At 35.7% G+C, this 122,255-nt stretch overlaps 6 protein-coding genes across 9 annotated transcripts; 3 read left to right on the top strand and 3 right to left on the bottom strand.

Moving 5' to 3' along the window:
• Nucleotides 1-6,918: 6,918 nt before the first annotated feature.
• On the top strand, nt 6,919-13,777 carry LOC121730863 (27 kDa hemolymph protein-like). The gene is made up of 7 exons (XM_042120060.1): nt 6,919-7,053; nt 10,298-10,407; nt 10,813-10,925; nt 11,709-11,872; nt 12,112-12,233; nt 13,240-13,368; nt 13,696-13,777. The coding sequence occupies exons 1-7, from the start codon at nt 7,014-7,016 to the stop codon at nt 13,699-13,701; spliced, it is 684 nt and encodes a 227-aa protein (XP_041975994.1). The 5' UTR covers nt 6,919-7,013; the 3' UTR covers nt 13,702-13,777.
• Nucleotides 13,778-13,887: 110 nt separating this feature from the next.
• Nucleotides 13,888-47,908, bottom strand: LOC121730862 (27 kDa glycoprotein-like). Of its 2 annotated transcripts, XM_042120058.1 has the most exons (8): nt 47,739-47,908; nt 47,301-47,458; nt 29,745-29,857; nt 28,595-28,758; nt 24,746-24,897; nt 19,429-19,569; nt 18,810-18,845; nt 13,888-16,172 (listed from the first exon to the last, which is right to left on the bottom strand). In XM_042120058.1, exons 1-8 carry the CDS (start codon nt 47,773-47,775, stop codon nt 16,086-16,088), a joined length of 888 nt encoding a protein of 295 aa, XP_041975992.1. In that variant the 5' UTR covers nt 47,776-47,908; the 3' UTR covers nt 13,888-16,085. The 2 variants fall into 2 exon arrangements, with proteins under 2 accessions (XP_041975992.1, XP_041975993.1); XM_042120059.1 differs by lacking the exon at nt 18,810-18,845.
• A 1,695-nt stretch (nt 47,909-49,603) lies between these two features.
• Nucleotides 49,604-51,968, top strand: LOC121730985. The gene is made up of 2 exons (XM_042120248.1): nt 49,604-50,944; nt 51,071-51,968. The coding sequence occupies exons 1-2, from the start codon at nt 49,711-49,713 to the stop codon at nt 51,937-51,939; spliced, it is 2,103 nt and encodes a 700-aa protein (XP_041976182.1). The 5' UTR covers nt 49,604-49,710; the 3' UTR covers nt 51,940-51,968.
• Nucleotides 51,969-52,160: 192 nt separating this feature from the next.
• Nucleotides 52,161-53,599, bottom strand: LOC121731044. Its single transcript, XM_042120361.1, has one exon. It carries the CDS (start codon nt 53,452-53,454, stop codon nt 52,165-52,167), a length of 1,290 nt encoding a protein of 429 aa, XP_041976295.1. The 5' UTR covers nt 53,455-53,599; the 3' UTR covers nt 52,161-52,164.
• Nucleotides 53,600-54,459: 860 nt separating this feature from the next.
• Nucleotides 54,460-121,903, bottom strand: LOC121730932 (calcyphosin-like protein). Of its 3 annotated transcripts, none has more exons than XM_042120156.1 (8): nt 121,831-121,903; nt 73,783-73,863; nt 64,062-64,215; nt 62,236-62,332; nt 61,577-61,657; nt 59,815-59,939; nt 56,798-56,882; nt 54,460-54,681 (listed from the first exon to the last, which is right to left on the bottom strand). In XM_042120156.1, exons 1-8 carry the CDS (start codon nt 121,892-121,894, stop codon nt 54,580-54,582), a joined length of 789 nt encoding a protein of 262 aa, XP_041976090.1. In that variant the 5' UTR covers nt 121,895-121,903; the 3' UTR covers nt 54,460-54,579. The 3 variants fall into 3 exon arrangements, with proteins under 3 accessions (XP_041976090.1, XP_041976091.1, XP_041976092.1); XM_042120157.1 differs by lacking the exon at nt 121,831-121,903 and adding an exon at nt 77,402-77,511; XM_042120158.1 differs by lacking the exons at nt 73,783-73,863; nt 121,831-121,903 and adding an exon at nt 68,304-68,450.
• On the top strand, nt 77,858-78,772 carry LOC121730933 (18S rRNA aminocarboxypropyltransferase). Its single transcript, XM_042120159.1, has one exon. The coding sequence runs from the start codon at nt 77,987-77,989 to the stop codon at nt 78,710-78,712; it is 726 nt and encodes a 241-aa protein (XP_041976093.1). The 5' UTR covers nt 77,858-77,986; the 3' UTR covers nt 78,713-78,772.
• Nucleotides 121,904-122,255: the final 352 nt, after the last annotated feature.

The raw sequence follows: 122,255 nt of genomic DNA, 5'->3' as shown, positions 1-122,255 counted from the left end.
TATATATATTTTTTAGACTTATCATGCCCCCACTTTAGAAGTTACACACATGGGGGACACATATTTTACCACTTTGGAAGAGTCTCTCTCCTAAACTATTCAGGTTAGAAAAAAATGATATTAGAAACCTTAATATGATTTTTTAAGACCTATCCATAGATACCTTCCCCACACGCATCTAAGATTAGATGAAAATATTTTTTTTTGTAAGTACCTATGGTGACCCCTAAAATTTTTAATATTTTTTCCATTTTTGTATCAAAATCTTAATGCGGTTCACAGACTACATCTACTTAGCAAGTGTCAATTTCAAAAAAGGCCCTTAAAAATAAGTAAGTATATTATTTTTGTTACCGACTTTGTAGACGCGAAAAAGAATTCCGCGGAATCATGCATTTTTCGGTGATAAAATATAAGTAGGTACTAGTCATTCAACTAGTTTTTCTTTGGTAAATAAGTTATAAAATCTATATTCTTCTATAATAACTAAATTATTAAGTATTCATTTATTTATTTTTTTAATTAGAGAGAGAGAAAAGCTTTTAGTTGAAACGAACTTACGATGTCTAACCATGGTGGAGTCGAGGAGGCACAAAAAGTCCTCAATAATCGGCCAAGTGCGAGTCGGACTCGCACACGAAGGGTTCCGTACCATTATAGAACAAAATTAGGCCAAAAATTGTGTTTTTTGTATGGGAGCCCCCCTTAATTTTATATTTTATTTTAATATTATTATTAAATATTAAAGTACACATATAACTTAGGACTTTGAGAAAAATTCAAGTACCTATCTGTTGCTATTATTGATATAGAGCAAGAAAGGCCAAAAAAAAATATGTTTGTTGTATGGGAGCCGCCCTTAAATATTAATTTTATTTTGTTTTTAGTATTTGTTGTTATACCTAGCGGCAACAGATATACATAATCTGTGAAAATTTCAACTCTCTAGTTATTACCGTTCTTAAGTTACAGCGAGACAGACAGACAGACGGACATACATCGAAGTCTTAGTAATAGGGTCTTGTTTTTACCCTTTGGGTACGGAACCCTAAAAACTAACACAACTTACGGATACGCCTTTGAGTAACTAGGCAGCAACAGGTATTTTCTTCTAGATTTTTTCTAAACACATTAAAAATAATTTGAGAGGACGAAAAAACGGCCAGCTATTAATTAATATTTTATTTCAACACCATTTTGCACCGTGTAGGTTTTAACAACCAAGTAGCAGCCTAAAATAAAAGTTCCGGTAAAAAATACGAATTTATTTTCCTTGAATTTTTAGAGCACTTCGGAATATAGTTGCTTTCATTCACATAGCTTTCTTTGTTAAAATGTGTGTTGTTTAAATTCTTCGATTATTCCGACATTGCGTTGATGTTCTATTTTCTACTCCCTCTTCCAAAAAAACTGTCACATCCCCCCTCCGTGGGTGATGAAAATAGCCACGGAGGGGGGACGAGGGCCCTGTGTATTTAAATATTATATATAATTTTTAGACTTATCATGCCCCCACTTTAGAAGTTACACACATGGGGGACACATATTTTACCACTTTGGAAGAGTCTCTCTCCCAAACTATTCAGGTTAGAAAAAAATGATACTTATTAGAAACCTTAATATGATTTTTTAAGACCTATCCATAGATACCTTCCCCACACGCATCTAAGATTAGATGAAAATATATATTTTTTTAAGTACCTATGGGTCACCATAGGTACTTACATCACCCACGGAGGGGGGATGTGACAGTTTTTTTGGATATCTATCATAGGTACTTACAAAAAAATAATTTTCATCTAATCTTAGATGCGTGTGGGGAAGGTATCTATGGATAGGTCTTAAAAATCATATTAAGGTTTCTAATATCATTTTTTTCTAACCTGAATAGTTTGGGAGAGAGACTTCCAAAGTGGTGGATAATAATAAAATATAAATATGGGAAATCAGGAGTAAAACCCTGGCGAACGAGTTCACGGTCGGACAACAGGAAACAGCGGCTCTCAAACTTTTTCTTCTCAAACAGCCCTTCAAACAACTTCTCAACCACGCAAACAATCATGGCGCGGGCGGGCCTTATATTAAGAGGGCGTACAAAGCTTGAAAGCTCACTTCTCTTTTTACACGCGTGCCTGTCTGTTGTCACATATTATACCAGGTGAAACAGGAGAATTTTCGGTTGCTGAACTAAAGTCTTACTGGTATAATAAAATTTTATCCTACCGAACACCAATTTGGTATTAATTAACGTGCCTTTTCGCATGTGCAAGCAAAGGGGTCACCTGACGGAAAGCAACTACCGTCGCCCGTGGACACTCATAACATCAGAAGAGCTGCAAGTGCGTTGCCGGCCTTTGAAGAAGGTTTGAAGGTCGTAATCGTCCGGAAATACTGCTGGCGACAGTTTACTTCAAAGTGTTACTGCGTGTGGCGGAAAGTGAAAGTGAAGTGCTTGGTTAAAAAAACTAAACCCAAAAGGATAGCGGAACTTAGAAATATATTGAGTCACCCCGATATTGTTAGGAATAAACTACTTGCTGATGATATTGCTTGTTTTTATTATTTGAGTTTGAGAACTAATTTATTATAAGTATGTTGTTACATACCTAAAACATAAAACGGCATGTTTGTTCTAGGTGACATTTTAAAAGTTATAATATTATGTTAAACATAAATACTATTATTATTATGTTTGAAAAATTGGTTAATAATTAAGATATACTAAAAATAATTAAACTGTTTGAGAACTACAGATTGACTAGTCAAACTTAAAACACCGTCTCATCGGCGGGCTAGACAATCAATTTTAATACCCAATATTACTAATTGTGCAAACTGCAATCTTATTGACGTTTTAGAGCCCTCGCAGACTACAGACTTTTAGTCGGCCGATAGTTTGACGTAATTGGTAATTATCGGCCGATACAAATCGTTAGTGTGCGCACCTTCATACATCTTTGTACTGATTAAGCTTTCCATCAAACAATCTATCGGCCGACTAAAAACTGCAGTCTGCGGGGGCTCTTACAGGGTTAATACTTATTGAACATTGCCGTGCCTTTCAATCTTATTGTAAAATAAAATTTTGTTCAATATTATTGTAGGTAGATAGATAGGTATTGTAGTCTGCCTTAAGCTAAGTACTCACATTCGGTTTTGCTCGTTTGAGCCATAACGTCGAGCAAAATCCGCGGCTCGGGCTTTCGTCCACACATTCAGCATTGCTCGATAGTTTTATTCTAAATCGATTTATTTCATTCCATCAATCCGGCTCGATGCGAGCACACAGTAATTATTACTCGATTTGGAGTAAAACTATCGAGCAAAACCGCATGTCAGTACTTAGCAGTTAGCATTAGACATAAGACAATACACGTCAGGGGCGAACGCTTTTCCTAATGCCAACTACTTTAATATGTACTTGAAAAGAATGGCGAGATGAACTGGATGCCTACAAGCCAGGCTGGCAGCTGCGGAGGAGGAGGAACGAGATTGATGAAAGAAATTAGAACTAGACAGTGGTATGGTAGTTATAATGGTATTATGGCTTATAAGCTTTTAAAAAAACTACTAATACATTCTGATAAATTGATAATATTTGGATAAAAATTTCATTTAATTAACGCCATTAAGCACTTCCATTAATATTGTTTTATTATTGAAAATGTAATAACAGTCCTGAATTTATTTTATTTTTATTTATTTATTTAGGTACCTAATACAAATTATAACTTATTAGGTACTTATGTCTAATTGAGAGTGTACCATAAACCTGCAAGGTTTGTCTGGTACAGCAATAATAATACATATACAATACAAAGTAATAATACATACTATCATAGAGTAATATGGCTGGTCTCTGATACTATTAAGTAGATAATGTTATTACAAGATTTCCCAGATATTAATAAAGTAAGTAATAATAAACTCTTTTGTTTAATGATGTATTCTATTAGCTTTATTAAATTTATTTTACTTAAGTACCTAAAATTACATCAAATATATTTAATTTTGTATTAACTTCATTTAAGTACTATATAATATCTAAACTTTATATATTTATATTTTATGTAAATATCTAAAACTTATTTTAACTACTACTAACTATTAAACACTTTACAAACATTAAAAAACCCTAGCGCGTTACCTCAACGAAACAAAACAGAGTGGTGCCGCCCTTGCAATGAAATGTATATATCACCGTAAGATTGTAAACACCGCGAGATTGTAATATGACGAAGTGATGGATTGTAAACAACCAGTTTTCCGGTGATTTTAAATTAATTATTTCGTATTTAAAATAACTTCAATGTCAAATGGTATGAGATGTATAACATAAAATAAAATTTAGATATATTTAAAATGCTGTTTGTATTTTTGGTTATTAAAATTAACCTAATTTATAATTCAAACTGCACTTTAAGTATATGTAAATTTTATTCAATGTTATACATCAAATATTCAGGCAATTGAAGTTATTTTAAATACGAAATAATTAATTTAAAATCACCGGAAAACTGGTTGTTTGCATTTCATCACTTCGTCATATTACAATTTCGCGGTGTTTACAATCTTACGGTGACACATATAACATCTTATTGTTCTTCTTCTTCTTCGAATTCTTCTTATCGTTTATAGCCATAAACAAAATTATACTTCAATGATATTGACAGTAGGTACTGTAAATTGGCGGTGTCTAACGTCTGTCAGTGATAATTTTTCCAGGGGTGGCGGCTAAGCTACGGTGGCGGTTTTTGTATCGTTTTTGCCACGCGAAAAAAAATCCTTGTACATCTGTAAGAGAGGCTTTCAAAGTGTCTTCCTTTAAACTTAACAAAAACCACCAACTTTACAGCATCATCTTACTGGGCGGAGTGGGTTCCCTTTCCTCTTGTTTAATCTCCAAAAATGATAGCGGTAACAAATTCACTCTCGTTCTGGTGTTGTTGAATCTCATACTCGATCCGACCTCCATAATTTCGTCGGATTCCACGGTGATTTCGACCTCTTCCGACAATCCTGACTGCTCTCTCGCTTCCACGGTTACTTCTCCTTCCACCATCACTTCAATACTCTTCCCTTTCGCAAAAACGAAGAGACAGAAGAATAAAAGCGTAGAATATTCCATAATGAGTGCGTAATTTACCAAGAAACGTATTCAACTAAACACTCACCAGCGTTACTGTGACCCCTGATATCTATTTGACTTTTCTGTAGATATGCCATCTTACAATTAGTAAATAACTCGTAGCTTATTCATTTCTCCGTTTTATATCATTTCAATCTCAGTGTGAACAAATTGCAGTACTTATTGCTATTATAATGCTGCCAATTTAAATCTAACCTAAAAAGAAAAAGAAATTGAAACGAATAACACAGCAATATTATTTCTTTAAGAACGAGTTATCTATACTATAAAATTGGAGTGCCTGTTTGTAATATTGAGATAAGAGTTTTTTACTACATGCATATGAATATTTAGACGGTACATACACAAAAAGTACAACTTTTAGAATTTTTGTCTGTCTGTATGTCTGTCTGTTTGTTCCGGCTAATCTCCGAATTGGCTGGACCGATTTTGACGGGACATTTATTGACAGGTAGCTGATGTAATAAGGAGTAACTTAGGCTACTTTTTAACCGACTTCCAAACAGCTAGTTAAACAATAAAATATAAACTGAATTGAATTATAGTTGTAAAATCAAAAAAGTGCTCATCGATAGAGATCTCTTGAGTCTTGATTATCTTCTGAGAAGGGAGAAGTGAGAACGCTCTGCTGGTACCAAGCTGGTACCAATTACTAAGTTAAATCACCACACTTGATATGGAAACTTTGTTACTACCTACACTTGTTTAGGTACTTTTAAGATCTTAAATTGTGACCCTCACTATGAAATTTTTAAAATGTTTTATTTGTAATTAGCGTTTTCTCTGAAACACGTATTGCTAGAGATAACCCCACAGATTAGATAACCCCGTAGTTAAAACGTAGTGATTATATTCTCTTTGCCCGTAGTGTCCCATGTTATCGGTAAAATCCAGCACTCGGGTCAATCTAAACGATACGGCTGCTAAGTCTTGCTTTTGGGGGGTATTCTGATACAAAAAAAAAACGCATGCGACATCTCTGCAAGCTGCAGAGGAAAAGCGAAAACGCGCAATTTACATACTTAATTATTGTTTTAATTCAATTTTCACGAAGATGACATAAAACTGAATTGACAAGGCGAGACATTGAGTTATAAATTAATAACATATTTTTAACAAAGAAAAGATAAGAGGAAAACAAGATATTTAACAATGCAATAATAAACATAAAATATATTGTAAAATCTACCAAACCCCATCACTTCTATGTGGTTGATAAGGTTTCAGGTTTTATTGCATATCATAACCGACACCTTGTATGGTTTCAAATGAATTTACTCTAATTTAATAAACCCATTATAATGTTTTCCTAACACCTACTACGGCAGTTATCCATAAGTGTAGGTAAACTTAGAGAATTTAAATGCAAGAAAATATTACAAAATAAAATATTATTCTAAGGGCCTGTTTCACCACTTTCTGATAAAGTGCCGAATATTTACAACTTTTCTGACAGATTCTCCATACTTCATCTGTCAAGTTAAGTGGTAGATAGCCTTATCAGGAAGTTGCGAAACAGGCCCTAAGTAAGTATATAATGCTAGTAAAATGTAATATGCATTATGCACGTGTTATACATGTCGCTTATAAAACAATCTACACAGTCCATGTAAATAACTGCAATTATCGGATGCCAGGTTAAAAACGGTAAATAAAGGATCTGATTCACATAAATACTCGGCATATATTAGAACCATATAAGCGATAAAGTTGCGCACGATGCAGATGCGATATTTTTCGTAGACTCTCAGAATAACCGCCCATGGACGAATATGGCATATTATATAAACAGTCCAGTCGCGGATAACTTCAGTTGGCTCTCGACTTCTGGATCACAGGGACGTCTCCAAGAAAACTCATCATCATGATCTGGAAGGCAATTTTGGTCGCCGTTTTGGCTGTCGGTAAGTAAACCTATTATTATAATACGATACTTAAATATTTTATAATATCTGCATGTTATTGTAATGATAATACAAATAATTTAGAAAAATAGCCAATAGAAATTATACTAAATATAGAAGTAAGTATTGTAAAAAATATTTTTTCGGATCAAAAAAAAGGATTAAATAAAAAAACAACATTAAAATTAATTATTAGGTACTATGTATTATATTATAAATTAATTAGGCAAGATGTTGTTATAGAAACAGAATATACTTATGCTCGTCGTAGGTAAGCTAATAATTCTAATTTCTACTGATTCAAATCATAAGTGTTGATTCTACTGATTCACCTGCAGTAACAGATGAAGATGATTATACTGATGGCAGTCGTTAGCTAATACTAAATGACATGAAGCTGATTTGTCAGCTCGATGTCCTGACTGCAAGTCATCGGGTGATGATGATGTATGATGTCGGCCCCTCTTCCTGCGCCGACCAATTACCAATTTTCCTCGTGAGCGCAGTCACCCACATATAGGCACGCTATTCTGTTGTATCTTTCACGTCCATCCGTACTAATATTGTTACCTCTCTTAGCTCTTCAGCTTAGATTCTAGAGTTTCCTAGTACGGGTTTCATATAATTTTTTTATGAAATAAGGGAGCAAACGAGCAAACCGGTCACCTGATGGAAAGCAACTTCCGCTTTCGCCCATGGACACTCGCAGCATCAGAAGAGCTGCAGTTGCGTTGCCGGCCGTTTAGGAGGGAATAGGGTAATAGGGGAGGGTAGGGAAGGGAAGGGAGGGGAATACGGGAGGGCAGGGAAGGGAAAGGGGTATATTTCATTATTGAGTCCCTGAAAATGACATAGAAATTGTACATTTGTACATTGTCTAAAAACTATTGTTATCTCTGCGCGATTAACAAATTTCTGCGTGACCCAAGTTCCAGGCAACATGTAGTTGTCTATGAAATGTAACAGGACTTACGTACTTGTTTCATATACAACCCCTAACCTTACAAGTGGAATAAGTACGTAACGTTTTTCAGGTCAGAGGTCACAGGTTCTCTAATCAGATTCTAAGGTCTAAGAGAAACGTCACAGGTTTAGGATTCCTTACTTAGTCACAATAAATCATTGCACACGATAAAAAACAAAATTCTTTAACACTTTTCAAAACATTTTCTCCATTTCTCGCAAATTCTTTTAACAGTTTTTAAAAATAAACCTTTAAGCCTTTGAGGATTCACATTTTTCGCGACAAGACTTACCTAATAACATGCATATTGCATGTTATTAGGTTGTACTTAGCTAAAATAAAGTTAAAAATATTTTTGTGTAAAAATACTTATTTTTAATCTATTTTAACTAATTAAGTACTGAACTTTCAAAAGTTTTTGAACTTTAATAAAAATAAAATAATTAGGTAGGTAGGCATGTTATAATATATGTTTTGATTGCTTATGGAACTGATAACTTTTACTTAAGTTATCAATAGTAAACATGATTATCATTGAACTTGTAACCTTTGTATCAGTGGCGTGATTGATGCTAGGTAAGAAAGAAACCCATCGGAAAATATTTAATAAATAACCTGCATCTTTTTAGAAGTCGGTTAATTATTCAATATCTTAGAAATTAAACATGAAAATTTAAATTGAATTTAATTATTCTTTTAATACTTTAACATTTATTAGATAATAATTTGTTCCTTTACGTCTTTAATAATAGCAAGACTCCGGAAGCTTTCTTACACAATAAGAGCTTTCTATCTAGATAAGCAAAATCTAGATTCTAATGCCGCACTAGTCACGAAATCACGAAGTCAAGCTAATTAGGAGACGTTTAATTTTAAAGTCACCATGTTTAATATTAAAAGTCATTATTCACATTTCGTTGGTCTAGAGTCTAGAGTCTAGACTCCAGATGTGATAACTCGTATGTGCAAACTATCAAACTTTACCACGGTTTTGTATTTGTGGTTATAAGTTATAACGCGTGTTATAACCACAAATCAGTCTTTCCACTTTGACCAACTAAACTAACCAACTGCAACTGACCAACTATTTTTCGTTCCCAACGTTACAACTTTTTAGTTGGTTTGATAGGAATATTTTATTTTTTTGAATTTGTTCCCGTTCACACAACTTTATAATAATTATAATAACTATGAAGTTTGTTGTGTATTGGTTGTGTATAAAAATGAACTGGCCACTTACTGGCCACTTATAATTATTATTGATAATGAGTAAATACTTTATGACTTTGACTGAAGACTGTTTTTGAAACTTTTATAGTTTCTACATCAAAATCAAATTTTACCAATTTTTTTTATTTACGAGCTATCACATCTAGAACGACGATTTCACAATGAGAATATTGCATATGTACTTATATTATTTATTGATAATTGTTGTAAAAATGATAAGTCTAATCCTCATTTTCGATAAGTTTTTGTACCATCAAAGAAATTGATTCATAGGCAGTTGACGGACGTCTACGTCATTTGGTTGGGTTATGACAATTCAATATTATGTATGGCTTTGACGCAACGCTACCAAATTACGTTGGTCCACCCAGATGGCTGGGTGGTATCAGAGAAGTTGATTTATAGGCACGGCCGTAGCTAGAGGGGGGCATTCGGGGGCAATGCCCTACCATAAAAATATGAAAAACCCCCGAAAATCAATCAATTATGCACCAATTATGATATTTTTTTACTTCCACCCTATCTGTAACCAATGCTGCCCTACCTCAAGTTTGACTCCACCTACAGCCCTGTTTATAGGCAGATGCCTTCGAAGCAACTTCTCTGATAGTACTTTGAATCCTACGAATATCATACAGACTACAGTAGGTATTATAATTCATAATACACTATTTGAACCTTAGGTCGACATCGCCTGTTCCTTTCATGTACTACTAATATAGGTAGGTACAGTGTGTTAGTGTAAACACCGTTATCATTGAAACCATCAAATGAGCCCATCAAAATGAACAACTTTTTTTATGAGAACAATGCTGGGAACTCAAACGCCGTCTTCATACCCATACGGATGCCCGGATCGACAATTTGTATACGTATGAAGACGGATTTTTTGAGTTCCCAGCATTGTTCTCATAGAAAAAGTTGTTCATTTTGACGAGCTCATTTGATGGTTTTAAGGATAACAGTGTTTACACTAACATCTTGTATATTATATTCTGTGATAATATGAAGATGACCCTACAATATGACTTTACTCACTCCTTGTTCCAGGCGTGCTGGCCGAGTACGAGCTGACTGATGCCCAGCGCCAGCAGATGAGGGAACTGCTCCGTCAGACCTGCAAGAAGAACGGCAATGAGGACAAGGCTGATGCTGTTGAGGTACAATTTAACCTCTTTTCACGCCATTAAACTGCCTTTATTTTATTGATGATTTTGAAATTAATCTCTTTGAAGAGGATCCATGTAAAAAAAACAAAATTGGGAAATTTTTGTACCATCGAGGAAATTGATTCGTAGGTAGTTGACTGACCTACGCCATTTGGTCGGATCGTGTCAATTCAATGTTAATTGTGGTTTGTCGGCTGGGTCTGACACAACGCAACCAAATTACGTAGGCCCCTGATCTGCCTATGAATCAACTTATCTGATAGTGCATAACTCATAAGTGATATTTAGATATCTATCCAATTTTTCCCTGGACCGGTCTTTAGTATGCGTATCATCAGCTATCTTTCTGCTTAACAAGTAACAACGTATCATTTAAATTATTTTGTTATTTGTCAGGCTACCGTCAAGAACTTCGCTGAGTGCGTCAAGACCCTGTTCAACCCCGACACCATCAAGCAGGAGATCGAAGCCGCCAAGCCCAACGGCGAACTCGACGAGGTCTTCAAGAAGTAAGTTGATACTAGCTAGCACTTTTTAATTGTTATAAGTAATATAATATAATTGACTAGCACGTGAAGAAGAAGAAGTATGGATATAAAATTGATTCATCTATCTCTGCCTTATCCCGATAGGTATACTTAAATCATAGAAATATTAGAAAAGTCATAAAGCTTCTTCTAAGTACCTATTTACTAATTATAAATCTTTTTTGGGCATTGCGCTATTTTGTTTCCACAGTAAAAACCGAAATAGCAATGTTTTCGTTTGCAAGTGAAAGAGACAATGAGACATATGAAATGAGTATTTCATACATACTTACCTCATATTTTGTTAACGCCTACAATTTATATTATTTATGTCTATTTGTTCTAAATTGCCCTATGTCCGGCGATTGAGCTTTTGAATACGCATAGTCAGGTATTATGAGAATATTAGTGTTGACTGTTGTTCCTGTATAACACGTCTTTAATATTATCTAAGTATACAGGGTGTAACAAAAATAAGTGATAATACTTTAGGGTGCGCACGTGTTCCTTGTAGAGAGTTCACTGTGAAAGTAGCAGCGCTGAAAGACCAAATTTTTTTTTCACTTTTGTATAGGGATACTCGTGACGCTCGGGCCCTAGCCCATACAAAAGTGAAAATTTTTTTTCGTCTTTCAAAGCTGCTACTTTCACAGTGAACTCTCTACAAGGAACACGTACACACCCTAAAGTATTATGAATTATCACTTATTTTTGTTACACACGGTATACTATGTAAGTTATTATCACCACACACATTACTTCCAGGTACTGCGCCAAATCCCCCCAACTGAAGACATGCATCCACACGCTGACGACCGGCGTGACTCCCTGCCTGGACGCCAAGGTGCGCGACCACATCGCCTACGTCGACAACTCCACTGACTCCCTCATCGACTTCCTCTGCTACAGGGACGGAGACAGGATCGCTAGTGAGTATCAAATCAGACCATCGATTCATCCATCACATGCCTGGAACTATATTTATAAAGCTATTTTACATTGCTTGACGCGGGTTTTGAGCGCGGCGACCGAATCAAGAAATTCCGTAAAAACCATTGGATTATAATTATTGCATACGTTCATTCAAAAAAATGCTATGTAAATAATTTATAATATCATTACGATTATTGCCGAAAGCACAATTGAGAATATACCTGTTTTCTTCCAGTGTTCATCGCCGAGCACGGCCCCGAGTGCATGCAGACCAAGACCAGCGACATCCGCGAGTGCGCCAACAAGATGAGGGAGGGCATCTCCAGCCTCGACGACGCCAAGAGCCTCACTCTTGAGGTGAGATATTGGAACGAAGTTCCTTATCGCGCGTTGCGAAAGGGGGCTAGACGGAAAAGGTTGTAACGACATGACACAAAAGTGTCGGTATATTACAACTAGAGCAAAAATGCTATAGTTGTAAGAAGTGCGGTAGCGCGGGTTTCTCTGTCTCTCTTTTTTTAACTTCGTAACATCCGGGTGTCCCTTGACACCTCTCAAGTTTTTTTGTACTTAAGTATATATTTTAACATAGACTTAATATATACTGTCGTATTATAGGTTTATGTATTTTAAGAATCTTTGTAGGATACAGGGTCTGAGAAGGACCACCAGTGTACGTGTCTCCCGGGGGGCGGTTAAGGCCGCGTCCGGGCATACCCACTAAAACCCCAACAGTGTTTGTCCGCATAAGGCAGAGCCACAGGATAAGCGAAATACACTCTCTTACTAGCCCCAAACTACCGGGGATTAGTAGATTTCGCCAACGAAAAAAGAATATATTACTTAGGGTTAATACTTGTTCCGTTACGAGACTTTACAGAATTATAATTTATAAGCAACTTTTTTCATGGTAGTAACTTACATGCTTGAAGGAAAATCAGCTGTTTCATAATTAAAGCGCATTACATCTTTAACACTTAAGCAGGAAGTAGTTTTTTTAACAAGTAGGAAACGTTGCTGGCAAAGAAAAAGTTGACAAGTAGAAAAGTTTACTTGAAGTAACTATTGACCTCGGATAACGAAGTCCTTTTGATATACTATGCATTTTCTTTCATTAAGAGCCTGCTTCAGCACTTCCTGATAAGTGACAAATAGGCTATCCACCAATTAACTTGACAGATCAAGTATGGAAAGTCTGTCAAAAAAGTTGTGAATAGCCTATTCGGAACTTTATCAGAAAGTGGTGAAACAGGCCTCAAGTTTCTTAATATTATGAGGAATTAATATTTAACCCACGGTTAACTGACTGGGGCAAGTAGAATATAAGGATACTAAATAATAGTTAATTTAACGTTAATTTCAGCAACAATGCGGCAAGTTTGACGAGCTGGCCTCATGCGTAGTGAAGGCGCTGGAGGGCTGCGAGTCCGACACGCCCAGCAACATGGTCCAGTCACTCTTCAACTACATCAAGAAGGGTAGCCCTTGCAAGGTTAGTTAGAAGTTAAACTTAACTATACTTCGTAATTAAGTTATACTTCGTTATTAAACTTAACTAACTATAGCTACCGGATAGGTATGCTTTACAATATTATTTTTATTCATCAAGAGTCCTGGATGGGGACAAAACGTTCAAACTATTTTCATTAGGTTGGGAGACATCTTAGGTTAGCCTTAACCTAAGAGGGTTAAGATACCCTAACCGTTAAGGTTTTGCTGTTGTTGGTCCAGTCGTATTTGAGCAGACTATGTTCAAGTTACAAAAAGATTACATTTAATATGAACTCCATACATAATACAGTTCCTTTATTTTTTCCAGAAGTGAAGTCCATCATCAAAGACTGCAGAATGAAGATGAATCTAGCGATATTTTAAATATATGCTAACGTGATTTTTTAAAATCTTTTTTTTTATTTTCTCACCTACCCACCTGATGATACTGTTGGTTCTGCGAACTTATCAATGGGGCAGACGAATGGATTGGTAAATTAGGGCGAATGAAACTCAATTATATCTTATTGACCGTTTATAAAGCAACATCCATTTACAAAATTAGCTCACAACATCCAATTTCAATTTTAAAAGATACAATAAAATTACAAATAACTTGAAAATGTCATGGAAATCATCAACGAAATACTCTTGAGACCACTTGCACAACTCTGGGTTAAAGTTAAATCTAGGTTAAACTCGATTAGCAGTAACCCCGGATGCAAGTGGACATCTTTTAACTAGTGCTCAAAGTTTGCTAAAAAGTTTAAATAATGGAAATCGTGCAAAAGTGTTTTATATGCTCTGAATGCGTAATTTTTTTAATGTTTTGTACTTCGTCAATGATTTGAAATGTATTTAATACTCCTCAAATAATATATAGGCCGGCCTAGAAAAATTAACCTAATGCGAGCTCAAAAGTAGCCTTAATACCCACATCACATTACTCATCACATCACAGTACCTAGGCTTGCAACTTTTACACAAATTTCTCAATTTAACAACAAACAAATAAGAAATTATTAGACATTTTAATTACTTGAGCAAAGAAATATAAATTTATTTATACATTTTGATTATAACTAACGGTAACTGACTACAAAACAGTTAACTGTCTCAATTACACCATCGCCTGCTAGTGTAAAGCGCTGGTCTAATCATCACGCCTTCTCTTTCATTCATACGAACAATGAGAGAGAGCGTTTAATCAATGATCAGTAATAACAAGCGTTGGTGAAACTGACCTACAATTGCAAAAGACTTGCGGTATTATATATTTTGCTTTAAGCATATTTCTATCATTCTTTTTGTGGGTTACACCCATTATACATTTTAATTTTAGCATTTTAACCTGTATTGTATCACAATAGTTGTAGTAACATAAAATTTGTGCTGTATTGTAAGGAACAATATTGCTAAAACAAAGCATGAAGTCTGACTAGTTAACAAGTCACAAAGTTGGGAAGTCAGTTAAAATATTTTGCTTACTTCTAAATAAATAGCTAATGTGCCGGCCGTTAAAGTAACTTCCTACATAAGCACATGAAAAAATATAATTAAGTTTATTAAAACATAATTGATGTCAAATGTTAAGACAACGTATAAAAATAAAAACCATCAAAATATAATGTTACTCGTAAAACAGCTGCACACATCACAGGCAAACTAAATTCGTAAGCAATCATGAAACACCAAACACACCTATCCTATTTCACCATTGCCCTAAACTCCGGTTAAAAATCCATTCTACGCCAACTAACCAACGGATTAACATCTACGTCAGTTCAAAAATGATGACACAACGGCCATGCCGCATTGGAAGCTATGATTTGGCAAAATATTTCGATATGTAGTTTGCACCTATTAGGCATCTAATTTGCCTATCACCAAGGTATGTTAGTTTCAACCAACTGTTATAATTTTATGCCATTTCTTGCACTGAAAGAGCGAAAGAGACAACTAGATATTTAGTGGACCATTTAATTTAACAGACCATGGTGACATTGGCACTTTGATAAATATAATTCTATTCAAACTCTCATCATTCCATGTTTCTAATTTTCTATTGAAGACCGCCGCTGTCAAAAATTCATTCCTTTTTGATTGGTCAATATTTGACAGCGAGTAGTGGCGAACCAATGACGTTTGTTAATTTATGACAGTGGCGCCACAACTTCAACATTGTAAGTAATAACTTCGTTTATCGGTGGTTTATTTTTACAAAGGCATTAATAAATGCCAGAAGAAAATGGAATGTCATTAATCTTAAATTGGAAGATTTTAACGGAAGCGGAATGGTAGATTTAAAATACTACCTATTAACAAACAAAATCGATTAAAAAATTATACGTATACACGATGAACGGAACCACTGTTTCACAATTATTTACTATATCTATGGCTCAAAAGCGTGAGGCTATGGACAATATATTTGTAATATAGCCCTAAAAATACTACAAAAATATCCTTACTCTTACCAGCTGCGTTTTGAACTAACGGCATTCACAACACACATACGGGTTGGCATAAAACCGAGTTGTCTTAACACTCTGGGGTTTCGAATTAAAAAAAAGTAAATGTCACCTACTATGACAGATAGATGTCGTTAGTGGTAACCCTGACAAATGACACTTTATTTGAGGACTTAAATCTACCTCAAGATATTTCTAGAGTGTTCTCGGAATTATGCCAAGCGACTAAATAAATATGCTCAACTGTTTAAATAAGTAAGGTAACAACTAGAAGAGCCATTGTGATGGACTTGATGATCAGCGGAGAAGCGGCGCTAGCAGCCTTCTGAGGTTCCTGAAATAATAATAATAAAAAAGATATAATAAAAAGCGTAAAACAAACCTGCCCCCGTAGACAAGTGGCAAAACGCTAGCGCTACAAAATGTATGGATTTGACATTCGTATTCGCTAGCGAAGCGATGACTTATGTCAAATCGCATACATTTTGTAGCGCTAGCGTTAGCGTTAGCGCTTTGCCACTTGTCTACAGGCCCTGCTTACTATGGTAACTTTACAGCGACAGTAGTTTAGTAAAAATCAATTAAGGACCTCCTAAACCACAGAATATATATTAGTAGTACCAACAGAATTCCCACTTGCGAAACCCGTTTAAAGAAATAACGACTCATGTTACGTTACTATTAAGATCAAATTCCGACCGCGCAGTGCTAGGTGTGCCTACAATTATATTCACCTACATGTCCGCTCTCTTTCTATCGCATAACTCGTACCTTTTCTGACGTAATCAAGGTTTTCGCCTTTTAGAAAACAAAATATACTTTTTTAATTACTATTGGTACGAATAGCAAACCTTTTTATAGTAATACTAGCTGTCCCGGTGAACTTCGTGTCACTTTAAAACCTTCCCTGGACTTCTACGAATATTTTAAGACTAAAATCAGCCCAATCCGTTCAGTCGTTTTCGAGTTTTAGCGCGACTAACACAATTGAAAATCCATTTTTATATATAAGATAAGATAAACTTTAAGTAACCCAACCTGTATTTTGTAGTAGTTTAATATGTTCGATTATAGTGCAGGAAACTTTTACAATTTAAACATAGTAACTTGTGTTTATTTCTGTGTAGTTTGTGTATTTCTTTGTATGAAATTGGTTTATTTGCTAATTTTGTATAGTTTTTATCTACTTTTTGTATTTAAATAAGTACCTTATTCAAATACATATTTCATTGGTTTTTCTTAATTGTTCATTTTTATAAGATTTATAACGATTTTGTCACAACGGTTAAATCAGTATCATGAATAAAAATCCTCTATGATCAGTAAACAGTCGATACGCGACGAAAAACCTTGCGCGTGCGTCACCGCTCGCTTGTGAGTCCCTACTGATTGGCCACCTGCGGGTGGTACTTACAGTTCGATGCCTATTCTCGCGAGTGGAACAGGCTTGCCTAAACATAATATAAATACTGCCTAAGTGTTTTGAACCAAAATGAATCTCTTACACGAAAAAAAATTATTGAATGTGTGACTCTTCACTAAACGCAAAGCTAGTAATAATAATATAATACATAATGAGAATTCTTTCAAGTCAGACAATTGTTATTCCTGCGCCTAAATGAATTTACATAAGAAATTGATGTTATACTCAGATTTGACCAGAAAGTCTTAATTGATTTTGCTAAACCTTATATTAAATAGGATAAAAAAACAGACAACTCTTTTTGAACAAAAAAAAATAGAACATGCTTTAACCCAAATCTATACCGAGGCAAAATCAACAGAGTATGCGTTATTAATGGCCGGTTCACATTATTCCAATTCAGTAATAAAATCCAGCGCTTTACGCTTATGTTGCAAAATTGGATTCCACTCCAGACATAGATCAAGCTAGATACCGCATGTCGCTCCATTTGTATGAAAACGAGCGTGCCACTTTTTTACAGCTACTGTAACGTACCGATGATAAGAAAAGTGCCCATTATCTATGTCAACGTTTCTATTTCAATTTCTACAGCTCAATACGGCACTTTTAGGCATTTTTAGAATTCCGATTGATGTCCGATTCCGATAGCCGACTAAAGAACAGTCTTTCGAAAGTCGTTTGGGAGCGCGATATGGCTCGCGAAGTACATACACATGCGGTATCTATCATGATCTATGTCTGTGATTCCACTGCATTCCAGTCCCTGTTTACATTATTCCAGTACTCCAGAGCTGGATTGGTTCACTGGATTGGATTGGAATACTGTAAACCGGCTATAACAACACATAGGCCAGCTGCAAAGAAAACGTTAAAGAAATTGTCAACAATAAAGAATTTGTTAATTGCATTTTAACGACGGTATATTTTCTAATTATCTAAATTCTAATGGCCTTCAGAAACTACGATATAACAAAATCGACAAAAACAAGATGGATAAAAAAATACAAAGCAACAATTAATATTGATAAACAAAAGTGATTGCACAACAACGAAAGTTTGATATAGAAATCTGGAGTCTGGATTGTAAAGAGGTTGCGGAGCAAACAATATTAGTAAATTGACCCATTACTACTCTCTCACGTTCTATATCCTATCACGTCATGTTGATAGGAGTGCGATGGCAAATATGCGCGATTGAAAGAAAGAAGTGGCGATAGATGTAATCGAGGAAATTGATTCCTAGGCAGGTGATGGAACTACGTCATCGTGTCGGTCATATGTAATTCAATGTTAGCTGTGAACGGTCGGATGGGTTTGACTTAACGCGACCAAATTACTAAGGTCCCCCATCTGCCTAGGGATCAACTTCTCTAATAGTACGAATGTCTATGTGCCGCGGATTCTGGACCGCGCTTTAGCGGTGGTGGGAATTTATTGCGTGGTCCATTGGCATGTCATAAATAAAATAAATCAAAGACAAAAAACTACAAGAAAAACAACAATTGAACATCAAAAACAAAGCAACACCTGTAACACAGAACTTACGTTGTTCAACTTCTTAGCAACAATATCCTCATCGTCCTAGTGAAATGAAAAAAATCAAATAAGTAAGGATTTTTTGTTAGTAATAATTAACAAACATTTTGAAATTATCATAACAATGCCTGAGTCATGGCAATAGAATCACAATTTTACCAAAAGTTTTTTTTCTTGGAAAAGTTAGTATCTATGGTTAGTAAAAGTATGAAGAACTTGTGTGTCCATTATTTGAAACAGGGCAAATAATAATCAAATTAAGGGTATGTAGAAGAAACATTTGAGCCAAGTCCCATGAAAAAGTGTTTGCTTAGCCTAAACTAACCATAGAACTATTACGTCAAACGACCATGCGTTATTGCTTTTCCGCGGTTTGTGGGATTACGCTGGTCGTAATGACTCCTTTCACTTTGGATCCTGAGCAATATGTGCTCATGTACAAGCTCATCCAACATGGGACTCTATGTCCTATCCAACAGCCCCAGACTGAATTATTGAGGGATCACGAGATTTTTGGCGAAATCCCTCTTGCGTAGCTGGGCACGTTCTTTTTTTGGAGATGGGTTGGTTTCAATAAACTACCAACGTCATCGAAGCCGATGTGGAACACGTTATTATTACAACTCACCGGCACAGCAGCGCAGGGCAAGGACTTCCGTATAAACTTGAACAGCGCCTCGACGAGGTTGGCGGAGGTGGTGGACGCGCACCCCTCCAGCTCACCCACCACGCACGTCTGCAGCTCAGAGAACTGACCGCACTCCTTCTCCTGCGACACGAGAATTATTGGTATCAATAGCCCGCGTCAAGTTTTACATTTTGAAAAATAGTAAACCATTCTTTGTCAAAGAAAACAGTGTAGGTATGCTCATCTAGATAATAATAATATTATTATCTAGATTCTAGATATAATATAACACATAGAGACGAGCATATTATGCGTGTCTTTATGTTTCCCGGTTGTTCTTATATTTTATATGGCTATCATCGCCAGGACGGTGTTGGAGCTGTCCCGCACGCGGCGCACCAGCGACGCGCACCTCTTGCGAATAGTCGCCTGAAAGCCGTCGGTGCGTGCCGCTGCGAACATGCCGGAGGCGCTACAGTAGCGGGGCAGCCCCAGCATCGCCGGATCAGAATCGGAATGCATTATTGTATTGGACAGTGAGGGCGTTGTAACCTTTTTTGTAATATTTGGCCCACAGGGCGCACGTATACAGTGAGGTGCAGAAAGCTTTTTTTTTTTTTTGAGCCAACATATTAGCTCTTTTGGACAACGCCCTCCTCTCCCGCTCGATGTCCTTATCGTCTCTGAGGTCGACAGTGACTATATGCCCCAGGTACTTGAACTCCTCGACTCTACTGAGAGCGATTCTGTTCAGGAGAATTTCGGGTACCTGTTTTGGGGTTCTACCACCGGCGGCATGAAAGACCATGTATTGAGACTTATTAATATTATATTTAAGCCCGTGTCTACAAGCATACTCCTCACAAATCCTAAGTAGCTTTCTTAGACCACCGATCGAGGGGCTCAGCAAAGCCATGTCATCGGCGTAGCTATGGTTATTTAGGCATATGCCGTCTATATGACAACCTACGTGCTGTTTGCTAAGCTCCTCGATCAGTGAGTCTATGTACAAATTAAAAAGGGTGGGCGAAGTCAGCCCCCTCCAAGCCACACTCCAGCCTATAGGACTCTGACAAAGTCCCCGCCCAGTTGACATGATTCATTTGATTTCTGTACCAAAACTTAAGTAAGTCTATGAATAGAGGAGGTACTTTGGCCTTTTTCATCTTATTCCAGAGGATGTCGTATGATACCATGTCGAAGGCCTTGGACAAATCGAGAAAGCAGGCGTAAACGGGGGTCGAGCGGTCAGTATAGTAGCGGACGGTGTGCTTAAGGCTCAGTATGGCACTTTCTGTGGAAAGTTTCGGCCTAAAACCGAACTGGTTATCGTGAAGAGTGATGCACTTATTTAACTGAGCATTTAGCACTCCGTCAAACACCTTAGCTATTACGGTGGCCAGCGATATAGGCCGGTAATTACTTTTATCAGACAGATCACCGGCTTTGTTTTTCACGATAGGCACAATTATTGTCTTCATAAGATCTGAAGGCAGGTATGAATGGCTTAGGCATAGCGAGTAGAGCACAGCCAGTAGTCTGTGTATGTGCGGTCCAGCATGCTGCAGGTGCTCAATACTCAGGCCATCGTGGCCAGGGGATTTATCTCTTTACATGTTTTTAACTATATAAGCTACATCTTTTGCCTTCACACAATATTCTAACTTTTTAACAAACTTATTACCACTATCGGATTCATTAATTGATCGACCCAGGGGGGATTGTATAATAAAATAATCCTTAAAACTGTTTGCTATATCTTTTTTATCGCTCTGGCCACCGACACTCATAGGAAAGCCAGGACTAGAATTCAGTTTTTTAGTTTCTTCCCAAAATCCACTAAAATCGCCTTTAGAATGTTCTCTTCAGCTAAATTATCCATAACTAACTGATCCTGATGATTTTGACACCATTTAAGCCTAGATTTAAATACTTTTCTACTTGTAGATATAGCATCATATATAGCGCCAGACCTAGGTCTCCCACACAATACCCATTCGTTAAACTTAGTCCTGGCATTCCTATGAGCTTCAGCAACATTTGTGTTCCAGCCAGGCACCTGCCTAGCCGCTCGCCCCGACGCTACTCGTCTTCGACCCACCAAGGACGCCTCACGTAGGGCGGTGACAATACTGTTATATAAGTTATCAATAACAATTTTATCTTTAATATTATTGCAAACATCCCGAGCACATAGTATACATTCTATTGGAAAATCAATCATTTTTAACTTTTGTTTACACGCATTAGAGTACTGTAAAATATCTTGGCCTTTTCTTCTGCCCCATATTACATTTTTGTTTACATCTATTTTATTATTATAACACAATTGTTCCGCTTTTAATATAGGTAATTTACACACGATAATTAGAGGAAAATGGTCGGACCAAAAATATTATCATAGAAAAATATTATCATCAATAATAGTATCAATATTATTATAACAACGATTAAAATTTGCTTGCAACGATAAAATAATATTGTTCTTCAAAATTTGCAACTACAAAGTATAGCAAATTTTGAACAACGATATTTCTCTAAATCTACATGATTTTGTTTGTGGGCCGCGACATCAAGACTAAAGCGTGTTTGTGGCTCGTATATGAAGAAAAGGTTGAGTACCACCGGTTTAGAGGACCGGCTGTGGCATGTACCATCAGAGAAACTAATTCATAAGCAGAGGACGGATCTATGTCATTTAGTCGGGTCATGTCAAATCAATATAATATTATGCCGCGAACGGTAGGTTGGATAATGGATTTGACATAATCTGACTAAATTAGGTCAATAGCCATCAGCCTATGAATCAATTTCTCGGAACCTAAAAGGCATCAAAGATCGGTGCATAGATCAACGCACAGACAAAACTAGCTTGTAATTTCGTACACGTATGATGTTGGGTAGATTTTTTTAATTACAAGAGGATAAAAGTAGTAGGAGACAACATTACGTATTGAGCTAGTGCCTAGTAATAAACTAGAGTATAAAGTATAAACTATAGTCCAGTTACGAAGCAGGTAAACAATTGACATTCGCAAACTGAACCTACATGGAAAATGCAGCGAGTAGCGACGCATTAGCGTATCGGTGTGAAATTACCATAAAAGATTCGTTCATTTTTTTGGTTACAAGTTACATAAAATTAACAATAAAACCTTGTTTAGGAGATGCTTAGTTTTAGTATCACATGCTATAAATGATTTAATTAATATTACGCACGAAAGGTTACATATTAGCAAAGTGTTATGTCATGTATAATTTTAGTTTACTCTTCGTGTCTGTAGTAACATAATATAATTTATTAAACATTATAATTTTGACCTATACTGTACTCGTCGAAACATGGCGGTAGCTGTCATTGACTCCCTGTCAAAAACTTGTAATTTCTATCTATACACATTATAAAACAAAGTCGCTTTATTCCCTCATGTCCCTTTGTTCCCTTTAATCTTTAAAACTACGCAACGGATTTTGATGATTCTTTCAGTGTTAGATAGCCCATGTATCGAGGAAGGCTATAGCTATATTTTATCACGCTAAGACTAATAGGAGCGAAGAAATAGAGGGAAATGTGGGAAAAACGGGGAAAATTATTTGAAAGGGCTAACGTGAACGCGCTAATCTCAGGAATTACTGGTCCGATTTGAAAAATTATTTCAGTGTTAGATAGCCCATTTATTGAGGAAGGCTATAGTCTATATTTTATCACGCTAAGACTAATAGGAGAATGTGGAAAAACCGGGGAAAATTATTTGAAAGGGCCTATCTCGCGAACTACTGGAGCAATTTTTATGTTATTTGGCACAGATAAGAAATAGACAACGTGAAGGATCATAATATATAGGCTAACGATTTTAATCATTTTTTCAGTGGCTATATATTTTATACCCGTGCGACGCCGGGGCGGGTCGCTAGTTCTATATAAACCATAAAGTTAATATACCGTACCTAGCGGAATAGAGCAACAATCTCGAGCTGTCAAACGAAACCGAAATTGGTTACATCTGTGTGTAAAAAAATGTGTAGGTACGTATACACTTACACAAGTATGATTGAACATGAATTCTATGAGATTAAATTGTCAACGTGCCGATAAGTGCCGACTGGACGTCAAAAAAAGAGTTCTGCTGTCATGTATAACACGTCTCTTTATACCACGTAGTGTTACTGATAGTGAAATCTCGCTTACTCAGGCCTTTGTTTCTCCATTTCGCTAGGTATATTAACTTTATGATATAAACCGCGATTGAAAATGAAGTGTAAGATATTCCTAGTAACTAGTCCATTGTCAATCGAGGTTATCGGTCAATGACCGCTACCGCCATGTTTCGCCGAGTACAGTATAGTTATTATTAAGGTAGTTTAAAGACAGTAATAAATATTATATTCTAAAAGATTAAAAAATAATATAATACTTATTTAAAGTTATTTTATTTTATTCAAAACGAGTTGTAACTTGTAACTAGAGTTACAAGCCTTCTAGATATCGATTTTCTGTATTGCAATACAGAAAATCAATATAGACTCCATTTAAAACTTAACAAGTACCTACTATAATATTATTACCCATTGAATTTTAATAAAACAATACTCTAAATAGTCTACAATACAATATGAACATTAATATGCAATATCTTGATTAATTGATTATATAATATTATGATGGTCGATAGTGATGATTAATTGTATCATAATATAATATGATATAGATGTACGATAGTTATGTGTTGCAGAGTCAACGCTTGCGAGTAACCTCGTTAAAAGTCACAACATTGCAAAAATGTATAAATTGCGGCAATAACAAACCAAACGACCGCATTCGTAACCCAAAAAACCCGAATATCGCAGGTTCAGTCTGCGGAAGTACGCTATCCCACGATTACCATGGAAACAGAACATTTTAATATTGGAGTTTGGAAAGCTAAGATGACTATTACTTTGTATATCGAGATGTCTATCGAGAGAGACACTCTTTCTGATAAGAGAGATCTGTACATCACTAGTTTACATTACACAGGTAGAGAGAAACATTTAGTTTCAAACAGTCAGCAAAAGTTGTATATCTATATATATAAAACTCACGATCTATCAACGTACAGCCCAAACCACTGGACGGATCGGGCTGAAATTTGGCATGCAGGTAGATGATATGACGTAGGCATCCGCTAAGAAAGGATTTTTATCAATTCTACCTCCAAGGGGTTAAAATAGAGGATGAAAGTTTGTATAAAATAATACTTCTTAACACGAGCGAAGCCGCGGGCAAATGCTCGTGTATATATGTATTAGATATATTAGGATTACAAAAAACACTCACCCCGAATCTAATCTTAGGTATGCTGTTGACGCTGAAACTGCTGAGGTTACTGGTGTCTACGGTCAGGTTGCCGCCCATGGTCTTGTTCAGGCAGTCCTGGATACCAGCAGCCCTCTCCTGGATACACTCGGGCCCGTGCTCGCTGATGAACACTGAAAATTATGCCATAGACAGGTGTCAGATGCTGAAACGATCTTTATAATATCCATTACTCTCTAAAATGTGTACTATGTTCAGAGAAGTTGACTCATAGGCAGTTGATGGGCCTACGTCATTTGTTCGGATTATGTCAACTTAATGTTTTAGTCGTCAAAATATGTATCGGGATTCGGGCATCGGCTGGGTTTGACGTAACGCGACCAAAATACGCAGGTCCGCCATCTGTCTATGAATAAACTTCTCTGATATAATAACTTCTCTAATATTATAAAATATGTTGCCCGTGAATTACTAATTATAAATATAAATATATTTATAATTAGTATATAATATATACTATAAAAATTACTATAAAAAAATCATGGAGGAACCGTACATTATTTAGCGATAACAACTATCGTATGTTATTTTCCCAGGGACTCATTTCCAAATCACTGTCCGAACGGTTCAGACGACTTTAGCGTGAAGATTCAGGGTAGGGGGTACATACAGACATACACTTTTACAATATTATTTTAATAATAAATCTGTAAAGCAGAAGCAGTTTAAACGTACTATTAGAATAAATTAATTCGTTACTTAATTGGCTTTTATAGGCCTATCAGTTAAATTACTCATTAAATTATAATTACACAATAATTACTAAAAAAACTGCTTGTTCTTCAAAAAAAGATTAATGTTTTTTGTACAGCGTAATGATAATGATAAAAACATAAATTAATATTGTAGTTTTTCATACTTCTTGTGCACATGTTTCTTATAGTGTTGGTCAGTTTCGAGGAATATATTGAATGAATATTTTTAAAACTAATTATGTGACTTATAAAAAGGAGTACATAAAAAGACTTATCATCAAAGATAAGTAAAGTATATACATTATAAATAAGCATGATATCACAATAACTAAAATATTAGTTATAATTAAATGCCTCGAATTCGAATCGATTTATATAAAAAAAACGATTTATGATTTTGGTGACGGTGTCTTGTTGTGTCTCATTGAAACCAGGCCAGCTTCGCAAGAGTAATTTTATAGTGCCTAAATGTGTGCGCCGTACACAAGCACTATCTTCTTTTTCTCTCATAGGCCATAGCTCAGTGGGACGGAAGACCGAGTACACGGCTTGAGAGAGAGTTATTCATCAACATCGAGTAAATAATCCATATCTTATATCTTTAAACGAGCAATTCTTGTATATATCTATCCATCTATACATAGATATAAATAAAATTGGAGTGTCTGTTTGTAATATTGAAAGAACATATAAACAAACATATAACAATACATACACCAAAACATTTTTTTTACAATTTTTGTCTGCATGTCTGTCTGTCTGTCTATTTGTTCCGGCTCATCTCTGAAACGGCTGGAGCTATTTTGCCGGGACTTCTTTTTGGTAGATAGCTGATGTAGTAAGGTGTAACTTAGGCTACTTTTTAACCGACTTCCAAAGAAATATATTATTTACTACATTTTGTCAAATAATATTTAATGTTTGTAAACATAATTTCTATCGATTGGCGTATGTTTCATAGGTGTACACCAAAATATGACATTTTATATGTACTTACTTGTAAGTTTATGTATGCCAATAAGGTTCGTTGTCCTTTGGTATGAAAATACCTTGAGTCCCGGAAAAGGACAAAGGATACTTTTATCCCGAAAAAAATGTACAGTTCCGTGCAATAAACTAGTTTTAGCGGAACGGAGTTGCGGGCGTCGTCTAGTCTAGGAATACCCAATATGTAGACTCAAAATATCTTTAATTAACGACCTTCCAAGAATAACAACTTCAGTTTAAATCGCAAATTATAAACTTGTCAGACCTATGCACTTTGGACTTGAAAACCAGTTCTTAGATAATCATAGATAACTTGTGAATAACAAGTTGAAACATTTACACTCATAAAGTGCCATTGATAATCACGAAGTAACCTAAAGTGGTAAAGAACTTTGAGTTACTATTACAAATTAAACAAAAATAAAAATCCATAGAACCTCCTTTTTGTAAGTCAGCTAAACATTACTAGTTGTCTTCGAGTTTATAAAAAATAAACTGCCGATGTATCTTTGTATGTTTATGTATGAATGTTGAAGGCCTAATAAATATTAAATAGGTACCTTAAGTATTCAAATTAGTCGAGAAATAAATAATGAATGTGTAAATAAATAAAGACAACAGTTTTTTATCGTTCCTCTTTTGATTGGTATTTGGTGTACCTACTTATACAGTTTTTTTTAATGTTTTAATACTTCAATGGGTGTAAAAAGAAGGTATGATTTTTTAAAATTAATTTCATTACATACATCAGACGACTATTTTTAACCGACTTCCAAAAAGAACGAGGAACATAAATCATAATATTATATATTGCGATAAGAATTGTTGTTAAATTTGTCACCTTCATGCAAATTTTTCATTGTGTTATTCTGAATTTCAGTAAGTAATAAGTAATTTAATTTCAACAATGACAAAAACTTTCTAAATATTATATTGTGCGTTTCACAGGTCACGACTCACGTGATAGAATTCAATGATAGTTTATCAGTCACATTACTATGATATAAATATCTGACCCTTTTGATAATTCATACATTAGTGACAGGAAGTGTTCCTGATAGCACTACATGATCAATAATATCGTATTGATTTTGAATTGAAGACTAGAAGTTAGAAATGAGACCTTAAAAAATCCAGCATGGAATAACTCTGAAGCGAAAAAAGTTTTGGTATTTACACTACAAGTTACAACTCTACTACAACATTGTTTGCGGAGGGCAGGCATCAGGCCAAGGGGGTGTAAAATGGTCGCTTTGGAGAATCATAATTAGGAATCATAATATGATTAATTTTTAAAAAATCACAAAATGGTCACTCTGCTTGCAATTCTTGTCTAGTAATTCGTACTAATTTGACATTCGTCAGTTTGACTGTTTTGGCGATTCGGTTTCTGAATTGATTTTAGAGGAATTACATAATGAAACCATTTTAGCCCCCCTGATAGCCTTTATCGGTTTTTCGCTAAGAACCGCAGAACACTTTTGGTTTAGTCAAAACTCGCAGTATGGTTCGCGTATCAGCAAATACAATTCCAGTCAAACATCAAATCGAATATTCGTAAGGGATGCTGAAACTTGAACCCAACGAAATAAACAGGAGTAATAACGTCAGTTAATAATAAGTAATAACTAATAACCGTTAAAGTTTGATCAAGAAGTTCGTACTGTATACCAATCGCAATCTCTACCTTGTGTGGCCACTGGCCATCCTGATAAGAGCGCTACCATCTTAGTAACTATCTCGAAAGACAGTGCAGTAGTATGAAATGATGCCGAGCACTTGAAAGATGACCGCGCGGCGCGCATATATTATACTCTTTTAAGAAGTGGCAGAACTGACGGACCCCCCAAAAAAAGGACGAATTGTCTTCATGCTGGTGTCTGATAACATTTCCAAAAACAATTTAGGTATCGCTCACGGAGCCTTTTTTTACATGGAGAAATGCTTTGCGCATCTCTGGCGGAATCTCTGGCGGATTGGAAATATCGGCCAGAATATGTGGGAATCCTTGTAGGATCTACCCACTCTCCGCTAAGGCATAGTTCCGGGCACAATCAACCCCTCTAAGGGCTCCGTGCAGCATACTTTGAAAATGGCTGCTCTAAAGTGTAACAATAATGATACTCACAGGCGATCCTGTCACCCTCCTTGTAGCAGACGAACTCGGCCAGCTGTTCAGTGATGTTGTACACCGTCTTCAAGTTGGCCTGCTCCTCCGCCGTGACGCACGGGTTCATGCTCTCAGTCAGGTTGAGGAAGCAGGACTTGAATTGGGGCATCTTGTCGCAGTACCTGAGGGTTACGTCATTTTAGATTTGTGACGTCGAATGATTTATGATGCTGAGCTCTGTGTGACGTCAAGAAAATTATGACTAGTTTTTAGGAGGATAAGAATCTTATATCTTTAAACGAGCAATTCTTGTATATATAATTGGAATCTCGGAATCGGCTCCAACGATTTTCATGAAATTTAGTATATAGGGGGTTTCGGGGGCGATAAATCGATCTAGATAGGAATCATTTTTAGAAAATGTCTTTTTATTCGTGTTTTATCGATAATCGATAAACTGAAAAATGTGACTCTTCCTGACATCTATTGGCGAATAATAATACTATTTTGTTAGCAACTAATTGTTTTAACGACCAGCAGATGGCGTTATTAAGTAACACGAAGTCAGTGAGTGTTTGCTATACCGAGCAAAGCTCGGTCATCCAGGTACTAATTATTTATATTATAAGAGATTCATGATAAACATTCCTATAAATTAAGAGATGAAAAAAATCTGGATAGAGTAGAAGTTTAAGGAGGCGTTGGCTTAAAAGAGGATAACACAGTTTTAATTAATCTTCTAACTGTGCTTCTTTCCTACTTTCTGAAAAAGTTCGCGACCATTTAGGCATAAGGCCTACATAATATTTCAATTTTCGCAACCGTTTTGTGCCTCTTTACTTTTCAGAAATCACAGCCAAAGGTTTTTAAAAAAGATATCCTCCAGGTTTCCTTCTACCCGTCACGTTTAACGCCAATCTCATGGTAAAAGTAATGAAAAATATAACGTACTAGATGTCGCCGGCAACTCCGTTGCGCCAGAATTAGTTTATCGCGCGGGAACCGTACATTTTTTCGGGATAAACCTATGTCCTTTCCCGGGACTCAAAGTACCTCCTTCCAAACCGAATTTTAGCAAACCGGGTTTAGCGGTTAGAGCGTGAGGAGGTAACAGACAGACACACTTTCGCATTTATAATATTAGTACAATATATTAGTACGGATTTACTTTTTGAACACTTCGTCCACCTGTCCCGTGGGCTTGGCCTTCTCCACCTCCTCCATCAGCACATCCTTGTCCACCAGCTCGTTGATGCACCCCGTGAACTCCATAAACGCGCTCTGAAACAACAACAAAATTTAAGCGACTCTGAAAAACCAACAACTATTTAAGCGGCTCTGAATTCTGAAAGAACAACAAAATTAACAACTAGACATTCCGCACGGCTCCGCACAAATAATTTTACGGGAACCGTACATTTTCAACAAAAAAGTAATCTACGTGGCATCCCCGTTGTCTACTTTATAAATTATATATTATGTGCCAAAAAACAAAAAAAAAAATCAGCCCTTCAGTTGATCGTCCGTAGGATTATCGCGTTCAAACAAAAAAAAAACTTGTCACCTTTATAAAATTAGTATAAAATTATAATAATAAGCTTAATCTGCACCTTTTAATGACCGACAAGGGAACAACAATAATATTCTATTAATATTACTCTATTCTTTAGGAATAAAAAAATTGATGATAGATGATAGTAAGCCAGCCATAGCGTGCTTCCTAGTCGATAGCCGCGACATACTTTTGCTTGCATTTATGTAATATTATGTACAAAGAAAATTAGGTTTACGTCGTGTCATCGTAAGCAATAATGTGAAAGGTCATTGATGTATCGATGTAACCATTATAGTCTATACTATTCTATACTAACAGCTAAATTATTGTTAATATAGATAATATTACACAAGAAAATTTTCTGCTGCATTTGCAAGCTTAATCCACTGTAATGCTCTTCATGATATTCAGTATGGGCTACGGGGACACTTGGAGCTCTGAAAGGAATAAGTATATTTATGAACTGTTTTGGATAAAAAAATTAACATATTAATTTTTTTATCCAAAACAGTTTATAAATATACTTATTTCGAGGCAATATCTAACCAATTATAATAAAGAAAAGAAATCCCAAAAAATACCAGCGTTAAAAATAAACAATTGTTTGCAATAACTATACTTTAAGTACGAACAAACATAAAACAGCATCGCAATTCGCAATACCAAAAGACTAGACAAAACTTGACTGATTCCGAACCTGAACCTGACAAAGTTCTTGAAACACCAACTCAACACTTCAATCTACTATAGATTCAATATAATGAAAATATTCTCAGATAGATTCAATATAATGAAAATGTTCTCGTGTCAAAATGAGCTTATACATTACCAAGTTGAAGGTAGCCCTATTCGTGTCGTAGCTATCACAGAAGAGAGTGTCTGGCGTCGTGCCAACTATGCTATATGCAAGCTGTATGCTCACAATAGCACAGATTAGTAGGAACAGATGAACAGCTAGGAAAATTCCAAATTGTTTTCACTACTACGAGCATACATCGTGCACATATAGTCATAAAGGCCCCTAAATACGGGAAGACCGAAAGATCGGCCTGCGAGATGGACTCGTTTATCTTTTTTTCTCGTTTATCGGACGCTTTACTGTTCGCACCACGTCAGTCTGGCCTCGTGCTAAGTACCTGAAGGACTTGTGTTACGGGTACCAGACAACGGAAATATATATTTAATACTTTTCACTTTTTTTACATCCATGACCCAGGAACATTGAAAACTTTTTGTTCCATTGGCGGGATTCGAACTCGCGACCCCCGGCTTTGAGCTGCCACACGCTCAACCATTGAGCCACAGGTGTCGTCTATATGTGTTTTTCGTGTTCGAGCACTTTGTATTTTGTAATGGTGCAAAGAATGTCAGCTCACTACAATTCATAGCTGACTTCCAAAAAAGGAGGCTTTTGACTCAAATTTGCTCTATAACATTACGGAACGCTTCGTGCGTGAGTCCAACTCGCACTTGGCCGATTTTATGTTTGAACTATCTGCAGTGTCCAGTGAGGCACTGATATTGAAACTCGAGAGATATTACTCATTGTGAGGTTTTCCCTGTAATCGACATGCGGCATGCCCCATGCGGGATTTACCGTGATCTTGATTGATATTCTGTAATGATAGCATGTGTCGTGCTGAATAATTATTATCTATCAGTGATTATTGTCCGTAGAACTACATAATATAGGATTACTAGCTGTTGCCCGCGACTTCGTCCGCGTGGACTTCAGTTTATAGCGCGCGGTGTCAACAAAATGGGTGTCAAAAGCTTTTTAAAACCCTGGTACCCCTTAAATCAAAATACCCAAAACAGCCGTGTAGTGTGCACATAATATGATTTTTTTTTTACTTATTAAACTTTTTATACCAAATTTTAAAGCTTATTTAGCGTTACATAACTTAGCTGCATAATGCATTACACAACCTTAGCTTTGCCCAATGCCCATAAACTATTCATTATTTATTATTGGTAGACTGTTTCTGATATCTATGTTGGTAGGTGAGTTATTTAATAACATGTATAACAATCGAAAGAATCGCAAATACTAATAACTCATCATGGTACCACCTCTTATAGAAATACATATGAGCAAGCGATAGCGCGATCTAGGCGACTCTTGGCGCCATCTGTTCCAGTTTTTGGAACTAACTTAATTTGAACAAATTTACGCATAAACACCCCCTTACAACCCCTTTTTCCAGTAAGAAGTAGCCTATGTCCTTTCTCAGGCTTTAGACTATCTGTGTACAAAATTTCATTACAATCGGTTCAGTAGTTTTGGCGCTGTTGTTTTTGAATTTGATATCTAAGTTGGTAGGTGAGTTATTAGTTAATAACTTGTACTTATAACAATCGAAAGAATCGAAAACGTATCTCATCATGGTACCACCTCTTATAGAAATACGCATGAGCAAGCGATAGCGCGATCTAGGGGACTCTTGGCGCCATCTATTTTGAGTTTTTGGAACTAACTTAATTTGACCAAATTTACGCATTTTCACCCCCTTACAACCCCTTTTTCCAGTTAAAAAGTAGCCTATGTCCTTTCTCAGGCTTTAGACTATCTGTGTACAAAGTTTCATTACAATCGGTTCTGTAGTTTTGGCGTGAAAGCGAGACAGACAGACAGAGATACTTTCGCATTTATAATATTAATATAGATAATATTCTAACGTATTAAAAACTATAAACAAAAACATACTAACTAATAAGTATGATTAGTTCTAAGTTACAATAAAGTAAAAAATAAAACGCCATCTGTTGAATCGTATTAGAACTAAAATGTTCATTCCATCGATATATTTCTGGATTTTTTATTATATTATACATAAAATATGTTTAACATTTTTGAAATTTTATTTTAATACACATCCAAGACCCAGGAACATTGAAAACTTTTTGTTCCGCCTGCGGGACTCGAACCCAGGACCCCCGGGATGAGCGCTGGCCACGCGCAATGCGAATTCATTTTCATCGATATTTTCATGGAAATAAGATATTTTCCCACATCAAAATGTAGCCTATGTCCTTTCTCAGACTCTAGAATAACTGTATACAAAATTTCATTGCAATCGGTTCAGTAGTTTTGACGTGAAAGCAAGACAGACAGACAGACAGACAGACAGAGATACTTTCGCATTTATAATATTAGTATGGAGTATGGATTTTTGAAATTTTATTTCAATACACATCCAAGACCCAGGAACATTGAAAACTTTTTGTTCCGCCTGCGGGACTCGAACCCAGGACCCCCGGGATGAGCGCTGGCCACGCGCAATGCGAATTCATTTTCATCGATATTTTCATGGAAATAAGATATTTTCCCACATCAAAATGTAGCCTATGTCCTTTCTCAGACTCTAGAATAACTGTATACAAAATTTCATTGCAATCGGTTCAGTAGTTTTGACGTGAAAGCAAGACAGACAGACAGACAGACAGACAGACAGACAGACAGAGATACTTTCGCATTTATAATATTAGTATGGATAGTATCCTGTAGGCCTACAACGAAGCCGTTCTGAGACTCCAACAATCGAATAAGAATGCCGCGTCCTGCTCTAACAACGTAATTTCTCGTTTATTAGAGTAGGACGCGGAATTCTCGTACGATTGTTTGAGTCTCAAAACGGTTTCGTGGTACAGCCCCTGATTCCTGTCCAGTCTTCGAACTTCCTTTTCCGAGTCCCTTTCTTCCTAGCTTAGAGATGAACTTGTTAAAGAGATATTTCAACAGCATATCCTTCATCGTGCGGCCTAGTCCGTGCGTATTTTGAAATAACAAAGACCAGCACCAGCCAAGTCGTTTTTTTTATCGCTTCTTTATAGAATCACCGATCAAAATGTATGGAATTGACATAAGCGTTCGATAAAATTAAGTCGACATATCAATTAACATCACACTGCAACCAATAGGAGCTAAGAATCAGTGGAAAATCTGGAAAAATGTTATTCATGTTTGTTATTTTATTATTGTGTCGACGCGGATGAAGTCGCGGAACACAGCACGTAAGTACATACTATAAGTACAATATACATAGTAAGAGCCTTGTGTAAGTATATAGATATAAACTTTTATAAGTACATTACTAACCCCCAAACTTGTATCTATGTATAAAGAGTCGGGAGTTCTCTCAAGACCTTCCCAACCATGGCATACCAGGTACATCTCCGTGCAAAATCTGTAATTGTACTTGTTGGTAGCACATGCTTAGAATACTTCTCACGAAACCAAAGTCACCGGATGTTTCCATATAAATTTTGAGGAGTTCTCTCGATTAATTATGGATCCCTTCATCAGGTCACCATTTTTGTGAACATGATACCAAATTGGATTGATACCCTATACACTAAAAGAAAAATTTTGAAAATCGGTTCATAAACGGCGGAGTAATCGTTGAACATAAAAAAAGAAACAACACCTCCTCCATTTTGAAGGTTGGTTAAAATTGTAGCCTATGTGTTATTCTAATGTATAAGCTATATTATCGTGAAGTTTCATTCCATTCAGTAATTTTCGCATGAAAGAGTAACAAACATCCTCACAAACTTTCGCCTTTATAATGTCGAATTGGATTTTAGCAGTGAAATCCAATTAATCACCTGGCAGTACATACGGGTCTTAGCCTACTTGTACCGATTTCGGCGGCAAATAGATTACAACTAAGAGGCTTACTCCTAATCTCATATAGACTAGATTTAAACCTACTTTTTTGCTTTGATTTCAACGTGTAAGGCTCAATTTACACCGCCGCGGAATAAAAATCAATTATGGCGCAAAGTGTTAGATAGAGCCTCATTTATCGAGGAAGGCTATAGACTATATTATTATTTTATCACGCCAAGACTAATAGGAGCGAAGAAACTGAAGAAAATGTGAAAAAACGGGAATTAAAAAATCTCACGAACTACAGCTACTGGAACAATTTCTATGTTATTTGGCACAGATAAAAAGTAGACTACGTGATGGATTATAGGCTATTTTGTTTGACTAATTTGTCTGTGAAACATCTAATTTACGCCGGCGAAGCCGCACGGAACGTCTAGTATTTGATATTTTGTATGGAGAATGGAGATCTATACTTACTTATATTAAAAATGCGAAAGTATCTCTGTCTGTCTGTCTCGCTATCACGCCAAAACTACTGAACCGATTGTAATGAAATTTTGTACACAGATAGTCTAAAGCCTGAGAAAGGACATAGGCTACTTTTTAACTGGAAAAAGGGGTTGTAAGGGGGTGAAAATGCGTAAAGTTCAAATTAAGTTAGTTCCAAAAATTCATAACAGATGGCGATAAGAGTCGTCTACATCGCGCTATCGCTTGTTTTTAAGTGTTTCCAGTTTCTATGAGAAGTGGTACCATCTCAAGTTATATTTTCCGATTCTTTAGATTGTTTTACACGCTTTTATACATAATATAACTCACTACTCAGTACTTTATCTATGCAGTGACGTAACCTTAAACCTATCAATATTAAATTATAGTTTATATAGGTAAAGTTGTGTAATAGGGGGCTAAATAAGTTTTAAAATTTGGCATAAATAAAGTTTAATTTAAAATAATGAAATATTATGTGCACACTGCACAGCTGTTTTTGGGTATTTTGATTTAAGGGGTACTAGGGTTTTAAAAAGCTTTTAAATTTGACAACAATTTTGTTGACACCGCGCGCTATAAACTGAAGTCCACGCGAACGAAGTCGCGGGCAACAGCTAGTACTTCATACTTTGAGCCCGGGAAAGTAAAGTTTTTTTTTAATTACCGTTTTCGTCCAATACCCGAGATTGTGGACATCCTCTAGATTCTAGTAATTGTATCGTCAGGTCTAGGTAAAATACAATGATTTCGCAATTCTTTTTTAGAGCTTTACATCTACTATCTACTATCTAGGTAGCTAGACGGTAGAATAAGAAACGACATCAAAGTGGCAAATTATTACTAACTGCTAGTTACTATTGGCATTGTTTAATGTTTTCCAAGGCTTAGTTATGACACCTAAGCAACTAACAGCATATTATTATACAGTACTTAAACCATCTTCATGCCTCGGCACACGCACACATAAACGTCATTTCAGATAGCTTGAAGTAGCGAAACATTGAAGCAATAGGTTATATATAGGTCGCACATAAGTAAATCTTTGTCTATATTTATCTTAGTTCAAAATTCACTTAAAAAAAATAAAACGTGGAATATGTAGTTTATGACATTGTCGATCTATTGGCGTGTGTTTCAAATAAAAGTAATTTGTAAATAGGCATCTTAAGTAATACCACAGACCAGAGTAGGTAATCGACTGTACGACGTGCAATTGGAGCTATGTATTAATTGGAAAATTAATGAATAGTTGAATAATGTAAACAAATATATTTTCAGCAACTATTCAACCGTACATGCAAAATATAAATGGAAAATGAAGATATTGTATTTCATTATGAAAGAAAATTTTAATATGTAATAATATAATATACATATTTACTAGATGACGCCCGCAACTCCGTTGTGCCATAACTCTTTATTCGCGCGGGTTCGGGAACCCTACATTTTCCGGAGACAAAAAGTATCCTATGTCCAGTGGCGTAACTATAGGGCTGGCAAAATGCCACGGGCCTCCGGCCCAAAAGGGCAACATTTTTTAAGTACATACATATTGTTTTATTATAAACGTGATTATTTTTACTGATAGAGCCCCATCAATTTGCCACGGGCCCCGGATCTTATAGTTACGCCACTGCCTATGTCCTTTTTCGGGACTCTTAAGGATATATGGAGTTATCCATGCCAAATTTCAGCAAAATCTGTTCAGCAGTTTAGGCGTTAAGAGGTAACAGACAGACACACTTTCGCACTTATAATATTATTAGTAAATTAGTAATATCAGTAATTAGTATATTAGTATGATAATAGTATATATGCAAAAGTGAATATTGAAGGAATAAGTATTGTTCTGAAATATTGAACCGACAATAATTTTATTTGTTATTTTTTATTATATCGTTAATACATTATTATACATAATGAAACAATGATATTAAAAATAAGTTATTTTTAATATCATTGTTTCATATAATAAAAAACACGTGATATTTTAGAAATATTCATGCGAGATTTAGATTTAAGCATGATTAATAATCGGCATGTTGATTTCGATACGTTTCCCAATTCCGTCTCAGAAACGAATAAAACGTTAATTCACGATTCGAAGATTGGGAATTCGAAGATTTTCTACGTGGGAGAGCCATGCTTCGGCACGAATGGGCCGGCTCGACCGGAGAAATACCACGTCCTCACAGAAAACCGGCGTGAAACAGCGCTTGCGCTGTGTTTCGCTGAGTGAGTGAGTTTACCGGAGGCCCAATTCCCTTTCCTTTCCTCCCCTATTCCTTTCCCTTCCCATCCCTACCCTCCCCTATTACCCTATTTCCTCTTAAAAGGCCGGCAACGCACCTGCAGCTCTTCTGATGCTGCGAGTGTCCATGGGCGACGGAAGTTGCTTTCCATCAGGTGACCCGTTTGCTCGTTTGCCCCCTTCTTTCATTAAAAAAAAAAAAAAAAAAAAAAAAAAAAAAAGAATTTTTGCACCCTACAACACAACAGTACCTCGTACCGCCCATATTTTTCTATTTCAGAGCATTTTTTAACGTTTTCAACGTGTTTTCATTAAAACTAGTAAACCGTATTTCACAGCTGATCGCACTCTAACGGACACGTGTTGCCTGAATCTGCCACTCGCCGCGCCACTAGAGATATTCAGGAGCCCTATACTAGGGGGAGATGCTGAATGTATGCTTGAATTTTAAAAAATGGTTTTACTTTGGAAGCTGATATCATGAGTATAATAAACAAAAATAGGAAATTAAAAACTTGGAAAGGAATATTCGTATACTGAAGATTATTGGTGTATTTTTATTATAATTTTGTAGCTTTCAAATTATGAGTTATAAAGCTCTAAAAAGTGGTAAATTACGGCATCTCCGTCGGGGGACCGCCTTAAGTGAATTTGATTCCAATGACACAGATGAGTAATTACCCTAGCTAGTGTTTATATTTTATGTTGTGCCAATAGTTACTATTAAGGAAAATCTGTTGACGTCAAAAAACTCGTTTAAATTCATTCGTCGTTTATTCACCTTGCGCCTCCTATTTTTAATATCCTGTAGATTTAGACTTTAAAACCGATACTGAGAACTGGACCGAAATATTAAAATGTAGTCAAACGTGATACCGAGAGATATTGAGTTGAGGGGAACCTACAAAAATTACAAAAACCATTTTATCATCCATTAATAATTATGAAATAAAATGTTGGTTTAATGTTTTTTAAATACATTATTTAACCCTCCGACAAACAGACATAGAGACAAGCCTCCAGATTACTACATTGTTTACTACTTCAAGTAATATATGAAATCACGCTTGTGCACTCAAATCGGGCAGCCTATTATGTAGGTCTACTCACTACTGTATTTATTTATATTATGTAAACTTTTTACTGCATGCATGGAAATCTCGTGTTTAAAGTTTAAGGTCGCGTTTCGCTAATTGCTACTCTCCAGTCTCCACACAGCTGAAGTAGTAGGACAGTTCCAGCTCTTTGAGAAATATCCGTACTTGCGCAAACGTTGTCAAAACAAGGCATAATTTGTGTTCCGCTTACACAGCGGAAAGGTTAAATATTTATACTTTTACATTAAGACAGAGGTATTCCGAGTATTACGAAGCAGGCCGTTTGTCCACCGTCACAGTCACCGGGACGTCATCGACAAAAATTCAAATAAAATGCCACTTTATGACCTAGGTTAAAGGTTTCATTTTGTACCGACATTCGTCAGCGACGTAGAGCAAAATGAAACCTTTTTGCTCTACGTCGCTGACATTGACATTGACATTGAGCATTTTTTTACAAACTCAAAGTTATCAAAGTTTTTAATTCAGAATTAATTTTTACAAATATTTTCTGAACGTCGAAACTATGGTGCCTAGTGCCTACCACTGCACCGGTGCGGTAACTAATAGCCAATCCACACGGCGCGTCAGCGTTGCGTCGACGCAGCGCTGCCGTTGCGTTGTTTTACATACAAAATATAAACGTGTTCACACGGCGCATTGCATCGTGACAGCAGCGCGCAACGCACACATGACGTACAACAGCCCCCGAGACGAAGCGGGAGAGGGTGTTGACGTTAAGAGGATACACCAAGGGCGAAAGAAATTAAAAATAGGTATTTGAAGATGTATTGCTGTCTCACCAATCTCAAGTCTCCCACCGCAGAGCGCGATAGAGACAACACGACAAAAGTTCTAATAAAAGAACAGAAAATCTTCGATTCGTTGTCCGCTGATTCCTTCTCCAAAACATAACCGATTTAAGTACCTACTTTTTTCATTTAGAATTAAAGCAAGGCTTGAGCTGTGTTCCTATGTTTTATTTTTTTGTATATTCTAGCCAGTTTTGTTTTCTGGGTGTTTGAACACAGTGGAAAATCTAGCCATTTTTTTGGACGTTCTTATCTTTTTTAATAATAAAATTCTGAAAAAAAAAGAAAACATAGGTGCTAATAGTGGCCATAGATATTCAGGAAAAAAATTATAACTCTACCGGCATTATCCAGGGAGGAAACAGGGGACAATGTTTGTATGGAAAAACGACGGTGTGGACCTCTTAAGACTGCTTCATAATAATGCTGCGATGACGCAGCGCAAGTGCGGCCGGCTATGCGTCAAACGGCAGCGCTGCGTCGACGCAACGCTGACGCAACGCGCCGTGTGGACTGGCTCTAACCCAGCAAGAAGAACCGGCGTAAGAAACTTGCATTTTATTTGAATTTTTGTCGGTGACGTCCCGGTGAAGTGAAGGCAGCGTGGACAACCGGCCTAATAGCCATAACTTTATAACTGTTTGGTAATAATATGACGAGGCGCAGTGGTTTTCCATTCAATGTTATTTGTTCTTGTAATTAGGTTTGAGATGGCAAAAACACGAGTTAATAAATTATATTAATTATCATATTTTATCGCAGACTAGCCCGGTGGTGTTGCGAATTTGTTAATCTCGCTAAACTAAAACTGAGAACGCCTGACTCGATTTGGCTAATTTTAGTCTTGAAATATTCGTGGAAGCGCTGGTTAAGAGGATTCCACACCGCCATTTTTTCCATACAAACGTTGTCCCCTGTTTCCTCCCTGGATAATGCTAGTAGAGTTATAATTTTTTTCCTGAATATCTACGGCCACTAATACAATGTCCCTATGTTTTCTTTTTTTTCATAATTTAATTATTAAATAAGATATGAACGTTCAAAAACCTAAAAAAATGGCCAGATTTTCCGCTGTGTTCAAACGTCCAGAAAACAGATTTGGCTAGATAATTCAAAAAAAAGCAAAACATAGGAACACAGCTCAAGCCTTTTTTTAATCTTTAATGAAAAAAGTACTTAAATCGGTTAAGTTTTGGAGAAGGAATCAGGGGACAACGAATCGTTGATTTTCTGGATTTTCTGCAGTTGTCTCTATCGCGTTCTGCGGTATAGGCTTGTGGTAAGGGAGACAGCTATAGATATTACACGTACTTTTTTTTCATTTCTCTAGCCCCTGTTGTATCCTCTTAAAGGTTTATATTAGGATGAAAGTGATACGAAGTTCACCGGGTCATCTAAATAGCTACGATATTATCGTTAACAGAGCAGCAAGCAAAATAATAATATAAGTACTTAATAATGAAATGCTCTTTAATCTATATTATTATGAATTATGATATCAAATACTAGCTGTCCCCGCGAACTTCGTGTCACTTTAAAACCTTCCCTGGACTGGGACAGGGTGTAACAAAAATAAGTGATAATTAATAAAATAAGGGAAGACCAAATTTTTTTTCACTTTTGTATGGGGAAACTCGTGACGCTCGGGCCCTTGCCCATACAAAAGTGAAAAAAAAAACGTCTTTCAGAGCTGCTACTTTCACAGTGAACTCTCTACAAGGAACACGTATACACCCTAAAGTATTATATATACACACACTGGCAAAATTAGCGGAACATAGGTAAAAAGGGCCAAAACTTGAACTCAAGTGGGTCGGGCTGTCTGAAAGCCTTTTTTATAGCTTCTAAGCTCATTCAAGAAATAAAATATTGAACAAAACTGGCAAGTTGACAGGTTTTTATACCAATTATGCCCTAATAAGTGTTTTTCGATTATTGACGTTGTAAGTGTTCCTGATAAGAATGGCGTTTTAGCGGGGTGCAAGGTGTGCTCAGCTCATTTGATTGTTTGGTTTTTGGAAGAACACATTGCTTAGATACAAAATTAGTGATTTCCGAGCATCTGCAACAGCTAGAGCTGTAACCACGATAGAGAAAGGTCACACCTACCGTTCGGTCAGTCAGGCCTTAGGTGTGTCGGCTTCCGTGGTTCATCGTAACTTTCAACGCTTCAGAGAGACTGGATCTTACGTCCGGAGACGAGAACAAGGCAGATATCGGGTGACAATGGTTCAGGATGACCATTTTGTAAGGAAATAAAACTTAAGAAATCGACCTCAAACTGCTATGCAGACACGAAACCTGTCGGAACAGGTCCAAGATGAACGTGTAAGTGATTGTACAGTAAGAAGAAGACTCAAAGAAGTTAAATTAAACTCAAAAGTGCCAGCAAGGGCACTAAAACTTGAGACAGGACACCGAAGAGCCAGGCTAAGATTTGCGCGTGAACATCAAAATTAGACAAGTGAGTGAAATCTTGTGCTGTACAGTGATGGGAGCAAATTCTGTGTACATTGTATTGACAGGCGATAAAGAATGTGGATAAATCATAAGGAAAGCTACAGGCCATCAAACTTACCGGAAACAGTGGCCTATGATGCAGGCTTCGTTATGGTTTGGAGTTGCATATGATTTGGAGCCCGCATGGAGCTGATGATTATAGATGATGGTACTTTGACAGTACAGGGCTATAGCACCGACATCCTGGAACTGCATGGTGTGCTTTTTACACAGTTTTAGGTAGTAATTTCAATTTTATGTGCGTCCATAGAGTAAGAAAATCGGGCATTATTACCTAAACGATGCTGGCGTAGCCCAGGTGGAGAGGCCAGCGTGGTCTACGGATGTGGATCCGATTGAAGACGTGTGGCACATCAATGGGTGAATGGTAGGAGTTAAAATTCCAGCTCCAAAATGTGTCCAGGAGCTCGAGTTGTCGCTACTGGAGGAGTAGGAGAATATCCCACAGGAAATGATTGACAATTAAAATACGAGCATGGAATGGCGTATCCAGGCCCTCTTGAGATCCATAGAAGGCATTACACGCTTTTAACATGGCATTTCTTTAATAAAAATGGAGAATTTATCTTAAAAACTTACTACTGAAATTTCAAAGATTTTCTTAATTTTTTGATTATTGCTGATTTTTTTCTATTTATTACGTTTTTATGCCCTAAATTTATATAATTTTTTTTTTATAATCAATTAGTAAATAAATAAATAAATATATAAAAATCAGTGAACAATTAAAAAAAATTGAAAATTTTGTTATGTTCCTCTAATTTTGCCGGTGTGTTTATATATATATATATATATATATATATATATATATATATATATATATATATATATATATATATATATATATATATATGTCGTAGGATGATTTGATAAATTCGATTTATCAAATCATCCTACGACATCGTAGGATGATTTGATAATTCTAGGGATTTCGCGAAAACACGGATTTATCAAATCATCCTACGACATATATATATATAACCTTACCTGGATTTCTACGAATACTTAAAATCAGCCCAATCCGTTCAGCCGTTTTATCACTTATTTTTGTTACACACTGTAGATAGATAGATGATGTATACTTAGCGTTAAAGTTTTTCGCACCCCTTTTTCCAAGATGTTGGCCGGGGAAAAGGGCGGCAACCCTACAAACTTGGGCTTAAGACTTAAACGTCTATAGGCCAACATGTCCTCTAGAAAAAATACTTTCTTTGCTTACTCTTTTAACAAATGCGATATCCAAAAGGATCTAGCTACATATCGATCTGTGATTTCTGTGAACAGACATCCAAAAGGATTCGGCTTACATAATATCAGACTACTCTCATTACGAAATCACTTTTTTATCGTTCAGGCGATAGATAACAGAATGGCCGGATATCTGCTAGCTGCAACGTATTTGTAAACAAGCAAACAGTTATTGCTTCTCCAAAACCAAGCACACAGCTAATGTTACTTAAAATACCGTTGCTAATTATTATTTCTCCGAAAAAATTCCGTGGACATGTATTTGTTTAGACTCTTTGTATACGTTTATCCTCATATAAGTTATTTATAATTACATATTTCGTAGCGCATTTAAAGTTCGCTGTTTTTGTCTGCCTTAAGCTGCTTTAAGGCTATTATGCTCAATAATCAGATAACAGTTGCGTCCAAAACCTAAGCTGTATAGTGCCAGAACGCCTCGTAGACAATGGGCATTGTCCAAAAAAATCACATGTACTTTTTATATTTTTTTTCGTTAAAATAGGGTATTTTAAGAATATAAATTAAATAATTTTGAAATTCATTGGCTAGTTTTTTCTCAATAAATATTTAAAGTTTCGCTCTGACGTCATCATCGGCGGCCAATAATTGACCTCTGCAGTATGTTTTTTTCCTTTTAATCTTATTTATAATGGCTGGTTCGTCAAATGCAAGTTCTCAATAAGTGAAAGCTGATACGAGAAGCTTACCAAAAGTTCGAAACGTAATGTTAGTCGAATTTATTGCTAATTTAACGCCATTGAAGGTCAAACAAAGGTTAAACATATTTGTTCAAAAATATTTAAAGTAACTAATGGGTATTTTTTTCGTTTATATACAGAAAAACGATCACTGACCTTATTCCGCGAAATGTTTTTGTAATGAGCAAAATTAAAAAAAAATGGACAATACCCATTCGTCTGGGAACAAGTTAGTCGCGACTCGCGAGCTTATGTAATGGGACCTACTTACAGTCTATGGCAACTAGCTTACGTAACGCCGGCTGCAACGAAGGCTAGGTAATATAAACTCATAATATAAGGCTTAGGGCCTGTTTCACCACTTCCTGATAAGGCTCACCAATTAACTTGACAGATCAAGTATGGAGAATCTGTCAAAAAAGTTGTGAATAGCCTATTGGCACTTTATCCGAAATTAGTGGTGAAACAGGCCCTAATTCTAGTTAATTGTTTACAGACACATCTTCAAAGGGAGGCGCGACAAGATTTAATGGGACACTTTATTTCAATACAATTTTATAAATGGAATAATATGTCTGTCTATCTTTAACGCTTGAACCGCTGAACTGATTTAGATGTGGTATAAAGGAAGAGACATTTTTATTTTGGTAGAATGTACGCTAAACGCACATAACAATAAAATTCGATGAACGAAGTTGCGAGCAACATAATATTTTTTTAGTTTATTATTCGACACAAAAAAAAATCTGGAAGCATGATTTAGAATCGAAATTCTAAATGGACTGCATGTACAGAACAAACAAAAACCGCACGCTGACAGCAATGGATTATGGATTTATGACTTTTTGTTGCATTTTTGTAGACGACCTGATTTTTATGATTCACAATCAAAAAGTATTTTCTTGCGGTTGGTACGAGTGCAATATCAGATAAGAGTTAAGACAACAAAATACGTAAAGACAACTTTAAACTTAGAAGAATAGGGTTGGTTTCCTCCAATTACTAAACTCTTATGGGCCTGTCTCACCACTTCCTGATAAAGTGCCGGATAGGCCATCCACAACTTATAGGGCTAGGCACAACTTATTTGACAGATTCTCCATACTTTATCTGTCAAGTCAAGTTGTGGATAGACTATCCGGCACTTATCAGGAAGAGGTGAAGCAGGCCCTTAGTCTCTATCGGCCGTTCCCAATATTTGATCTATCTCTGGTTTTGCCCTACTAGAGATAGGAATAGCTCACAATTGACATAATATGTCTAATGTGAGCTATTCCTATCTCTAGTAGGGCAAAACCAGAGATAGATCAAATATTGGGAACGGCCGTAAACCAGCTTATGGCACAGCAAAAAAAATTACATAAAAAAGTAAAACGGAAAAGATATTAATAAAAGATAAAAAAACAGCCCTGGATCATGTTAGGGGGAGGAATTCATTAAAAAAACAGCTCATGGTAAGGTCTATTGTGGCCTGTGGCATGGTTACAGTCAATTAAATGTTAAATACTAAATAATATTATGGGAGAGTCATACACTCCTTCTGTCCTACCCAAATTGTCGTGCTTACAAACGATTTTGATACACATACAAATTAAACCTACCATTAAAACATGTTAGGATTTATGTGGAAAAAAATTATTAAACTATTATAATTATAATATATTATGAAATTAAGTCATCATTAGGCGCGGCAAAGGCCGTAGATTTCATACTAAATAAATGTGATTTACTTAGGGTCACTACTCACTTTTCACATAGTTCCACGATGGAAAACAGTGATTGTAGCCATGTTTGCGGAACTGTACGTACATATTGCGCACCTGTGCACCATAAACCTATAACAACTACGACAGTATATATTAAGTCTATGCTGTGCACAGACACAAAATAGATAATAGTACAAAGTAGCACAGACAACATCAATCAAATAAAACGAATATACCCATCACGGGTTTGTCATCGCCTATATTTTTCCATCAGGCAGGAAAAATCAAAAGTAACTCAGGCATATCAATTTAAACAACAATTGGTTTCTTGCTGGACGAGATGTATTGATATGATATTGAATGTACTGTCACTTCTTGGTGGAAATTCATCTTGAATTAAATAATTATACACTTTCCTTGCACTTTTTCCACTTTAAGATATTTATTAGAAAATTGTTAAATACACGACCGGTTTCGAAAAAATCACCCTATTCCCTCCCCTATTCTCTCTTAAAAGGCTGGCACCTGCAGCTTTTCTGATGCTGCGAGTGTCCATCAGGTGACCCGATTGCTTGTTTGCCCCCTTATTATTATATTAGAGAGTTCACTGTGAAAGTAGCAGCGCTGAAAGACCAAAATTTTTTTTCACTTTTGTACGGAGAAACTCTTGACTCTCGGGCCCTTGCCCATACAAAAGCGAAAAAATCAAATTGATGATTACCCACCTACTATGTGTTTAGGCACTTACCCTCAAATACCTACCTCAAACATTTTAGTTAAAAAGACTAGTTAAAGTCAATTCTCTATCGTTATATATGAAAGCAACAGAGACGGCAAATTAATTAAACTTTTAACAAAAAGTGATTTTAGCTTTGAGGTATTTGGAACGCCCAAAAAGTGGTAGTGCCACGGGTGATTAAGTAGACCATGGTAAAATTTGTTGTATGCGGTGAATGAGCAATCAGGGAAGTAGTGTCATGGGTGAGTTAAGTTACCCATGACACTACAAGTAGTGCCAAGCTGTAGTGCCACGGGGGAAAAAGGAATCAAACGGGTTGACCAATTTTTATCTAATAGTTCATCATCAGACTTCTCTGTGCTAAAAAATTTGGGTTTATCTACTTCATTAAAGGTTTTAAGCAAGTTGAAGTGATGTGATCAGTTACATAATATTTTATAGTCTGATGCCTGACACATAATAGAGTTTTAAATCTGAAATTGTTTTTAAACTCAACATTATAAATAAAAAAATTAAAGTTTTATTATGTGATATAACAACAACTAGATAAATAGTACAACATTCCTCACAACTTAAAATCCAATTTAAAAATGCCTTAAAAATAAATCATATATGATAGGGTCAATCTTATCAGTGTTCTTTGCGTAAGTAATGATGTCCTATTTTTATAAAGATTAATGATTTCAAGGTTATATTAATAAGAACAAGACTTTTGAAATAGAGGTATTATTTGTGCTATTAGATAGGATATGGTTTAAAGAGTAACACCAAGCTAAGTAGATTTTATGTGTCAATTTAGTTCCTGATCTGAAGGGCCAATTTTGACAGTGTTGTTAACATTTTGAAGATTTAACTGTAATATTATATTATCTTTACTTTTTAACTAATTTGCTTGATATATCTGCAGAGAAATTAATAGATTTTTTATGGTTGTGGGTACTTTGGTCAATACATAAAATGCGGATCAACATGTCTCATAGATTTAACTTACCTTAGCCTTGGGGTAAGCATCTGGACCTCCGTTCTTATCACATAGTTCTTTGAATGCCTCCTCCGATTTGTTTTGGATAGCTTTTATCTGTTCTTCGCTAATTTTCTCAGCGACTTCCGGGGGTAGCGTCATTGAAGATTCTTGCGCGAACACACCGCCTTCGAACATAAAAAATCATCCAAGTCCACAAATCATTGGGTTCTTACTTTTTCCTTAAACTTCGACTTATGTCTGTTAATAGGTAGGAGGTAGCTAACCTACGTTATAATGATCTGTACAAAGGTCGGTATTTGATAATTTGGATAAGTACTTCATAATTCTAAGGTCACAGTGAAATCGCATACTAAACCTTATATTTTTTGTTTTTTAGCATTTGCACCTGCTTCATTGTAAATTATAGATTTGCATTTGCCGTATAGGTACAATAAAGACACTTACCAAGCGTTACAAACAAAATAAAATATTTGAGAAACATTTTAAACGCTTGAGGGCAAAACGAAGACACAAGAACTAAATTATTTCAAGATTGGAATTGCTGTTAGCTCTAAACCGGTTTCTGCGATAAATAAAATTTAATTTGCCCGATAAGACACAAGCAACTTCAACGGAAACGGGCACTAAACTGAATGACGTTTATTTGACAGAGCGTTTGCAGTTTGAATTTGACACTTTTTTTTTTTTTGGATTGGCGCTATGGCATCACTAACTACAGGGCTTCAATTATACCGTTATATAGCTAAGAGTTTTTGAAAAAAGACCGTGGGTAGACGTAGACCTAGATAAGTAATTATTTTGTTATCTATGGCGATTGCTGATCAAATTATTGGACAAAGAGAATGTCATAATATTACTTCCTACGTAACAATATTGGAGATACTATATGCAGTACCTGGGAGGCTGGGAGTACCTATGTAGGGATGGATAAATACTCAATACTTAAGATGCGACCCAATCTTAAGGATGTATATAAGGACAAATTCCGTACTACATCCAATTAAATTATGAAAGTACTAAATATGTAAAAAATTGGACACCCAGACACTTATTATTAATTATAATGTTTTTTTATAATAGACTTTTAAAGAACTATTCGATATTTAATTATTATTGAAAAAAAAAATGATGTAATTTGACTACCGCAAATGGTGGCCTAGAGCTCGGCAAGACACAACTTTAAATGAAGGTGGCGAAAAAAGGAACTAACGCTGCCATCATACAAAAACGACATCTTTGACAGCTCTTTTTTACCAGCAGCGCCCCGCTCACGTCCGTTTAAAACTTTGTCGCACCCTTCGAAGGAAAGTTTTCATCAAATTCAATTTTAAATATTTCCTCAGAATTACCGGTGAACCCACTTTTTTTTGGGCTTAAAAAATCGCAAATCGTACAAAGAAATTGAAAAGCAGTTTTTTAGCCGTTTATCTTTGATACAAAGTTCCCAATTCTGATGAATACTAAAAAAATGTAACACTTCCGGCAAACATTACGTATGATAAATGGAAATTTTAAAATGAATTATTTCACATAGCTTGCCGGTAAGGTATTGATTTTTTGGTATCAATCGATGCAGGAGGTTTACTTCTACTATATATTTCGAATTTAGGTCAGAAATCAGAATCTTTGAATTTATAAATGTTATATACATCCTTAAGACGCGATTCGGCTCTGTGATTGGTCGAAATTTTGACAGCCAACCAATCACAGAGCTTGAACCGTGTTTTGAGACCGGATGCATCTTGAGTACTGACTATTTATACCGGCCTAAGTATTGGAGTTATCAAAAACCAAAAACTCATAATATTTTATAACTTCATTTCAGAAAATGTCAGGTGTACTGTTTACCATAGACTTATTTATCTATACATATAAATAAAATTGGAGTGTCTGTTTGTAATATTGAAAGAACCGTTTTTTACTACATGCATATGAATTTACATACGGTACATATATCAAAATAGCACTTTTTACAATTTTTGTCTGTCTGTTTGTTCCGGCTAATCTCTGAAACGGCTAGGGCACATTTAACGAGACTTTTTTGGCAGATAGCGGATATAATAAGGAGTAACTTAGGCTACCTTTTAACCGACTTTCAATAAAGGAGGAGGATATATTTTAAATTTTTATATTTGTTCATACATGTTTTGTAATTTCAAGTTTCTAGCTGCTAGCGCGATGCTTGAGATATATCAGCCTGCAGAAACATACTACTATAATATTATTGCCGCGGACGAAGTCGCGGGCAACAGCTAGTACAAATATACGTCTTAACACGTATGTTACGTAGTATATGACAGTCTCTTTGATCACGTAGTGTTTCGAAGCTATGAAGAAAAATTTTAGTAAAGTTGCTGAGATAATATTCATGGTAATGAGGCCTCCTCGTACAACTTAAATTTAGTGAAAATTTGATATGTTTTCAGACAAAAAAGGCAAAAAATATCCAAAAAGCACTCAAAAGATTATTAGGTTTGCTGATGCAGACACAAGTTTAAAGCAACTGGGTAACCCTGCGGCCACGAATACTCGCAAGCATTTACCAAAATGTTACCTCGATCCGAAACTTTGCAAATGTAAATCAAAAACAGGACATTTTAAGGTATGGAATTCGTTCGATAACACACAAAAAATACAAAAAGATACACTCATTACAAAAAATGAAGATATCAGCAAGGCACGAAAAGTGGATAAAAGAATACAGAGAAATAGAATTGTAGACGACATGAAAGACGAAGAGAAAAATGACACCAAAAATATTAAAGATAATAAAAGGAAAAAGATTGGAGACACTTGCGATGCTGATCAATGTAAAAAGAGACTTCAATACATCCAGAATTTACAATTGCCCGAACAAAAAAAAGGTACGAAAAAGAATATTGGATTTGGTGATCAAGTTTTAGCAAAAAATGATAGCAAGAAAGGTAAAGATGCAACAGAAATATTAAAAGCTGCGATAACTTCAAAGGGCGATAAAAGAACTGTAGATAAAAAGGTCTTTAATGGCAATCCTGCAATGGAAATTAGAGTTGATTCAAATAAAATGCAAGTATTGAATCCTACTGAAATTAAAAGCAAAGTTAAACACCTCGGTACAGTAAAGAAAAATGAAGTTTGCATTTGTCCTTCTCGTTCAAAACGTATAAATCAAAATTCATGCGAAGATGGAGCCTGCGCAGCAGCTATGAAGAGGAAGCAAGGAAATTTTAAATGCAATTGTGTTAAGAAGAACGTTCAATGCAACGATTTATCGTGCGCGAATCAGAAGCGTCTATCTGAATGTCTATCAGACAATGTTATTATAAGATTCTTGAAAAAAATAGCTAGTTGCAAAGATGTAGCCGACAAATTGCCTAAACACTTATTAGAAGTAACTTTGGATTCTGCTAACATGAATGTAGTGAACTCAGCAGAACTGAGAGATATATTTAAAAAGGCATATAGTAAGGAAATATGTCCAAATGGTGTTTGTCGTAAAGGACTAGAGAAAAACGCAAACGTAAACTGCACATGTATTAATAAGAAACTTGCAAGAAATGCTATTCAATGCAATTCAAAGACATGTAATTTAAAGAAAAAGAGAAAAGCAGAAGAGAGCCGCAAAAAGTTAAAATCAACTTTTGCAACTCACACTCGTATATTTGGACGAAGTAAGAATCTTTTGTTTCTGCTGCGACCTATAAACTAGACTTATAGACTGTTACCTATAGGATAATAAAGTTTTATACCTATACAGTATGTAAATAAAATTGATATTTTAAATTTCATTTGTTTAGGTATAACTTCCAGTGGAAAACGGAAGAAGCGTCGAATAGGAAAAAGAAAAGGAAAAAATAAATTAAACAAAATAGCTTTCCGAAGAGATGCGTCACTAGCCGATAACTTGAAGGACTGCCCAGAAAAAACAAAAAAGGACTGTAAACAAGCCTTTAAGCGAGAAATTAAATACTACAAGAAACAAGAAAAGAAAAATAGAAAAGCAACTCGTAAGGCGCTAAAGGCTATAGAAAAACAAAAAAGAAGGGAAATCGGACAATGGAACTGTATTTCTAATTTTCTAAATGGAGTGATAAACCTAATTGTTCAAACAATTAAGATCATAATAACGTCGGTCTTTACCCTTATTACTAATCCTGTTAGGTGTTTTGTTTATTTAAAACAGAAACTAAAGAACCCAGAGAAAACCGGAGCAAGTATCAAACAATGGTTTCAAAAAACGTGGGGCCGCAAAAACACAAAGGTATCTAAGATGGTGCAGGATTCAGAAGCTATAAGTGTTATATCTGATCATATCGAAAACATGCCATTTTATGATACAGTGTTCGTGAGTAAGGGTAAGACAAAGGAAGAGCGAGCTATGTATGAACGCAGGAAGCGTCTAAGAGAAAAAAGGATGCAGAAGCGTCACGACGAGGCTTTATATGGCTGCCGGAACATTCTGCTGACGACCTTACGAAAGACGCCATGCATCTGCTTTTATTATTTATGTCCAAACTTGTATCCACAGTGTTTGAGTTTGTTAACGTTTTTAAAGAATTTTTATCACATCATAATTTATTTGGCAGCTTTAGCGTTTTGGACTCCATGCATTTTAACGTTTGAAATCTGTCGATCGTTGCTATGTTGTTTATTTTGTGTTGGTTAAAGAAAATATACCATATTATGCCCTTGTATTATGTAATAGCTAGGTATTTAATTTACTTCAAAAAGTTACATAATATACTTTACAAAAACAAAGAAAATAATTTTCATGTCATAATATTACATATATTAGTTATATTAGTACGTAGTATTTTTAATATGTTTAAGAAAAAACAAAAAAAATATTATAAAAAAGTGATATTTATGGCATTTATTAAATAGAAACAAACTAAGGCACAATTTCTGGCACAGTTGAAGATTCTAGTGTTGTTTCTGTCATTCCTTCTAAATTAGGAGTGTCAGACATACTCATGTCAGGTGCTTCAGTAGGAGTATCAAAAGGAGTGTCAGTTATCTCAATATCAAGAGCTTCTTTAGTAAAAAGTGCAGTTTCACTATCGACTACTTCATTTGTTGTTCCAGTTTCTTCTTTTTCATCAACTTGAGTAGCCACTTCGTGGTCTGCCACACGGGTAGGGGATATTCCTGTTTGGATTTCATCAACGAACACGCTACTTATTTGAGCGGCCTCTGACGTTGAAGTACTCGTGATTTCATCATTTATTATTTCGGTTGCCTCCGGAGCTTCTGTATAAATAGCTCCAGTGGTTTTTATATCACTTATTATTTCATTGGTCACTTGTGTTTCTGTGCCAATGGCTTCTTCTGCAGTCATTTCAACAGCCTCTGTAGTGGTTGTAATTACTATTTTGATTGCCTCGGTAGGTATTGTATTAACAGCTTTAATAGTATTACTTTCAGTAGTAGTAGTTTGATCAGTTGCCTCCGTGGCTACTATATCCCCCATTTCATCTCCCTCTTTAGTTAATGCATAATTTATTATTGCTTCAGTCGCGGCTTTAGTAAGTGGAGTGAAAACATCAACCATCGGCGAAGTAAAAATTACATTCTCTTTAGTAGTCAAAGGGAAGTATTCTGTTTCCTCCGGTTCGTTAGGAACAATAGATTTTTTCTTTGTTGTCACAAGCATTTGAGTGTAATCTTCAACGAGCGCATCCAAATAGGCAGCAGCGCTTGTTTCGAAAGTTGCGATATACGTTTCAGTCCTTACAAGGTATTCAATGTCTTGGTCGGTGTCATTTCGAGAGCATTCCGTGATGTCGCCGGGAGTGGGGACATACGGCTCGGCTTCGTAAGCAGCTTTCGCGTAGCCCATGCTGTAGAAAATTTTGTCCATGACTCCAGTGGATTTGAATATGAAGAACAGGATGACGATCGCAACCAATGACATAATACAGTCGCAGGCGCCTCCTCTGCCCGGCTGGCACCCGCCTCCGCCTCCGCACATAAAACACTTGAGTCGAGCGGATACAAGAAACACCACACAGATTGGGATCAGGGACAATAGTTGAAGCATAAAGGATATGAAATTGTATAAAGTCTGTAGAACCATGCGTATAAGGTTTTCTATCATGAGAAGGATCGTCATTAGGACGCGGACTAACATTTGGACCCCACATATTAGAGTCTGCAATACGGCGTGCACGGTGCGACACATTTTAAACTAATTCCTGAAATAAACTTATGAGCAACTGTTATAATTATAAAAATCTTCACTTTACGTAGCTGGTATACCCGTTAAGACCTAAATAATTTATTGCCTAAAATGTTACTATTTGCTCGTTATTTTTTTAAATTTCCCACAAAACAATTTTCTGTTTACGAAAAATATACGAAAAGGTCGCGTCAAAAGCATCTTTCAAATATCAAATCAAACATAAACTCTATCACCACAATAGACAGAACTAAAGGAGCTGAAAGCAAAGGCCAAAAGGCTAATAGTCCATCAGTCTATAATGTCGCGCTGTAAAGTGAAAGAATAATTTGATTTCGTATTTTAAAGGTCTCAATTCTCAAAACGAAACTGGTTCAAAGATATTGCTAGGTTTGTTCTTGCTTTCGACACAAGCTTATTGTATTATCCACAAATTCCAATTTCAGCTGATCGTACATTTGTCAGCACCGTACGCGCCGCAAGTCATGACGTTCTTTTTTTTCTTCATTTCATACGTTTTCTAAAATGCAGCGCATACGGCGCGTACGGCACTGACACTGCCGACAACATAATATCACATAATATTATGTGCGACCACTTTTATGAGCTGAACTCAATATTATTATTGTTCGTTTGGTGGACATGGCCTTTTAACTATATCTTCTATATAAATAGATTGATAAATAGTTCATAGAATCAGGCGTTACTTTGCGGAAATCCATAGCTTAAAATTTAGTAAGTATGTTATTATTTTAAGCAATATTCCGCGAAATAAACCTCAATCAGTAATAAAATAAGTGAGTGTACGCATAGACAATAGACATGCTTTACATGCTTACAGCGATTTTTTATATCTTCGGTTCCAGTCGATATACTCTTTAGTTTCAAAACTGGTATTTTAGAACTGGAAGAGACGTTTGAATAGCTATCATCTGTGCTGCATCCATCATCCATGTCTACGTTAAGAAAAAATAAAACCAACGTCTGTTCATAAAAATAAGACCAATCTCAGTTATGATATTTTATTTTAAAATATTCAAATGCAATGCTTTAGAGTGAAATATAGACACTAATATATTTTGAGTAGTATCTTGAAATGTGCAATTGTATTGATGATGACGAGACTGACTACAGCTTGTAGGCCTGACGCATCATGAGGTCGAAATAGCAGTCGTTGTCGATGGACACGCTGATAGCACTGTAGTAGTTCATGAATTCCTCCAACGTCACCTAGAAAGATATCAGCATTAAGGCCGGTATAAATAGTCAGTACTAGAGATGCATCTCGGTCTCAACTCTCAAGACACGGTTCAGGCTCTGTGATTGGTTGGCTGTCAAAATTTGGAATAATCACAGAGCCGAACCGCGTCTTGAGACCGGAAGTACTGACTATTTATACCGGCCTAAGAGCGAATAGAGTACGATCACAGAGCGGTTTAGTGGTTGGACATGAAGAGGTAACAGAGAGACTGAGAGACAGGCAGACACATTTACGCATTTATAACATTAGTATGGAAGTATGGATGTAACAAAGCAAAGTAATAATACTTTGGGATAAGTATTTTGCAGTTTGCACATCCTAAGGGATTGTTACTTTCTGCTAGGAAGTAATTGGTTCATAGGCAGATAGTTGAGGTTGGATAATGTTAGGTCAATGTTTGTCGTGACTTTCGGCTGGGTTTGACATAACACGACCAAATTACGTAGGTCCGCCATTTACCAATCTATCAACTTCTGCGGTACTACGCAATACCATTCCAGCAACGCAATGTATAATATCAGTTATACTTATAGACTTACTCATATTTAGTTGTCAATTTGTCAAAAATCAAGATGCATTTATTTGTATAGCTCTCTTGCGCATCATGAATCACTAATGTTGTCTAAAAGGACTATTAACTAACTTCTTTTAACAAATCCAATCTTAAGTACTTCTATTCGGGAACAAATATAATGACCACCAAAAAATGCACTGATACTAGGGTATTGTTTACCAAAAAAAGATAATTAAAACCAAAAAAATAAAGTCTAAAATTGCAATACTACCAGCTATTTTAGTCATGACAACACTTCAAATTGTAATCGAAAACCAAATATAGTAAATGATCACCAAATAAAGTAAATGATCACCAAATATAGTAAATAACCACCAAATATAGTAAACTAGATGACGCCCGCAACTCCGTTGCGCCTAAACTCGTTTATCGCGCGGGAACCGTACATTTTTTCGGGACAAAAAGTATCCTATGTCCTTTCCCGGGACTCAAAGTATCTCCATGCCAAATTTCAGCAAAATCGGTTCAGCGATTTGGGCGTGAAGAGGTACCAGACAGACAGACAGACACATTATCGCATTTATAATATTAGTATGGATTATTAATATTTATTGATACCGAGATAATCAAATATATAAGGTTTAACGTAAATTATTACATAAACTAAACATAAAGCTTACAGGATGATCACCAAATATAGTAAATGATCACCAAATCCTTGTGAGCAAATCAATGCGATAATTTTGTCCAAATAAATCACTACGATTGACAAAACATGTAACAAGCATATTATTAACAAAATGTAACAGACGAGCCGGCCAAGTTCGATTCGGACATGGAGGGTTCCGTACCGTTATAAAACAAAATTAGACCTAAAATTGTGTTTTTGTGTGGGGGCCCCTCTTAAATAATAATTTTATTTTGTTTTAGTACTTGCAACAGATATACACTGTGAAATTTTTAGAAGTCTAGCTGGAGTGGTTCTTGAGATACAGCCTAGGCCCTAGAGATAGACAGACGGACGGACAGACGGACAGACATAGAAGTCGCAGTAATAGAGTTTTTAGGGTTCCGTACCCAAACGGTACTCTTTTACTAAGACTTCCATGTTGTCTGCCCGTCTATATCTCTTCTTCTCTTTAATAGGAATTGCTAAATAAAAATATATTTGGTTATAATTTTACATTAAAATGCTAACGTATAATGTTGGTGATCGTTTAATACTTTTGGTTTAAGTAACAATGATTTATTTGGAGTCATTTTTCATAAATAGGATAGCGAGATAATGAATCTTTGGTGATCATTTTACATTAAAATGCTAGTATAATGTTGGTGATCATTTACTGATTTTGGTGATCATTTACTAATTTTGGTGATCATTTACTTATTTTAGTGATCATTTACTTATTTTGGTGATCATTTACTATTTTTGGTTTTAAGATGTTAAATCTTTGGTTATCATTTTACATTAAAATGGTGGTCTGTATTTTGGTGATCGTTTACTATTTTTGTCTATGAAATGTTACTATTTCTGGTGATCAGTTAATTATAAGCCCTTCTATTATACTAACCTTGCCATCCACAATTCCTTCAGTTTCAAAGTTTGAGAGGAACTTGTTAAATATCGCATCGGCTGTCTCCTCTCCACTCATGTATCTAGAATGAGAGGAAAAATATACATTTTTGGGATATGCCGCGCCGTACCTACATAGTTCTAAGTACCTACTTACTTACTAAGTACTTAGAACTAGGTACGGCGCGGCGTTCAGTGCGGAAAAATGTACGATCAGTGATCGTACATTATTTTGTACCTTTATTTCAATTCAACTATGTCGCTGATCGCGTTCAATCAAAAAAATTTGAAAACTGACTTTTTTTTGCATAAATTGAGGCTTTAGGACCGGGAAAATGATTGAAAATTAAAAAAAAAAAAGTGGATTCTATGTATAGTTAGCCAGGATGAAGTAGGTTTGTTCAAATTATAAGGGTAAAAAATCGGCCAAGTGCGAGTCGAACTCGCACACGAAGGGTTTCGTACCATTATATAGCAAAATAGGCAAAAAAATTTGGTTTTTGTATGGGAGCCCCTTTAAATTTTAATTTTATTATTAGTTATTACTACTTATTAAGTAGGCTATTTGACCTACTTTTCTTCGTCATGCTAATCGCTTCTTAATCACAAAAAAAAACTAATATTTTAATATTTTAAACAGTAGAAACCCATAAAAATGTTGATTGAAAATTAATATGCCTTTTAAATGGCGCCGAAAACACTGTCCGCCATAGTTTGACGTCATGTTTTCTGTATTTTATACTTTCTTTTGAAAACATTTTTATGTGCTAAACCTACGAGACTAAGGCTGCGTTTCCACTGAAGCGGAGCGGAGCTTAGCGGTGCCGAATTAACCAATCACCATGCTTGAAATCTTCGCTGTCATTACGCTGGAATAGCACGATTGGTCAATTCCGACACCGCTAAGCTCCGCTCCGCTTCAGTGGAAACGCAGCCTAACAGTGCCAAAAATTTAGAAATCATATTTTGTCATGTTGAAAACTTTTGAAGAAAAGTTTTCGCCATTTCATTTCTCAACTACAATAAATGGAGATAATATATAAAAATGATGTTTTTTTTTTAATTATTCAAGAAAATATATTAACCAAATCTTTTTAGGCTTATTCTTATTATTTATATACAAATAAACTTACTTATAACGAGCGCGATAAACAAAAGATATGCGATATCAATAAAAGAATCTGTTTTGACTTTTTAATCTTTCCGCCATGTTTCCGCTACGTGCTTATTATTATTTACTAGATGTCCCGCGCGGCTTCCCCCGCGTAAATTTGGAATTTTACAGAAACCGTACATTTTCCCATAAAAAATATTTCCCCCGTTTTTCTCACATTTCCTGAGTTTCTTCGGTCGTATTAGTCTTAGCGTGATAATATAATATAATATAATATAGTCTTACTCGATAAATGATCTATCTAACACTGAGATAAGTTTTTAAATTGGACCTGTAGTTCCTGAGATTGACGCGTTCAAGCAAACATACTCTTCAGGTTTATAATATTAGGTAGGTATAGATTTTTTAAATTATCGCTTGACAAACTCGAGTCTCGATCTAAAAGACTATGAAATGATATAATATGGTAGTGATGATGATGATGATGAATGTAATTTTCATAGTAGCATATGCTTTCTGTTCTTAAAACAACGCCGAAACTCCCAAACTTGTATCTATAAAGAATCAGGAGTTCTCTTAGCACCTTCCTAACCACGGTATACCAGGTATATCTCGGTGCAAAATCTTACTTGTTGGTAGCATATGCTTAGAATACTATTTACGAAACCGAAGTCACCACATGTTTCCTTATAAGTTTTGAGGAGTTCCCTCGATTACTTATGGATCCTTCATTAGATCACCACTTTTGTGAATATAATACCAAATTGGGATGATACCCTATATACCAAAAGAAAATTTTTGAAAATCGGTTAACAAACGGCGGAGTAATCGTTGAATATAAGAAAACGAACATAACACCTCGCCCATTTTGAAAGTCGGTTAAAATTGTAGCCTATGTGTTATTCTGATGTATAAGCTATGTTATTGTAAAGTTTCATTAAAATCCGTTCAGTAGTTTTTGCATGAAAGAATCCATACATCCATACATCCAAACAAACTTTCGCCTTTATAATATTAGTAGGAAGTAGGATAGTAGGACTAGTGTGATGACGTCACATCCAAATCGGAAGTACCGCAAAAGCGTTTTCGTTAGTACAAATTAAAAAATAAAATCATATATTCAAATCGACTTTATTTATCAATCTTAAGCTTTTATTTGATGATAAGGGTGAAATACTGTTTCCTAGGTCAAGTTCTACTAGAAATCGTTCAATGAAATTGAACATAGGTCAAGTAGCCTATTGCACAAATAACTAGTCTGTTGCCATTATCGACATAGAGCGAAAAAAGCCAAAAAATCACCTTCGTTGTATTCCCAGCCTTGAATATAAATTTTATTTTGTTTTTAGTATTTGTTGTCATGGCGGCAACGGATATACACAATATTATGTGAAAATTTCAGAAGTCTAGCTATAGCGGTTCTTGAGATACAGCCTGGAGACAGACAGACAGGCAGACGGACAGACAACGAAGTCTCAGTAATGGGATCCCGTTTTTACCCTTTGGGTACGGAACCCAAAAAAGAGTAATTGCGCTTATGTTGTGAAATGTTAGTTCCACCCACTTCATCCACTCATGTCTTCAATATTGTTGTTAATTGCTTGATAACTATCTAATATTAGGCAACACCAGTTGATCTCCTCTTGTTGAATGTGTACGTTTAAATTTGTTATTAAGTACTACTAAAGAAATTGGAAAGAGAAATTGAAAATACATAGAGGCAATTGATTCCTAGGCACTAGTGACCAGGCAGTTGATAGACCCACCTCATTTGGTCGGCTTGTGTCAATTCAATGTTAACTGTGATCGGTCGGATGGGTTTGACATAACGCGACCAAATTACTTAGGTCCTCCATCTGCCTAGGAATCAACTTCTCTGATAGTACTACTCATTATCTTACCTCGGGTGTGCCTCAGGGCGGTAAACTCCTCTAAGATCTTCGACAGACACAATCCCATCACCAGTCTTGTCCAGTTTCCTGAACGCCTGCTCGACTATGGCACGACGGGAATCGTGCATTGGGGGCTGAAAAATTAAATTCAAAGTTTCAAGTTTAGTTTAAAAGTTTAGTTTTTCAAAAAAATAATTTCTTTTGTCGGCACTATATATAGGCGAACGCGTTGGCCGGCGCGCTGGCCCAATATGTAGAACGGGCGTTCGCGCGTTGGCGGTAGGTATTGCGCCTGTTCTATACATTGGGCCAGCGCGCCGGCCAACGTGTCGGCCAACGCGTTCGCCTATATGTAATGCCGACTTAAAACACAATAAATAAGGCTAGAGAAGTTATGTATTTCTTTTGCAGTCTGTATCTCTTTCGCACCTATAACTCAAAAAAATTACGTATTGAGTTATGAATGCAGTTATGTACTATCGGAGAAGTTGATTCCTAGGCAGATGGGGGACCTACATAGTTTGGTCGCATTACGTCAAACTAATCCGACCGTTCACAGCTAACATTGAATTGACATAAGCCGGCCAAATGACGTAAGTCCGTCAACTGCTTAGGAATCAATTTCTTGGTGATGGTACTTTTGAACTTGGTGATGGATGATTTAGAACAAGACTGCATTCAAAATTTAACAACAAAAAAATTTTGGGCTAGGAGTGCTAGGACACTTCTATGCATATAGTATGCATATTATAAAACAAAGTCACTTTTTTTTTCCCTCATGTCCCTTTGTTCCCTTTAATCTTTAAAACTACGCAACGGATTTTGATGATTCTTTCAGTGTTAGATAGCAGCGAAGAAATAGAGGAAAATGTGGAAAAAACGGGTTTTTAATTTGGTCGCATTATTTACTATTATACTACTATGGAAGAAAGTGACACATTGCAGCAAACATGTCGTATTAATCTTGAACATTGCAATTTCGTCGCCTTATAACAAGAATGAACGAATTGATAGTTGTTCACTCGTTGTTCACTTGACATTGCATTTACTAATCCGCTGTTAAATTTTTACTGTGGGACATAAGTATTTTAACAGTCTGTTTAATTTTCCAAGGTCCGTTAAGTCTTTATTTCCAAAGTCAGTTATGCCTTGTTAGGATTTAACAAACAGAGGTTGGTGAAATTGGGTCTTAGGTTTCGTTTTTTTTCGATTGTTATTCCTATTCTACGTTATTAATTAATAACTCAGCACTTTATCGATGCACTGGCGTAACCTTAAACCTATCAATGATAAATTATAGTTTATGGGTAAAGTTGTGTAATTGGGGGGATAAATAAGCTTTAAAATTTGGCATAAAATATTATAAAGTTTAATTTTAAATAATGAAATATTATTATGTGCACACTGCACAGCTGTTTTGATTTAAGGGGTACCTACCAGTGTTTTTTTTATAAAAGCTTTTGACACCAATTTGTTGACATCGCGCGCTATAAACTGAAGTCGCGGGCAACAGCTAGTATAAAATATATTTTATTGTTATAAAATAATAAAGTAAGATGTATATTATAGTATTTTTATTTTTTAGCCATTAGGTTTTAATTTTATTTTTTAATATTATTTCAAGGTTGTCTGGATTCTGGAAGAAACCGCTTTCAGCAGTAAGACCGCCTATATTTGTACAGATTATTTTATTGTTTTATTTTGCAATATTGTAATTTAGTTTAGTTTTTGTACAAATAAAGAATTTTCTATTCTATTCTATTCTACTTACACGGATTTTGTTCAAAAACTCGTCGAGACTTATCGAGCCGCTCTTGTCTGTGTCGAACTGATTGAACAGAGATTCGGCGTCCTGAAAAATAAATGCATTTCGTTAGAAACGAAGAATAAGTACTGTAGGAAACAAAGTAGGTATTTATAAGTCTTTCTGTACTATCCATCTCAGATTCATAGGCAGATAGCGGACCTGCGTTATTGGATCGGATTTTGTGTAGTCATTAGTCAACGTTAGTCCCGACCAAGTTGCTAGGTTCACCTAGTGCCGCTATCCCCAACCCGCGGCCCGCCGGGATTCTATTTGTGGCCCGCGTGATGTTAAACAATTTTGAAATTCACTCCCACCGGCAAAATAACGTAAAGTCTACGTGATAGTCGTCCAATTTTTCCACTTTTAAATCGTTAATATTGAATAATGTTATTTTTTAACCTTAAAAAAATTGTTGCGGCCCGCGACACCAAGACCAAAATATGTTTGTGGCCCGCATGAAAAAAAGGTTGGGGACCACTGCGTGGGCCTAGTGCGTACTGCGTATAAAATTATAAATCCATTTATTTCCCTTATTATTACACAAGTACTAGTTACTACCTATGCACAGTCCCCAAGTCTCAAATGTAAACTAAGTAACTATTTCGTTATTTAAAACATATTACTTCGTGGCTCAGTTCGAGACCAGTTTCTTTGATGCCGTTAATAAACTCCTCCAAGTTAAGCTGTTTGCTGCCATCGTCGTCCATTCGTCGGAAGATCCTGAAATTGATAAGACAAAACATTATAAATAACTAGGGGTCCGCCCCGGCTACGCCCGTGGTACATAGCCTATAGCTGTAAATTGGTGAAAGATTTTTTGAAATCGGTCCATTAATTCCTGGGATTATCACGTTCAAACAAACTCTGCAGCTTTTTAATATTAGTATAGACTATAGAAGATGTCACGGAGATATTTGTATAGTCATTTTGAATGCGCTAATCTTCAATCAATTAATTTCAATTGATCCCTGAAATTAAACTGTTCCTCTTGTGGATAAACGAATTTATGAGATTACTGATAAATTACATGAAAATGACAATTTTGCGTTTAACCAAGCAGACGATTTATAAGTGGCTTTGCTATTTAATAAGTTTAAAAATATAATATCAAGCAATCATCACGGTAGAGGAGTATGGATGTAATACTTAGAATTTAGATCATAGATGATTGAACCCTTAGCTTAAATGCGTCTAAAAGAAAGTGAATTACATTTACTATGTACTATGAACTTCAAACTACAAAAAAGTCTACTTAAAAATTCAAAGATTTTCTGTAGACTCTTTTGTAGTTGAGGATATTTTACTGATACCTTGATTCTTCAAGCAACAGACTCAAAGAGCCATAAAGTAGCCTTACCCATTACGAGGCCTCGGGCCAAAAAAATACAGGTACTTTTCCGAAAGACAAAGAGCCTCCCCTTTGTCCTTTTTTCCTGTCCTTTCGGAAATGTACCTGTATTTTTTTTTATTTGTTTGACGTTCATGCGAAGGGTATTTTAAATACACATTGGGTGATGGGTCCAGGGTCACCCATTCGTGCAATGCGTAGGCAATATAGCCGCGTACTGACCAAGCGAGCAGACTCGCGAGGCTCGGGCTGCGGCACGCTCGGGCGAGGCAAGTCTTGACCAAACGAGGATTTGCCTCACAAGGCAGCCTCACTAAGCTGCTCGCTTAATGAGTACGCGGCTTATTGCGTATAGTCCGTCTTGACGGACGGAAAGTCATGATAGGCGAGAAAATTTTCTAAACGTAATCACGCTTAAAAGCTCTATATTTTTCTTTGTATTTTCATAGAGAACGCTTATTACATTTTAAATATTGTCATCTTGCACATTTTTATCTCGAATTAATAAAGTTTTCATATTTTTTATTTCATTTAAAAAATTTCCCGCCTGTCATGACTTTCTTGACAGACTATATTTCTGAATTTAGTGTTGCCAAATCAGGGGATTTCCCCCTAGATGTGGGGGGTTTTCGACCAAGTTAGGGACAAAACAGGGGGAAAAAATATTTAGGGGATTTTTTAAGGGAAATTCAAAATACACGTCAAATACAGTTTTTTTTTCAAATATCACGTTCCTAAATTTTTTTACAATCTTTAAATTACTTGAGCGCCACAACTTCTAATCGAGGTCGAGATTCGAGATGTTGAAAAGATGAATAGGTACAGTTCGACAAGGCTTTAAATGAATATGTCAATGATGTCAATGGGCGCTGCTGGTAAAGGAGAACTGACGTTTTTGTATGATAGAGGCGTTAGTTCCTTTTCTCGCCACGTTCATATAAGTAAAGCTTTGTCGAGCTGTAATAAAGTTTAGTAATATATATTATTGAATATTAAAAGAAAAAGTAATCTAGGGGATTTCTAGGGGGAAATCAAATTAGTTCAGGGGTACGGCGCCGAGACCATCTGGCAACACTGTTTCTGATTATAATATGCATGTACCTTCCCAAGCCCAGAATGCCAGTAGCGCCGCGCGACAAACAGAGCAGTCGTAACTTCTCAAGCGGGTCGGTCTCTGAAACCAATGATCTGTTGCTGCTCTGCATCAGCTCTTCGTCCTGACGCGAGGTCGCCGACTGTGGGCGGTGGAAGGCTACTGCAAATTCAAATATGAACAGTAAATAAAATTGGATCATTATACCCTTACACTATTTAATATATTTGTATGTGTCGACTGCAGCAGTATGTTCGTCAACTATTGAAACTCAGAAGACAACAAGAACGTACTACTATATATGCATGGCTCAAGCCTCAGAAAGGATTTTCTTCTCTGTTGGATAAAACGATTGACCAAGGAAATCTGTCAGTTTATCCTTCACATTGCTTCTTTCGCATTTCTACTACTGAATACGGGCCTGACCCTTAGACTGGGTTGCACCAACTAACTTTGACTTTAACCTTAACTATAACCGGAAAAATTTACAGATGTCGTATGAGGATATAAGGTGTTTGGACGCCATATTTAACTTTAACTATAACCACGCCTCTGGTGCAACCCAACCTTAGGTTTTAGAAAATTAGCAGCTTTTTTTTTTTTTTATTGTTTATTAGGGTAAAAAAACAATATCACAATATAAAATACGTTTACACACAGTCTTACTCTATACATATAAGTAATTGTGATATCCACATCATTTACCACATATATAAAATGTTAAATGTTATTTAAGTTTAATTATAAGTAGTTGAGATTTTAACCTTGATTGACTAGCAGGCGGCACCCTAGCCCTACGACATTAGGTCTTGGGATCAGTGACAAGTACCACTAGGGTGCCGTATGCGAGATCAATCAGCTTTTTGGGCCATCAGAATATGAACATGCAGCTAGGAAAAAATTCCCAAATCATAAGGGTCGATTTCAAGTCGATAATAGCTACTTTAGCTTAGATAGAATTGAATGCAGATAATATAATTGATTAACTAAGTTTACGTTCATAAAAATTAACACATTTTGTATGTAAAGCCAAATATTTTCTTTGAACAATGTAACCTTGATGAATTTGTAGGAAATAAAAACTCGATCATTTTCACGAAAAGGCTTTACTTTTCACGCAAGGCTGTGTCGATGCCCTGGGGCGCCTTTACAACGGTATACTTAATTATTTTTTCTGGGTTGAATGAAATGCCTAATTTCGTTAAGTGACGTCAGGTGATCGCGAACGCCCAAACACGCAATCGTAGAAGTGACCCAAATAAATAAATTATCGGCAAAAACTTCATTACTTCAAAAACTTATTTCATGGCAATTCACTGCCCTTTAGATCCTTTTAGGTCTGCCATCAAAATAAAGTCTACTGATGCAGATGAGAAGAAATTAGTCGTATCTCAGTCCCACCCTACCTGTCTTGACATACAAGACAGTAGTTTTAACAGCAAGTAGAATACTTTTTCCTAAAATCAATAGAATTGACGCATTAGAAGCTGCAGATTATGCAAATATAACACTTTACACTGCAGATGCGTTACATAGTAAGCGATCCAGATCGATATAACAAGGATGTAAATCCTCCGAGTCCGTGGTCCAGTGGATTAGACTTTAGAGCGTGGCTCTTGACTCGGAGGTCTTTGGTTCGATTCCCGCGTTAGAAAAATGTTTTCCAAGTTTGGTTAGGACAATGCAGGCTGATCACCAGATTGTCTAACAAGTAAGATGATCCATGCGTCGGATGGGCATGTAAAAAGTCGGCCCTGCGTCTAATCTCTCGCCAGTCGTGTCGGTCTTCCGTTCCACTGTGTTATGAGAGTAAAAGGAATAAAGAGTGCTCTTGTGTACTGTGCACACACTTGGGCACTATAAAAATTACTCCTGCTGCCTGCATAACTGGTCTGGTTTCAATGAAACCGGTAACAGAGAAAATAATAGTACCTACAATCTACATATTTTAAACCGACATAAAAATTGTAGGTAATAATTGAGGATTAATCTATTTTATCAGATGACGCCCGCAACTCCGTTGCGCCAAAATTCGTTAATCGCGCGGGAACGGGGAACCGTACATTTTTTCGGAATAAAAAGTATCCTATGACCTTTCCCGGGACTCAAAGTACCATACCAAATTTCAGCAAAGTGTGTTCAGCGGTTTGGGCGTGAAGAGGTAACCGACAGACAGACAGACATTAGTATGGATATTGCTATGGAATCCATACTTCCATACCAATATCCATACTAATGTATTCAGTATTCCCTAAGTAGTAGGTACAACAAAAAAAGAACATTTTACACGCGATATTAGTATCACGATAATATTGACTCGTGTTGTTACACGTGTTGGACAAAATCCACCAAGATAGGTAGGTGAGTACCTACCAAGAAATAAAACACTGCGCAATGCGTATTCCCCCTCCACTTTTGCCAAACAATCTTTTTTTCGCTTTATACCGTGTACTGTGTAGTATTCTGCCATGCCCTTACCATCAATATTATGTCTGTTGAAATTCTCACATCCATACCAAACAACCACTCACTAGGTCAGCAGATCAATAGCCCAGCATAACCTTGATACGGTGGTTTATGGTTAATATTTCACACACCAATACAAATTAAGTACAACTATATTTTGTACCCTCTCATTTCAATTTAAGATTAATTAATTTTAAGTAATTATTATTAATAACAACAGCAATAACGCGTAACGTCGTAATTTCCACAATAATAATAAATAACAGCTGACATAAGAATTTAAGAGCGGGCTGTAAAATTTTGCTGTGTTTTCTAATAAGTATTATGATCCCGGAAGACAATTGACTTAAATGAAATTGAGATTTATTTAATCATTGTATATTTATCTGATATTTGCCTAATGGAAAACACGATTCACTTACTTTGACTTGATAGTTTTATTTTTTGAAAATTATCAAACTTTCTGGGATTTTCAACAAACATCTGTTACACTGATTGAGTTACTATCATTAAACACTGATTGAGTTACTATCATTAAATAACTTACACTACTACAATCACACATTTTATAAAAAAAATAATGGCTAAAGGAAATATTAGTACTGTATTTAATTTTTAAGTAATCATTAAAAACATTTTTAGGACTTACAACCTTTACTTTCATGCTATATAATGCGGGAATTGTTGTAACGCGATATTGTTCACTATTAGCTGCAGCGCAAAGTACTATCAGAGAAGTTGATTCCTATGCAAATCGGCGACCTAAGTAGTTTGGTTGCGTTACGTCAAACCCAGCTCACAATTAACATTGAATTGACATATTCAACCAAATAACGTTGGTCTGTCAATTGCATAGGAATCAACTTCCTCGATGGTACAATTCATGCAGACACGATTCATGGAATCATTATAATATCATGATTGGAGGATAGTGGGCATGTATGCGGGGCTAGCATGGTTTGATATTTTTTCCAGCCCGGTCTTAAGCAAAATTTTTATTATTTAAGTAGGTAGTTCTTATGAGAAATAATTGAATTTTGCTAAGTCTATTTCATGCATTTAAGTTATTTAAATAATAATTCTGTTACTGTGCGTATTAGCTACAAGTTACAACAGAAATTTATTAATTTATTCACTTAAAATTATAAAATAACTTTACAATATTTTTGTTTCACACAATGAATCACAATCACAAAAGTATATTATACATAAAATCTTGTAAAAAGAGGTATTTTTAATTTTTATGTTTTGTCAAAAAAACATAACCTCAACTTTTTGGTTCGTAACTAGGGTTGCGAAGCATCCGGATAAAGCAGGACACAGTCAGGCTTTTTGATTGCCTGTCCGGCCAAAATTAAGAGGTATCCAGCTTTTGTAGAGCTCTGAAGCAACAATTTAATATGAAAATCTAGTAATTTTAGGTTTTACACCTAATAAAATGTAAAATTGTATGTAAAATTATTGTTATAATAAAACAGAAAATTTCGAAAATATTCCTACACTAAGAGTTCAGATTCTTACTTCTTAGTACCTACTCAATTGCAGGCTTTTTTGTACAAATGTCCGGCCTAGCTGGCTGCTTTGTCCGGCTTTTCGGTTAAGCGACCTGGCAACCCTATTCGTAACAAAAGTTAAAAACAGTTAAGTAATTTTATAATGCATTACAACGTAAATTAATATCAATGTACATTGTACATACCTAATATTATTGTTACTTACGAATGGAAAGTTATGCAGAGAACATACATAAATAATACTTTTATTAAAAATCAATAAGAACTTACTGTTTGACGTCATTCGGCATCTTTCGCGGTACATTTTCGTAACGTAAGTAAACAAATGTATGGATTTTATGTTCTTGTCGATCTCATAGTAGACTCAAACTTCGAAGACGTACCTCAGCGTTGGAAATGCTAAGAACAACTGATCAGTGATCACAAATGAGTTTGAGTGATGACAATTGACAAATGACACTTGACATTTGACAACCTGACTTACCCTGCGTTCCAGATGACGTTGAAACGCTAACGCTCAAGACTGTAGTTTTTCCCGTTCCACTAGCATGTGAGCGTCAGTGATACAAACCCAAGTGGAACGGATTATGGATCGTTTTGAGCGTTTTGAGAAAAGTTTAAAAAAAGAACTATAATTTTTTTTATACATAGATACATTGAACCGAACTTGGATATTACGATCCTTTTCTTCAAGTCGTAAATACCTAAAAGTAATTGTTTATAGTTACATTTATTTTACAAATAAAATACATAATATTATATTTGTTTCGTTTTTAGTATTACATTTTTTCATATTTTAATATAGTTAAACTTTTATTACTTAAGTATATGTATTTGAGTTTTCACATTGAATCATATTTTAATAACAAAACCACATACGTTGAATATTGACTATTGTCACATATTATAAACGTTAGGTAACAATACCGCGTAATGCTTCAAGTACGAGGTCAACAGGTATATAGGAGAGATGAAAATTAGTATTATATTTTATAAGAAATCATTTGACCTTTCATTTAAAACAATTTATTTTCCAATCAAAATATTTCATTAAATGTTATTTCATTTAATATACATATTTCAATTAAAATATTATTTGTAATGAAATAATATAAAGTTTTTTGTCTCTACTCTGTCGTGAAAACTTTCCGAACATGGCTTTCGCGATATAGTTACGTTAAAATTAAAAAAAAACTAGACCGCCCACTTTGACCCATCTTCGTCAAGGGTCGTTTTGAGCGAAAATGATGACGTCATGAGTGACGTCATAGCCGCGATTTAGACGACCCCGGTCGCCAAAGGGAACGGCAGAAGGGGACGTTTTGAGCGTTTTGGTCAAAATTAACGTCATCTGGAACGCAGCCAATGAAGTTTGGGAGATTAAGGGCCGATTCACACCGGAATGACAGCAGCGCGCGGCGCGAAGAGCACTTGTGTGAAATCATGTGAAATAATTTACTTTATTTACATTCTTATAACTACCTACTATAGTTTGTGCGTTTTATGATGATATGCGTGACACATTATACTTAATTGACAATAGCTGTAGGTAAGTTACGTAACAAAAAATAATTGATAATTTAAAAATATCGAATCACTTCGTAAAGGAAAATATGTAACCGAAATTATCGATTTCGTACTGACATTTCATGGACATTTCAGTGGTGCAGGCGATTTAAGATGGCTGCCCTTTTAGCCGTGTTCGTTTCATTTTTTCGCAGTTTGACAGCTGACTGTCAACTTCTTGAGTATCATGTTCAATAAAATCCTAACGTTATTGAATGTGACACTCAATTATGAAGTTGACAGTCAGCTGCCAAACTGCGAAAAAATGAAACGAACACGGCTTTTTTAATCGATTTGATTTCGATTCAACAGAGTCAATCTCTATTGACATAAGTTCCGTTTCATGCATCTGACATTTTTCAAATGTTTTCGTAACAATAATTTTATACTCCTATTTCACAGTTAATATTTATAATTTTATATTAATACGAGCTTCTGCCCGCGGCTTTGCTAGCGTTAAGAAGTATTATTATACACAAACTTTCATCCCCTATTTGAACCCCTTGGGGTTGGAATTTATCAAAATCCTTTCTTAGCGCATGCCTACATCATAACATCTACCCGCATGCCAAATTTCAGCCCGATCCGTCCAGTGGTTTGGGCTGTGTGTTGATAGATCACTATGTCAATCAGTCAGTCACCTTTGAGTTTTATATACATAGAACTTAGCATTTAGCAACTTTTCATTTTTATTCATTTACAATTATAGTGTTACGGTACATGGTATACGGACACGTGGTGCCATCTAGCGACAAACCAGCGAAACTTACCGAGGGAGCACAGGCAACATAAATCCCCTACTCAATACTAGATGGCATGAGGTGCGCAAGTACATACTCGAACCATCTAGAAAAGTCCAACATTTTGTTTACGTGTTTACCGGTTCATTTTGTGTACGTGTTTACGTGTTTAGTTGTTTACTTTTATTATGGTACATGCTCGAGCCTCCTAGAAAGTTCCCACGGTTATTTACTTGTTTACGTGAATCGGGAACTTTCTGGAATTCGTCTCGCCATATAAAAGCCGCAGGCAGGCCCGGCAGTTCAGTTCGATCTGAGCGATCTTCGAGGCGACAACAAGTGATCAATAGTGAGTGAACCAGTGAAACCTGCGACTTGGCTACGATCTAGGACAGTGATAGTGCTTAGTGATTGGACCTAGTGATTAGTGTTTGGACTTAGTGCTAAGTGTTGTGACCTAGTGTTTAGTGCAGTGTTAATAAAGTCTTCAAGAGAGTCACCAGATCTTTCTCTCCAAATCCTCGAACCCTTGCACGTAACAATAGGAAACATTTGTTTTTGTAGATGGAATATAATTTATTACATTTTGATTTTTTTCTTTTCTTGTAAAAAAAAAACCGTAGCAAGGAATATGAAAACTGTCACCCATATCATCTTAAAACGCACAAACTATAGTATCGCTTGAAAACTTCAAAAGGGGCTGGTGGCGCCGCGCGTCCTTCGGCGGAAAGTGCTCGCGGCTGCCTGCGTCCGCGCGCGTCGCCGCGAGCACTTTCCGCCGACGGACGCGCGGCGCTCTGGAGGTGACGCGCGGCCGCCAACGGCCACGAGCGTCCGCCCGTGGCCACGCGCGGCGACGCGAGCCGCCTCTGCCGGCCTCGCCGCGCCTCTGCCGACCGCTGCCGGGCTCTGCCATTTCGGTGTGAATCGGCCCTAAGGGGAACCGAGCCAGCGAGAGAATCGGTCGACCATGCTGTCTCTTTCTAACAGTGTGACCGTCCGTATTAATGTTGCCAAGATTATTATTGTAATTGTTATATCACTTTTTTTATGAGATAAGGTTTACCGACTGGTTATGGGATTTTTGGCTTTTACCCAAAGTAAATAAAGTACTTACCAAGTACTTACAGTCTGTCAAGAAAGTGAAGAAATTAAGAAGTGGCAACATCGTAGTGTCATCCCTTTCAAATCAATCTAAGAAAAAAGGGATGACACTACGATGTTGCCACTTTTTAATTTCTTCACTTTCTTGACAGACTGTATATACTTTACTTTCCGAGTAACCAATAACCATAATTAGATACCTACTTAATATTTGATTATAGTCGAACTTTCTTAAAAACTTATCTACTTAGGAAGTTGCTGATTGTCGTTTTAGCTCGAAAGACTTTTCGTATTTCGATTAATTTCTCAACATTATAATATTTTCTTTCTAAGACACAACATGACACACAGTATAAAAAATAATTTGTCCCGAGAATCTTTTAATGCCCGTGCCGCACTCAGAGAGGAACATTATTAAAAATATTAGTAACTAGCTGTCCCGGTGAACTTCGTGTCACTTTAAAACCTTCCCTGGATTTCTACGAAAATTTTAAGACTAAAATTAGTCCAAGCCGTTCAGCCGTTTTCGAGTTTTAGCGTTACTAACACAATTGAAAATTCATTTTTATATATACCTATAGATTACTAATTACCAAACTCTTCATTAAACTGAAAGTTAATCTTAATTATTTTTTTGTCTCTGAGTACGGCGCGGCGGTTAGTGCTTAAATTTTTTTGCATTTTACTATGGCCACAGAATAGATAATAGTACAAGCTATGGCCATGTAAGCAGTGGGTCATAAGACGTCATAACTCATAAGGGTGTCCATGGCTCCTCTATTTAATGAGTTAAGTACTTGCATCTACATTCTACAGAGTTGGTAAATATAATTTAGGCTTCGCATGGTGTGACTATAGCTAGAGACAGTAGAGACATGACAAGTTGCGTGCCCTACCACAATACAAACAGCAATTAAAAGCTTCGTATAGTTGAAATTGTCTACATACTTACATTAAATTTATACAGTCGAAAGCTAATACAGTGTAGACTGTACCACTTTTAACCATATTGCTGGAGAATTATTTGTCTTTGACTCCACATAATAATAGTACAGTTCGACAAGGCTGTATATGAACGTGGCGAGAAAAGGAACTAACGCTTCTATCATACATAAACATCATTTTTGACAGTTCTCCTTTACCAGCAGCGGCCACTGATACATTCATCTAAAGCCTTGTCGAACTGGACTTACCTATATTGATTTTCTTATATAATATGTAAGAGTGACATAAAAAAATCTATAATAGTCCAGTCACCGAACACGTAAAAAATTGACCAATTGACCTTACATAGTACTTACTTACCTACTTTTCTCTTCCACATCAGTAGGTATAGTACGGAATAGGATAAAGCAGTGCGTTATATCGTGATCTATGATATTCTACCCAGATATCTTCCGAACAACATTGACAAATTTGACAGATAAGTGAAAAAAAAGATACGAAATGCCATTTACATAAAAGAGACCGGCTAAATAAAAGACGACCCAATAAAAAACTGAAAGCAGATATTATCTGCTTTGAGTTTTTTATTATTATATCATTGATCGTGATAGATAAATACCGATAGAAAAATTAATGGCCAAAAATCTTCAATGACCTAGATATAAGCTTAGTAAGTTTTTAGAGCCATAGTAGAGAACAACGCTTTTGGTATTTTAGATACGCATTTTTTCATATTTTCTTACCGTGCAATACTTCTCCGGACTTCAATGAATATTTCAAGACTAAAATTAGCCGAATCGGCTTAGCCGTTCTCGAGTATAAGCGAGAGTGACGAGACTAACAAAATTGAATAAGTACTTATTCATTTTTATTTTTATTTAGAATTACCAAGGCGTTTAGGTACTTACTAGTTATTGTACCCGCATTTCATGTTTGTAAACGTGTTTAACGGCACAGTCGCTATGTAGTTACTTATAAAAGTTATACTCGTAAATGTATAGGTACTTACTCCCTTCGTATTTTCCTAACGGTACCTACTCTACTTAGTACTTAATTAACCTACCTAGACTATGAAATTGTATGATATGTAATTTAAAACAAACACGATATAAATCTTAAATATTAATCCATAATTATTATAATATTCTGAATGTAGATAACGTGTTTGAATATCTACTTCCCCTTCATTCTTCAAACGCGCTGAACTAATTTTTGATGAATCTTAAAAAAGTGTAGGTCTACTCGCCGCACGATAAAAGAAATTCGAGACGACGAAGTTGCAACTTGCAAGCAACATCCAGCACATTATGAAGCTAAATATTGGCATCTTAAATGGATCATCCTCGGATTTTCTTTTTAAGCTTTCAAGGTTTTTAGCTGTCTGAGAAACTTACATTGAGCATCCATGATGTTCAAGGTGCCCTTATTGTCGTCCTTGTTAAGTTTGGGTAGATCCTTCTCGTAATTGATGCAGGCTGTAACAAAAATAATAATATTATATTTTATAATAAAAATATTATGGACTTTCCTCAGTGCAAATTACACCCGCGAGCCAGGAGGCTGTACTAGTGAAGGAATGAGGAACGTAATAATATTGCTCTAGCACAGGAGAAAATGATTTGATAACTGAATTATTGATAAGCCAATTCACCGAGCCATACCCAAGTATCCGTAAATGTCCAAAATCTTATCTAGTTCAAATGCAGTAGGTAGTTGTCTTTATTTACCAACGTAGATGGGTTGCATTAACTGGGTCATAACTCACAAAAGTATTAAGTCACTAATGTGAAATGTATCAATTGTCAAGGGCACACGGTTAGGCCAAGCCCCATTATTATGATTATGGGATGGGCAGCCTAGGCACTCATATGAAACAATAGCAAGGTCTACGCCAAGCCTAAAATTACATCCTTAGTCATTTGTAGTAGGTATTTGGAATTAAAATAAGCAGAAAGGAAGACTGATGTAATCTTAAGATGTTTTTTGACCAGAGTGTCTTCACGTTAATCTGTCAAAAGCCTTTGAAAAGACCAAACTCCTCAGTCCCGCGGCAGAGCGTGCGAGATTCGAGAGTTGACAAGACGCAAGTCGCAACACATTGAGTAAGCTTCTCTAAATTAAAGTAGAAATAAAAATAAAACCAAAACTTTGCCTTTAGCAAAGTTACAAAAACATTAAAAACTTTAAAAAATATTGTAAAAATTCAACTCACCTAGCCAAAAAAACTACCACTCTACTTAGTGTTTGACTTATGTCTGCCTATTCGGCGACCCGAGTAGACAATTACAACAAAATAATATACTATCACCATACAGTCAGACAATGTCAACCGTCGAATGGAAATCGATCAGCATTAATAATGTATCATTCTACGACAGTATTTGGTTACAGTTAATTTTAAATACGCCCTTATCTCAATAATTATAGCAGTTACTGCTATAATTATTGAGAGATAGGGCTGTTATATACCCTACCGTATGATTTAGCATTCGTGCTTTTAAAATAATAATTGTAGAATATAGTCAATAATCATCAATTAGAATTAAGTAGGTACTTACACGAAAATTATTGCAACCCCATATCATAAAGTTCATAAAAATGTACCTAAGTATAATATTTAATATTGGAATGGACATGGCAGGTCATTGCAAAATACCTACTACCAGCTAACCTCAAGTCTATAACTCCAGTCCACTTTTATCAAGAAGGTCTTAGCTTTTAGAAGCATGGTGGTAACTAGAACAGTTACATAATATTTGGATTCGGTAGCAATTAGCAGTTATAATTACTGTTTTGAGAAAGAAGACATTTTGTTCAGCTTTAAACAGCCGGTTCATATTCCTGTCTTTTAGACGTCCTTAAAAGTTACAACGTAAGAAACTCATAACATCTAAATACTAGGACTAAGCAAGCACTGAATAGTAATTTCGTGATAATTTTCATTTTGCAAGGTTACCTGGTACTATGAGTTACCACAAATCGATAAAAATAATGGGACACGTCACACGCCTGTAAATTACCTACTTTATCATTGTAAAAAGGAAAGTGTCAGCTGTTGCCAGTTACCTCTACTCACTAAACCGATCCCTTCATTTTCGAACTGACTCCTTCCCCGGAACTCTAAGCCATACCGAATTTCAGCAAAATCGGTTCAGTGGTTTGGGCGTGAAGAGGTAACAGCCAGCCAGACACACTTTCACATTTTTATTATTAGTATGGAGTATGGACTAGTATGGAACTATGGATTATACATTTTATAACTTCTATTAGTAATTAATTCAGTAGATTTATTTCGTGGTTATTAGTAACAAAGCGTTTTCCGTTAAACTTTTTGTACACGCAAATGCCTAATAATAATAATTAGAATTAGTAATGATACACAATACTATACTCACATTTAGATATTGTTATAGCTATAACTTTTGTAAAGTAAAAAGTAAAGGTACACACAGAGTTATAAAGATCTGGATTCTAAATTGCTTTACCTAATACATCAAATGACGTAGGCGAAGATAACCTTGTTTTCCTTTGAGCATTCTCAGTGGAGCTAGAGAAGGAAGTGAATGACTAATACTGTTGTGGGAATAATGGGTAGAGGCCGCAAAGGTAGCCGAAGCCCACTTATTTGATTTAACTTACAATCCAGCGTTATGCCTAGGAATACGGTGGCATACGGTGGTGTCTACTAAATGCCCGCAAGTTGCCCGCGACTTCGTCCGCGTGGGCTTCAGTTTATAGCGCGCGGTGTCGGCAAAGTTGGTGTCAAAATTAAAAGCTTTTTAAAACCCTGGTACCCCTTAAATCAAAAACAGCTGTGCAGTGTACGCATAATATTTCATTTTTTTAAATTAAACTTTATATAAGTACCTATACCAAATTTTAAAGCTTATATTTTAGCCCCCCATTACGTACAACTTTAGCTCCCATAAACTATTTATCATTGGCAGAAGGTAACGTCACTGCATAGATAAAGTATTGAGTACCTATAGTGAGTTTATTTATTAACGTGTATAACAATCGAAACTCGAAAGAGTCGAAAAAGTCGACTCAACATGGTACCACCTCTTATAGAAAGACATATGAGCAAGCGATAGCGCGATATAGGTGACTCTTAGCGCCATCTGTTATGAATTTTTGGAAGTAACTTAATTTAAACCAATTTACGCATAAACCCCTTTACAACCCCTTTTTCCAGTTAAAAAGTAGCCTATGTCCTTTCTCAGGATTAAGACTATCTGTGTACAAAATTTCATTACAATCGGTTCAGTAGTTTTGGCGTGAAAGCGAGACAGACAGACAGACAGACAGACAAACACAATGTCGAATTTATAATATTAGTAATTAGTATAGAAATTTGTAATGGCGACAATGACAAATATTTGAGTTAATTATATATATATATATATATATATATATATATATATATATATATATATATATATATATATATATATATATATATATATATATATATATATATATATATATATATATATATATATGAATTGCTTGTTTAAAAATATAAGATTATTAAAGTATGTATACAACTGAGTATTTTGTGAACAAGTATTTTGTGAGGCCCCATATAAAAATTTGTTTAGGGGCCCCTAAACAAATTTTTATATGGGGCCTCGACAAGCGTACGCTACGCTCCTGAGTCCTGACCTAGATTATTGATAGGTAAGTACCTAACTCAATGATGAACGTTCAAACAGATCGTTGGCATTAATAGCGCTTGGTGGTGCTTCGCAGTTCGCAGATTTTTTTAGCGATTTGTGATTTATCGATAATTCACAAATCACTAAAAATTCTGTATCAGTTGCGTTATGCGTACCTCTGGAGACTGTAGGCCTACTACGAAACCGTTTTGAGACTCAAACAATCGGACGAGAATGCCGCGTCCTGCTCTAACGACGTCATTTCACGTTTCTTAGAGTAAGAGGCGGCATTCTCGTCCGATTGTTTGAGTCTCAAAACAGTTTCATGGTACAAGTCCTGGATCCAATTGCATACCTGCCATAGAAGCGCTGTGCATCCTTCCTCTTGTGAATGACATCGTTTTCTTTAGGGCAGTGAATTTTGTATGCAAAAATAAGTATAATATTCTATACCTACTGTAACAGTTTGTTATTGGTCTAGAGCACAAGCAAGATAAAAATGTTTAAAAATGTATACAAGCTTTTTTACTTTTGACTTGCAACTGTATTTGTTCCTCTTAACGAAAATGTCATATCTGTGTCAGTAAAAATTAATACGAAAGCTAGGAAGTAAAAACTATTTTTACTATTCTATAACGTAGCCCGTAGGCTTCAAAATAATAGTATTTTGCTTTATTCTTCTTCTTCCCCATTTCACTAACAAAAAAAATTTCATTGACACTTCTTTATTTTGACACTTGACAGTTGACAGTTCAAAGAGAATGTCATATACTACGTAACATGACAGTTAACAACATTGGATTCACTAATTTTGTGTTGGATTGGTCATTGGTGTTGGATTTTCAGTGTATTCAAAATATTCTCATCTTTAAATAAAAGTAAATAGATACCTAATCAATTTAGTGAGATCTACACATCGAAATATCAAATCTTTATCCAAATGGCGTCTAGAAAAAAAGGAAAAGCAGTAGCAAAATCATCAAATCGACATGTTGAACGTGAATATGCCGAGAAACTCAATGATCTGACTCTTCATTCATCAGACGATAGTGATAGTGACCGCAGTTCTAACGCCGCAGACAGTGATGGTGCCGAGGCTACCTTTAATGTGAGCATGTGGGACCTTAACCATTGCGATCCTAAAAAATGTTCAGGCAGAAAACTTTTGCGACATAACCTGATCAAGAACCTAAAACTCGGACAACGTTTTCAAGGCTTAGTCCTATCACCTGTCGGCACTCAGAGTGTTAGTCCTGATGACAAAGACATTATAGAAAAATTTGGACTTGCAGTTATAGACTGTTCATGGGCAAAAATTGATGAAACTCCATTCGGTAGGATGAAGTCACCCCATCCCAGGTTACTACCATTTTTGGTAGCGGCAAATCCGATAAATTATGGTAAACCTTATCAACTGAGTTGCGTTGAGGCCCTGGCCGCTGCCATGTATATTACGGGTCATAAGCGAGAAGCAAAGTTCTATTTATCTAAATTCTCATGGGGCCACTCGTTTTTAGAATTAAACTCTGACATACTCATCACATATGCCGGATGCACAGACAGTAAAAGTGTAATTGAAGCACAAAACAAATTTCTAAAAACAGTAGAAAATGAAAGGGATTCAAGAAGTATGTGGCCGACTGATTCAGAATCAGAAGAAGAGTAACACCATATTGTGATTTTATATTTATACAACAAGGAATTTGTTATTAATTTAAAGTTGTACAGTTTATAAATAATAAAACATTTTCTCTTAATTTATTGTCAATACTATGAATAAGGATTAAGGACCAATGCCTATGACACTAGGGCTGAAGACACCTTCTGTATTTTAAATTACATGTTTCAACTCACAAGTGGCTTCAATAACAATAGATACGCTATTGTGTCTGGTTTTTCCATGATCGAGGTATTAACTTCATATCACCTAAGTCCTAACTCCTAAACTTTCTCACCATATAAACCCTTTGGCCTTTTGGGTATCAAGACTAAAATTACCAAAGTCATATTGGCTATTCTCGAGTTGTAGCAAGACTAACAAAAAGATTTTTTTAAAAGAAGATACAGGTAAGCCAGAACTGTTGTGGCCAGAACCGACCTAAACTGACTTAAAGAGTAATAATAGATGATAAACTATTATTTTGTCCTTGTCTTTTGAGTAACTTTTTTAATGTACCATCGAAAAACTGGATTCATAGGCAGATATTGGACTTGCATTATTTGGTTGATTGGGTCAATTCAATGTTAGTCGTGAATTGTGACCTGCAGGCTAGGTTTGCACATAACGCGACCAAATTGCGTAGGTCCGTCCTAAAAAAAACACCTACTAGTGTACTTTTGTGTAACTTAATAATATTATTGTAATTTATCAAATATTTTTATTTATTAGTAAAGTGATAAGAATCAGAAATTGTGAGCCTTATATTTCTAATTATGTCGGCTTTATAACCAAGTCAAAATTTAACTTATTATTTACATTATAAATTAATATTTGTCTTTGAACCTAACATACATACATAGTAGCAAAATAATAAATAATAGAGGCATATTTTGATACTACTAACGCCATCTCTTGTGATCTTAAATAACAAAGACGTACTCTGAAGCTCAGCGTAATTTACGCTGTTGTAATGATGGCGTTAAAACGCGTTTCTTAATTTTTGTTCTACTTGACAAAACTTCGGTTATTTTAAATAGTGATTAGAGTTATATTTAATTTGGATTAAATAAAGGATGAAAAATAAATGATGAATGATATAATAGCTACTGGCAACGACTATTGTGATAAAGTCTTTAAAAATAGGCACCGAAGCTTGCCGGCTCTGTACTGATACTGCCATCTGCTGTGTTTTTTCTGAACTAAAGTGTATGTCATGGCTTCAAATATACATGGATAGATGGCGTAACAAACGCGCTGGTAGCGTCCGAAGACCGAAACTTTAGAGAAAAAAAATTAGTTTCCGTTGACTTTCGGTCGGGGAAGGTGTGTGTTAGTGACTTGTATTTTATTGCGAAACTCGCGAAATAACTTAATAAATACTGAAACAAGTTTTGTTGTGTGAAAGTGTTGATATTATTGTGTGCGCTTGTGTTAACTGTGAGTGAATCATTTGTTGGGTTGGATTTTCAGGTGGAAAACTTTTAGGTAAGTTTAATAATGAAGTCAGACTTTGGTTACAACCTGTCACGCAGGTGTCTCCCGAGTCACTAACCTTTGTGACTGATGAATGATGATTGTAAATGTTATCATATTATTATCATGAATCTACGAAATAATAATTAATAAGAATCACAATAATTTCTTGAAAACATAATAGGTATTGTTCATTAAATCCTTCTTAATATTATAATATTTTTTATTATTTCGTAACCTTGACATTGATTTGAAGGCTTTTTGGTCGAAAAATTGTCATTCCATTATTTTATTGTTAAAATTCATTGTGTTAAAATTTGGTTTAAATCCAAAGTATCGATTTTTAAAGTAATTTATGACAAAATTATAGTGAATCTTGGCATATTTGATTGAAGAATTTTTTTTAAGATAACGGTCACTAAAATTGCCGGCCGACATAGCCGCGCCGCGCTGGGTCGCGTGTGGCTAGCCAAGTGCCAACACTGAACACGTTGAATCCAGAATCACTATTCACGAGTCACAACAACTTTAGAATATTAGGAACCTACTAAAAGTACAATAGGTATTCTTTTTCTTACTATACTTTTTCTATACACCCATGGTGTTACATCCTAACCATCGTATTGAGAGAAATCCGAGTCCTTATTGAAAGGAATATTATGTAGTGAAAAACTAACCATTTTTGTGCTAAGCACTTCCCAATATCATCGATATCAAATTTTCAGCCGTTTCAGTCGTTTAAAAGCCTAAGGCCCTGTTTCACCACTTCCTGATAAGTGCCGGATAGGCTATTCCACATAGCCTATCCGGCACTTATCAGGAAGTGGTGAAACAGGCTCTAAGTATAGAGATATTTTTGGACAGAAACATACACTTGAGCATTTAGGTATTTCCTACCTAAATGCTCAAGTGTATGTTACTAAATATAATAATATGACAAAATATGACACTGTATCCCGACTCCCGACCATAAAGTTAATATAACTAGCGGTTTTTTTAAATATAATATGGTGGCAAACGAGCAAACGGATCACCTGATGGAAAGCAACTTTCGTCGCCCATGGACATTCGCAGCATCAGAAGAGCTGCAGGTGCGTTGTCGGCCTTTTAAGAGGGAATAGGGTAATAGGGGAGGGTAGGGATGGGAAGGGGAGGGGAGGGAATAGGGTAGGGGATTGGGCCTCCGGTAAACTTACTCACTCGGCGAAACACAGCGCAAGCGCTGTTTTCTGTGAGAACGTGGTATTTCTCCGGTCGAGCCGGCCCATTCGTGCCGAAGCATGGCTCTCCCACGTATAAATTCCGCTTATGCACGCGGATTCCGCTAGAAATATCCCGACACCGGTGTCCGATCCTTTAAAATACTTATGAGATACTCAGATGCGTATGAGAGCCAGGGAAAAAATGTTTTTTCAGAAGTTGGAGAAAAAAATATATTTAAGAGCCAATTTGTCGATAAAATACGTCATGACATTAAAGGATCGGACACGGGACAACGGTGTCGGGACACATTGTATACTTACAAAGTGGCTGGCGACATCCTAGTAATTTTTATTTCCTAACATGGGTAGCTCGAACTTGCTAGATCGAACCTTTTGACTAAAGCATTATATTTTTCTAGCTTTTGTGATGCTGCGATGACATAGAAGTTTGTAAACTCTTATATCTGCTAGACGAGGCACTTTTGAAGATCTCTGATTGCTGAATAACTGATGAAGTCGAGAACAGGTAGAGACGATTCATGTTCTTGTTCCTCTTGTTTTTACAAACATTATAAAACTAACGAAGGAATTGAACGCACGGAATCTAAGATTGACAGATTGTACCGCGACAAATATCTTCCGTTGAGGGAAAGTAAACTTATCGATAAATTAGAACGAACCAGAGCTGTATACGATGACATACGAGCTCCATTTCTAGATGATTCTGAAAGCAACAGGAATATCACACGTACAAAACGCAGTGGTACCTACCAATCGTGCAACTGTTGCAGATGTACAAAGAAATTCAACAATTTAAGCGGTCATTCTGATGTTAGCTCCGTCTATACAAGACAAAACTCTAAGAGGAGAGTAAGATTTAAGCCGGAATTTATTAAGTCGGAACCTTGTGTATGTCTGGCAAAATTTAGCGGATTGTTGAAGAGACAGTCGAAAAATCTCCAGTCAAAATTAAAACGAGATTTTTCAGCACCTATTCTAAGAATAAAAGTTAAAGAACCATCGTCATATAAAATTAACAGAGCATCGTCACGAAGGTCTCAGAGGAACAAAAATTTCAATAACGCATCTCGTATAGTAAATGCTCAAGCTAGGAGTATCATTTCTGAACGTAAGCTATTTTCTGAAAAAAGTGGTATAAAATCGAATTCAGATGCAATGTTAAAATTAAGTGTCAAGAAACCGTCCAAATCGCGACACAGGGTAGGAGACGTGAAGTATAAAAACAACAATGGTGGTCCGAATTATCAGAAAGAACTAGACCCCAGACTGTGCCCATGTCCACAAGAAAAGTTAGTGCTTAAAATAAGAAAAGATTCTATAAGGAAATTTTACGACGACCTTGAAAAGAAAAGAACTTTGAAACATTTAGAATGTAAATCTGATTGCATACAGGATATATGCATTCCGAAAGAATGTTTAGATAAAATAAAAGTAAGTAAAAAGAGCACAAAAAAGCGGAAAAAGTCCCTTAAACAAATTGTATCAAAAGCAAATCGACGCAAGAAGAAAAAATCAGTTATGTGTCAATGCGACGACACAATCACTGATAATAAGGGCCAAACACCTGTACGACAAAATAAGGTGAACTTTGTATCCAGCAGGAAGGACATATACAACAAAAGTTTAAAAGGCAATATAGCTACATTGGACAGGCTAGAAAGTAAAACCGACGACGGAAACAGGCTAAAACGTTGTTTTTGTACGTTAAAATTTAAACCAGCGGATCCTCTAAAGTATACGCCAATGCCGGATTATTATCCTCATTCAGGACAAAGTGGTGACATGAAAATCAGTTCCACACGCATGCATAGGACGGCAAAGAAAAGTAAAAGCAGCTGTTCAGTGTATGGGTGCGATCCTGACGAATGTATTGAAGAGTACAAGAGAAAACGACAAATAGCAAAAAACGAATTTACTGAATTAAACGAAAATAATCGAAGGGTCGTAAGATTTGGTTCTAGTATTAGTTTCAATATAGAATTTTTTAAGGAAAATAAACCTGAAGATACTCATAAATCGGTCAAGACGAATACGGTACCGCATTATTTGTCAAGTAAATCAATCAAATCTACTGGGGCACGAAAAAGCAATAAAAATATTATTAAAAACAACAATAAAAGAAAAGTTACTATTTTGGATAAAGTTTCAAAAAATGAAGGCCTTGAGAAAAAAACGAACTCAAACAAAATAGTCACAAAATTAAGAAAATATGCCAAAAGTAAAAGTAAAATTAAAAGTTCTTTTAAAGACATTAAATTAGAAAACGAAATGGTTGACCAAAGTACGAAGATCACTAATAAGGATATGCGTCTGTTGAAATCTTTTGAATGCGAATCCAAAATTTGTGTTCCCGGTAGATGTGATCCCCGTTTGTGTTTAGAAAAAAGAAATCAACAGAAACATGAAATCACAACAACAGATTTTCCAAAGATGATATCCGTTGCTAGTGGAGTTCATAAACGAAAATTTAAACACGTGAAAGCTCAGTCAAAATCATCTTTTCGAAAAAAGAAGTCTGCGAAGTACGATCTTAATACATTCGAAGACAGTGAACAATTAAAATCAAATGTTGTACCTACGTATCCTAAAATGAAACGTAGAACTAGTATAGGACTATCTTCAAATTTCAGTTTTGCTATTGAGATTGGCAGAAGGGTCGTTCCAATAAATCCCATAGAATCAATAAAACGTCATAGTCCCACTTTTAAGGCGAAGAAAATTAAATCCCCTATGAATTATGATTCTAATAATTATACTCAAAGAAACAATAAGTCTAAAACTTCTGTAATCAATGCAATGGTTAAAAGATGCATGTGCACACTTAATTTGACGAAGCAGAGGAACAAAAATAAATCAATGAACGAACAATTTGCGCCAAACGTATACACAATAAATACACTTCTAACAAGTAAAATATCATCAGTTCTAGCGAAAGAGATGTCTGAAAAAAAACTTCCATGCCAAATACATCCAAATGAATATAAAATACGCAATGTAAGTAACTCTTATGCAGCGTGGCATTCACAGATTATATGTAATTACATGCACGTATCTCAGAAAAATAATTTTATGTTTAAAAAGTTATTTAAAAAACTTAAGCTCCAAAGCCAGCTTAAAAGGAATAATGTTTGCCTCCTTTCTAAGTCTCTGTCTTTTTTATCAGACACAGATTTAAAAAAAACGTGGTTGGTGGCGGGGACTCCCTGTTATATTGTAAAGAGCAATAATATTTTATGCAAATCAAATGAATCTAAAATGTATCATGTCAGTGAGCATCAAACGTTTACAAAATCAAGTCAATATTGGGAAAAAGCTTATTGCACGATGAACTTAAAGACAATTTATAGTAGAACTAGCAAACCCAAAAAACTAATAAATAATGGATCACAGAATAATAGAACTCGTGTTGGATCTAACATCAGTTTAAATATTAAATTTTACAAAGACAATCCATGCTTGGAAACAAAATATGACACTTTACCTGCTACAATTACAAGAAAAGATGATAGTTTGAGAAGCAAAATGACACAAAATGCAATAACATCCTCTAACAAGGCGTCCTATTCGGTTCCTAAGAATCAACGTTGTTTTTGTACCATGAAATTGCAAAATAAAAGCCATCGCAAAAATATCGAGAAATCTAAGCAAGAACCTTCAAAAGTTACCTTGAAGCCTGCTGTTAGTTATGTTAGCAGAAGTCAAAATACACCAGGTACAAAAATGAACACTATAAGCTTAGAACCGCAGGAGCAGCTTTTACCGCGTGAGTGTATTCCGGACATGTGTGTTCCTGGTGAGTGTGACCCCGCTTCATGCTATAAAATATTATATAAACGCAAATTAAAAACACGTTCCATATCTGCTGCAACGAAGACGACGAGAAAAGTACAAGCTGGAGTTTTAACTCAACAGTCTTCTTTCAAAAATGCAAAAATACGATCTCAAAGCATAAAAAGCCACAAAAAACGGCCATCAGTACCTTACGACTACATTGATTCAGGAAAGCAATGTACGAGATTTGGTTCTCAAATTGGTTTCAATGTTGAATTTTATAAAGAAAGTGTTCCGACTTCAAAAAACTATGCCCCCAAGCTATACAACAAGAAATATGACAAGTCAAGTAAACACATTAATGGGGAATCAGTTGCTACAAAGACACAGGACCTTAGATCTACAAAATCAAGTGCTAGGCGTGGTGATTCACTGATAAAACGATGTTTTTGTACACTGAAACTTCGAAACAAACAGAAAAAGCCCTTACTGACCGAAGTGCACTCTGTAGGCGTGATGGCTGGAGTAAAAAATAAATGGTATTCCGATAAAGTCTTATCAAATAAAGATAACTCAAACAAAGAAAATGCTGCTAGTGTCTATAACACCACAAGTATTCTAAGAAAACCTAAGCAATATCTTACAGAAGAAAAAGAAACTAAATCCAAACATGGAAGACAACACATTACTATGGCTGCCTTACTTCCATACGAATGTGAGCCTGGGATTTGCGATCCCGGAGCATGTAATCCTTACGAATGCTTGCAAAGGATTAAAGCTAGGAAATTGATTAGAAAGAATATTGGCTCCGGAACCAGTCGTCTTAGCAAAAAATCTCTAGGAACTAGTAGTAAGTTTGGAATACCATCGAAACATAGAAGAATTCAAACTGTGTCATTCCAACAGAATGATATTGAAGTATCACGGGCAGTTCCAAAAAAAGCCAAACCAAAACATGCTAAATCTTCTTCCAACAATCAGTGCGTACGCATAGGATCTAGCATTAATTTTAGCATTGAGTTTTTTAAAGACAATTGCGATCGACACAAAACTTACAAAGACGCTGATGTAGTCAAGACTTCGTCTCGTAGTTATAAGCCTGTGATGAATACGAAAGCTATCATGTCTAACTTTATATCTAAGCGCAAAGGAACAAAACTTGCAAACAAATCGCAAGAACCTATAGTCAATTTCCAAGTGAGCAGTAAAAAGCAAACAGCTTCACAACTGAGCCAAACGCGACGGAAGTACTTCTCGAAAAACAAAGGTCTGCTTCCTTACGAGTGCGAGCCAAACGTATGTATACCTGGACAGTGTGATCCATATAAGTGCTACGAAAGGATACAAAAAAGGATTTACAAGGATTGCAGTGCGATCACGGTCTCGAATGTACGGGATTTCGCTACAAATGCGACACCATGCTATACGTGTAAGTCTAAAAGAATTCAAACCAGCCATCACTACAGAGAAGATGCAACTGATGGTATAAAATTTAAGAAATCTGTTCCAGATCACAAATGTAGAAAGTACATTCGTATCGGTTCAAACTTCGGTTTTCACATCGAATTTGGGAAAAAAGAAGTGGATGGATTGCAAGAAGTGCTAGTCGATGATGATGAATATAGGCATAAAAAAGTACGCAGACGGCATCATGAGCAATCATCTCAATCACAGCACATTAAAAGAAGAAGTCAAAGCACTTTTGCAAGAAGTAACTTACAGAAATGCTTTTGCACAAAGAAGTTTTTCAATTCATCTGTAAAGACCGCAAATAGGAATTTGGAATACACGACTAATTGTGCTTTTGTTTCAAATATTATACCAACAGTTAATAATATTTATAATATAAATAATAATCATGGTAGCCAACGTTTTGCTCGTTTGGAAAAACAGAAGAATTTAGAGGTATCTACAAAACATATTAAAAATAACTTAAGACCTAAGCGGCTACTTAAATTTCGTCGCAATACATCACAAATTTTAAATGAATATAAAATGAGATCGTATTTAAGTTTCGATTTAGATTTATATAAAAGTAAAAAGTTTACTAACGAAAGTCTAAATAAAAATCAAAAGAAAAGGCGTTCGGACCCAAATGTGATTATTTCAAAAGAGAAAAGTAATATAAAAAGATTAAAAGGTTTAAAAACGATTGATAGTAAAAGCATACAAGGCCAAGGTGATACAGAAGAAACAGTCCTTTTAAAAAGGTGTTTCTCCACTTTTAATTTTTCTTCATGTTGTGAAAAAAAATGTAAATCTGAACATGGTTTAGTAGAATCGCAATATGAAACTATTCAACAAAAATTAGAAAATAGATACAGAATAAAGTATATTTTTACAGATACATGTGGAGCCAAAAACTTCCACCCGCCACGTGCAAAAGTAATAAAATTGTCTAAAATCAATGCAAACAACACACACATTTTCTTCTACAAATGTCCAGGTGATTATATTCTTTCAACAAAAAAGAATTTGGCAGAAGTAAAAAAGTACAATCATTCAAATTGTAATGGAGAATACAAAGAAGAAAATAATTATTTCCGAAATATTTACAGCAAACTTTATCGTTATGTGGACAAAATTAATTTAAAAAAGTTTTTAAAAAATATGAAGTTGCGTCGGCACGGTGAAACTAACCGGTGACGTTTACTAATCTTTTAACCCTTTACAAAAGAAACACAACGTTTTATACAAAGTCTAGCTGTCTTTGTCTGACACATTGAAAGTCACAAAAACAGAGATTCTTGATATGCGTAAATCTTAATGAGTAAGGGGGCAAAATATATTTTATAAAATTTGTGCATTAGCTTAGTCAAGTCAAGTTTTCCTCTTGTAGGTTAAAATATGTCATAAGGACAAAAAACTAGTTAAAAAATTTGTTGTATAAAATTAACATAATACATATTTCAGAAATGTAATCTCTTGATATTTTTTGGCAATTAATGCTATTTTTATTATAAGATAAATATATATTTTTTAAATTTACTTACTTAAATATATTTTTGTATGTTCTGATAATGTAGGCTCTTGTCATAGCTCTTGTATTTTAAGTTTTTGAATAAAATGTTCTAGTATTGTACGACAGTCTTTTAAATCTATATAAACTGAATGGAAATAATAATGATGATAATTATTATTTCCATCGAGTCCAGTTCAGTTTATATATGAGACTAGCTGTTGCCCCCGACTTCATCCGCGTTAGCATAGTAGATCACATCTCAAGTATTATTTATGATACAAAAATATTCAATGTACAGAATTGACTTTCCTACGATTTTATTATATATAGATGTTCCGCGTGGCTTTGCTCGCGTAATTTAGGAATTTCACGCAACCGTACATTTTTCCGGAAAAAATAGCCTCTGTCCCTTCACGTGGTCTATTCTTCATGTTTGTCAAATAACATAAAAATTTCTCCAGTAGTTCTTAAGATAATAAACAATTTCAAATAATTTCCCTCCGCTTTTTCCACATTTTCCTCTATTTATTTGCTTCTATTAGTCTTAGCTTGATAAAATATAGCCTATAGCCTTCCTCAATAAATGGGCTATCTAACACTGAAAGAATTTTTCAAATCGGACCAGTAGTTCCTGAGATTAGCGCGTTCAAATAAGCCCTTTCACATAATTTCCCACGTTTTTTTCCACATTTTCCTCTTATTTCTTAGCTCCTATTAGTCTTAGCGAGATAAAATATAGCCTATAGCCTTTCTTAATAAATAGGCTATCTAACACTAAAATAATTTTTCAAATCGGACCAATAGTTCCTGGGATTAGCGCGTTCAAATAAGCCCTTTCATATAATTTCCCCCGATTTTTCCACATTTTCCTCTACTTATACGCTACTATTAGTCTTAGCGTAATAAAATATAGCCTATAGCCTTCCTCAATCAATGGGCTATCCAACAGTAAAAGAATTTTTCAAATCGGACCAGTAGTTCCTGAGATTAGCGCGTTCAAACAAACAAACTCTGCAGAATTATAATATTAGTATAGATAATATAAACTGGATGGAAATAATAATGATGATTCAAAAAGTAAAATTCTTATGATAATATTAATATGCAGTATGCGTTTTGCATTATCATTTATCATCATAGATTACTTAAGATTACTATCTAAAAGTTCTAAAACAAAAAAATACATTATTACCTACTCAAATTATAATATAGTCTGTGGTCCTACAACTAATTAGTAATGAACTGTTCCAACTCAAATTTCGACTCGTTGATCACAATATGATGATTAAAATGAGCACCCCGTGTCATTGTGCAGTCATGATTAACATGCACCCTTGAGTTCAATGACCGCACCCCGAAAAATTGGGGGTGGACTGCACTGATACCATATCGACCACATTGTTAAACTAGTGTTCGGTATTTAAAATATAATCCATACTAATACTATGAATGCGAAAGTGTGTCTGTCTGTCCGTCTGTCTGTCTGTCTGTTACCTCTTTACGCCCAAATCGCTGAATCGATTTTGCTGAAATTTGGCATGTAGATACTTTGAGTCCCGGGAAAGGACATAGGATACTTTTCGTCCCGAAAAACTGTACGGTTCCCGCGCGATAAACGAATTTTGGCGCAACGGAGTTGCGGGCGTCATCTAGTATTTAAATAACTTTCAATTCATAGCTAAATGTTGCGGCGAATAGGAATGTAAGTTTCATATTTTTCTTATATATTCATAGCGCTATATTATAAATTCGAATCATCTATGTTATGTCAAATTCTAATATTAATTGGACGCTGTTAAGCATTTTTGTATCATCCCACAAAAAATTACGTATTGAAATATGAATTCAGTCATGGTCTTTAGATTGTAGAACAAGACTGCATTCATAACTCAACACAAAAAAAATGTGGGTTCTGCATAATATGCAGAATATTTTTCTAAGAGATGTATGAGAACATAACATTATTATGTTCTCCTACATCTCTTAGAAAAATATTCTATTGTCCTTAGTCTCACAAAAAGTAAGTCTTTGATTCAATTTCTGCTAAAATATTAGACAATGTTTAAATATGTTATAACTAGCTTAAGGCAAAGTACAGTCAGTAACTTCAAAACGAAATATTAACATGAATTAACAATTTGCTATGCAAACATAATATTTTCATTACTTTTACAGTTTTTTTTGTTTTATTTAAAGTAGTTCCCTCTATCATTAGAGAAAATAGAGATCTCCTAATATCTATTACCGCAATGATTATTACCTATCGGCTCTACGAATCTAATTGAAATAAACGCCTGATGTAAGTAAAATCGGCCTAATCTTGTTTAGCTAAATAGTTAATACAATTTAGAACGCAGAGTCGGAGGATGTGCGAAAACAAAAGAGAACCGTATCGACCAAACCCTCAAAAGTGAGGGAGCCACCCTCTTTATGACTCAGAGGGGAGGACCCTAGTGCCTGTACTGTGCATGCACATATCGATCGAGGACCATCGTGTTTTTCGACCTATCGAAAGTGTTTCGTTTCAGCTAATCTTTATTCGAATCTGATACCTTGGGCTTAGATCCCCTTGAGAGCTTAGCTTTCACTTAGCGTCTTTTGCGGGATTTAGTTTATGGTTTTTAAAGATAAAGAAAGTACAGGGTTAAGAGCAAGCAATACGAGTCTTATCCGTACTAATATTATAAATGCGAAAGTGTGTCTGTCTGTACCTATTCACGTCCATACTGCTGAACTGATTTTGCTGAAATTTGCTACGGAGCGAAAGAACATAGGATACTTTTTATCCCGGAAAATAAACGAATTTTGGCGCAACGGACTTTCGAGCATCATCTAGTTATTTGCTGCTGCATTGCTGTTCAATAAGTTATAACTAATTTCTCATAAGTAAATGTTTAAATGCAGTTTGATTATCACCATACGCAGTGATCACAAATCGCAATGCCGTATTGAAGTAAAAATTATGTTATTATTATTATTTTATTTTATTATTTTGTCTAAAATTTTCAAGTTACAATTTAAAAAAGAGAATGATTAAAGTGGTCCAAATTTCCACCACCAACGAGACACATAATATTGGCTTATTGTCCATTAAATACAGAGTAACTTTCATTATGAGGCAAATTAAAAATAAGCTGTCAGTAAAAAGTTATGATCATATGAAAAATATTTTTTTGAGTGAAAATATTGATATTAATATTCATCTATTTCAGTAAAAACCTAATAGGAAATGCCAAGCGACATCACATAACATAGATTGAGTAATTAAAAAGTGCAATGGATCATATAAATACTATTTTATGTAATAAAATGGTAGAAAACTTTTTCATTCCGTCATAACTTTTTCCTAACAGGATATTTTGTCAATATTTTGACACAAAGCAATATTAACTGAATATATTATCTACTGTATAATGAATTCTCATTGTATGAATAAACGAATAGCGATCTAATATTTCCTTCTAGATGAGAAGATTAATTGCGTATTGCATCGATTCTGGAGCGATTGGCTTCGTCCACAATTGCGTTCATTAGCCATACATTGAAGTTGTAGCTAGAAATATCTTCATACAACTAACGACCACACTAACGGCCGTTCCCAATATTTGATCTATCTCTGGTTTTGCCCTACTAGAGATAGGAATAGCTCACATTAGATATTAGATACATATTTTTAATTTTTAATTTTAATAATTCAATGTTAGCTGCGATCGGTTGTATGTCAAACCAGAGATAGATTGAATATTGGGAACGGCCGTAAGAGGATCAATAATGATTACTCAATCTTAATGTAGTGTTTGACAGTAGTGTAATGTTTGTTCGCCGTTTGATTTTTTTTTAGGTCAATTTTGAACTAAGATTTAAGTTAAAAAAAAATAGGATTTTGGTGCGATCTCGGCAACGTGGCAAATGTATGGTCAAGGTCATATGCTCAGGGAAATGGCCTTAAGGGGGCGAGTAACCCAAAATTTTCGATTTTATAATTCATTTATATACTTGAAAATAAGCCCCAAATTGTTTCATTTTCTAAACTTAGATACTGCATTATATTTCCAAGAATCCGATCCGAGCAAAATCACGATATCTTAAAATTTTCTCGATACAAAAAATCACAAAGATGCATCAAATTTTTACGAATTTTTCATTTATTGCCATAACCGTGCATTGAACTAAGTTAATATTATATTGCATAAAATTCTATCATACTAGAAACCGACCTAGCTGATTTTCAAAATGTTATTTTCAAAATGTTGATATTTAATATTTATCGAGTTATTGAGAAAAAACTAATTTGACGATGAATCCGCGCCGTCCTTTTTCACCGGGCATATGAAAGACGGGCGTGTGTGTGAAGAGAGAAGGACGATGTTTGATTTTTTGCGTTAGTCGCCCTCTTAACCAAGGAAAAGAGATGACAGAGCCAGGAGTTATTTGTTTCTGACTCTTAAGTGTATGTAGAGTCTTTCTATTATCACGTCTATGGTCCACGTTTCGTCTGTCTACTGATTGACAGGACATTATTCCCTGGGCGAGGGCATTAATAATTCCACCTACGGCCAGACTAACATCTAACTATTGACAACTAGCGTCCCTATAGAGTGTGGTTTGGTTGATGTGGTTAGATATTGATGTTAGTACATATTATTCTATTAACTTTACAAAATATTATACTAAAAGGGTTTGGTACCTACCTGGGAGACCTAAGCTTTGCACAAAATTTTTCGTCGAAAGCTCATAAACGCGCAGCTAAGCTAGCTACCTAGATTGTTTTTCATCCTTAAAAGCCTATGTTAAGTACATAGATACAATAACCCCCTTACTAATAAACGCCGTATAAGCTTTGAATAGTTATACAGTGTTTTGTCTTCTTCAATACAATTAAAAATGTCACTTGTGTGACAGGAACATAACACTGTATAACTATTCAAAGTTTATACAACGTTTATAATATAGTAAGGGGGTAAGACTATAAGTAATATAATTATTGTCTCTATTACGAGTACATGGTCTAAGATATCTCTCTATAAGTATTAAATAAGAAAATAAAGAGTATAACAAATAAATTGTTACCGAATAGTGAATACTGATTGATTTCATATTTATTATTACTCTATTATATTTACAGGTAGCAGTACTGACTCCAAATTTAACGGTAAGTCAATTACTATTTACAAAGATGAGTGTTTTAATTTTAAACCTTTTATTTTAAAAAATAAAACATAAGAAAAAACTTTTTACATAGGCTAGGGTTCTAAATTTTAAGTATTGATTTCGAAATAGCTAGAATTAGTGCTGCTATTTTCGAAAACATTGGTAAGTGTACTTACAATACAAGTAAATTGTAATAAACTATTGTTCCACACGTCGCTAAATAATTGTACAATTGTTCCACCCATGGTCCACTGAGCAGCACCATTATCAGCTCGATCGCGACTGAAGGGGTGAGGGTAGATCAGCTGTCTATTAAAGGAGTGAGCACACTTAGACGGGCCGTGCCGGGGCTCAGCGTGCCGGGGCTCAGCGTGCCGGAGCTCATCGCAAAAATCCGCCTCCATACAATTTGTATGGAAGCGGATGCGCGTATCGCACACTGTGTCGGGGCGCAGCGGATTTCCGCTTCCATACAAATTGTATGGAGGCGGATTTTTGCGATGAGCTCCGGCACGCTGACCCCCGGCACGGCCCGTCTCAGTGTGCTCACTCCTTTAGGGGTCTTTTTGTTTGGCGATATTTTTTAACTACAGTCAATGGTCATATTTAGTGTCCTTGATGTATTTTTATCGTTCTGCAATTTTTTTAATTTCATCGAACTCTATTTTTAAATAATCGAAAGAAAAGTGGTCACGAATTTAGCAGTAATTACTGTTTTAAATGTGAATTGATCATGTCTTGCTTGTTAATTTCAAACTAAATATTAGAATGAGTAAGATTACTTCTTGTTTCTTGGACAGTCACACCATGGACGAATTACTGTTTTAAATGTGAATTGATCATGTCTTGCTTGTTAATTTCAAACTAGATATTATAAGTAGTAAGATTACTTCTTGTGGCTTGGACAGTCACACCATGGACGAATTACGACGACGACGACGAATATTATAATATTATGAAGTTTAAAATAAACACATTATAATATTATATATTATTATAAAGTAAAACTCAATGTTAATATTACATTATGAAGTTTTTTGACTCGTCCTGTGGCTTATACCATATTAAATTCAGGTGCAAAAGTTTGTGACTAAATATTATTAGCCTCGGCCCTCGGGGCTCAAACATAATATAGTGCAGTGACCACTACTGACCAGTCATGCGTGATTGTTAATATTAAATGTAATTTCATGTGAAATATTTTGAATTCTGGGTAACCACAGTTACCAATGTCCAAGTTTAGTTTATTCTGAACACAGCTGATGCCAATCTTTCAATTTTATGTATTGTTATTACGTAAATTCTCGACAAAAACTATTATCTTATTAAGATCTTTCCTGTCTCTCAAAGTATCTTCATACATAAAGTTTAATTTAAATTGGTTCAGTCTTTTAAACTTGAAGAGGACAGATACAGACATTTTCGCTTTTTAACCGACTTCAAAAAAAGGAGGTTATCAATTCGACGCGTATTGTATGTAATGTTTATAATTTACAGAACTGTCCAGTTTTTGTATATGAGCAGCTTCTGAACAAATGTGCCAAATTTCAAAAGTGTATGTATACAGTATGTATGTTTTTATATTTATGCAGGGATATCTCCGGAACTACAAGTCCGATTTAAGTGATTCTTTTTTTGTTGTACTAAGTATTGTTCAACTTAGGGAATACTGCGGGGCTAAAACGGTCGCTTTGAAGAATCATGATATGAATCATAATATGATACATTTTTCTAAAATCGCAAAATGCAACTCTGCTTGCAATTCATTTCTGTATTTTTGTACTGATTTGACATTTGTCAGTTTGACAGTTTTGACAATTCATTTACTGAATTGATTGAGAGGAATTGCTAAATGTGACCACTGATGATACCACTGTAGATTTTTGCGATGCTTTTTAACATTCTTTTACAGAAAGTTTTCAATGTAAGGTGCACCTTTATAAGTTTTTAATTTATTATCGCGTGACGTTATATCTAGTTAAATAATAATAGTACATGCCATTATTACGGCAATAAAATGTGGTGCTTGCAAAATGCCACACAAAATATATCAGTTTGTGGTTGTATATTTTACTGTTTAACCCCCGACAAAAAAGAGGGGTGTTATAAGTTTGACGTGTCTGTCTGTCTGTCTGTCTGTCTGTCTGTGGCATCGTAGCATCCAAACGGGTGGACCGATTTTGATCTAGTTTTTTTTGTTTGAAAGCTGAATTAATTGAGAGTGTTCTTAGCTATAGTTAATAATCATCAGCCTGCTCCGTGCTGAAAAATCGCGGTTCATCTGGTTCGTGAAGGGCCGATTAGCAACTTGCAGTCGTTTGGTGGGCTTTATTGCATTCTAGTTCGTGACATTTATGAATATTTACACATTAATGGAAAGTTGACCTGGTGCTGCAGCATCACCTGGTAATCAATAGGATACCCAGCTCCTCACCAACTTAGAGCAATGGTTTCGTGTTTGGGCTCATTTTAATTGCGGCGACTAGTAAGACGTAGATAACCAATAAATTTTTGCATGCTGCTGCTGCAGCATCACCTGGATTCTATAGGAGCCGAGCTCCATATGAACTCAAAGTGGAGGTTTCATGTTTGGACTCATATTGACGGCCTCATCCAAAAGGACATTCCTAGATGGTATTCATTGGGATATAATAATATGATCCTGTTGATAGGAATTATTTTGCACTATAACCAACACAAGTTTAAAAAACATGAAATAAAATTAAATTAGGAAATTAAAAAAAAAACCCCGCCAAACAAATTTAAGAAGTAATGAAATAATATATTTCACTAACTTTAAGTTTAAATAATTCCTAAATGTAAAGTGATATTTTAGTCCATAATTGTTGTCAAGGTGTGTCGGGGGACCGCTAATGTAGATGTTTGATTTCACATAACATTATAGTTTAAGGGTAAATTTTCAGCGAACCAAATCGAGACAATCAGTGACTTGGCGATACAAAATACAAAATACACTGTTGGCGGTCCCCCGACACACCGTGACAACAATTATGGACTAAAATATCACTTTACAATTAGGAATTATTTAAACTTAAAATTAGAAAAATATATTATTTCATTAATTTTTAAATTTGTTTGGCGGGGTTTTTTTTAAATTTCCTAATTTAATTTTATTATTTGTAAAAGTGGTTATCTTTTAATTGTTATTTGAATCAATCATAACATACTGATTTGATTGATTTAACATTTCTGTAATTTAGTAGCATGTTTTAGTACCAACCTAACTTATAACTGACCTTCCTTCTACATAGTTTACCAAACGGTAACAAAATCTGAATTATAAAGATTTTTTTAATGAACAAAAGTCTTAATATGTGCTTTAGTTATGATTTATGAAAGTTGTCTACGTCGAAACTTGAACTCAGACCGATATAATTACTTTCATACGTGTTCACTTTCACTACGTACTAGGTTAATCATATCTAGTTATATTTTAATTTTATGTTATGTAGTAGATAATTTTATACTGATTCAAGTCTGGTCCTCAACTTTTGACTCGAGTAATTTGATTAGATAATAATCACCAGTGCTTTTGGCTAATTTCAAAATATTAACTAATTAACAACGTTGTAGAGTAGATAAACTCTCATCAAAAAACACACAAACCGACCATCAATCAATAAAACGAACGTAACTATTTAAAAAACGTAGCACTCAGCTGGCGACAAAAAAGAGTATTTGTTTAATAAAGAACTCTTTTTACAACCCCAAATTCAGTTTACTTAATACTGGCCGAAAACCACTTACATTTTCCCGACAAAAGAAACAACACGGGGTTTTCCCGCGCGAAACATGAAAAACAAGATGGCGCCTTTACGAGCGCGCGGGAAAATTATAGAGGTGTTCGTACGTTAAACTTTTATGTTCCGATGTAAAAACATATATTAGGTCCCGTGCTTCTACTGTAATTTGGAACCAAGTTTTTGTAATTTCACATTTTACCTAAATCGAAAAAAGCTGGTATTTTTATGGGGTTTCAGCAGCTATCGCACTTTTCCGTTTTTCAACATCGTACACTTAGGTCTTTGTTTAGTTTTTTTAAACAATAGTTGTTATACCTCATAACGACGACCTCTGTGGCTCAGTTGGTGAGCAGTTCAAATCGGGGGTCGACGGTTCGAATCCCGCCGACGGAACAAAAAGTTTTCAATGTTCCTGGGTCTTCTTAAATGTATACTGTATAGTATAGAAGTATCCATACTTCCATACTAATGTTAGAAATGCGAAAGTGTGTCTGTCTGTCTGTCCGTCTGTCTGTCTTTCTGTCTGTAACCTTTTCACGCGCGAACCGCTGAACCGATTTTGCTGAAATTTGGCATGGAGATACTTTGAGTCCCGGGAAAGGACATAGGATACTTTTTATCCCGGAAAAATGTACGGTTCCTGCGCGATAAACGAGTTTTGGCGCAACGGAGTTGCGGGTGTCATCCAGTTCAATATATTTCCGTTGTCTGGTGTACCTGTAACACAGGACGTCCTTCAGGTACTTACCACGGGGCCAGACTGACGTGGTGTGAAGCGTCCTGGATAGATATTTAAATGATGTTATGCCACTGACATTAACTAGAAATTTAAACTTTTAAGAATAATAATTGGAAGCTCTAGTAATCTCTACATGTTTCAACAATTTTTAAATAAGTGTTGTTATTGTTTTCCTAAATATTTTCTCTAGTACTATACTCTTCTAGAAAGTATCGAAATTCTAAAAGATCTAAGGGTCAATTCACATTGCATAGTGAAACGTTGTAATGTATTTTTAAAATTTTAGCTATCCCAAATTATTGGAACAGGCAGCCCAACACCGCAAATCTGTTAATTCAATTCGTATCTTCGTGGATAGAGTATACTTCAGTTTTGAACGGCTCATTTAAAAATGCATCGTACGTCACGTTGCAATGTGAAATCCCTCAGACTGACTGGCGTTGAGTATCGTTTCCTTAAAATGTTTTCTCTGGTAAACATTTCTAGGAAAACATCTAGGTTTAGGTGTAAGAGTTTGGCTCGTAAACATCGACAAATCGACGGAGTAATGGATGTTACTCGATGCCCGCCGGCGCTGGGCATGTTTCCCCAACTCTACCGTACTGGTACAACTTGTAAGTTTACTTATCGTGTACTGATATTATAAATGTGAAAATGTGTCTGTCTGTTACCTCTTCACGTCCAAACCGCTAAGGGGGCATCCACAAATTACGTGAGGTGTTTTTTTTTAATTTTTTGGTTCCCCCCCCTCCCCTGGTGAGATTTCGTGAGATTTTATTCAACCACCCCTCCCCCTACAAATCTCACTTGAGATTTTTCAAAATGTCTGTTTCTTACGTACCTTAACGTTTGGTTTGACAGTCAGTAGATTTTATTTCGAACGAATTTGTGAATGATCTTAATCGTATAACGATTACGCTTACGATTAACGGCCGTTCCCAATATTTGATCTATCTCTGGTTTTGCCCTACTAGAGATAGGAATAGCTCACATTAGACATAAATTTATGTCAATTGTGAGCTATTCCTATCTCTAGTAGGGCAAAACCAGAGATAGATCAAATATTGGGAACGGCCGTAAATCTCAAGCATACACGTACAGTCTAGATGAAATGGACAAAAATAGTACTTATTATTTTGTTGAGTAAAAATTACGTGAGATTTGCCGAGACCGACCGACCCCCTCTCCCCAACGTGAGATTAGATGAGATTTGACTCGACCCCCTCCCCCCTAAACACCTCACGTAATTTGTGGACGCCCCCTAAACTGATTTAGCTTGGTATGGAGATACTTTGAGTCCTAGAAAATGTACGATTTTCGCGTGATAAGAGAATTTCAGGGCCTCTATCATGAGCTCTTAAATCCATTCTCTTTACGTCCTTATACTGACTGTATAAAGACGTAAAGTGAATGGATTTAAGAGCTCATGATAGAGGCCCAGGGCAACTTAGTTCATGCGAGCGTCATCTAGTACATGTATATTTTGTTGTGATGATTCTAGTATAGTTGTTCCGACGTTGATAATAATAAAAAACTAAGGAGATTTTAAAGTTATATTCAATTTTGTTCCAACTTTAACTCAAACTTAAATCGGTAAAATCTTTAAACTTAATCCAATCCGAATGATAACCAATGAAATGTATGTTATCTAGTATCTTAATGGTGTACAAAGTACGAACATAGTATGAATATATCGATTCAGACAGTAATGACTCATACGATCTGTTACGAGTTACGACTTTCTTTGCGTTCATTATAGAGTTCGGATAAAGTTTGTTTACCTATCGATCCATGAGTCATACAACTTACGATATTTACCGTACTCTTCGTATATGTAGCGGTATTCGTGTTTGGTACGTGCCTTCGACAGTTTGGAGAGAATTTTTTAGAATCTCCAACAGAGTAAGCTAAGCTCTTGTAAAAATATAGTCACGCGCTTATGTTCCTACGCCTATATTTTGGCTCTTCCAGACATCACCACATTGTCAGAGTAGACAGAATCTTTTGTAACACTCCAGGACCATAAATATTCCATTTCACGATTTTGCTAATGGTCTAACGCTGTTCGCGGCTGCCAAAAAATTATCACCATATTCAAATGCAGCCACTATGAATAGCAAATGAGTTTTTGCAAACTGTATAATAATGTCTTTCGCGCTCTTATTTACTTCATCGTCTTTTATATTCGTTTCTTGATGTCTTTTTAAAAATAGAATCTGAATTTATTTTAAAATGAAGCAACGAGCAAAAGCTGCAGCTGCATTGATACTTTAGACTTAAAAATCCAAAAAAATATTCAAACTTCCAGTCTTATTCACCAAATAAACGACTTGCCTTATTTATAATAATCACTATTGTTACAGTGCAAGTATTGAAATTATAATCGCAAGCACAAATTAATATTACGAGTTACAGTAATTGTAAATTGTAATTTTAATTTGCTATCTTATGCTGCTACCCTATTCCAACAAAATCAAAATCAAAATTGTTTTATTTCTGAATAAATTTAAAATAAATGTTTTCAGAAAGTCCTACATGATGCCTACCACCGGTTCGGGAACTAACCCGGCGAGAAGAACCGGCGTAAGAAACTCGCACGGGGCCCACTTTTTTACCAAAAAAAAATGAGAAAAAAATTAATCTTTTAAAATAAAGTTTACAATTTTGTAACTAAATATTATATACAATATCCACCTACATAATGCCGGATAGGCTATCCACATCTTATCTGACAGATAAGATGTGGATAGCCTATCCGGCTGTATCTGTCAGATAAAATGTGGATAGTCTATACGGAACTTGTCAGGAAGTGGTGAAATGAGCCCTTAGCCTTACTTAAGCTAACGGTCGTACTCAGAGACATTTTAATGATTATTAATTAATAATTATTATAACTTTAATTTAATTGGAGATTTTGGCATAAGCCAAACCTTGACGACCTCTGTGGCTCAATTGGTTGAGTGTGTGGCAGCTCAAGCCGGGGGTCGCGGGTTCGAATCCCGCCGACGGAACAAAAAGTTTTCAATGTTCCCGGGTCTGGATGTGTATTAAATATGTGTATAATATAATAAAAATCTTAAATGTATGTATAGTATAAAAGTATTAAATATATTTCCGTTGTCTGGTACCCGTAACACAAGTCCTTCAGGTACTTAGCACGGGGCCAGACTGACGAACAGACAAACAAAGACAGAAGCGTCCATAGATATTATTATTATTTTTCTGTCAATCTCTTCAATAAATTAAACTCAAATAATAATCATTATCTCTCTGAGTGTGACCGTTAGTTTAGGTAAGGTTAGTTAGTTAACTCACATCTAATGCCAGAATTCCTGTTTTTTTTTTTTTTCATTTTTAACTAACCGTTGGTCACTCCCGTTGATGCCCTATGGTTAATGAGTTTATGGGGCCGTATATAACGCTAACGGGGGGTCATTAATCCCCACGTGACCGGTAACAATTAACGGGAGGAAAACGTAATTCCATCACAGCGCCTCACGTAATCCTACAATAGGGCTGTCAAACGTACAAATATATTTAAAGTAGTCTTGTAAAAGCTTTCTAACTTGCAAAAATATAGGAAGACTTGCAGAGCTATAAGTCTATAACAGCAATATGAACAAGTCAGTTTGAGATATTTCGCAAAATCAAAACGATTCATTATTAATTTATTACATACATGTATACGTATATACAGAGTGTAACAAAAATAAGTGATAATACTTTAGGGTGTGTACGATTTCCTTGTAGACAGTTCACTGTGAAAGTGGCAGCGCTGAAGGACCAAAAATTTTTTTCACTTTTGTATGGGGAAACTCGTGACGCTCGGGCCCTTGCCCATACAAAAGTGAAAAAAAAATCGTCTTTCAGAGCTGCTACTTTCACAGTGAACTCTCTACAAGGAACACGTACACACCCTAAAGTAGGTATTATCACTTATTTTTGTTACACACTGTATAATAATAATGAATTGTTTTGATTTTGCAATAATATGTATTTCTTAAAATCAAAATTGCTTAAAATAATGTCGTATTTAGCTGAAACTTTCTAGTTTCTAATGAATTGCTAACTTACTAAAACTAAAATTCTTTAATCTACATGACGTAAGAGTGCTTCTAAGTTAAAAGCTCTACAAAGGTAAGAGGCAACCCTATAAGCTTTAAAAGTTCAAGGGGTTTGGACGCGTGCTTTACGTGCTTTTGGAGCTTAAAATTAACAACGCACGCAACTTTTATTGATTGCGTTACTTGTAATTGCTTATTATGTTGTACCCTCTCCGGAGGTGTTATAAAGGTAACTTATTCAGGTAGACTTTGTAAATAATTTTTAAAACTTTTCACATTTCCGTCGCCGAAACTTTATTAATTTTCTTTATTCCTAACTTTTAAACAGCCCTAGCAGATTGTAATATATTGCATAGATATAGGTACTTATAAGGTATATAGTCGTTTATCTTTATACCTAGTTCAATCTATTCAGGGCAATTTTCAATCCTAAAAAATTTTTTACAAAAACTAAAATGTTATAATTTTTTGCTGCACTGTATTTTCTTTTCAGCACAATCAACTTACTTAATATATTATTTACTGTCGCATTATTTACGTTTGGATTAAATTTATTTTGAACAGAGTATTTGACGCTTGTTGGTAGTACGTTACGTACGGTAGACGTTGACGTCACGTCAGTGACGGGACATTTTTCATCAAAATCCACTGTAACTAATCCTTATTGTTAACGTGACGAACATTAGTCTAACCCGAGAATTCGTCACGGGCAACGTGTCGGTGTCATTATCCGTAACCACTAGCATTAGTGGTGTCGAAGGACCACTATTTTTTATAACCACTAGGTTATAAAAAATAGTGGTCCTTCGACAAACATTCGAAAGGAATCGTAATTGAGAAAATCGTCGATTAAGCTGGTTTGGCTGGGGCTTACGCACGGAAGAGCTGACGCACTCCACATGGAAGCTCAAACCTAGTTTGACGATACGTCCACTTATGACGTTTTACGCCTCCGTGGTCTAGTGGTATAGAGCGCGGCTCTTGACTCGGAGGTCGTGGGTTCGATTCCCGCGTTGGAAACATATTGTTATTTCCAAGTTTGGTTAGGACAATGCAGGCTGACCACCTGATTGTCTGACAAGTAAGAATATGATCCATGCGTCAGATGGGCATGTAAAAAGTCGGTCCTGCGCCTGATCTCTTGCCCTTCGTGTCGGTATTCCGTCCCACTGGGTCATGAGAGTAAAGGAATAGAGAGTGCTCTTGTGTACTGCGCACACACTTGGGAAGTATAAAATTACTCCTGCGTAGCTGGCCTGGTTTCAATGAAACCGGCCATCGTCACCGAAACTGGTGTGGGAGTTATTATTATGACGTTTTAATATTACTGCAATATTTGCAAGCTAGAGGCAGCACCAGCATCGGCCAAGTGCGAGTCGGACTCGCGCACGAAGGGTTCCGTTATCCGTACTGTTATAGAGCAAACATAGACCAAAAATTGTGTTTTTGTATGGGAGCCCCCCTTAATTTATTATTTAATTTTAATATTATTCTTAAATATTGAAGTAGATAATATAATTAAGGCCTTTGTGAAAATATCAAGTGCCTACCGGTTGACATTATTGATATCGAGCAAAAAAGGCCAAAAAATCACGTTTGTAGTATTGGAGCCCCCTTTAAATATTAACTTTATTTTGTTTTTAGTATTTGTTGTTATAGCGGCAATAGATATATATACACAATTTGTGAAAATTTCAGAACTCTAGCTATAGCGGTTCTTGAGATACAGCCTGGAGACAGACAGACGGACAGACAGACATCGAAGTCTCATGAATAGGGTCCCGTTTTCACCCTTTGGGTACGGAACCCTAAAAACTTCGTTCCAAAAGTTTTGCTTACAACGTTTCTGTCAATATTCTGATGACGTGTGCCACGTATTTACTGTGTGCTAGTAGTGTAATGTCTTCTGCTCCGACCTTTGAGCAATATTCCCTATTCAAAGAATACACTTTTAAGAATACAAACTTTTGAAAAACTATCTAAACCGATTTATTACCGAACCGATATATATATAAGGTGGTGGACTGTGGTGGTCATGGGCATAACAATTATTTTCCCCTAAACGTCTTCAAAAGTGCCTAAAGTAACTGATTTTACCTAACATTTTTGGAGTGTCAATACGCCATTTGAATCTACGAACGTCGTGATCGTGAAGTGTGAACGCTCAGCATTATAATTATAATATATAATTATAATTATAAAATTATAGAGAGTAGGTATCGCTCTATCCTTGTGAAGGATGCTTGTGGCGTGTCCTTAAGTGGTCTTATTTCCGAAGAGGCTCTATTTCTAGAGCTGTCTCTGTCATCTCTAAATAATTGTCTCTATTTCCTGTGGCAGGTTTTGTACTTTGATTTTGATGCTTGAGATATTTTATAGATGGTATAGGGCCTATTTCACCACTTTCTGATAAAGTGCCTAATAGGCTATTCACAACTTTTTTGACAGATTATCCATACTTGATCTGTCAAGTTAATTGGTGGATAGCCTTATCAGGAAGTGGTGAAACAAGCCCTTAGAATAATAATTATTATCCTACTATCCTACTAATATTATAAAGGCGAAAGTTTGTTTGGATGTATGGATGTGTGGATGTATGGATGTTTGTTACTCTTTCACGCAAAAAACTACTGAACGGATTTTAATGAAACTTTACAATAATGTAGCTTATACATCAGAATAACACATAGGCTACAATTTTAACCGACTTTCAAAATGGGGGAGGTGTTATGTTCGTTTTCTTATATTCAACGATTACTCCGCCGTTTGTTAATCGATTTTCAAAATTTTTCTTTTGGTATATAGGGTATCATCCCAATTTGGTATTATATTCACAAAAGTGGTGATCTGCTGAAGGATCCATAAGTAATCGAGGGAACTCCTCAAAACTTATAGGGAAACATGTGGTGACTTCGGTTTCGTGAGAAGTATTCTAAGCATATGCTACCAACAAGTAAGATTTTGCACCGATATATACCTGGTATACCGTGGTTCGGATGGTGCTGAGAGAACTCCTGATTCTTTATAGATACAAGTTTGGGAGTTTCGGCGTTGTTTTAAGAACAGAAAGCATATGCTACTATGCAAATTACATTCTTCATCATCATCATCATCACTAACAAATTATACCATTTCATAGTCTTTTAGATCGAGACTCGAGTTTGTCAAGCGATAATTAAAAAAAATCTATACCTACCTAATATTATAAACCTGAAGAGTATGTTTGCTTGAACGCGTCAATCTCAGAAACTACAGGTCCGATTTAAAAACTTATCTCAGTGTTAGATAGATCATTTATCGAGTAAGACGCATCATTTATCGAGAAGGTTATATTATTACTCTAAGACTAATACGATAGAAGAAACTCAGAAAAAATGTGGGAAAAACGGGGGAAATATTTTTTATGGGAAAATGTACCTACGGTTTCTGTAAAATTTCTAATTTACGCGGGCGAAGCCGCGCGGGACATCTAGTAGATAATATAACAATTCTGTCTATTACCTTAAAATTACTATAATATATACAATAAGTTTATACGTGCGAGAGCCATGCTTCGGCATGGCTGGGCCGGCTTGACCGGATAAATACCACGTTCTCACAGAAAACCGGCGTGAAACAGCGCTTGCGCTGTGTTTCGCCGAGTGAGTGAGTTTACCGGAGGCCCAATGCCCTAACCCCTACCCTATTCCCTTCCCTACCCTACCCTCCCCTATTACCCTATTCCCTCTTAAAAGGCCGGCAACTTGGCTAAAAACACTTGCAGCTCTTCTGATGCTGCGAGTGTCCATGGGCGACGGAAGTTGCTTTCCATCAGGTGACCCGTTTGCTCGTTTGCCCCCTTATTTCATTAAAACAAAAAAAAGTTAATTCGATAGATTACAAAATAATGTAATTAATGTGAATAATTTAACTACCGCAATTCAATTAATAGTTGTAAAATATTTCCATTGAATCGCAAGGCAGTGCAAATTTTTTATATTTCAGTATTAAAAGAGATTGAAATGAAAAATTCCATTTCAATAGAGGGGAGCGTCCCTTGTGGGGTAACTGTTTGTGAATGGATATCAAATGAAAAACCACTTCGTTAGTGATTGTTTTGACTGGAATGTAATAAGTTCGTCATCGTCAGCTCTTAGAACTTCATTTTATATTCTTAAAAAATCGACCAAGTGCGAGTCGGACTCGCGCACTAAGGGTTCCGTACCGGTATATAGCGAAGGTATACAAAACTTGTGTTTTTTGTATGGGAGCCCCCTTAAATATTTACTTTATTTTAAATTTATTATTAATTATTAAAGTTCAAATATAATTAAGGATTTTGTGAAAATTTCAAGTGCCTAGCTGTTACCATAAAAAGGCCAAAAAATCACGTTGCTTGTATGGGAACCCCCCTTAAATATTAACTCTATTTTATTTTTAGTGCTTGTTGTTATATCGGCAATAAATATACACGATCTGTGAAATTTTCAGAAGTATAGCTATAGCGGTTCTAGAGTTACAGCCTGGAGACAGACAGACAGACAGACAGACGGACGGACAGACGGACAGACAACGAAGTCTCAGTAACAGGGTACCGTTTTACCCTTTGGATACGGAACCCTAAAAATGGTCTTTATTATTAAAAAGGTATCAACATTCACCTGTATAAATTTTGTACGGTATGAAATGACTTTATATTTTAATTTTTTTAACATAGTTCAGTAACGCGACTGACGTTGAATGCCCCGTCTGTGATACGGCTGACGGTGCATTTTTGGTTAAGCATGACCTCAATAATCATCCATAAAATTTTCATTCGGTATAAAATCACTTTTCGCAATTATTTTTTTTTACAACTTTGAAATACTCTCAGTTAACATCCCACCACGGGTGCGGCGACTGACGCTGATTATATTGATTGATAAATATTAAGCTACCGCTGGACAAAAATTTGGTCGGTATGAAATGACTTAGCAAACGATAGCACCACCTCCCCTACTATAACGCTTAATTACCTGTAAGAAAATTAGCGACAAAAAAGTTGAGATTTTCATTCTCAGAATGTATCTCTCCGTCTCTTTCCAACTTACTGATATTTGCTAAGCTGGAAAAAGAGAACAATAGGCATTGTGTCCGCGATTGTGGACGAGTCGTATAGACGCAATAACGATGCAAACAACACATTTGCCGCCTTAATTGTAACTACGAGTGCAGGCCAATGTACGGGGCGGCGGCCGAGGGATTATCACCATTATCTCCCTAATGATACGGCGTATATTTCAATGTAACTGCCGTTTAGATTAGTGCAAAACCGAGCTATAACAACAATATGTATGGACGTAAGCCGTATCTATTAACACCTCCGAATTTTAGTCGATGCTATTTTGACCCCAAATTCTGAGTTATTGTTGCAATTTATGCACCTGCAGGCTGTATCAATACCAAAGTATAATAAAAATACCGACAGATTTTAGCGACAAAATGATTAAGATTTTTTCTGTCAAACTGTCACTTTGTCTATTCCGTAGAATAAGTTCTTAATTTATTGGTAATAACAATAGCTTTTCTAGATTGTATGACTTTATCGAAAATATTATTTTTAAATTAATACAAAATGACTTTTTTATTTCACTAGTAATATTTAACTAAAAGCTACGTTTTTCCCGCTTGAAAACATTAAGTAGCATTAGCTAGTTCAAAAAGTAAACGTTTGTCGCAATTAAATATTTAACCGGCTATAACGACCCTTGTCTAGGCTGAGAGCATCCCTCTACGTCTCTACCCTCAGTCCCTACGGCAGGTGACGCCTGGATACACACCCCTAATGCACTAGACCTGGGATTTAATGGGATTAGTGTAGATCTGTTTCCTGTAATTTGTAGGTGTTGAATTTTCTGGTGAAAAAAATTTTGACAAATCCATTTTATATGTAATTGATTGTACCGTTGGTTCTTGGTGGAAATTCATGTTGAACACCAATAAAACGCAATTTCCGTGCACTTTTTCCACTATATTAAGAAATTATTAACAAATTACACGACCGGTTTCGAAATTAATTATCTTTAGGTGTACTTAGTGTAGGTAGTTTTACAAAATTAAATATAATCATAGCAAATATTGGGGTTGTCAGCATCATGAAATTTTATACCATTTGGAATCACCAATGGAAATCCATTTTAATATTATAAATGCGAAGGTATGTCTGTCTATCACCTCATCACGCTTGTTTAATCACTGAACCGATTTTGTTGAAATTTGGTATGAAGTTACTTTGAATCCCGGGAAAGGACATAGAATACTTTTTATCCCGGAAAAACGTACCGTTCCCGCGCGATAAACCAATTTTGACGCAACAAAGTTGCAGGCGTCATGTAGTATCTCTATCTTACTTTATTGCTTCGGATGCTAGCTGTCTCATTCGCTTTCTAATGAGCGGATGAAACAGTATGGAATCGAAAAGATATTCGAAATGTAAGAATCGGACTCTATCTTTAGACTTCAAGCTTCATTGTTCAAAATATAATATTGAAGTCTCATATTAAATCAACAGCTACGCTAAACAAAAAAGTACAAGTACTATCAAAATCATTACCTCTCCTTTTTACAAAGTTGGTTAAAGGTAAATCGCTTTTAAAATTCAGAATACGGTATGTAAAACATGTGCTACACGCATTCTCGTGTGATATGTGACATCCTTCCGCCGCGGCGCCGGTTCATACAAATACCTCTAAGGGCTTCTCAACTACAACTTGCGGATTCTTATCTTTTCTTATACAAGATCTCTTTCTTATAGAAGATCAAAACTCAAAAAGTCTTCATACCCATACAAATAGCTGATTCGGGCATCTGTATGGGTATGAAGACGATTTTTTTTTGAGTTCCCAGCATTGTTCTCATAGAAAAAGTTGTTCATTCTGACGGGCTTATTTGATGCTACGAGCTACCAAAGTTTAGCGATTTTAGCGGCCCGGAAGCGAAAAGTCCATATTTCTCCAAAACATTTACGTAATAAATAAAATTTTATATTCCACCTGAAAGCCTATTAAATAGGGTATATTTCAAGCCTTTTTCCTGATCCGCTGTGTCGATATTTTACCTACAATAAAATAATTTACATTTTTAAGTTTTTATTTTTTTATCCAAAACCAAACAAAACGCGCAATGGGAAATATCGACAAATTAAAGAATACAAGCATTCTATACACACAAAAAAATCACTCGTCAGATCCGTTTAGTATTGGAGATATTTGATCGTGAAATCCCTCGCTAGGGCTGCCACCATACGTCTTTCAATGGACTAGAGATCGCCCAATGGTCGAAATTCGACCTTAGTTTCAACGACATTAGGACTACTATATTTTGTAAAAAAATATTTTTTTCAACTCTTGTCTCTGGGACTCAGCTGACCTCAAACTGGCTGTGTAAGCATTGTCTAATAGTTTCTAAGAATCAATAAAAAAAACTATAATCCATTTTCAATTAGTCAACTTGTTGTCAACAGACTTCAACCATAAATAAAAGAGTATAATTCGTATGTATAGGCTTGTCACTCAAAAAACTGTCATTTTTTTGAGTGTGCACATTGTAGCGCATTGTTGTGTGTGTAATGTTTTATTTGTTAAAAAAATGTATGATAAAAGTATAATTTCGAAATAATATTAGCTTGGTGCACTCCTTCACCATATAAACTATAACTGTGCAAAATTTCATGCACCTACGTTTCCCCATTTTTCGTAAAAAGGGTTACAAAGTTTTTCGCTCACGTATTTATATATAGATAGCCTCGTATTTATATATAGTCAATAATACAATAGAAATAGTTACATAATACATTAACATTTATAGTATGAAAGTTATATATGCTTTTAATGAGTATACTTTAAAATTATAAAAAGTCTTAAAAAAACACATAACCTCCTCTTTTTTTAGAAGTCGGTAAAAAAATCGCATGTCAGTTCGTAACACTTCAATCAATTAATATTATTTCTAGTATTTATTAAAAAAAAACAAGGTAAGTGATCGTCACGCCAAAACGAAAAGACTGCAAATAATACAGCGTTGCGTCGTTTGATAACCCTGTTGACGATTAAGTTTGTAAATTGAATACATAAGTTAGAACTGTTACTAAACAGATCTCACGGGTGATTTTTTTTTGTGTGTATAGAATGCTTGTATATCTTTAATTTGTCGATATTTTCGATTGCGCGTTTTGTTTGGTTTTGGATTAAAAAAAAAAACCTAAAAATGAAAATTATTTTACTGTAGGTAAAATATCGACACAGCGGATCAGAAAAAAGGCTTGAAATATACCCTATTTAATAGGCTTTCAGGTGGAATATAAAATTTTATTTATTACGTAAATGTTTTGGAGAAATATGGACTTTTCGCTTCCGGGCCGCTAAAATCGCTAAACTTTGGTAGCTCGTAGCATCAAAACTATTGCGAATTGTCACGCGGGTGTTCTACTCTCGTATTCACTTTACTAATGCCTATTCAAAATTGAAGAAAATTGAAAATTTCCGATTTTTCGTCTCCTCCGTACACTGTGTAACGCACTGTATATTATGTAAGTTCAACTTTCGATAGTGCAGTATACAGATTGTAACAAAGCACCGTGATAATATTTTAGGGTCGTATTTGTCCATTGTACAAAGTTCGCTGTAAAAGTAGCAGCCCTAAAGTCCTCTATTATGTGGCCTCTCGATTTTGTTAAGAATGTGTAGCCCTGGCATGTAGGTACGACTGATTGTCCATGATCGAAGATAATGTAATTAGATAATTCACAATAAAACGCAAATCAAAATGTAATTTGGAGATAACAGTAATTGTTTGGATAAAAATATTATAGTCTTGCTGACACTGGCTAGTAGCCAGTGTCAGCAAGACTATAATATTTTTCATGTGTTAGTGGCTACTACAAAATCTATACTTATATTATAAAGCGGAAGAGTTTGTTTGTTTGTTTGAACGCGCTAATCTCAGGAACTACTGGTCTGATTTTCAAATTAGATCAGTAGATATCTAACACTGAAAGAATTTCTCAAAATTCTTTCAGTGTTAGATACCTCATTTATCGAGGAAGGCTATGTATTAATCTATTATCTAATAAGGCTATATATTATCACGCTAAGACTAACAGGAGCAGCGAGCAAGAAACAGAGGAAAATGTGAAAGAAAACGGAGAAAATTATTTGAAAGAGCTTATAAATATATATAGAAAGAGCTTACCCGAACAACTGCAGCAATTTTTATGATGGTACAGATATACAGAGAAACACGTGAAGGGACATAGGCTATTTTTGGCGGGAAAAGGTACGGTTTCCGTTAAATACGTAATTTACGCGAGCGAAGCCGCGCGGAACGTTTTGTACTTATTTCGTTATAAAAATAAAACTCAGATACCATTTCAGCAGTTAGTCCCCAGTTGTAGCCTGTCATATCTAGGTAGGAACCTACTATTTAATAAAAAAAAGACGGGTTGCACTCCGGGAGTGCCGGCAGAAGTGAAAACTTGATTAAGTATTAATATTAACGTTGTGCATTATTTTTTTATGAAAATTGATTTAAAAAAAATCAATTTCTTTAATTAATCGAAATCCTTACAATCGATTAAATTTTTAACCCATTTTTTATGAAAATCGATTAAACCCCGAAAAAAATATATCGACAATCGAAAAAAAAAACAATCGATTGTTCGATTAATCGATTTCGATGTAACAACACTACTCTTTAACCGTTTTACGGTTTTTTCGATCAGCACGAGAATCTGACGCGAGTTTCACAGTTTTTACCCATTATCCCACAAAAGTGCTCAACGCCGCTAAAGAAGTTTTCACTTCAAAAAATCAAAACACGTACGTTACTGCAGCTGATAAACATACAATTGATTTTTTATCTGTGCACGAAAAAGGAGAATTACAAACGATAAGTACGATCATTTATTAGGGAAAACGACGGGCGTTTTAAGGAAAAAGGGTAGGCTTATCTGTTTTATAAACGATTATATATTCACAATACATGATCCAGAAAGGCCCAGCTAAGCTCATTGAGTCTGTAATCCCTACAGATGACCCTGCGGGCTGCGGCGATAACCCGATTCGAGGACGCCTAAATACTGGCGTTATGTACTCGATAGATGTATGTATAAAAGAACCAATAGGCATGCTCAGTAGTTTTTTTATTAGTTGAGAGAGACACTAGAAATATGATGCAGGATAAAATATATTGTGTGTTATTCAAATCTATTCTTCTGTTGAATTAGAAAGTGAAAGAATTATGAATACTAGCTGTTTGACCGAGATTTGCTCGGTAACCGATGAAGATGACATTTTCTAGAAATGATTCCTAGCTAGATTGATTTATTGCCCCCGAAACCTAAACCATAAGATTTGTGCTTGCATCATCTATTTTTGACATCATCATCATAAGTATTTGTCAGTTTTAACGCTCAAAGAAGTCCAATTTTCTGGCTTTATATCCGTCACTTATAAGCTCTAGATAAGCTTGTTGAATGTTTACAAAATCATATTAAAAGTTCGTACATAACTACAAAATACTTTCGAACTGAAAATATTCGAAAACTCTTCAACAACTCTACTGAAATAGTTCTATGAAATCCCTACAACGACAGTTCTAGTTGAAAATGGGCCTCCAGCGGTTTTCTATTCAACGTGAAAATTTTAATCCGATCAAAAAATTTTTGAGAATCTCTACATTTTTGTGAAGGGTTATTTTATGATCGTTATATTTTAAGAGTGCACTTTATTTTACAATACTTCGAACTAGTATAGGCATAATAATATCATAGCTTAGAGCAAAATGAAACATTGAATTTTGAAGTTTTAAAATTTTATACTTACTTTAAGTCTCAAGATGTGCCTTTCAAGAGGCCAACTTTTTTAGCGCCACGTTAGAGGCTTTTTCTAAGATTGCGTTAAAAAAAGTTATACCATAACCATGTTTTAAACAAAAACTTTCAGCAAGTTTTATTATTATGAGAACGAAGTTGTACGGCGGTTCAAATCTTAACTACTTGCTTTAACTAATAAGAATTAAAAGTTTTAAAACTGTGGTTTGAACTTTAGAAATATGCGGCTTATGTTGGGGCCATATTTTGAAGAATTTTAGGTAACTGAACTTAAGAAAATGTAATATTACGTTTTCTGTCTAAGGCTTCACTACTAACAAAGAATTATTTCTCTAATATCTGGTTTCTAAGGTTTTATTGATGATGACAAACTATTAACCAATCGACAACGCTTTGAATTACTGTAAAATCCCATCAGAAACTTCCAAAACTGAACTTCTAAAGACGGTATACGATCTTTGCCCAGTTATACATATCACCAATAACTATCTTAAACTTAAAATTTAAGAACCAATGAAGGCGATGCCATTGTGATTGCAGTGAAGTGAAGCATTCATGATTATTGATAATCATAATGATGATAATATTACCTATGTTATGATGAGTATGAAACAAAACATAGCTGTAACAATTCAATACAATAACGACTAGACTGGACTATGAGTAATTCATAAGATGTGGATACACTGGGCTTAGGTTCTGAAATATAATCCAGTGTACTGGCCATCGTACAAGTACAAGACATGTATTCGACCCCATAATGTACATCAGTACAATAGTACCTAGTACTCACCAAGGGAGACAAGTGTGACGTATCAAAAGTATGACGTCGATCCTAGGCGTTCGTGAACACTGGCCAGTACTGGGATATATTTCGGAACGTACCCTGGGTATAATTAATGCTGATGCTCATCCCCTTATCCCAGACGGGGGTGTCTTCGACAAATCGCCCTCATTAATAACCGACACCTGAGATACAGGACTAGGTAGGACTTTATGTAGGCTTCTACCCGACTGCTATAAAGTGGTGTGGGTTTTCGCAAATTACTTAAGAAACTAAACTATGCAAATTATATGTAATTTTTCTCTTACGGAGTGGTCACTCCGGTCTCTTATGTCCAGACTCTATGCAGTCATAGCACACTACCGCCTTTTTAGGGTTCCATACCCAAAGGGTAAAAACGGGATCCTATTACTAAGACTTCGTTGGCTGTCCGTCTGTCTGTCCGTCTGATTGTCTCCAGGCTGTAACTCAAGAACCGCTATAACTAGACTTCTGAAAATTTCACAGATTGTGTATATCTGTTGCCGCTATAACAACAAATACTAAAAATAAAACAAAATTAATATTTAAGGGGGATGGGAGCTATAAATATATACTAAAAATAAAACTAAATTAATATTTAAGGGGGATGGGAGCTATAAATATATACTAAAAACAAAACAAAATTAATATTTAAGGGAACAAATTTTTTCGGCCTTTCTCGCTCTATATCGATAATCGCAAGAGGTAGGCACTTGAATTTTTCACACATTCTTTTTTATATGTGTACTTTAATATTTATTTATAATATTAAAATAAAATAAAAATTTAAGGGGGCTCCCATCCAAAAATCACAATTTTCAGCCCATTTGTGCTCTGTATCGGTACGGAACCTTTCGTGCGCGAGTCCGACTCGCACTTGGCCGATTTTTTCTCGTAATCGTCTTTGTGCCTTTAAAACAGCTTCTTGCTTCTACCCCACATGAGGTTCAGTGAGATTTGGTTGGATGCCTGTCCCCACATCCAGTATCCCAATTCTAATGTAACTAAAGTTTCTAGTTCGATTCTGTACATTTCCTGAACTACATAATAGTACTTTCATGAAATGTCAATGTAATTTGTACAGGACTCGACATAGCCAGTATGTAGTAATTAATATACTCGTATGATCACAGGGACAGGGGACTGTTGCTCTATAATTACCCGACGGAATTAGGTTGTCGTCTACCTTTGTAATCTGAGATTAGCTTCTGAATTGAAATTACGTTAAATATTGCCGTTTGCCGTTTGAAGTTAATTTACCTTTGACATGAAATTTAAGCTGACGACATAATAATCACTATATAAATAAATAAAAGTAAGAGGATTCTGAAAGGAGTTTCGATGAAGAATTTAACAACTCCTGAAATGTGACAAAGCAAATACTGTAAGGTCAGTGACGGATTAACCCTTAAACAAATTAAGCAATTGCCTAGGGCATCACGTCCTCTGTCCTGTCTGTCCTCACGGCACCAGAAGAAAGACAAAAAACATCCGTCCTTAGGGCATCACGTCTCACTCTCACGTCTGACCAACTGAGGGTGCCCCAGAAGAAGGAAAAAAAACATTCGTCCTTAGGGCATCACATCTCACGTCTCCTAAAATCTGTAACCTGTTTTTAGGTGGTAAAAGTTTAAAGACCGATTCTAGTTTACATACGGATATGGGGGGAGGGGGGGGGGGGGCAAGGCATAGATTGCTTAGGGCATCAAGTAGTCTTAATCCGTCACTGTGTAAGGTTGTAGTATATCTCCCACCATTCTTTTTTCTACTTAGGACTATAATAAAAAAACTTCAGAGATAGTATTGTAGAAAACTTTAATTGTCAATGTAAACCTACGTGAACAAGGCTCTAGCATTATTATTTATTGCCATTCGCAATTAGTACATACTTATTATGCACTAATAATTCACTGTTTAAATCAGATTTAAGTATAAAATAGCTTCACATGTTCCTGTGACGTAACAAGCGGCTTTTTGGCGGGAAAGTCTGAATTTCCCGGAAATAGGCGTATCGGGTTTTCGAATCAAAGGGAATTTCGATTAGTGGCGACAAACTAGATTCCGGTTCGAAGTTTAAATTGAAATAATTTGAATATTTGAATAAAGAACATTCCGAATGTTTGTAGTGAAATTAATTCTCGATCTTGCGCCGTTCGGAGCCGTTTTCAGACTCAGTAAGCATGGTTTTGTTTAAAATTGCGATGCCAGATTTGCTTATACTACTCGGATAACCCAGAGTAGGTACTTTTCACATAGATGACTTTTCAACTTGCGATTTTATAATTTTCGACAGCGCGGGTTAGAAAAAATAAATTTCATGAAATTTAATATAACGCGTAGTTTTATAAAATACCTAACTGTATACACTTTGATTTTTAACTTCGAATTCGAAATAATCAATTGCAAGTTCACTAACGGCCCATTTGATCTATCTCTGGTTTTGCCTTACTACAGATAGGAATAGCTCACAATTGACATAAAATATATGTCTCTAATGTCTAATGTGAGTTATTCCTATCTCTAGTAGGGCAAAACCAGAGATAGATCAAATATTGGGAATGGCCGTAAGTAGTCAAGTCTCATTTAAAATCTGTACAGACTTCCTTATTATTTAACATTGTAATAAAAGAGCTTCGATTGAAAGCAAAGTTTCTGACTTTTCTATTTTGTAAGGAAGCGTCGCCTCCGACTTTAATAACCAATTTCTAAAATGGTATGCTAAGTAAAAAATTTCTACCTGGTATGAAATTGGTGGGCGTGGTAGAGCCCACAATTACCATAACCCAAGCCAGCTCACAAAAACCCTCAAATATGTTATAATTTCCTACAATCAAGCTATGTAATAAATTATAATAATCGTTTTTAGGGTTACTTTGTTATAAAGATAGCGAAACGGCGTAGTCTAATTTGTTGCATATTTTAATGTGCCAAATGCTCTTTGGATGGAATAAAACGGTTGTTAAAGCGTACTTCAGCTCCTTTCCTTTATCCACATTTAAAAATAATGAAAATAAATAACCTAATTAATATTGTTTAAGAAATCAGTACATGAGGTAATAATAACAATTACTTTATGTCACTTGTCATTTGTCAATACATTTTAAAAATGAAAACATAATATGTACATGAAAAGTATCATCATAATATTAATACGCGAACGAAAAACTTTGTAACCCTTTTTACGAAAAATGGGGAAACGTAGGTGCATGAAATTTTGCACAGTTATAGTTTATATGGTGAAGGAGTGCATCGAACTAATATTATTTTGAAATTATGCTTTTATCATACATTTTTTTAACAAATAAAACATTACACACACTACAACACACACACACATGAGAAATGACAGATTTTTGTGTGACAAGCCTATACATACGAATTATACTCTTTTTATTTATGGTTGAAGTTGTCAACAGACAACAAGTTGACAAATTGAAAATGGATTATAGTTTTTTTTTATTGAATCTAGATACTATTAGACAATGCTTACACGGCCAGTTCAGGTAAGTCCCAGAGACAAGAGTTGAAAAAAAATTTATAAAGTTAATGTTTTTTACAAAATATAGGTAGGTAGTAGTCCTAATGTCCTTGAAATTAAGGTCGAATTTCGACCATTGGGCGATCTCTAGTTTTAATAATTGGGTGGTTTCACAAAAATAGGGAAACTTCGTTTCCGCAGCACATTTCAGTTAAAATTAATACTAATTATTTAATACCACAATTGCTAAATAATAGTTTACAATGTTTTTAATTTATCCCCCAAAGTATGTTAAAAATAACATTATAAACTACTCAAAACAAAATAGGGCCCACCACGATTTTTTCACAAAAAGTGTAAACATGTTGCTTTAGACTTATTTATGGGCCAGTTCAAGTGTTTCACCGTAAAACTTACATGTTTATGAGTTGTTATAGATCTTTAGAAGAACACTTTTTCTAATTTTTACCCTCAAGTGGTCAGGCAAAACAAACTGAGTAAAAATCACCCAATGCCCAATTTCTTATTCAGTTGTATTCCGACTATCGTTACAGGCGCTTTTTGCTTTGTTTTACTGTTTTTTTAATTGAGTTACTAGAGCACGTTATAATGCCACGTATTCGGAACCATATGAACATGGAAAGTGCTTCAAGAGCTGTGGTATTGCTGCAAGAGGGAGAGTCACAGCGATCAGTAGCATTACGACTTAGAGTATCACGACGAGCTATCAGAAATGTGTGGGAACGCTACCAGGAGACTGGCAGTGTAGCTAGGAGACCTGGATCAGGTAGAACACGATCCACAACGACTCAAGACGATCGATTCCTTCGATTGTCTGCCCGTAGAGAGCGCACCGTCACCGCCCGTACTCTACAAAATCGACTCCGGCAAGCCACTGGTACGCTGGTAAGTGACCAAACGGTCCGAAACAGACTGCATGATGACGAACAACGATCCAGAGTGCGTGTTGTGCGCATTAAACTCACGAGGGCTCATCGTGCAGCTCGTCTTAGGTTCGCACGTGAGCGTTTGGATTGGACCATGGACAATTGGAGGACTGTACTCTTCACAGATGAGACAAAAGTTAAGTTTTCAAGTGATGACAGACGCATACGAGTGTGGAGAAGAGAAGGTGAACGCTTTACCAACCCTTGCATCCGCGAGACTGATCGGTTTGGGGGGCCCAGTGTTATGGTGTGGGGCGGTATCAGCTTAATGGGTAAAACGGAGCTGGTAATTCTAAACGAGGGTACCGTAACTGCTGCCAGCTACGTCGAGCGTGTGGTCCGACCTCATATCGTCCCCTATGCACAAGGTGTGGGCAATAATTTTATTCTCATGCAGGATAATGCTCGTGCGCATACGGCTCGCCTAACCCAGACGGCTCTATCTGAAGCGAATATCTCAGTTTTACCGTGGCCGGCAATGAGCCCCGACCTCAATCCGATCGAGCATTTATGGGACCAGATGAAAAGAAGCCTAAAAGCAAATTATACTGAAGTGAATAGTGAACAGGAGCTCATAAACGCTTTAAAAATGTGCTGGGAGCAAATACCCCAGGAAAATGTCACCCACTTAATTGAGAGTGTCCCAAACAGGCTCAGAGAGTGCGTTCGTAATAGAGGAGGACCCACTCGATACTAGGACACCCTTATGTAACCCGCCCTATTCGTCAAATTACCAAAAATAAAAATTGAAAAAATCAGTTTTTATGTAAAAAATTTAATTTTTCATGCTAATGTGTATTTTTAAGAAAATTAAAGTTATTATCATTATTTTATTGGTTTACGCAATTGATAACACTTTACCCTCACTATATCTACCCATAAATAATATATTTTTTTGATTGTTTTCTTTGCCGATGATAAATATCAAGTGGGCCCTATTTTGTTTTGAGTAGTTTATTATATATTTAAAATCTGTTTTTAAATATGTCCCAAATGTCTGGCCCTAGGTGTGTCCGTTCTCCGAAATTTTGTGTTTAGGAATCCATATTTAAAAAAGTACTACCTTTATACTTATTTTTATTAATATTTTTTAAAATATTTAAGTACTCGCAGCTAATTATGTGAGTATTTTGTAGTTAAAATAAACAATAATTATTTTTTCTCGAATGAGTCCTCAACTTTGTTCGTCAGGCCCTAGCCACTTACGAATTTTAAAATTTCGCGACATCATTAGAATGTATGTTGAATATTATTGGTGAATTTTAGAGTACTACGTGAAGTTATTCTCTGACAACACTCGCTCTGCGGTAGTCACTTTATAAATCAGTGCAAAAATGAAAGTTCGTGGGCCACCACGTGGTAATTCCAGTCACTTGTTCAATCCCTAGATAAGTAATTTTGTTGTTTATTGATATTAAATTCTTATGAATTAATCTATATATAAAAGTAATACATTGCTCGCAATATCATATTAGACTTCATAATGTTATTTGCAGTAGAATTTTAAGTTCAATTTTATTCCAAATAATCAGTCCCTAGACCATCAGGCCCTAGCTTTTAAAGGCGCTCGGACTGACGTTTAGTATGAAAACATCAGTACTATAACGAAATAAATATATTGCTTAAGCCTTCTCAACTGAAAAAATATAATAGACTTAAGAAAAACAATTATTGAAAATATATCAAAAGCTAAAACTCATCAAGAGCAGTCAAATTTCAAACAGCTTTGGTCTGGCCTAAATGTTGAAAAATATATACTTTGGTGATACAGTTCCACTCTTTATATATCACATAAGAAGTATCGACCCAGTGGTCCTAAAATAATATAAAATCGGCTAAGTGCGAGTCGGACTCGCGCATGAAGGGTAAAAAGTTGTCAGTCTCTAGATGCCTAAATTAGAAAAACTCTAAAAAATTCCTAAAATAAGGTATAAAGTGACTGGCCCTTTTAGATAAGACACAATTAATTGATCACCTATCATATACACTAACAGGGAATTTAATAACAAAATAAAAATGACGAAGACAAAATACCTTCAAAAGTTGCCCTATTTTTGTGAAAGCACCCAATTATATTGCTACCACAATGATGCAATGAAATGAAAGATGTAAATTGTAACCCTCATATTAATAAACGCCCTATAAGCTTTGAATAGTTATATAGTGTTTTGTTCCTGTCACACAAGTGAAATTTTTAATTGGATTGAAGAAGACAAAACACTGTATAACTATTCAAAGCTTATAGGGCGTTTATTAATAAGAGGGTAAATGTTTACCAAACATTATCTTATTCAGGAATTAGTAGGAATAATGCCGTGTAATTTAAATAAACCAATCCCTTAAAGAACTTTCCAAAACAACCCAGACACCTGCAATATAATAAGGAATCTGCCCGGAGCGCTTTCCATTCGTGGGATTTCATTTTATTTATGGCCACGATTGATTCCGAACCTGAATGAATTAGAGTAAATGGATTCACGGCTTCGAATTCAGTATCTGTTTCCTAATCTTAAACTACCTTGCGTATATTTACATGCCTGTAATTGGTACAACAAACGGTTGTGCTGTGTGCCTTTTAAAACGCTTGGTAAAACTGGACGGGCCAATAGGTACATATGCTAGTGTATAATGTAGAGGTAACCAATACCTTTTTTTACATGGGGAAATGCTTTACGCATCCCCGGCAAATTGGGGATATCGGCCGGGGTATGTGGGACTCCTGCTTAGTTTACCCACTAAAACCGCATGGTGCTCCACTCCTCTCGCTTAAGGCAGAGTTGCGGGTACGATAGAACCTTTTTTTTTTTTTTTTTTTTTTTTACGCCAAGAAATGCATTTACGCATTCCGCGGGGTATGAGGGAGATCCTGACGCGGATATGTGGGACTCACTCGAAAGCCCTACCCACTAAAACTTGGCGGTGCGCCCTCTCTCCGACGACGGAGCCACGGGTACGACACCGCGACCGCAACTCCACCAGCGGTCGTCTGCCTGGTGGTCGGCAGACCCCTCTTCGGAGGGGTACGATAGAACCTACCGCAACTAGGTAACCAACCTGCCTATCAATAATTTGTCACGGTCTGATCGCGATTTACCAATACCGATCCGTCTGATCACCCCGCTCCCTCTCCGCTCACTCCTCGCTCCCTCCTCAGATTCTAGTTTTGCCAAACGATCTTACATTTGTGTGCGCATACTCATAATCATAATATGGACTTGTCGTTTAATTTGGTCGAAAAGGGTTCCTATTTAAATTTTACAATCCTCTTCGTATTTATAGCGGGTGAAAAGTTATGAGCTGTGCGGGGCCGCGATGCCCCTTGAAGCCAACCATCAAACATTCAGGAGATCGATCAAACAGGGGTGAGACGAGCAAACACTACATGAAAAGTTATTAGCGTATCTCAATATTGGGCATGGAATATTGCACTTGAGATTTATGGGGAAACTCCTTGAAAAAGAACCCCTTAAATGTATTTCTTCCTTACTGATAAGTACTATAAATGCGGAAGTTATACCTTCGCTAAATAAAGCATTGAACTAATTAAGATGAAATTTGAAGTTCAGAAAACGACATAGGAATGGATGCACAGTTCCTTACACGGTGACGAAGTTATCAAATAAGTACTTAATAAAGTTTCGGAAATAGAAGCTGGTACACTAATCTGTTACAACTGCCGCTTCTGTGTCTAAGGTCTTAAGGATTTCGCCAGACTTTTTTTTTTTTTATGAAATAAAGGGGCAAACGAGCAAACGGGTCACCTGATGGAAAGCAACTTCCGTCGCCCATGGACAATCGCAACATCAGAAGAGCTGCAAGTGCGTTGCCGGCCTTTAAAAGACTCTTGCAATATGCGTACCATTTCTAAGGGATAAGGCATAAGCTGTGCAAATAAACTTACGGTCAACCGCAGCAGCCCTGACCAGGGCTAGCACAGCCGAAAACACCAGCACTGTTAGCGACATTGTCACAACTGGCGGTAATCGGTCCAGCTGCTTTATATACTGACCCTGACTGCCCACTGACATCATTTGATATACGAATCGACCTTGCGAGAGGATAATCATTGTATTGTTGTATTTTGTTTTGGTTCAAAGGATTCCATCATTGTTTTAATCCCATATATCCAATCGATTTGAATACGATCAAATGTAGATTGTGTTCAAATCTATTGTGAATCTGAAGTTGTCAGTTGGTGAAGCTGCTGTCATCTTGCAGGAAGAATTAAGACTGTTGAGAAGTCAGCTATTTTCATTAAAATATTAGCAGATGTCAGCATCAATCAAAGCGCACGGAGTGCGCGGCCAAGTTCCAGCAGGCCGCGCG

Source organism: Aricia agestis, chromosome 10, assembly GCF_905147365.1.
Source record: "Aricia agestis chromosome 10, ilAriAges1.1, whole genome shotgun sequence".
Classification (NCBI taxonomy): Eukaryota; Metazoa; Arthropoda; class Insecta; order Lepidoptera; family Lycaenidae; genus Aricia; species Aricia agestis.
The sequence above is the reverse complement of the archived record's forward strand: the minus strand, read 5'-3'. Positions and strand labels throughout refer to the sequence as shown.

Excerpts from the sequence above, each read along its gene's own strand:
- LOC121730863 (XM_042120060.1), top strand. The coding sequence starts at position 7,014 with ATGATCTGGAAGGCAATTTTGGTCGCCGTTTTGGCTGTCG. Across the intron at positions 7,054-10,297 it reads GGTCGCCGTTTTGGCTGTCG|GCGTGCTGGCCGAGTACGAG; the intron begins GTAAGTAAACCT and ends TCCTTGTTCCAG. Across the intron at positions 10,926-11,708 it reads CTCGACGAGGTCTTCAAGAA|GTACTGCGCCAAATCCCCCC; the intron begins GTAAGTTGATAC and ends CATTACTTCCAG.
- LOC121730862 (XM_042120058.1), bottom strand. The coding sequence starts at position 47,775 with ATGTTTCTCAAATATTTTATTTTGTTTGTAACGCTTG. Across the intron at positions 47,459-47,738 it reads TATTTTGTTTGTAACGCTTG|GCGGTGTGTTCGCGCAAGAA; the intron begins GTAAGTGTCTTT and ends TTATGTTCGAAG. Across the intron at positions 18,846-19,428 it reads TGCCCTGCGCTGCTGTGCCG|GACGATGAGGATATTGTTGC; the intron begins GTGAGTTGTAAT and ends TCATTTCACTAG.
- LOC121730985 (XM_042120248.1), top strand. The coding sequence starts at position 49,711 with ATGTTTTCAGACAAAAAAGGCAAAAAATATCCAAAAAGCACTCAAAAG. Across the intron at positions 50,945-51,070 it reads CACTCGTATATTTGGACGAA|GTATAACTTCCAGTGGAAAA; the intron begins GTAAGAATCTTT and ends TCATTTGTTTAG.
- LOC121731044 (XM_042120361.1), bottom strand. The coding sequence starts at position 53,454 with ATGTGTCGCACCGTGCACGCCGTATTGCAGACTCTAATATGTGGGGTC.
- LOC121730933 (XM_042120159.1), top strand. The coding sequence starts at position 77,987 with ATGGCGTCTAGAAAAAAAGGAAAAGCAGTAGCAAAATCATCAAATCGA.
- LOC121730932 (XM_042120156.1), bottom strand. The coding sequence starts at position 121,894 with ATGTCGCTAACAGTGCTGGTGTTTTCGGCTGTGCTAGCCCTGGTCAGG. Across the intron at positions 62,333-64,061 it reads GGCATTCTGGGCTTGGGAAG|GATCTTCCGACGAATGGACG; the intron begins GTACATGCATAT and ends TATCAATTTCAG. Across the intron at positions 61,658-62,235 it reads GTCTCGAACTGAGCCACGAA|GACGCCGAATCTCTGTTCAA; the intron begins GTAATATGTTTT and ends TTTATTTTTCAG.